Genomic DNA, 144179 nt, shown 5'->3' on the forward strand with positions numbered 1-144179 from the left:
TCCCTCCCACACATCAGCCATTGAAAAGACCTGTATTTTTCAATCAGGGTGCCTACAGCTGTTGCAAAAATACAATTAGCTGCAGATTGATCTCTCTCCCACCAAGTGATCCCTCCACCCATTGAAGCAGACAGGCTCCATGTCATCAGCTAGTGACTAGTGAGTCAGGTCTTGGCCGCATTGAAACCTGGGAAAAATCTGAGACAACAGTCATTTTGTATGCTGTTAAAAATAAATATTGGGATGAAAATCACATAATTGTGAGAAAATCGTCACACACAGGTTCAGACACTATATTACGAACTACACTAACTTTACAGCCCCTGTAGCATAGTCAAAAAAAAATCCTGGAATACCCCTTTAAATGGGTTTATAGTTTGTCTGACAATTCAGGGAATCAGTCAGATGGGCGGGAACTTCATTTTAATAATGGGAGTGACTATCAGGTAATGGGTGGTATTATACAGTCAGGGTGTGTCTTAGATTCACCCCTCAATGTACAACATTCACACCCCTGACTGTATAACCCTGCCCATCACCTGATATTCTCTCATTATTAAAAGTTAACACCCATCTGACTGATTCCCTGAATTGTCAGACAAACTGTAAACCCTCATATATTGGTAATCAAGAATCTGTAAAAGGTGTGAGATCAGGGAACCCTAGGCCATTTAATGACTGTAAAATGTAAATTATTTTGGTTGGCCACAGGTCCTCTTCAAACACATTATCTCCCCCGTCCCTGTAAATTATATCAATAGGTCTATGCTCTTATGTAAAAGAGCCTTGCAGAAATCCAAAGCTGGGATTACACTAGGCATTTTGTTAAAAAAAAATAAAAATACTCCCAAAAACGCCATATTGCTGTATGGCTTTTTCTGGACCAAAAATGCTATGGGCAGATATTAGCTGAGAGTCAATAAAAAAAATGTAAACCGCCAGACTCACATGGCATTTTTTTTCACCCTTTTTTGACGGTTTTAGGCTCAGTGACAGTTTTTCAAAATCGCAGCATGCTGAGGGTATGGCGGTTTATTTTTCAGGAAATCTAGGCATTTCTCTTCTTCTAGGGGGAAAAAACGCTGCAATGTGTATTTTTCATTGACTTTTTTTCTGGTGTTTTCCCCCCAAATTTCTTGCAAACCATCCTTGAGTCACAAATGGAACACATGTCTTGTAATCCAAAAAATGCAGGAGATAAAGATCCAAATAAAAAAACACCAACACTAAACACAAACTGTTTTTGAAAGAAAAAATATATAAAAAACCAACTGCATCTTGGGAGGATAAACTGAAGGGGCAGTTTTGTGCTCTTGCAGTCCCTTTGTTTTCAATGAGATTCTGCAGCTCTGTGCATACTGCAGAATTCCACCAGCGGAATGAATCTGTCCAAAGAATGAACGTGTTAATTGCTGCTGGACTGCATTGCTGTCTATGAGACAGCGTGTGGTCCTACCACCAGCAATGCCTGCTGCAAACCTGTGCAGAGGAAAAGTTGATCACTTGCCTGTAGAAACCAATCACTTTTTAAAAAGGCCTCTGAAAAATAGAAGAAGTGATCTGATTGGTAACTATGGGCAACTTTTCCTCTACATAGATTTTGATAAATCTCCCCACTTGTCAAGTAAAATCAGTGCCTATGGAGTAGGTAATAATGCATGGAGTTGTCACCCAGGAATTATACTTTTCTGATGGAACCGTACCCTATATACAGATCCCACATGGACTGATGTTATAGAAGGGATTCTGCTGGGTTGCATGAAAACAAGTTATTTTTTTCTTCTTTTATTGTTTTTGTCCACCAAGCACACACCCCCCCTCTGCAATACAGTAATAAAAGCTGCACCAGCGGTTTTGTCACATGGACAGTCTATGTTGTAATGGTGTTGTCTGCAGGGTCGGGTCCCCAGTGTGTAATGTATGCAGGTAAGGATGATGGTCTCACCGGAAACCTCCTTTTATGACTGATTTTCATCTCGGTGCTGAAGATCTCTGGGGGGTATTTTGTATCTGTCCACAGCTTTAAATCCAGAATTCCCTGGTTACAGGACCCCCTCACTCTCTGCCTGTAGGAGGAAAAAGTTCACACTGTAAGGACTTGATAAACTGGACCGGTATCGTACATAAAACGGAGGAAGCCATCTTGTGCTCTGTTTTTTTTCCCCACACCTCAACACTGAAATTGCACCAAGGCCGTGTTCAAACGGCAGAATGTCCGTGCGGAATTGATTTCCATGAGATTGTGGTGCTCTGTTCACACGGCAAAATTTTCTGCTGCGGAAATCCTAATTCCGGTGTCTGCAAAAACATTGAACATGTTGAATGTTTTTGCGAATTCCGCAAGAAAATGTATTGCAGTCTATAAGATGGCGCTTATCTGAGCAGTCCTATCGCTGGCATATTCTGCCGGCGCTCCGCTGTCTGTGAAATGTCCTATGAAATGCTAGGGTGCATGTTGCTTGTGATAATGTGAGCAGCTTGCATGGCCTAAATGTCTTATCATGGCCTGCTACATCTTCAAACTCCCATTGAGCACATCTGGGATGTCATTGATCAGCAATTGCAAAGAAAGCTGCCAGCCCAAGTGCTTTCAGCGTGGCAGAACATTCCTCAGACAACCATTAATATCCTCATTGATAGCATACCATGGTGTGTAAGTCTGTGTTTAAATACTGAATAAAATAAATTGTTTTGAATAATTTGTTTCCATTTTTTTAATCATTTGCATATTGTTAACATGTCTGTGATTTCCATAATTCCATGACTTTTCCTTCTTGGTGTTGCAATTTAAATATTGAGGAGTGTCTCTTAATATATCTTCTGACAGCCTCTTCCATTAAAGGAAATCTGTCATCATTGCCAGCTGCACTAACCTGTCGGTACACAGAGGTAGTGAAGGTGACACTGATGACAACCATACTTACGGATCCTCACACCGTGCATCCGCTATCTTCCTTCGTATCTTCTGTTCCGGAGCCGACTTTGTGACGTCACTGCTGCTGCTTTTCTGCTGGGTCACGCTGCTCGCAAACAGCAGAGGTAACATCAGGAAACCCTGTCCATGCTCCAAATTGGCCCCAGAACAGAAGATACAGAGAGAGAACAGGAGCACGGAGCGAGGACCGGTAAGTTTGGTTGACATCAGTGTCATCTGCACTACCTGTCTGTACCGACATGTTAGTGCTAGTGACGCTTTTAAATTTCCTTTAAAACCATAAAAATTGTAGTTAGCATTGCTAGTTCCTGTAGTGCATGAGTACTATCATGTGTTTGTACCACAGTTAAATGGGCACTCTCATTAAAACTATTTTTTGCTATTGCACTCTTTATGGTAAATAAAAAATCTTTCTAATGTCTCATTTTATTTGTGTGTAAAAATAAATCTGAAAATAGGTGTCTCCCTACTTGTCCAGAGCACATTTCCCCTCATCTTTTGCAAAGACTTTGGACTCCTGCTGGCCTCGCAGAAGTCCAAAAGCAGGAAATGCTGAGGGGTGTGTGTGCGCAGCCTTATCCAATCAGAAACTCTTTTATTATAACAATATAAAACTTTACAGAAATACAAACATTATTATAAACATAAATACAAACTTTCCGTTTCTAAAGCAAAACACAAAAATAAGCATGACTAGCAATAACTATAACACAAAACCACCTCAGAACCAAAATCCTGCCTAACCGGCCTGCCCAGCTATAATAACTCATGACACTAAACACGCAACTTAAACTAGCTTTAATTCACACCAACACTCCTATTATGCCAAAATAAAAAAAAAATCCTTTTTTTTTTTTTATATTATAAATAACAAATATAGCTTACCTCGCTATAACAAAAAATTCAACTTGACAATTGTTATTTACATAAAAATGGATTTTTAATTTTTTTATGAATTTGTATTTTTTTTATTATAATTTTTTTTTACATACATAAATATAAACCACCCTACCCATAAACACACAACCAATGCAAATATACTAAACTATACTACATTTTTTTCCCTAGCATAAATAACAGAAATAAAGCTTACTTCGCTATAACAGAAATAATTTGTATTTATTTATTTATTTTTTTTATTTATTTTTTAATAAATATATATAAACCACACTACCCACAAACACACTACACACCAACACACATATACTAAACTATATTGCAATTTATTTATTTATTTATTTTTGTATCCTTTCTCCTAGCATAAATAACAGAAATATAGCTTACTTCGCTATAACAGAAATAAATCTCGACTTGGACAGATGTTATTTACAATTTTTTCTTCCCATTCCCCCTTCTCTCCATAACAGCTTAAGCTGGTCCATCTGCCATAACTATACCCCCATTAAGATTATATATACAGTATACGCACAATATATACAATATATACACACAATAAAATAATTAGTGACAATAACCTACTTCACTAAATTAATTCTAACTATACCCATCACCCACACTACCCCAACCTGGATGAGGGTCAGAGTCCGATATGGTTTTGAACAGCAAAGTCTTGTCTTACTGACCCACACCAGGCACCCAAAAACAACATGAAGTCTGAACATGAGTCCTTTCTTGCCCAACCCAAAGTCCCCCACCCAACCTAACTAAGACCCAACCACCTACCTATACAGAACAATATTACAAAAACATAAAATACTACAAAACAATGCAATCCCTTTATAAAGCCCAAGTTCAGTGCCTGTAAGCCCTTTATCAACCTTCACGCTCTAAACAAAACAAAAAGCTATGCAGTTCATGCATTAGCCCACCACCAGGATTGGAGGATGGCAATCCTGATATGAATTTGAACTCTCTCCCTAACTCTACCCTATCTCTCACTCTATCGCTATCTCTTCATTAAACTAACCCTACACTTACCCTAACCCTGTCCCTATATCACTGCCCCTAATCAAAATAAAGGTACTTGGCCGAAAAGGCCTAATACCTAGGGCACATCAAAAGAAAACCCTCTCCATAGGAGAGAAGCCCTACTGGTACCAAGACTGCCATACTCCAAAGACCTGATCTTCCCGAGGTCACCGGTGATATTCCAACAGACCTCCACCTCGGAGAGGATTTTCTGTTGGGTCGACACTAAACACCGTGCGTTCAATGTGTAGTACCTAACCACTAAACTAACTAAGAATAAAGTGCCTTGGTCTCGGCCACCCAGAGTAATGAATGCCCCATAAGCCCACTCTGGATAGGTAAGGCCGGCAAGTTGACTCCAGCCGATGGAAGCACCCACCCTGTTGTAAACCCCTATATTAAAAGGGACAATGAAGCAGGAAGTTGTCCATGCTTTCCAGCGTGTCCCTGCACGGGGACATCCCCAGTCATCAGAGTTCCTGTACTTCAAATTGTCCCTCACATATAGCTTTCCCTGAAAGCAGCACCAGGCCAAGTCCCAAAACTTCTGGGGGATCCTTTTCATGTTCAAAAGATACAATCCCACCCTCAGATCCCGACCTGGGCAGTCCCTGAGCGCCAGAGGCTTCTGGAAGTGGGTCAACAGAACCCGTTTGTCAAGGAACTGCCTTGACTGGGTCCTGATCTCCCACACTCCCAGACCCCACCGACGTATCGCCTTCAGAGTCGGGGTAGCGTAAGCCGGAAGATATCCATGGGGCGTATGGAGGTCCTTCACTCGCCCTCCTCTCTCCCATTCCTGGAAGAAAGGCCGAAACCATTCCCTGCAGGAGATAACCCATGGAGGAGCCCTCTCTTTCCAGAGGTTTGCGATGTTAGCTTTCAAGAAGGTGTTCGTAAAGAACACCACAGGGTTTACCATAGATAAACCCCCTAGTCTCCTCGTGCGGTACGTAACCTCCCTCTTGCCTAAGTTCATCCTGTTTCCCCATAACATCTGGAAAAACAGGCTGTAGATCCTAGTGTAGTAAGCCTCTGGTAAGATACATACACTGCCCAGATAGATAAACAAGGGGAGGAGGTACGATTTGATCAGGTGTACCCTTTCCCTGAGGGTCAAAGACCAACCCTTCCACTGGTTCACCATCCTGGAGCTTACCATTCCAGTTTTTAGTGGGATAATCATCCTGGCCAAATGTGATGCCTAAGACTTTTGCTGATTCTTGGGGCCCTGGAAGAGTGTCCGGGAGATCAAACGTGGGATCTTGGACCCGGATGCCTCCGAGTAGTGGTCCACATCCGACATCACCACATTGACCTCCTCCCTCGAGGAGACGAAAATAGTGACATCGTCAGCGTACGCCACCACTCTTTGGGTGACAGCCGGCTCCGCCAGACTCATCCCGACTCCCACCAATGGTCCGCGACTCAACCTCCTAAGGAAGGGATCGATCGCGAACACATATAAGAGTGGGCTCAAAGGACAACCCTGACGGACTCCGGACCCCACCTCAAAAGAGCGGCCAGACCAACCGTTCACCAGAGGGAAACTCTCTGCCCCTGCATACAAGATCTTAAGGCAATTAACAAAAGTACTTGGTAAGCCATATCTCAGGAGGATGGACCAGAGGTACTCATGGTTCACCCGATCAAATGCTTTGGCCTGATCCAAGGACAGCAAGTACCCCTTCCAGAGACCTGCACTACTACGCTCCACTGCCTCCCTGACACTAAGGACAGCACTTAAGGTGCTTCGGCCTGGAACAGTGCAGTGCTGGGCCTCCAAAAGGAGCCGGGGTGCAAACTTCACCAACCGATTAAACAGTATCTTAGCCAGAAGCTTCCTGTCCGTATTGAGAAGAGCTATGGGCCTCCAATTCTCAATACGGCTGGGATCTTTCCCCTTTGAGAGAAGAATCAGGGCTGACCTCCTCATTGACTTCGGCAGAGTGCCTGAGGAGAGACGCTCATTGAATACCTCAGTCAAGAGGGGAGCTAAAGACTCTTTAAAGGTCCTGTACCACTCAGATGTTAAGCCATCCGGACCTGGCGACATCTTAGGGGCAAGCCCCTCGATCACCAGTCTCACTTCCTCTTCCCTGATCTCTTCTGCCCAAACGGCAAGAGAGGGGTCTACCCCTGGCTCAGGAATGGCTTCAGCCAGGAAACCCGACATCACATCCCGATCCAGATCCTTCCTTCCCAAGAGGTGCAAGTAGAAGGATCTGACAACCTCTGGACCGATTCAGAGATCCTGTACTATCAATCAGTCCTGAAATGACTTTACTACTCACTGACATCTTGCAGTTTCTGTAAGGGTCGGGCGAGCGGTACCTCCCGTAATCCCTCTCAAAAACCAAAGATGCGTGCCTATCATACTGACACCTCATCAGCAAGGACTTCACTCTGGAGATATCCTCTTGGCTACCTCCAGTCGAGACAAGAAGCTCGAGTTTCCTCCTTAGACCTCAGGGACCTGAGGCTCGAGAGCTGGCGGAAGAACCCCGCAACCCACTTCTTGAATATCTCCCACCACTCCAGCTTATTACTAAATAGATCCAGTAAAGGTACCTGACTCTGAAGAAAATCCTCAAAGGACTGTCTTACCTCCGCTTCCTCCAGGAGGGACGAATTCAGCTTCCAATAACCTTTACCCATCCGGGGGGTCTCTGAAACATTCAAGGAAAACAAAATCATACAGTGATCAGAGAACTCCACCTCAACCACAGACACTGCGGAAGAGACGGCTTCCTCCTTCAAATAAAACCTGTCTAACCTAGACCTGCAGCTACCTCGATGAAAGGTGAAACCCGCATGGCCTGAGGGGCTCCGGATGTGAGCATCCTCTAGGCGAGCTTCCCTAACTATATTATTGAGGGCCACACAGTCATAAGTCAGCGGATTATTGGAACCTCTCCTATCTTGGGACCTCGTGACATTATTGAAGTCCCCTCCAAAAATCACTTGCCGACTCGTAAAAAGAAAGGGCTTAATCTTCATAAAGAGATCCTTACGGCCCCAACTGGTTTGTGGGGCATAGATGTTAATAAGCCGGAGCTCCTGTCCCTTCATGAAGACATCTTAGATCAGGCACCTCCCCATTTCTAACTCAATAACCCGTCTGCATTCAATTGGAGCAGTAAAAAGGACTGCCACCCCACTATACGGCTCAGCCGCAAGAGACCAGTGGGAGGGACCGCGCCTCCACTCTCTTCTGGCTTTAACCAGACAGGCTAGATCTGACAACCTGGTCTCCTGTAAAAAGAAAATGTCGGCTTCAACACGGCCGAGAAAATCAAAGGCTGCGAATCTAGCCATATCCGACTTAATATTGGCACAGTTAATAGATGCCAGCGTCAATGGGGAGAGTGCCGCCATCCTGAGTGATTGAGTTAGATGGCCTAATATCCCTTACACCTTCTTCCTCTCCTTTCCCCCACCCCCATCTGAGTCAGAGGAAGACCCCTTACGCCTTTTAAAGCTCTGGGATAAATCCATCCCAGGATCTTTACCTTTGGAATCCAGAGTTGCCTTCCTCCCTGAGGAAACCACCTCAGGGGTAGAAGGCTTGGCGCCCCCTGGAGGCTGCACCACCTCCCGCCCCTCTTCCTCCCCCTCAAGAGGAGGAGGCGAGATAGTTTCCCCGAGGGCCTCATACCGATTCGAGAGGACGATCAGAGGGTCGGAGACTGGGATGTTCCTTTTCAGGTCTGGGGCTGTAACAGAAGAGGAGGACAGAACCTCCTTACTTTTTCACTTTTTCCTCCTCCTCTTCTTTTTACGGTAACCATTTAGCTTCTGCCCTCCCTCCTCATCCACTGTTTCGTATTGGGAAGAACTGGAGGAGAGGGCAATCTCACCCTCCTCTTTGCAAATTCTCTTGACCTCCTCATCCAACTCAGTCTCACCCAAAACCTCAGATTGCTGACCAACTGAGCCCGTGCCTGGAGAGGGACCCAGAGCTACCCCTGGCACCTGGGAATTCTCCTGGACCCTCTCTAACCTGCGCTTCTCCTCTCGCCTCAGCTGAGAGGGGGTCTTGTGCTTCTCCCTCACTGGTTTTGGTGCCACTTCTCCATGGCTGGTCCCCCCCCCCCACCCCCACTGAGGCAACCGACAGGCTCTCCCCAGCAGGAGCGGTCGCAGCATAGGAAAAGGAGCGCGGACACCGGCTGAAAGGGTGACCTAAGTCACCACACAAGTTACACCTAATCTGCCCACAGGTGGCTGCCAGGTGACCCACCCCACAGCAGAGGGCGCATATCTGCTGAATGCAGTTTGCACTGAAATGGTTTGGGTCACCACACCTGTGACACAGCTTCGGCTGCCCTTGGTAGAAGACGGAAAACCTCCAGGCCCCAGACCAGATCCAGTGTTCGTCAAAATTATTTCGGGGGACGTCCGTCACCTCCCCATACCTGCCCAGCCAGGTCATGATATCGTAGCATGAAAGTGACTCATTACGGGTTAATACGGACACCTTCTTCAGCATGCATTGGCGGGATACTGCTTTTACAGCAAAATCCCGCCATCCGGGCTCGTTCTTCATCAGCTCATAATTAGATCAGAAAAGATCAAGTCCCTCTGGCCTAACAAAGCTGACGTCAAACTCAGAGGAGCCGAACAGGTGGATGAGGGCAAAGATGTCCCTAGCCCTGAAACCCATCTGGAGAAGAAGCTCCACTACCTTGCCCCTTGGGGGGCACGTATCTTTGCCAGTCCACACCAGACGGGCCACGTTCCTGCGGCCTGCCTCCTGCCCGGGTGTATGGAGGGACCATACGATCTTCCCATCTTTTTCTCGGAACGCTCCAAGACCATGTTTCTCCACCCAAAAAGACAGGTCCACCTCCTTTCCCTCTACCTGGAGCGTCCTCTCTCCTCTCCTAAGCGCCTCCAGGAGGCGCCGCTGCAAGTGACCATTTCCGGATTCCAAAGGTAAAGAACTCACTGAACTTCCCGAACCCCCAGCCGCCACACTTGCATAACTCCTGGCGACTGGGGGGGCAGCCGGACCAGACCACGACACACCAGAGCCACCAGCACTAACACCACAATCATTCCTCCCATCCATAACACTCCTCCTATTCATACCACTACCACTCCTCTCATCCACAGCACTACCACTCCTCCCATCTGCACCTCTATCACTCCTCCTATTCACAGCACTACCACTCCTCTCATCCACACCACTACCACTCCTCTCATCCACAGCCCTGACACTCCTTCCATTCACAGCACTACCACTCCTCCCATCCATAGCACTAGCACTCCTCTCATCAACAGCACTACCACTCCTCTCATTCACAGCACTACCACTCCCCCCATCTACAGCACTAGCACCCCTCCCATCAACAGCTCTACCACTCCTCTTCTCCACAGCACTACCACTCCTCCCATTCACAGCACTAGCACTCCTCCCATTCACAGCACTACCCTCATTCACAGCACTACCACTACTCCCATTCACTGTACTACCACACCTCTCAACCACAGCACTACCACTCTCATCATTCACACAGGTATTACTAAACCCTTTTAGTGTAGTAGCTCTTTCATACTTACTTTTGACTGCGCTGGCCGTAATATATTGTAAGGTTGCTGGCTTGAGACAGAGTGCTGGTGCCGATGTCACTAACTCTGCCTCTGACATCACATCTCTGCCACTGATGTCACCATCTCTGTTTCCCGACGTCACTTCCATGAGCAGGGCCGCCCCTCCTCCTACACCATGTGACGTGCAGGAAATCCCCTTCCCCACAGGGGAAGTTTCCATTATGTCTGCACTTGCACTGAACGACTGCTGATGCCTGGACACTCCCCCCCCCCCCTCACAGGGGAGTGCCCTGCACCAACAGCAATGCCCAGGGGACCGCCCCCCACTTTAGACCTGTCCTGCCCTTCCCTATCGACAGGACAGGAGGGCTTCTCAGCATCTCCCTCCGCCATCTTGGATTTCACACTGTACCCCCCGTGCTGGCCCCGCTCCACCTCAGAAGCGGGGTCTTGCAGAGTGGGGCGCCCAGCATCCTGAACTGACTTCTCAGCCAGCCCAGACTGCTGGAAAGGACAAAAAACAAACTGGGTAACTTCTCCCACTTTCCTTTTTTTTACTCTCCTGCCCTTTCTTCCTCCCTCCTTCAGGGCACAGATCCTCACCAAAGGAAAAGTTCTGGAAGTGAGTGGGGGATTCCTGCAGGATGATGGCCCGGAGCATCCCACCATCACTGTCCTCCTCGCTCTCATCGGATGTCACAGGTAAGGCCACCATTTGGGCAGCAGCAAGGTGGTCTTCACTGAGGGGGGGGTCAGGGGTGACACAGGCAGCTGGGGTTCCACTGTCTAACACCATACTCTCCACCCTCACCTCAGCCTCTCTGACTACCTCCGACTGCTCCTCCACCTCCTCCTCACCGCCACTACTCTCCCCATCATCCACCACCTCCTTACCTGGGGATTTCATGGCGGTGAATCTGTCCACATTTTGCAGCTTTTCTTTTAACAGTCCACTGCCTTCCAAAAGGACCTTCCTCCTCTCTTCCAATGCCTCAATCTCTGCTTTGCAGGCTTTTATTCTCACCCTCAGCTCGGGTTGTTTCTTCTTGGGACCCCTGTCAGCCATGTTCTGGGCCAGGCGCAAATCCTCCCTGGCAGCCCTTAGCTCTTTCCCACAGCGGTCATATTCTGTAAACAGAGCCGTCATCCTGGAGCAGTAGATTTCCATAGACTCTTTCGGGTCTCGGTTGCCCCACATCTCGACCGTCTGCAGGCTTTTCTTGGCCTTCTTGCCTCTAGTGGCCTTTCTACTACTCGCCGTTGCCTGGGGAGCAGGGCCCACATTACTGCGATCCCTGCTAGATTTTCTTCCACAGGCCGGAAGACTGGCTGTAGATGGCTTCTCTCCACTCCCTGCCAGCCTGGAATGGGAAGTAGAGGCCGGGGACTCCCGGGGCTCCATGCAGGAAGGCCCTCCCCAGGAGCCTGCCACACTCCTGGGAAAGGCGGATGGAAAACGCTGCCTCTGTACTCTGGAAGTCCTGGAGAGCTCAAAAGGGACACACCTGACAGCTGCACACACTAAACTGCTCTGGGCTGTGTGTAGCAGAGTGAGGGAGGAAGCTCTCCCCTGTAAGGCTTTGATGTCACGCCTGCTGGAGAACGCCCCTTTCCAGTCTGTGAATCTGACTGAGCAGAAAATACAGAGCAATATAAAGGTGGAAAACGAACAAATAATAAAAATAAAGGCAGGGGGTGGTTTATCATGATGGGGGCAGTGAACTGGGAGGATTATAAAATTAATAAGATCATGAAGGCAATATTGAATGATAAAAGACATAGAGTTGGGGAGGCTGCATTTTTTTTTATATACTTGTGATGGTGGAAGACAGGATGCCTTAAATATTGTTTATAATAGTCGCCTGTTATAATGCTGTTTCACTGTTTTATTACGTGGGGCAGGAAGGCAACGTAAAAGTGTTTATATTTTGTGAAAAGTAAGAAGCGAGAGGCCACTCACCGCATCTGGCGCTTTGGATGCTTTATTTTCATGTGCAGATAAAATCATCTGACAGGACAGAACGCTATTAATGGCGCTGCAGTAACAGCGGCTCATTCACACTGGTATAGTGCTGCTGATGAAGCAGTCTGATGAAGCACTATACCAGGGTGAAACAGCTGCTGTTACTGCAGCACAATTGATGGCGTTCTGTTCTGTCCTGTTGGATTTTATCTGCACAAGAAAATAAAGCCTCCGAAGCACCAGATGCGGTGAGTGGCCTCTCACTTCTTACTTTTCAAGTAATTTAGTTAACTGTGAAATTCCATGAGATTGAGCACCCCAACGGCTATTTTCTTCCATCCTTCAGTACAAGCTGGTCATATTGTGCACTAGTGACAGTTGTGGGATTTTTTGGTTGTGCTGACCTCTGTATCTTCAGTACTGTGTTTATATTTTGTTATGGGACCTCATAACTATTTATTGAACAAACCACAAGGACCCTTACCTGCTCTTCAGCCTGGTCTCGCTCTCGATGTATCCTAATGGAGTCTTCAGCCATTCAGCTCCATTTAAGCTCTGCCGACCCAGTGGAACCTGAGGGAGTTTCTGCAAATTCAGCTCATGGATTTCCTTGGCAGAAAACACCCTGCCTTTAAGAGGAGATAAATGATCAAAACCAAAGAATCCTCCCATTGACAGTCCCTGTCACCTAGCAGTCAAGCCTGATGCCACAAACTTCAGACAGTCATTCACTTTATTGTAGATGGTCACACAAAGCATGAACCTACAGCATCATCAGCCACCCAAGTAAACCAGCATCTCAAGGGTCCCCTGGACGTCAGAGTACCACTCATCCCACAACATTGGAAATATAAATTGTGTTAAAAATATATGAAGAAAAACTGGCGCCGGTTCCACTGACGCTTACCTGTCTCACAGTGCATCGCTATCTTCTCCTCCTCATACTTCTTCTGAGACTGCTGGAGGAGAGGGTCCTGAAACATTGGAGTAGAAACCTGAAAAAACAAAACATACTGGCCCAGATTTAGTAAAACTGTCTAATTCTTAGATGGTACTTAGATGGTACAAACTAAGGGCCCTGTTACATAGGGGGGATATCAGCCGAACACTTGTTTGTCAGCTGATCGAGTTGTTTCGGCCTGCTAAAATATCATTGGCTGCACATCTCCCTATGTGGTCGGGGATGATCACTGCAAAGGTCCACACAAATGATCCAGTAATCATTCATGCAGCCGTTCCCATACGGTGCTCGAGCCGTGTAATACGATAGCTGATCTACGAGATTGGCGCTCATTTACAGGGTGGGTCAGGACATCTAATATGGCCCTTAGACAGTCTTTAAACTTGCCAGATTTATCACAGTATCAGGCTGACTAATAAATATGACATACCTGGAGACTTTTTGTAGGCTTACTTAAAACCAGAATTGTGTGTGAAAATTTTGATGCATGTAGACCATGTCCCATTTTACTGAACCTATGCCCCCTTTACCTGGACCAAGCAGAATAATAAGTGTCTAAAACTCATAAAAAATTTGGCGCAAATCATGTAAAAACAAGACAATGGATGCTGTGTAACTTCTTCATGAAGCAATTATAAAGTGCAAGCGGTGCTCAGATTTTTGTACACGTAAGTCAGGTCTTGGCCCTAGATCAGTGTTTCCCAACCAGGGTGCCTCCAGCTGTTGCAAAACTACAACTCCCAGCATGCTCTAAGTTGTAGTTTTGCAACAGCTGGAGGCACCCTGGTTGGGAAACCCTGCCCTAGATACTGCTCTCAAGGTGCCAGTGCTGTGAACTTGTCTTCTATGAAGTATTGTGATTGCTGGAGCTTTGTTTTTAGGCAGCTCCCACAGTACCGAGCCCTCTGGGGCAGGAAGTAATGATGCACTCTATAGGGTTTCTCTTACCTGGAGATAATGCTTGTACAGACGGTTAATAAATGGGTCGTACTCAGAGGAGTCATAATCTCTCATAAATGCGCTACCCTGGAGGAGAAGATAACGTGGATATTAATGAATCCCACAGCTCCAGAACATCTCACAACAATCATCTGTTATTACTTCTAGGAAAAGGATGTGGAATTTATAAGAAAAATACTGTCGTATAAAGAATATAACCGTATACAAATGGAAATAGGTAGTGTAGCTGACTATAGCTCGATACTGGTGTTTCCTATACCCCAAATAGGCCTAGGCATATGTCAAGAAAGTAGTATATAATTAAAATGATATAAAAAAAACTACTCAAAGGTACGTAGAAAAAGAATGATATATCCAATAGTGATTAAAGTAATTCTAACAATTTATTAGATAGGTAAATATAAATAGGTAAAGCTGAGATCTAGTGCAGGGCCTTTGCACAGACTCAACAACAATTGATATTGAATACTAAAAATATTCCCCACAAGAAAAAACCTCCCTCTGCTCCATAAACTTTATATAGCCATATAGCTAATGATCTTGCAAGGTTCCACAATTAGCAGGAATAGTTATGTAGTAAAGTGCATAGTATCTTAGTTGGAAATGAAAGTCAGATAGTATTAGCATAGCACCGCTCACCGAATCCACGATCTGCTCGGGCTTCAGGCTCTGGTCACCGCTGTAGTGTGCGGGCCGTCCGGATGTATGAAGCAAGCAGGACAGCCCGAACACTACAGCGGTGACAAGAGCCTGAAGCCCGAGCAGATCGTGACCCCCTTGAGAAAGGCTTCGGTCCTGAAACGCAGCATTGGGGTGGTGTCCCCTCAGTCCCTCTTGGAGCATTTTTGACTTGCTGGTTTTTGTAGTCCTCCTTGGACACTGTTCTATTGTAGTGTTGTTTTATACACTCCATTCACCTCCATGCATGTTTTGCCTGCTTTAGCTCTTTTGTGTGACCTGAGGGGTCACCCTTGCTGTTTTCTGCCCCCCTTGGTGGGAGTCCTGTATTTTTATGTATTTTTGTTAATTGAATAACATATTGTTTGTATATTTCTCTAAAAAGGCTCCGTTTCTCTGTTTGTACCATTTAGTTATGGGAGCTGTATAGCTTTGTTTGGTATATGGGTGGGTTATTAATAGTGAGGATTGCATATCCCATATTTACAATTTTTTCAGATTTTTTATTTCCCCCTGCCCCTTTTTTTGGTATCTGTGTTTTTTCTATACTGCTCCTATATACAAGAATATAACTACTATAATACTGCCTCCTACATACAAGGATATAACTATTATAATACTGCCTCCTAAATACAAGAATATAACTACTATAATACTGTCCCTATATACAAGAATATAACTACTATAATACTGCCCCCTATGTACAAGAATATAACTACTATAATACAGCTCCTATATACAAGAATATAACTACTATACTACAGCTCCTATATACAAGAATATAACTACTATAATACTGAGACAGTAGAGGAAATGTAAGACGGCACTACCAACGGTCATAGCATGCAAAAACATATAATGTAAATGATCCTATGCAGGAGGAGCAGATTCCGGGGTACAGGGGTGCTAGATGTATGTGAAATAAAGACATCTATGTATGAAACCGAAAGAAGAAATTCACATCTGCACTCACCTGTGTACAACTTCACTTTATTTCGTCATCATAAAGAATATACAAGCTGGCCTGGTGGGATCGGGAAACAAGGAGCACAACAGCCGAGGCTGTGCTGGTGGGCGGCGAACAGCTGGTTTCGAGGGTAAAATCTGGCCAGAGGAAGCGGTTTAACCGCGAAACCAGCTGTTCGCCGCCCACCTGCACAGCCTCGGCTGTTGTGCTCCTTGTTTCCCGATCCCACCAGGCCAGCTTGTATATTCTTTATGATGACGAAATAAAGTGAAGTTGTACACAGGTGAGTGCAGATGTGAATTTCTCCTTTCGGATTCATAACTACTATAATACTGCCTCCTACATACAAGAATATAACTACTATAATACTGCTCCTATATACAAGAATATAACTACTATAATACTGCTCCTATATACAAGAATATAACTACTATAATACTGCTCCTATATACAAGAATATAACTACTATAATACTGCTCCTATTTACAAGAATATAACTACTATAATACTGCCTCCTACATACAAGAATATAACTACTATAATACTGCTCCTATTTACAAGAATATAACTACTATAATACTGCTCCTATGTACAAGAATATAACTACTATAATACTGCTCCTATTTACAAGAATATAACTACTATAATACTGCTCCTATTTACAAGAATATAACTACTATAATACTGCCTCCTACATACAAGAATATAACTACTATAATACTGCTCCTATTTACAAGAATATAACTACTATAATACTGCTCCTATTTACAAGAATATAACTACTATAATACTGCTCCTATTTACAAGAATATAACTACTATAATACTGCCTCCTATGTACAAGAATATAACTACTATAATACTGCTCCTATGTACAAGAATATAACTACTATAATACTGCTCCTATGTACAAGAATATAACTACTATAATACTGCTCCTATTTACAAGAATATAACTACTATAATACTTTCCCCTATACACAATATATTCAAACAGGTGTTCCTAGAAAATATATTTTTGACTAAGTTTCTACACTAAAAAAGCAGATTAGTTCTGTGACTTTCCACAGGAGGTGCTCACATTGCTTCTGGTCCCAGCTATGGTCCAGTGACAACTTTTTCAAAGACAAATCGATGCCGGCCCACACCATTTGCCAACATTGTAATAAAGAACCTCTGCAGTTTTACCTTCTTATTGCAATATCTTAAGTACTGAGCCAGAAGACGTCGTCTTCTTTTTTCTATATCCTCAGCAGACTGGTTATCAATGTACTTCTCAATTGCCATCTGTAGAGGATAAGCCACTTGTTCTGTCCACCTCTTGTGCTGGATCTCCCTTCTGCTCTGCTCAGCCTGCTCAGCCTGTTTCACATATTCATCCACTTTCTGATGGAATACAAAACAAAATACAAAAAGCTAAGAAACTATGGAAAAAAGATAAAACTGCTCACCCATCAATTTATTTCCACAAGTAGAAGGACACTTTGGAGTGGTTTGTTAAGGGGCATTATATATTTTCTTTTCCATATGTTTCCTGTATATTGTCTTCACTATAAGGACTTTACACTGAACATAGTATAAGGGGAGGGGATTGCCCACAACCAAAGCCAAACTGGTCTAATGGGAAACTTCCTGGTAGGCCTATAGCTCTGTGAGCCAGTGCCATTTTAAAAAGGAGGCACTGGCCAGGCCCAGGCTGCCTACCCACACTAGCATTAGGACCTTGTGTGCAACCGCCAAATAGTGGCAGAGCTATAAGCTCCTAGTCTGCTACTTACTCTAGTGCCTACAGGGAGGCCATGCAGGATGTCTGCATCATGGCCTCATGTGGACTCATGTGACTCCTTGGTTGTGCACCGTCCAAGCCAAAAAAGTTGGAATTTTCTCCCAGACATCTGGATAACCCTGCCAGGTTACCCCTTGTGTGCTACAGCACATCTGCAACCCCACCGCTTGCATAGCGGGACCAACGGCCGGCTGCCTCCCGACTCTTCTGCATACTCAAAGCGCAAATCAGTGTTGTGCCTGCCCACACAACGCTAAAAGGTGAGCATATTACAGTTCATTCCCAGATGTTTTATGCCTTGAATTATGGATTGTGTTATGGGGTCTGAATTTTTGGGGTTTTGGATCCAAATTATGGGGTATGAACTGAATAGTCAGAGCTGAAAAATGTTGGTGGAGTCTGGGGTCTTAATCATGGGCTTTGGGGAATAATAAATCTATTATATATAATATTCTTCAAAAGGGCGCATGGAAACAGTTTCTCCAGAAGAGGTGTTCACTGTGGTATTCCCAGTGCCCAAACCGGATAAAAAATGAAGGCTTATAATAGATTTACGCTTTCTGAACCAACATTTGCACAAGCAGAAGTTCAAGATGGACATAATAAAATCTGTCCTAACTATTCTGCAGCCTGAGGAGGTGATGGCGTCCCTGGACTTACAAGATGCGTACCTGCACATACCAATTCATGTCTTGTACAGAAAATATCTAAGAGTGGCAGTTTGTACTTCAAATCAAACGATGCATTATCATAGTAACATAGTTCATAAGATTGAAAAAAGACCAGAGTCCATCAAGTTCAACCTATAACCCTAATAAGTCCCTATTGAGTTGAGATGATCCAGAGGAAGGCAAAAAACCCTCATACTAGAGGTAAAAATTCCTTCCCGACTCCAATATGACAGTCAGAATAAATCCCTGGATGAACCTTCTGTCCCTATAAATCTAGTATACATAACCAGCAATGTTATTATTCTCCAAAAATACTTCTACACCCCTTTTTGAACTCTATTACAGAGTTCACCATGACCATCTCCTCCGGGAGAGAATTCCACAGTCTCACTGCTCTTACAGTAAAGAACCCCCGTCTGTGCTGGTGTAGAAACCTTCTTTCCTCTAAATGTAGAGGATGCCCCTTGTTATAGATACAGTCCTGGGTAAAAAATAGATCATGGGAGAGATCTCTGTACTGTTCCCTGATATATTCATACATAGTTATTAGGTCGCCCCTAAGCCTTCTTTTTTCTAAACTAAATAACCCTGATTCTGATAATCTTTCTGGGTACTGTAGTCCTCCCATTCCCCGTATTACTCTGGTTGCCCATCTTTGAACCCTCTCCAGCTCCACTATATCTTTCTTGTACACTGGTGCCCAGTACTGTACACAGTATTCTATGTGTGGTCTGACTAGTGATTTGTACAGTGGTAGAATTATTTTCTTGTCGTGGGCATCTATGCCCCTATTGATGTACCCCAAAATGTTATTTGCCTTGGCTGCAGCTGCCCGACACTGGTCACTACAGCTAAATTTACTGTTAACTAAGACTCCTAAGTCCTTTTCCATGTAAGTCATCCCAAGTGTTCTCCCATTTAATACATAATCCCAGCCCGGATTTTTCTTCCCCATGTGCATTACCTTACATTTATCAGTGTTGAACCTCATCTGCCACTTCCCAGCCCAAACCTCCAACCTATCCAGATCCATTTGTAACAGTGCACTGTCCTCTATAGTGTTTACCGCTTTACAGAGTTTAGTGTCATCTGCAAAGATTGCTACTTTACTATTCAACCCTCTCTGCAAGGTCATTAATGAATATATTAAATATCAATTCAAAGCTCTTCCGTTCAGCCCTTCTCCAGCGCCAATCATTTTTACCAAGGTAGTGGAGGTCCTTGTGGGCAGCACTAAGACTTCAAGGTCTGAAAATAATACTGTATCTGGACGACTGGCTATTCAGAATTCCGAAATTCTGAAATCTCACCTCCAAATCACACTGAATCTCCTCCAGAAAGTAGGATTTGTGGTGAATTTTCAGGAGTCACAGTTGAATCCTACTACGAGAATTCAAATTCTGGGTCTACTGGTGAATTCAAGAAGTTGAAAGTTTTTCTGCCTCAGCACAAAATATCTCCAGATTTCCTCCAGCAGAAGAAGCTACAGATCTCGGCTGTTACTATTCTCTAATTCTTGCAGGAAGGATTTCAGTAAGACCTCAAGGCTAATACTTTACATGAATGCAATCATTGCTATGTCAGATGGCCAGTTTGCTCATGATCCTTTCATGACCAAGTTCTTTAAGGCATTGAAGAAGCTGAGACCTGCGGTCCGGTTCCCCATCCCGGTCTGGGACTTATGTCTGGTTCTAAATAAACGTACTTTACAGCCTTTCGAGCCGCTTACAGAAGTAGATCTAAAGTGGCTATCCTGTAAAGTATTGTTTCTCATAGCAGTGACCTGTGCAAAGAGATTAGGAGAGCTCCAGGCTTTGTCTTCCTGTGAACCTTATTTGAAAATCCTTCCTGACAGGGTCCGTATCAGAACAGTTTCTGCCTAAGGTGGCCTCTGCTAATAACATCAACAGTGAGTCAGTACTTCCAGAATTCCTCCCTAATCCGGTTTCTGAAGAAGATATTTGTTACCACTCTCTGGATGTAAAAAGAGGACTTATCTGTTATCTAGCTAGAGTCAAGGAGTTCCAGAAAGATGAGAATTTGTTCATTCTGTATATCGGTCCAAGAAAAGGGTTTAAAGCTTCTATAGACTTTCTAGCATGCTGGATGAAGTTGGCAATTTCTGAGGCTTATGTGCTAGATGGTAAGGAACCACCGCAACCGCTGAAAGCTCACTCTATCAGAGCAGCATCTACTTATTGGGCAGAGAGACAACAAGCGCACATCCTGGACATCTGTAATGCAGCCTCTTGGTCTTCATCTTCCACCTTCATGAAGCACTACAGGCTCGACATGCAGACCGGTCACCCAGCCTTTAGCACAGCAGTGTTGTCTGCAGTAAATACAGTTTAATACCCTCCCTTTGTTTTCATTGGTAAATCCCTGTGGTGCTGCCGTTAGGACGTAGAAGAAAGTAAAAATTTTGCTTACCGTAATCTTGCTTTCTTCTAGTCCGTAGGTAGCACATTTACCCTCCCAATAAAGTTTTTTGCATGAATTTTGTCTATTTTATTACACAGTGTTTTTTGGTGTTTGAGACCCTTTTATGCCCTTGGCAAGGGGGGGCTACTGTTTAATCGTCTAATTATTCTAGGTAGGTGGTCCTATTGGGGAATCAGTGGGGCTAGAATATGCCTTCGGAATAGAAGAAAGCAAAATTACGGTAAGTAAAATTTAAACTATATATATAAGAAAATTGGTGCAGCACTCGGTAAATGCAAAAAAGAAGGTGAATTTATTCCCACATGTCCAGAAAAACAAGCGACGTTTCAGCTCCTCAATGGAGCTTTTTTCAAGCATGCTTGAAAAAAGCTCCATTGAGGAGCTGAAATGTCGCTTGTTTTCAGACCACACTGAAATCCTAATTCAAAAGCATGGGTCCCATAAATTAGAATCCACACCAGAATCTGTAAGTCATTCCCCAAAGCCCATGAGTAAGACCCCAGACTCCACCAATGTGTCAGTAATTTTAGACCACATAATTGTGACCAAATTTTTAAATTCTGATCCCAGGCCACATTTTTCAGCTCTGACTATTCAGTCCATACCCCATAATTTGGATCCAAAACCCCAAAAATTCAGACCCCATAACACAATCCATAATTCAAACCTATGGCCCACCATATAGATTGGATTTTATTCATAATTCAGACTCCATCTCTGGTACATACACTTTTTGGTAATGACATAACTTGACTTCCATTCATTCATGTATCTTGTTACCATATTCTCAGATATCTCAGTACCTGCACCCCTGCTTAGCCTCCACCATTACTATTATGTCCCTGAACTCAGATCTTCCACAGCATAACACTTACATCAATGTTTTTAAACCATTGTGCCTCCAGCTGTTGCAAACTACAACTCCCAGCAGACCCGGACAGCCAAAGGCTGTCCGAGCATGCTGGCAGTTGTAGTTTTGCAACAGCTGGAGGCACCTTGGTTGGATAACACTGCCTTATATACTACAACTGCACTAGTGTATGACATAGGAGCATAATTCAAGACTATTCAGACATAAAATTTACTTTACAACCAAATCTTATAAATGCCAGATCAGTTAGGTTTAGGACAATGATAATTTTACTTTGTAAACACAAATGTGGAATGAAAGTGAAGACTGGAGGAAAAAAGGAAATGTGCAGAACACAAATCAGTCATCTCTTCTCAGTTCTTTGTCCATATTTTTCCCATTCTTGGCAAGTACCTGGTTATAGATGTTCTCTGTGTCCAAAACACACTGGGTCATCGCACTGAGCTCCCGGCTTTCTTCATCCACCAATAGCTGAGAAGATGAATATTAGTTAAATATAAGTTTCTCAAAAGAAAAAAAAAGATTTGAAGCAGTGTTCTCATAGGTTGGGGACATGTGGGGTTCGGGTTGTCCCCCAATCAGCCCTTATTGCCTACCATTGCATTTTATCAAGGGAAATGTCCCATAGTTCAATGGTGATCTTGATCCACTACAAAGCTACATGCTGGATGCCTATCCCACCCAAAACACGCCTGGCCCCCTAAAATTGGCAGCTATTGAAATGATAAATGCTCACCCTCAGGTCTCTTCAATATAACCATACAGTTTGTAATGCACCAGAATGCTCCAAATACACCCCAAGCGGCTAACAGAGGCATGGAGTTAGATTTTGTTTGGTTTTCGGTATTAGAACGTTGAAATACCGCCTTTTTGGACATGCCTTTTTTAACATTGTACACATGATTTATTCTACATCACATACCATGATATGGCTAAATGGGGTACAGCCCCCCCCCCCCCCATTTTCAATATATAAAGGTATCAGATAGGCCCCCTGTCCTCTGTTTTTTTTTTTTTGTTTTTTTTCCCATTCATTCATAATATACGTCATGCAATATAGTATCGCACTTTTTTTTTTACAGATTCCCATACAATATATATACATAAAATAAGACAAATTAAAACATATATCTTAAGGTGTACTTAAACATAAGCTTAGGTTCAACCAGAATCCATATTAAACCCCAAAAAACCAAAACCAACCAAAACAAAAAAAAAAAGAAAAAAGGGAGGGCCACTTCCACATAGCATTTAATACCTAAGTTCTATCTAGCCACTTCTTCCATGTTTTGTTTAATTTGATTCCCTCTTAAGACTTCTCAGATCCTTACCAACTTTTAAAGGCATCAACATAGACCGAGCAAAACTTTAGCATTTGCTGATATCATCACTTTTATCCTATCATGCCTACAGCCGATGAATGGAACTAGAAAAACTTTGGTTAGTCCCTTTCCACCCCAATACACTGCTCTGGTCCCCTCCTGCATCCACTGTCTCTCTATCCCCCTTATTGGGCCCGATGGAGTTCTCTAAGTATGTCTGGGGTTATTGTTCTGTGAAATTTAAGCTATTGTCCCCCTCTTCGATCTTTTCTTTATCAGCCTAACTTTCCTTCTGGCCTCTCTGCAGTCATGGTACGGGATTGGTGTTCTAGGGGCCTTTTTTGTTAGGCGGACGTTGTAGACCCTCTCTCTCGCTCACTTCTTCCCTTCTCTCAATTACAATCTCGGTGGGATCTCCCCTTGTCTGAACGCGTTCATTATTTGCAGCTACAACATTTTCTGTCCTCTACCACCGGCTCCTCTGTGATTTCTATGCCTACTGGGTCCGAGAGGTTATGCCGTGGCGGGCCTCTCCGACATCTACTCTTTGCTTCTTCAACCTCTTGTGGGTATCCTGGTGTCACACCGCTATATGGGTCGTTGGGAAGATGCTCTAAACACTAAAATTACTCTTCCTCAGTGGAGGGTTATCTGGGAGAGGGCCTCTAAGGCATCTATTTGTATGGCTTATAAGGAAACCCAATACAAACTGCTTATGGGGTGGTATCATACTCCTGAGCTGTTAAATAGGTTGAACCCTGACATCCCCCCCCCCCCAATGCTGGCGTTGTGGGGTTGGTTTGGGCACGGTGTTTCATATCTTCTGGTCCTGCCCTCTGATAGTGGACTATTGGAATAAAGTACAGAGATTACTGTCTGATGTATTGGGAGTGTTGGCCCCTCTCGATCCTCTTACTTATCTTCTCCAGCTTTCTTACCCTGCGCTGTCTAAGAAATTATTCAAGCTCTTCATGCACATAGTCTTAGCTGCCAAGACCCTCATTGCCAAATGCTGAAAGAGGACCCTTCCCCCCCTGAATCTGACCTCTTGTCCCGAGTACGGGAGATTCGTTCTATGGAATCCTTAACGGCTTCCCTGAACAACTCTATCCCTTCGTTTCTCTCAGTCTGGGAACTCTGGGACTGTTTTTCAGATAGGCAACCACCTTGACTCTCTCCTCTTCTATGTCTATATATAAAAGAGTTCACAATGATACTGGGGACATGCTTTCTGTTTGTGTGGAGAAGAGTCTCCCATCTCACCCACATTCACCCGCACTCTTTATAGACATAATCCACATCCTTCTATTCACTCGCTACTGCTGGTTACTAATCGTTTACTCTGCTCTCAGCGGGTAAACCCCATCTAATAAAATGGTATCATTCCAAAATTCTTATTTTTTTTCTCCAAATAATCCAGCTCTTTCTAAAAAAAATAATTTAACGTGGCCTTTAGGACACTTATTTGAAAAATTACCATCAGCTTATTCAAATTACATCAGACTAAATGTGTAGATGCTTTGACCAAGGGTGACCCAAAACAGCTGGAAGGTCTAAAGATTTAAAAAAACAACTACAAATTGTCTACAAGGCAACACACAATTTTTCCAGATGTACAAAGCTCTAATCCTTCAAACTGTTAAATGTAAAAGTTAAATATTAGAGTTCTGCACAACTGGGAAATTGGTCCGATGTTGCCTTGTAGGCCATTTGTAGTTGTTCCTTAAATTTCTAGGTAGTCTCAATTGACCTAATTTTAGGATTTAAAGTAGAACAGAGAATATGAAATGTGCATTTTGACTGGATAGGGAATAGACAAATTATTACGCTAACCAGTGTTTTTGCTTTCCTCTACCTCCCGTAACGTTATCACACGTATGACAGATATTCCGAGGCCCTGAAAGGGGTACTCCACCTTCAGACATCTTATCCACTATCCAAAGGATAGGGCATAAGATGTCTGATCGTGGGGATATCCCTACTGCACCCGGCATTTGTTTAGAACGTCGGGTGCAGTGCCGGAGGCTCATGACGTCACGGCCATGCCCCCTCAATGTGTCACGCCCCCTCCCATAGACTTGCATTGAGGAGGCGTGGCGTAACGTCACAAGCCTCTACCTCGCATCGCCAGTCATCCGGTACGGAGCGAACTTCGCTCCGTGCACCGGATATCTGGGGCCCTTTGGGGATAAGATGTCTTGTGGCAGAGTAGCCCTTTAAGAGATAATCCCTTGATATGGACTACAGTTCAGAGTTGGTAAACTTCTAAAGGCATCTACCACTGTACTTCTTCCCTTTAGAGGTAACCCCCAGTTTTTTTAAAGTGAACCTCCATAGATTTCTAGTGCTCTTGAAGTTGCGGGCTGCCCCATATGTTGTTGACCTCCTCACAGACTTCTAAATCCCACTTTTATTTGACACAGCAGAAAATAAATAATTTTTTATTAGAAGGGAATATGTTTATTTTCTTATAACTCAAACATTATACAGACGCTGTCCTCATACCGGATCTACAGATTATTTTGTTTGTCTCATGTCAGCTCAGGCTAGACGATCATTCTACTATTTTTTTTCTATAAGATTCTCAAGCCCTCTAGCCAATGGCTAGACTTCTCCCCAGGACCTGCCAGATGGGCCTCCCAACTCCATCCACTCATAGTCCAGTATTGTCTTGCCTCCACCCTGAAGATTAATGCAGCCCTACCAAATGGTACTTCTAGAATGATGGCCCTAATGATTTTTCAGTGAGCAAATCTGGCTGTCTATGGCCATGTTCACGGTAGAATATTTCCATAGACAGCAATGCATTACTGACAGGATTCGGCTGAAGGAATCGACATGTCAATTCTTTCGGCGGAGGCCCGAATCGGGATATCTGTGGCAGATGTTTCGGAAATTCCACTGCATGAACAGTGCAGCAGAATCCCACTGAAAAACAATACGACTTTGCTGTAACAGAATTTTTGGTATTCTTGACACTTTTAAGCTAAGAACCTCAAATCTTCATAAAACACCTGAATTGTGATTATACTGTAGGTCAAATAATCTTCTCCTCATTGCAATATTTGTATAAAAAATTCACTCTGATAAGAAAAGGTATAAAAACTGCACATAATGTGAACTGACCCCAACCCACATATGAATCTAATGAGTGTACCTGTATGATCTCCAGCACCAGCAGCCTGATTGGATCACCACATGCAGTGATCAAATGCCACACCCTCATCCAGAGGATTCATGGGAAATATAGGCATCATTCAGAACCATTGTGTTTGACGACTTTTCATAAAAGTCGGATGTGTAAATGAAATGATAATTTTTTCACTAAAATGTAGTTTTTTCCCCCAAATTTACCGTTTTTAAAAGAGGGGATAGGAGAAAATGCCCCCCAAATGTTTAACCCCTTAAGGACTCAGCCCATTTTGGCCTTAAGGACTCAGACAATTTAATTTTTAAGTTTTAATTTTTTCCTCCTCGCCTTCTAAAAATCACAGACTAGTATGAGGGCTTGTTTTTTGCGCGACCAGTTGTCCTTTGTAATGACATAACTCATTACATCATAAAATGTATGGCGCAACCAAAAAACCCTATTTTTGTGGGGAAATTAAAAAGAAAAACGCAATTTTGCTAATTTTGGAAGGTTTCGTTTTCACGCCGTACAATTTATGGTAAAAATGACATGTGTTCTTTATTCTGAGGGTCAATACGATTAAAATGATACCCATTATTATATACTTTTATATTATTGTTGCACTTAAAAAAAATCACAAACTTTTTAACCAAATTAGTACGTTTATAATCCCTTTATTTTGATGACCTCTAACTTTTTTATTTTTGCGCCATGATCTGTACTTTTTTTTGATACCACATTTGCATATAAAAACTTTTAATAAATTTTTTATAATTTTTTTTAAATAAAATGTATAAAAAAGTAGCAATTTTGGACTTTTTTTTTTCGTTCACGCCGTTCACCGTACGGGATCATTAACATTTTATTTTAATAGTTCGGACATTTACGCACGTGGTGATACCAAATATGTCTATAAAATTTATTTTTTACGCTTTTTGGGGCTAAAATAGGAAAAAACTGAAGTTTTACTTTTTTATTGGTGGAGGGGATTTTTCACTTTTTTTTTACTTTTACTTTTACATTTTTTTTTTTACACTTGAATAGTCCCCATAGGGGACTATTCATAGCAATACCATGATTGCTAATACTGATCTGTTTTATGTATAGGACATAGAACAGATCAGTGTTTTCGGTGATCTTCTGTTCTGGTCTGCTCGATCTCAGACCAGAGCAGGAGACGTCGGGAGCCGGAAGGAGGAAGGTGAGGGGACCTCCGTGCGGCGTGCTGAATGATCGGATCCCCGCAGCAGCGCTGCGGGCGATCCGATCATTCATTCAAATCGCGCACTGCCGCAGATGCCGGGATCTGTATTGATCCCGGCACCTGAGGGGTTAATGGCGGACGCCCGCGAGATCGCGGGCGTCGGCCATTGCCGGTGGGTTGCCTGGCTGCGATCAGCAGCCGGGATCAGCCGCGCATGACACGGGCATCGCTCCGATGCCCGTGGTTATACACAGGACGTAAATGTACGTCCCGGTGCGTTAAGTACCACCGCACCAGGACGTACATTTACGTCCTGCGTCCTTAAGGGGTTAACCTAATTTCTTCTAAGTATGGAAATACCCCATCTGTGGACATCAAGTGCTCTGGGGCGCACTACAATGCTCAGAAGAAAGAGAGAAATATTTGGCTTTTTGAAAGGAAAATGTTGCTGAAATAGTTTTTGGGGGGCATGTCACATTTAGGAAGCCCCTATGGTGCCAGAACAGCAAAAAAAACACATGGCATACTATTGGGGATTCAACACCCCTCAAGGAACATAACAAGGGGAACAGTGAGCCTTTACACCCCATAGGGGTTTGACAAATGTCTGCTAAAGTTGGACTTGAAAAAATTTATTTTTCTCACTAAAATGCTGGTGCTACCCCAAATTTTCCATTTTCACAAGGGGTAATAGCAGAAAAAGCCCCCCAAAATGTGTAACCCCATTTCTTCTGAGTATTGAAATACCCCATATGTGGATGTAAAGTGCTCTCCGGGCGAACTACAATGCTCAGAAGAGAAGACGCACCATTGAGCATTTGGAGAGAATTTGTTTGGAATAGAAGTCAGGGGCCATATGCGTTTACAAAGCCCCCCGTGGTGCCAGAACAGTGGACACCCCCACATGTGACTCCATTTTGGAAACTACACTCCTCACAGAATGTAATAAGGGGTGCAGTGAGCATTTACACCCCACTGGTGTTTGACAGATCTTTGGAACAGTGGGCTGTGCAAATGAAAAATAAAATTTTTCATTTTCACGGATTACTGTTCCAAAAATCTGTCAGACACCTGTGGGGCGTAAATGCTCACTGCACCCCTTATTACATTCCGTGAGGAGTGTAGTTTCCAAAATGTAGGGGGTCCATTGTTCTGGCACCATGGGGACTTTGTAAACACATAAGGCCTTCAATTCCGGACACATTCTCTCTCCAAAAGCCCAATGGAGCTCCTTCGCTTCTCAGCATCGTAGTGCACCCGCAGAGCACTACATCCACATATGGGGTATTTCCATACTCGGAAGAAACGGAGTTACAAATTTTGGTAGGCTTTTTTTTTCCTATTTTCCGTTGTGAAAATGAAAAATTTAGGGTAACACCAGCATTTTTTTTTTCAATTTTCACATCCAACTTTAACGAAAATTCATCAAACACCTGTGGGGTGTTAAGGCTTACTATACCCCTTGTTACGTTCCGTGAGAGGTGTAGTCTCCAAAATGGGTTCACATGTGGGTATTTATTTGTTTGCGTTTATGTCAGAACCGCTGTAAAATCAGCCACCCCTGTGCAAATCACCAATTTAGACCTCAAATGTAAATAGTGCGCTCTCACTCCTGAGCCTTGGGGTATTTCCGTACTCAGGAGAAATTGCGTTACAAATTTTGGGCTTCATTTTTCCTTTTACCTCTTGTGAAAAGTATGGGGCAACACCAGCATGTTAGTGTAAAAAATAAAAAATGTTTTACACTAACATGCTGGTGTAGCCCCCAACTTTACCTTTTCATAAGGGGTAAAAGGAGAAAAAGCCCCCCAAAATTTGTCACGCAATTTCTCCCGAGTACGGAAATACCCCATATGTGGCACTAAATGTTGCCTTGAAATATGATAGGGCTCTAAAACGAGAGAGCGCCATGCACATTTGAGGCCTAAATTAGGAATTTGCATAGGGGCAGACCCGGATGCAAGCATTACACTTGCCTCCAATACCAAAAATACCCTACGCCAGTGTTTTCCATACAGGGTGCCTCCAGCTGTTGCAAAACAGTTGGAAACAGTGTCGTACGAAACGTTTTTCGATTTTATTGGGGGGGGGGACTGTATAAGAGTGTGTGTATTTGTAGTGTTTTACTTTTTATTTTGTGTAGGTGTAGTGTAGTGTAGTGTTTTTAGGGTACATTCACACGGGCGTGGGTTTACAGTGAGTTTCCCGCAGGGAGTTTGAGCTGCAGCAGAGAATTTGCTGTATCTCAAACTTGCAGCGAGAAACTCAGTGTAAACCCAGGCCCGTGTAAAGGTGCAAATCTCCAGCTGTTGCAAAACTACAACTCCAGTATGCCCTTTGGCTGTCTGTGCATGCTGGGAGTTGTAGTTATGCAACAGCTGGAGGCACACTGGTTGCAAAACACAAAAGAGTTTGTTACTTAACTCAGTGTTTCGCAACCAGTGTGCCTCCAGCTATTGCAAAACTACAACTCCCAGCATGTTCGGTCTATCAGTGCATATTATTTATTGTAGTTTGCAACAGCTGGAGGCACATTGGTTGCAAAACACTGAGTTAGGTAAAAAAAAAAAAACTCTCAGTGTATCGCAACCAGTGTGCCTTCAGCTGTTGCAAAACTACAAATCCCAGCAGGTACAGTCTATCAGTGCATGCTGGGAGTTGTAGTTTGCTACAGCTGGAGGCACACTGGTTGCAAAACACCGAGTTAGGTAACAAACTCTGATTGTTTCGCAACCAGTGTGCCTTCAGCTGTTGCAAAACTACAACTCTCAGCATGCCCTGACAGTCGAAGGGCATGCTGGGACTTGTTGTTATGCAACAGCAGAAGGCACATTACTACAACTCCCAGCATGCCCTTTGCCTGTCCATGCATGCTGGGGTTGTAGTTACGCAACTGCTGGAGGCACACTATTTCATAGAAAAAAATGTGCCTCCAGCTGTTGTATAACTACAACCCCCAGCATGCACAAACTACCAAAGGGCATACTGGGAGTTGTAGTTGTGCCTTCTGCTGTTGAATAACAACTCCCAGCATGCCCTTTTGTGCATGCTGGGACTTGTTGCTAAGCAACAGCAGGAGGCACAGCCTTACCTCCTGCTGCTGCGCTCCATCCTCGTGCCTGCCACCGGTGACTCCTGTCCCGGGGCGCCGAACCTGCCGCCGATGCCGGGTATCGGAGGCCCCCCTGCTCAATGTAACAATGCCCGGCACCCGCTCTTGCACCTCCAAAATGGGGTTGGAGCAGGTGCCATTAGGGACACCCCCGCAGCAAGAGTCCTGAGTAGTTGGCCGGTAACGGCCGACGAATCAGGACGATCGTGAGGTGGCACCAGTGTCACCTTACTTCTTCTGCTAAAGGGCGATAGATGCCATCTCGGACGGCACCTACCACCCTTTTTTGCTGAGTCACCGATCGACTCGGAAACGCCGCGAATCGCCGATCTGAATTGACCCCCCCAGGGGTTTGCACGAGGTGCCTGCTGAAGGATTTCATCAGGCATCCCGTTCCGTTCCCCCGCCGGATTACCGACAGTGAACGGAAATGTCCAGGGCATACAGGTACGCCCTGTGTCCTTAAGTACCAGGACGTCCTGTGTCCAGAAGGGGTTGAAAGGCAAAATCATTTCAAGAGAATCTGACAGCTTGTTCACTCGCACTATACCCAATACACAGGGTTACAGTGCGGGAGAACATGAGAAAAACAATGTTTTACTCACCCCGATCGGTGGTCCCGTTAGTGAGATAGAACCCCCGTTGCAAATATGCAAAGGAGCTCTTTTGCGCAATGGAGAAAGGGGCCTGCAATACAAACATCCCTGCCTCTGTAACCTCTTCTGGACTGCGCAAAAGAGCTCATTGGCATATTAGTAACGGGGGCTATCTCACTACCGGGACCACCGATTGGGGTTAGTAAAACATTGTTTTATTCACGTTCACTCGCACTATAACCCTGTGTCAGATTCCCTTTAAAGGAATACTCTGGTGGAAAACTTTTTTTTTGTTTTTATTTTATTATCAACTGGTGCCAGAAAGTTAAACAGATTTGTAAATTACTTCTATTAACACAGAGCTCTCTGCTGACATCATGACAACAGTGCTCTCTGCTGACATCTCTGTTCATTTTAAGAACTGTCCAGAGTAGGAGAAAATCCCCATAGCAAACATATGCTGCTCTGGACAGTTCCTAAAATGGACAGAGATGTCAGCAGAGAGCTCTGTGTAACAAAAAGAAAATAATTTCCTCTGTAGTATTCATCAGCTGATAAGTACTGGAAGGATTAAGATCTTTTAATAGAAGTAAATTACAAATCTGTTTAACTTTCTGGCACCAGTTGGTTAAGAAAAAAATAATTCCACCGAAGTACCCCATGAACATTCTGGGTGCTCCAGAAAGTTAACTTTGTGTTTCTGATACGTCCATGGATATACAACACTGTATGCACACAATGGGGAAAACTTTAAAAAACGGGTGCAAAGGAAAATGAAGCCATTGTCCATGGAAACCAGTCTGCATCCACTAAGGCCTCTGAAAAACAAGAGGCGGAATCTGAAACTGAAAGCTAAAACCATTTTATTCTAAGCAATGGAAATCTGACCTGTGTCTTGCACTGGAAAAAGAATACTCTACCTGGACGTAAGGCTTGTGCGACAACCAATCACCGGCCTTCCTCAAAGACGTGGTAGACAGACTTCTGGTTACTGGCCGTGATGGCGCCATCATCTTGGGCATAGGAAGGCTGTGATGTCTTTGAGGTGAATTCCTAAAAGTCACAGACTGAGAAATAATGTAGGATGAACATCAGGATGAATCCCATAGAGGAGTACAACTATAAAGTCTGCTGTACCTCAGAGGACCAACATGGCTGCGTTCACATGGCCGTCTAGACCCGTCCCGTTCTACTCCCATCAAAAATAAGAAATTGACTTAAAAAAAAAAAAAAAAAACGGACAATAACGGATGCAAAAACGGATGTCATCTGTTTTTATCCGTTATTGTTCAGTTAATAAACCAAAAACAACTTTTTTTTTTGGTCCTGAGCATGCTCAGAAGTAAAAACGGATCAAATAACGGACATTAAAGGCTCATCGGTTTTCCATAGATCTTAAAGGGGTTCTCCGGTGCTTAGACATCTTATCCCCTATCCAAAGGATAGGGGATAAGATGCCTGATCGCGGGAATCCCGCCGCTGGGGAGCCCAGTGATCTTGCACACCGCACCCCGTTTGTAATCAGTCCCCGGAGCGTGTTCGCTCCGGGTTTGATTACGGGCGACCACAGGGCCGACGGCGTGTGACGTCACGCCTCCGCCCCTCAATGCAAGCCTATGGGAGGGGGCGTGACAGCCGTCGGCCCTGTGGTCGCCTGTAATCAGACCCAGAGCGAACACGCTCCGGGGACTGATTACAAACGGGGTGCGGCGTGCAAGATCACGGGGATCCCCAGCGGCGGGATTCCCACAATCAGGCATATTATCCCCTATCCTTTGGATAGGGGATGAGATGTCTAAGCACCGGAGTACCCCTTTAATGTTACATTTACTGTATCCGTTTTTTCTTCAGTTTTTTTGAGGGGAGAAAAAATACTGCATGCACCGTCTTTCCTCCCGTAAAAAAACCCGGAAATGAGCGCAGACGGGTGCAAATGGATGTGAAAGGATTGTAAAAAAAATCCCATTGACATCAATGGGATTATTTTACAACCGTTTGTAATCCAATTACAAGCAGAAACAATGGAACCTAAACGGGGGTGGGGGGAACGGGGACAGACGGCCGTGTGAACGCACCCTTACAACAAAGGTATATAGCTATTTATAGATCTTGAAATGTAGATGCAGATGAGGTAGAATCCTGGTGGACAATAGATGTATGATTTGACCTCTTCCTATGTGGTTGGTTGACAGGTCAGGTCAGTGTTTCCCTACCAGGGTGCCTGCAGCTTTTGCAAAACTACAACTCCCAGCCTTTGACTGTCCGGGCATGCTGGGAGTTGTAGTTTTGCAAAAGCTGGAGGCACTCTGGTTGGAAATCATAAATCATTTATTTCACTAGGCAAGAACCCAATTGATAAGACTGTTGTGCAGTAATGACATCTACATCATCCCATACAGATATAGTATAAAATTGCCTATACACCTATTCTACACATGCACAATACACTTGGTCGAGCATGCATGTGTTCGGGTGAAAGTTGTTGCCAGACATCACATTAAGTTTAGACAACATTCCACTAATGTGTATGGGTGCCTAAAGCCAAATTTCCACTCCAGAACAACACCTTGCGCAGGTATCCTTGTTGCCGTAGAGAGTTGCAGTTTATACACCATATAAAAGGACTAAGGGAAAAACTATAGCATGCCACGTTCACATTACCCATTTTCTTCCAAAAACCGCACCACACCTGTCCTCAGGCTGTGTGTGGTATTGCAGCTCAGTTTCACTGAAGTGGATGGAGCCAATTTGTAATACCACACACAACCTGAGGACAGGGGTGGTGCTGTTTCTGGAAGAAATGAGCTTTTTTTTTCCATTCCTTGATAACCTCCTTAAACCTCATAGTTGACAATGTAAAGTGCCATGGTTTTTAAAATGACATACTGAAGGAGACCGGGGTTCTTGTTACCACCCAGACAAAAGCCACCTAAAGTCAGCGCTCTCTGGTTACGGCGCCATTGTTCTCCACAAACAAATATCAATCATGACAAGTCTCTCTAAAGAAATATTCTGCCTCGAGGATCATTTAAAGGAGCAGGTACTGTATATAGGATGGGTGTATACCATCTCTCCTTATCCGCCCATGCTTGGAATCTTTGGGGTCCAGCTAGTATTTGACCCTTTGTTTTTAGAAGATTTGTACAATATTTTGGTTTTATTTTTGAAACACACTGGAAAAAAAGAATTTGAGCAATATTTGGCAAAGCACCTGCAACCAAAATGATCGTCCGTCAGGTGAAATTTACCAAACAATGGGGGAGATTTATCAAAAGCTGTCCAGAGGAAAAGTTGCTGAGTTGCCCATAGAAACCAATCAGCTTCGCTTCTTTCATTTTTGAAAAGGCCTCTCTGAAAGATGAAGGGTAGGGTCACACGACATGGATCCGCAGGGTATTTTACGCTGCGGATCTGCTGGTGACTCGACTCTTAGTGTGCCTCCAGCTGTTCCCCCTGCTCGCATCGGCAATCCACATGGAGCAGCACATAGGGTGAATCGCCACGCATGCTCATAGTCTACTCACAAACATTGCGGTGTGGCCGCGATGTCTTAAAACACTGTGCATGAGTGCTGTGACTTGCACAGCAATTCGCCCTGTGTGACTGCTGAGTAGTGGATTGCTGCTGCGAGCAGGGGGGGGGGGGGAACAGCTGGAGGCACACTAAGGGCCAACGGCAGATCTGCAGCGTCCATGTCATGTGACCCTTCCGGAAAGAAGCAATCTGCTATGGACAACTCAGCAACTTTGCCTCCGGACAGCTTTTGATAAATCTCCCTCAATGGTTTTAGGCTGGGTTCACACTGCCCTAAGGGCTTCCGTCCCAGGTAGGCCTTAGGGCGAAAACTGAAGCGGAGTGCAGCAGATGCCACTCATTTCAATGGCCCCAACAGAGTCACTAAGTGACTTAGCTCGGGCTACTTGCACCATTTTAAACTGACTGGACAACTCAGCAGACTGGGCTTTTGAGTCTGCTAAAAATAGCATATATGGCCCGAAACAACATAGGTATACAGGGAAGAAGAACACAGTGATGAGATCGAACCAAACCCAAGACCCACCTTCATCTGCTCGGGGCCAGGGAGCAGTTCCTTGGGCAGCTGTGGGCTCTGTTGGGTTACCATTCCTTCCTTTATTGGCCCTTTGCATCTGGAAATCATCTTGCTGAGTGATACGTCCCCTAGTGGTCAAAAAAAGGATAAAAAAGATGTAAGGCTGGGTTCACACTGTGGAATTTCTGAGCAGAATTTCTGCCAGAGACCAAGCCGGCGGCACTAGGACCACATGGACTGCATTGCCTTCCCCATAAATGTCAATGCATTTCTGAGCAGATCTCCCAAAAGATCTACCCAGAAATGCATTGCCGTCTATGGGGACGGCAATGCAGTCCGTGTGGTCCTAGTGCCGCCGGCTAAATCTCCAGCAGAAATTCTGCCCAGAGATTCTGTAGTGTGAACCCAGCCTAAATGTCTCAAAAAATATGGTTATCACAAAATCTGGCACTCCTTGTAAACCTATTCCATGTGTACAAAGTTTTTTTTACTGGTTCCTTGAGAATCTCTGAAAACATTTGCTCAACAATAATTTTCTATCCAATGCCAAGGGTGGGCCAGGCCCTACTGACTCCAATGGGGTCCGCGGCGGATTTTCAAAAGCGGAGATTTCGCTGGTGAAAATCTGCTGCGGGTAACACACGGAGACGCCAACCCTTTTCAAGCTCGCAGAAGGAGATCTGCTGTGAGTTTGAAAAGAAAACCACTCATGTGAACGAGTCCAAAGGCTATTTTTTGTTTTTTTGTATGTTGTCTATGTTTTTTTTTTTTTTTTTTTTTTTTTTTTTTCATTACAAACACACACAAAAAAAAGCCCCAAAATTGATACATGGCTTTTTTGGGTGAAAAAACACAGCAGCTAGATAATAGGGATTTATGAAACGCCAAACCCACTTGCCATTTTTTTTTTTTTGGGGGGGGGGGGGGGTGTTTGGGATCAGTGGCAGTTTTCCAACATCGCAGCATGTTGAGACTACAAAAGCTCGGCGATTCTCTTCCATAGAAGTCAATGGGAGCAAAAAAACACAAGAACAGCATCTTGGCAGTATAGTATTACATGACAGTTTTTGTGGCCTTTTATTTTTAAAGTTAGAAAAAAAAAAAAAACAGGAAAAAAAAACAAGTGGAAACTAACGTCTGAGTCAAAGGTTCATTTTGCCTGAAGCTGAGTTCACACTGTGTTTTTGTCTCCATTTTTGTTCCTGTTACAGTCCATTAATTTTGCTGTTTGCACAAACATGGTCTACCACACTATGGAATATGATAGAAAAAAACACGTATGTCACTATTTTATTTTTATAAAACAAGTCAATCGGCACTGGCTGGCTACAGCATCCGTTTTTCCTTAAAAAAAGAAAAAAAAAAGTATATGTAAAACGGAATGCGTCCCGTATCGAAATATAGTTGGTAGCCCCCTGGCACTCAGTATTCAGGGCACATATCCGGTTGCCCCCTTAGCTACACCCCTGGGTGGGTAGGAGAATCAGGGTTGTTACCAGACTCTAAATATCACCAAAGCCCCTTCTGACACAGATGGCGCTATAGGGGGTGCAAAGGTAATAGTCGTGTCTGAGGGGGCTAAGCAGATGGGGGCCCTGTTACAGAGTATGCATTAGGCTGCATTCACACCACATTTTACAATACAGTTCCCATATACATTTTCTATGTGAAAACCGTATAGAACCGTATTGAAAACCGTATGCATTGACTCTCCACTGAAAACCATACGCCAAAAGATGCATCAGATTGTGTCCATTTTGCATCCTGTGAGGTTTTGACAGTTTTTTTTCCCGTACCCAAAACCATAGCCTACCACGGCTTTTGGTCCGGGTGAAAAACTGTATTAAACCGTATATGTTATATTTTTAACATGGGAGTCAATGGGAACCATACAGAACCGTATGGGTGTACAGTTCCCTCCGGTTTTCACCATACGGTTTTTGAATTAGCACAGTTTTTATTCTCGGAATTTCAATCAAACAAGTGAAACTTTATTCAAAATGGAGTGAAAAGTTAAAAACGTATACGTTTTTTTCTTAAAAAACTGATGCAACCGGACATCATTTTTCAAACCGTGTACGGTTTTTAACTGTATAGGGGTTGAAATTTGTACACGTTTTGATACGGTTTAGACCGGTTTTGAGGAATCTGTTTTTCATCAAAAACCTGATACGGGAAATGTATTGCAAAAACGTGGTGTGAATGCAGCCTAAGGTGGAACTCTGTCCAGGAAATACAGTCGCCCGTGACGGCTGCCCTTTTAGCTTAGTCATTGTATTTTTCATACAATTGACCATAGCAACAGGGTACGGGACCCCCAGGGCATTGTACAGGACCCCCAGGGCATTGTACAGGACCCCCAGGGCATTGTACAGGCCCCCAGGGCATTGTACAGGACCCTCAGGGCATTGTACAGGCCCCCAGGGCATTGTACAGGACCCTCAGGGCATTGTACAGGCCCCCAGGGCATTGTACAGGACCCCCAGGGCATTGGGGCAGAAGCCTCTATTACATTCTACATTCCATACAGCCATATTATACAGTAACAGATACTATATTACACTGTAGAACATTCAGCTCTGCTACATCTGCTGTAAAGAGCAATGCTACAATGATGCATGCAGAGTCTACAGCTGTTGCAAAACTATAACTCCCATCATGCCCTGACAGGCGTAGGCTGTCAGGGCATGATGAGAGTTGTAGTTTTGCAACAAGGGAACCAAGCAGTGTTTTCTGCCTGTTGCAAAACTACAACTCTCATCATACCCTGAGAACCAAAGGCTGTCAAGGCATAATGGGAGTAGTAGTTTTGCAACAGGTTGGTAAGACTGCTGTGTGATATATGCAGTGTTACAGTACTACAACTCTCATCATGCCCTTATGTATTGCAGGCACCTACCATGCACAGCTGACCGGCCCGTCATCCCTTCTCAGTGACTTCATCCAACCCCCAGCCTCTGCACTCAGTCAAGCTCTGTGTATCCCTCCGCACTCTACTCCCCAACACGTATAGTCCCATTAACCTCTTCTATACCAGGTTGAAACTTTGTTATAACCTTTACTAGTAAATTCTAATTTAATGTCACACAGGCAACGCAAGCAGACCCATCCCCACCATTATTTATTCACTTTCCTCACCAATTATATTACTTATTGCATCTTAATTTTGTAAAAAAAAAAAATTCTGTCTATTGAGTTATTATGTTTATTTTATTTATTTACATATAATCAAAAACGTAATGCACATGCCTTTTATTAAAGTTGCAACCACTTTTAAGGAACTATACTACAACTTACCGTATCACTCCGCCTCGATTGAACGCGATGCGGTGGTTGCCATAACGACGCGTTGTTACTGTTGCAGTCTCTACCCGGCCGGGGTGAATGAGTGGTAGGAGTAAGAACCAATCGGTTGCGAGAAAAGAGTTGGGGGCGGGGTTAAACGGAACTTGGCCGGCCAATCGGGAGTGTCGTGAGGGGTAGCCACGTCTTCTGCAGATCCGCATGCGATGTAGTGTGTGAATGAGGTGCAGGGGAGCGGAATAGAGAGGTGAGCTGCTATTTTGTTATGACTACTTATAGTTGTGCGTTATTTATTAGTATATTAACCCCTTAAGGACACAGCCCATTTTGGCCTTGAGTAAATTATCATTTTTGAGTTTTCGTTTTTAACATGTACGACTAACCAAAAAGAAAAGCAGGGAAAACTGAAAAGAAATCCGCAATTTTGCAACTTTTGGAGGGTTTTGTTTTTACCTAGTGCATTATATGATAAAAATTACATTGAACCCAATTTATATAGATTTTCTATTATTGTACCACTTTAATAAGAAGTCAAAACTTTATTGAACATTATTGTCCTTTTCTAACCCCTATAACTTTTTATGGGGGCTCATTTTTTGCGCTGTGATCAGTATTTTTTTTATTGGTACCATTTTTGTTTTTATGGCTCTTTTTGATAGTTTTTTATTACATTTTTTTTTCCCGGATCTATAATGTGATTTAAAAAAATCGATATTTTTGGACTTTGGAATATTTATACGTTTACGCCGTTCACCGTACAGGATCATTAACATAATATTTTAATAGATTGGACACTTCCACATGCATCGATACCAAGTATGTTGAATTAATTTAATTATTTTTTACTTTTTATTTTTGTAAAATGGGAAAAGAAGGGAATTATATTTTTTATTGGGGAGGGACTTATTCACTTATTAAAACTTTTTTTTTTTTTTACACTTTTACAGTTCACAGAGGGGACTATTTATTGCAATCATGAGATTGCTAATACTGATCTGTGCTATGCATAGCCATAGCTCTGATCAGTGTTATCTGCAATCTACTTCTCTGGTCTGTTCGGAGGGAGACCAGAGAAGAAGACCACATGATGATGGCAGGAGGCAGGTAAGGAGACCTCCGTCCGCCATCTTAGCTGATCTCTGGGGCCATGCCTTTGGTGATCAGATTAGCCACTGGAACCACCGCATTGCTGCAGATGCTGTGATTAATGTTGATCACGCCATCTGAGGGGTTAATGACGGACATCAGTGCGATCGCTAAGGTTCGGCATTACCGGCAGGTCCCTGGCTGCTGATAGCTGCCGCGACCCCCAGTCTATGATGCGAGCGCAGCTTCTGCACTCGCTTCATAGCTGCAGCGGGATGCAGGACGTACATGTACGTCCTGGTGCACTAAGTCCTTGGAGTTAAACTCCAGAACTTTTTCAATTTTCCACTTACAGGGCCATATGAGGGCTTAATTTATGGGGGACAAATTGTACTTTGTCTAACAAAACTCCCCCCAAAAATTATGCGTTGATATTGACAAAAAAACTAACATTTTCAGCTTCGAGGGGTTTTGTTTATTATGCTGTGCACTTTACTGTAAAAACTATTCTCTTGGTCAATATGGATTTTTGTTTTATTTTATTTTACTACTTAAAAAAAAAAAAAATATATATATATATATATATATATATATATATATATCTTTTTTGCTTTTTTTAATACAGTAGCAATGAACCAGATTCAGAACCTGTTGTACGATGCCCTAATAAAGACTCAGCATGTGGAGAGCGCGGCCCTCATCAAAGTAAAAGAAGCCATCGCCTTGACGTCACCAGGATACCATGTAAGGACAGCCATGTCATCATATGGGTGGGATTATGATTGCTGAAGTTCTAATTTTGTGACAGTAGACCTACCCAGTAGTGGTGAATATTAAGAATTAATATTTAAATTATATAGATACCTTTGAATACATTTTTTATTCTTGTTTCATACTTATTATGGTACAAAAGCATTTTCTTAATAGGTCTTTATTAAAAATGTATCTTAGTTTCTCAGTGCATTTTACTGTGAAATTCATCAGACTGTTTTTGACAAACTAAAGGCAGCGCTACACATTCCATAACTGTCTGACAAACGTTTTTTCAGCCAACATCAATCTCTCCCAATTTAATCTAAACATGCCATTTTGCTTTGTAGTTTGAGCTAAAGCCAAGAGCGAACCCAAAACACAGAAAGTGCTAATCCTTCCAATATAGTTTTTCTCTGTGTCGGATGCACTCCTGGTTTGTAGAAAAATACAGATCAGAATATTGACTTAATACTACGTGTGAACCCAGCCATAGGCTGTCTCCTTATCTCTCCTCTTCTACTTCACTTTCTGGTGCCACCTATTGAAGGTAGCATCCCTGCAAGTCCATGCAGGGTCCTTTAAAGAGGATCTGTGGCCAAACTCCAAAAAAATAGATTGCATTATCATCAAATAGCTTAGGCTGCCCTGATCACACACCTAATAGATTCTTGAAATGTCCTTCTGTTCCTGAGAAGTTAGGGTTTATAGTTTGTCTGAGAATTCAGGGAATCAGTCAGATGGGTGTGAACTTAATTTTAATAATGGGGTGATGGGCGGGGTTATACAGTCAGGGGTGTGTATTAGGCACACATGCTCCTGAATGTAAAAACATTCACATCCCTTAACTGTGTAATCGCGCCCATCACCTGATATTCATTCCTGTTGTTAAAGTTTAGTTCACCCCCATCTGACTGATTCCCCAAACTGTCAGATAACCTATAAATCCACATGTCTTGGACATGGGAGAGTGTATCTAGAAACTGTCAGTAAGTAACTCCTACTTGTGGAGGAGTTTCTGGAATGGCCAATCTACAGTCACCTATTAATGCTCTTAAAATGGCCCAAGCTCTGACTTATAAGGGTACGTTCACACTGCGTAATTCCCGCTGAGTTCCGCGCAGTGAACATTTACATCAATGTGAATGGGTCTTCCCCAAGACCCGTTCACACTGAGGAATTTCAGCGGCGGACAATTCCACCACTGGAATTGTTCCGCACAAAGAAAGAACATGTTCATTCTTTGCGCGGAAGTCCGCGAGCAGTGCATAGCTGTCAGTGGTGACGGTGCAGTGCCGCGCAGTCCTACCGCAGAAGTATTTCGCTGGCGGCCGCCAGATGGAATCTCCACTCCCAGAAATTCTGCAAGCAGAGATTCCGCAGTGTGAACGTACCCTAAGGAAGCTAACTTTCCCAGTGGAACTTGCATGACCTGTAAGACTCTGCGTGCCTTTTTGGCACTCTCCTCAAGGAGACATTTTACCCCCCTAGTAAAATAGACAATTAAAAAGGAAGACATTTTCTCCAAAGCCAGGCGCTTCTCCTAATAAAAAGTTATCTTTATTCCGTCAGGAAAGACATAAAAAGTTGGTATAAAAAGCACTTTCAACGCGTTTCTACCTCGGACTGAGCTCTTTATCAAGACGTGCATGTTAAAAGGAGTAAAGACACACATATAAATAGCAGCTCCAGTGATTGCACTGGCTGGGAATTTTGCCCAGTAATTGGTACACCCAAAAATCCGGCTTCACTACAGGGTGTTCCAAGATGGCTATCCGAGAACATCCTGTATCACACATAAAAAAAAAACATTACTTTTTCCAATGTATTCAAACTTGACATTAATTGCAATAAAGTGCAAGAATAACAATGAAACAATAAAAACCCATCTCAGAAGAAATGTGTGAAACTATAGGTAATAGGGTTAAAGTGAGCTCTGCTTAGTCCGTTAGGTCCCATGTCCTGCGGACCAGCTGACAGCGCATAGCGGAGATAGTAAATGAAGTTGCAGTGTGGTTTGCAGTGAGTATAAGCCTTTTCTGACTCATCTGTTAGGTGCAGAGCATTGCACCCCATGGTTGTTGCATTATTTGAGGAAGTTACTGATTCCAATTTTTCCGCTGTAGATGTGCAGAATTGCAGGGCAATAGAGTTCAAGCGAGCGCTACTCAGCGATCGTTATCTGTCTATGTGTCTAACGAGAAGAAAACGAGGGAAACGAGGAGGAAATAAAAAGAACAAAGAACAAAGAAAAAATCCATCCAACAATAAATCAACCATCAAAATCTTCAATATCTCCCAATACAAATTGAATCCCCATGAGGTTTCAGTACTTAAGAAGGGCCTCTCGTTCTACCCCACTTAGACTCCAGATTCATTCCAATTATTCCTAGATTTACATAAGTATATTAGGAAGCTCACTTTGAAACGCCATTTTAATATTATTAAATGTAAGGACATCCCTGGAGATGTGAATACCAGCACTCCTGTGACACCAGAACAAGAAACTAGCAATGAGTCTATGACATCAATCGGTAAAAAACCCATCCACTTTCTACCCTGTTCAGTCTCAAGGCCACCATATTAATATCTTTCATGAATTGGTCCAGACACAATTGGAACAGCTTGCCAGGAAAAGAAGAAAAGGGTCACGTCCTAATCTTTCAAAGAAGGAAAAATTGGCACTGGAGGAGCTAAAGAACAAACATGAGCTAGTGTTTAGAGCTGCAGATAAGGGAGGTGGCCTAGTTGTTATGGACTATCAATATTATGAAGATGAGGCCAACAACATCCTCTCTGACACTCAATTTTATAAACAGATCTGAGGAGACCCTTTTCCAGAAATTGGGAAGGCATTAAATAACTTCATCAGTACTGCCGTAGAGGCTCAGATTTTAAATAAAGATGAGCAAAAATGTCTCATCCCCTTTTTTTCCTGGGAAACCTTATTTCTACTTCATCCCGAAAATTTATAAATATACATTTGTGCAACAAGCGTCTAAAATAAAAAAAACGGTTTTACGCTAAATGGTTTCCTAACAGCTTGGTCACACATGCATACCGAAGAGCAACAAACCACACGCAAGCTGAATGTCTGATTCCACTTAAGAAGCCTTCACCAAAAAAATTCAAGGATCAATGTAACTTCATCACTGTGTACAATAAATCAGCAAGTGACATCAAAAGCATTTTGAGAAATAACTGGTACATCCTAAAAATGGATCCATTTCTTAAGGAGACACTTCCAGTAGCGCCCTTGGTTCAGAAGAGCCCCCACATTAAAAAACTTGTTAGCATCGAGCCAGATAAAACAGCATAAACATAAAATTACTGTTACGCCGAGCGCTCCGGGTCCCCGCTCCTCCCCGGAGCGCTCGCAACATCCTCGCTACTGCAGCGCCCAGGTCAGATCCACTGACCGGGTGCGCTGCGATACCGCCTCCAGCCGGGATGCGATTCGCGATGCGGGTGGCGCCCGCTCGCGATGCGCACCCCGGCTCCCGTACCTGACTCGCTCTCCGTCGGTCCTGTCCCGGCGCGCGCGGCCCCGCTCCCTAGGGCGCGCGCGCGCCGGGTCTCTGCGATTTAAAGGGCCACTGCGCCACTGATTGGCGCAGTTGTTCTAATTAGTGTGTTCACCTGTGCACTCCCTATGTATACCTCACTTCCCCTGCACTCCCTCGCCGGATCTTGTTGCCATTGTGCCAGTGAAAGCGTTTCCTTGTGTGTTCCTAGCCTGTGTTCCAGACCTCCTGCCGTTGCCCCTGACTACGATCCTTGCTGCCTGCCCCGACCTTCTGCTACGTCCGACCTTGCTCTTGTCTACTCCCTTGTACCGCGCCTATCTTCAGCAGTCAGAGAGGTTGAGCCGTTGCTAGTGGATACGACCTGGTTACTACCGCCGCTGCAAGACCATTCCGCTTTGCGGCGGGCTCTGGTGAATACCAGTAGTAACTTAGAACCAGTCCACTAGCACGGTCCACGCCAATCCCTCTCTGGCACAGAGGATCCACCTCCTGCCAGCCGAATCGTGACAGTAGATCCGGCCATGGATCCCGCTGAAGTTCCACTGCCAGTTGTCGCCGACCTCACCACGGTGGTCGCCCAGCAGTCGCAACAGATAGCGCAACAAGGCCACCAGCTGTCTCAACTGACCGTGATGCTACAGCAGCTACTACCACAGCTTCAGCAATCATCTCCTCCGCCAGCTCCTGCACCTCCTCCGCAGCGAGTGGCCGCTTCCGGCCTACGACTATCCTTGCCGGATAAATTTGATGGGGACTCTAAGTTTTGCCGTGGCTTTCTTTCACAATGTTCCCTGCACTTGGAGATGATGTCGGACCAGTTCCCTACTGAAAGGTCTAAGGTGGCTTTCGTAGTCAGCCTTCTGTCTGGGAAAGCTCTGTCATGGGCCACACCGCTCTGGGACCGCAATGACCCCGTCACTGCCTCTGTACAGTCCTTCTTCTCGGAAATTCGAAGTGTCTTTGAGGAACCTGCCCGAGCCTCTTCTGCTGAGACTGCCCTGCTGAACCTGGTCCAGGGTAATTCTTCCGTTGGCGAGTACGCCATTCAATTCCGTACTCTTGCTTCCGAATTATCCTGGAATAATGAGGCCCTCTGCGCGACCTTTAAAAAAGGCCTATCCAGCAACATTAAAGATGTTCTGGCCGCACGAGAAATTCCTGCTAACCTGCATGAACCCATTCATCTAGCCACTCGCATTGACATGCGTTTTTCCGAAAGGCGTCAGGAGCTCCGCCAGGATATGGACTTTGTTCGCACGAGGCGTTTTTTCTCCCCGGCTCCTCTCTCCTCTGGTCCTCTGCAATCCGTTCCTGTGCCTCCCGCCGTGGAGGCTATGCAAGTTGACCGGTCTCGCTTGACACCTCAAGAGAGGACACGACGCCGCATGGAGAATCTTTGCCTGTACTGTGCCGGTACCGAACACTTCCTGAAGGATTGTCCTGTCCGTCCTCCCCGCCTGGAAAGACGTACGCTGACTCCGCACAAAGGTGAGACAGTTCTTGATGTCAACTCTGCTTCTCCACGCCTTACTGTGCCTGTGCGGATATCTGCCTCTACCTTCTTCTTCTCTACTATGGCCTTCTTGGATTCCGGATCTGCAGGAAATTTTATTTTGGCCTCTCTCATCAACAGGTTCAACATCCCGGTGACCAGTCTCGCCAGACCCCTCTACATCAATTGTGTTAACAATGAAAGATTGGACTGTACCGCACTTCCGAAATTCTCCTTGGACTACCGTGGCTTCAACGCCATTCCCCAACCCTTGATTGGTCCACAGGAGAGATCAAGAGCTGGGGTACTTCTTGTTTCAAGGACTGTCTTAAACTGGTTCCCAGTACTCCCTGCCGTGACCCTGTGGTTCCCCCTGTAACCGGTCTCCCTAAGGCTTATATGGACTATGCTGACGTATTTTGCAAAAAACAAGCTGAGACTTTACCTCCTCACCGGCCTTGTGACTGTCCTATTGGCCTCCTCCCGGGCACTACTCCACCCCGGGGCAGAATTTATCCTCTGTCCGCCCCAGAGACTCTTGCTATGTCTGAATACATCCAGGAAAATTTAAAAAAGGGGTTTATCCGCAAATCCTCCTCTCCTGCCCGAGCTGGATTTTTCTTTGTGTCCAAAAAAGATGGCTCCCTACGTCCTTGCATTGATTACCGCGGACTTAATAAAATCACGGTAAAGAACCGCTACCCCCTACCTCTTATCTCAGAACTCTTTGATCGTCTTCAAGGTGCCCACATCTTTACCAAACTGGACTTAAGAGGTGCTTATAATCTCATCCGCATCAGGGAGGGGGACGAATGGAAAACTGCATTTAACACTAGAGATGGACACTTTGAGTATCTGGTCATGCCCTTTGGCCTGTGCAACGCCCCTGCCGTCTTCCAAGACTTTGTTAATGAAATTTTTCGTGATCTCTTATATTCCTGTGTTGTTGTGTATCTGGACGATATTCTGATTTTTTCTGCCAACTTAGAGGAACACCGCCAGCATGTCCGCATGGTTCTTCAGAGACTTCGAGACAATCAACTTTATGCCAAAATGGAGAAATGTCTGTTTGAATGTCAATCTCTTCCTTTCCTAGGATACTTGGTCTCTGGCCAGGGACTACAAATGGACCCAGATAAACTCTCTGCCGTCTTAGATTGGCCACGCCCCTCCGGACTCCGTGCTATCCAACGTTTTTTGGGGTTCGCCAATTATTACAGACAATTTATTCCTCATTTTTCCACTATTGTGGCTCCTATCGTGGCTTTAACCAAGAAGAATGCCAATCCTAAGTCCTGGTCTCCTCAAGCGGAAGACGCATTTAAACGGCTCAAGTCTGCCTTTTCTTCTGCTCCCGTGCTCTCCAGACCTGACCCATCTAAACCCTTCCTATTGGAGGTAGATGCCTCCTCAGTGGGAGCTGGAGCTGTCCTCCTACAAAAAAATTCTTCCGGGCATGCTGTGACTTGTGTTTTTTTTTCTAGGACCTTCTCTCCGGCGGAGAGGAACTACTCCATCGGGGATCGAGAACTACTGGCCATTAAATTGGCACTTGAGGAATGGAGGCATCTGCTGGAGGGATCAAAATTTCCAGTTATCATTTACACCGACCACAAGAATCTCTCCTATCTCCAGTCTGCCCAACGGCTGAATCCTCGCCAGGCCAGGTGGTCTTTGTTCTTTGCCCGTTTTAACTTTGAAATTCATTTTCGCCCTGCCGACAAGAACATTAGGGCCGATGCTCTCTCTCGTTCCTCGGATGCCTCGGAAGTAGAGGTCTCTCCGCAACACATCATTCCTCCTGACTGTCTGATCTCCACTTCTCCAGCCTCCATCAGGCAAACTCCTCCAGGGAAGACCTTCGTTTCTCCACGCCAACATCTCGGGATTCTCAAATGGGGTCACTCCTCCCACCTCGCTGGCCATGCGGGCATCAAAAAGTCCTTGCAACTCATCTCTCGCTTCTATTGGTGGCCGACTCTGGAGACGGATGTTGTTGATTTTGTGCGGGCCTGTACTGTCTGTGCCCGGGATAAGACTCCTCGCCAGAAGCCTGCTGGTCTCCTTCATCCTCTGCCTGTCCCCGAACAGCCTTGGTCTCTGATTGGTATGGATTTTATTACAGACTTACCCCCATCCCGTGGCAACACTGTTGTTTGGGTGGTCGTTGATCGATTTTCCAAGATGGCACATTTTATTCCTCTTCCTGGTCTTCCTTCAGCGCCTCAGTTGGCAAAACAATTTTTTGTACACATTTTTCGTCTTCACGGTTTGCCCACGCAGATCACCTCGGATAGAGGCGTCCAATTCGTGTCAAAATTCTGGAGGGCTCTCTGTAAACAACTCAAGATTAAATTAAACTTCTCTTCTGCTTATCATCCTCAATCCAATGGGCAAGTAGAAAGAATTAACCAGGTCCTGGGTGACTATTTACGGCATTTTGTTTCCTCCCGCCAGGATGACTGGGCAGATCTTCTACCATGGGCCGAATTCTCGTACAACTTCAGAGTCTCTGAATCTTCTTCTAAATCCCCATTTTTCGTGGTGTACGGCCGTCACCCTCTTCCCCCCCTCCCTACTCCCTTGCCCTCTGGTTTGCCCGCTGTGGATGAAGTGACTCGTGATCTTTCCACCATATGGAAAGAGACCCAAAATTCTCTTTTACAGGCTTCATCTCGCATGAAAAAGTTTGCCGATAAGAAAAGAAGAGCTCCCCCCATTTTTTCTCCCGGAGACAAGGTATGGCTCTCCGCTAAATATGTCCGCTTCCGTGTCCCCAGCTACAAACTGGGACCACGCTATCTTGGTCCTTTCAAAATCTTGTGCCAAATTAATCCTGTCTCTTACAAACTTCTTCTTCCTCCTTCTCTTCGTATTCCTAATGCCTTTCATGTCTCTCTTCTTAAACCACTCATCATCAACCGTTTCTCTCCCAAACTTGTTTCTCCCACTCCTGTTTCCGGTTCTTCTGACATCTTCTCCGTGAAGGAGATACTGGCCTCCAAGACGGTCAGAGGGAAAAAAATTTTTTGGGTTGATTGGGAGGGCTGTGGTCCTGAAGAGAGATCCTGGGAACCTGAGGACAACATCCTAGACAAAAGTCTGGTCCTCAGGTTCTCAGGCTCCAAGAAGAGGGGGAGACCCAAGGGGGGGGTACTGTTACGCCGAGCGCTCCGGGTCCCCGCTCCTCCCCGGAGCGCTCGCAACATCCTCGCTACTGCAGCACCCCGGTCAGATCCACTGACCGGGTGCGCTGCGATACCGCCTCCAGCCGGGATGCGATTCGCGATGCGGGTGGCGCCCGCTCGCGATGCGCACCCCGGCTCCCGTACCTGACTCGCTCTCCGTCGGTCCTGTCCCGGCGCGCGCGGCCCTGCTCCCTAGGGCGCGCGCGCGCCGGGTCTCTGCGATTTAAAGGGCCACTGCGCCACTGATTGGCGCAGTTGTTCTAATTAGTGTGTTCACCTGTGCACTCCCTATGTATACCTCACTTCCCCTGCACTCCCTCGCCGGATCTTGTTGCCATTGTGCCAGTGAAAGCGTTTCCTTGTGTGTTCCTAGCCTGTGTTCCAGACCTCCTGCCGTTGCCCCTGACTACGATCCTTGCTGCCTGCCCCGACCTTCTGCTACGTCCGACCTTGCTCTTGTCTACTCCCTTGTACCGCGCCTATCTTCAGCAGTCAGAGAGGTTGAGCCGTTGCTAGTGGATACGACCTGGTTACTACCGCCGCTGCAAGACCATCCCGCTTTGCGGCGGGCTCTGGTGAATACCAGTAGTAACTTAGAACCGGTCCACTAGCACGGTCCACGCCAATCCCTCTCTGGCACAGAGGATCCACCTCCTGCCAGCCGAATCGTGACAATTACCACCGGAACCAGAAAAGGGAGCTTTAGATGTGGCAAGACTCGTTGCCAATGTTACCATGAGATAAGCCACGGAGTAACATCTGTCACATCTCGAACCAATGGGAACGCTCACCCTATCAAACATCATCTAACCTGTGAGACATCATATGTTATCTACCTTTTAGATTGTTGTTGTGGCAAACAATATGCGGGTAGAACTGTCCATGGCCTTAGATGCAGAATCAACAAGCATCGTCAAAATATTAGAAACCACTTTCAGTTACATGGGTTCTCAAGGCTTTGTTCTAATAAACATCCGGACACACATCGACCTTTTACAGTAACCCCAATTGATCACATTCCAGATACGGTTACCAACAGATTTGAATTGCTCCAAAAAAGGGAGGTCTTTTGGATTTACAAAAGGGGAACACTGTCCCCGGCTGGTTTAAACGAGATTACAGAAACCATCATCTACCCTTCAAGGTCATATTCCCACAGTCCAGGGGCGGACATATCGCCTGTGCAGCCGGTTCAGCTGCACAGGGGCCCAGCGTGGGAGGGGGCCCGCCCTCACACGCTGGGCCGGTCCTACCATCGGACCCAGTGCACAGGGCCGCCATCAGGGGGTAAACCCATACACTTGTATGGGGCCCGGAGCTTCAGGGAGGCCCGGACGTCCCTGTACTTTTTTCCCGGCTAGTCAGTGAGTGACTGCGACTGTCACTCACTGACTCCTGGCTGGGTACCTGTCAGAACTATGACCGGGCCTCATAGTCTGGGGGCCCCGCAGGACTATGAGGCCCGCTCTTTCTAGGGCACGGGCCCCTTAAGAAGTACGGCAGGGCCGGACAGGCCAGGGGCTGATGGGAGTCGACGTCCCCCGCGCAGGCACGCACGTCTACTCCAGTCACCTGACCTGTCCCGGCGCGATCTCCAGTCCAGCAGCCTCCCGACGGATCCTCCCCATGCAGTGACACTCTGACAGGAGCAGCAGCTGCACCGAACCCCGGCAGGGTGAGTGAACGGGGGGTGTGTGTGTGTGTGGGGGTGTGTGTGTGTGTGGGGGGGGGGTGGGGGGGGGGTGTTGGATGGGGGCTATGTTGTTTGCAGACTACAATGGTGATGAGAGGTGCAGGGGAACTGGTGCTTGGGGTGTTATAGGGGTGATGAGAGGGGGGGTTATGGGGGTAATGAGAGGTGCAGGGGGTGTTATGGGGGGATGAGAGGTGCAGGGGGGTGTTATGGGGGGATGAAAGGTGCATGGGGAGGTTATGGGGGTGATGAGAGGTGCAGGGGGGTGTTATGGGGGGATGAAAGGTGCATGGGGAGGTTATGGGGGTGATGAGAGGTGCAGGGGGTTATGGGGGTAATGAGAGGTGCAGGGGGGTGTTATGGGGGTTATGAGATGTGCAGGGGGGTGTTATGGGGGGGATGAGAGGTGCAGGGGGTGTTATGGGGGGATGAAAGGTGCATGGGGAGGTTATGGGGGTGATGAGAGGTGCAGGGGGGTTATGGGGGTGATGAGAGATGCAGGGGGGTTATGGGGGTGATGAGAGATGCAGGGGGTGTTATGGGGGTGATGAGGGGGGGGTGTTATGGGGTGATGAGAGGTGCAGGGGGGGGGGTTATGGGGGTGATAAGAGGTGCAGGAGGGTGTTATGGGGTGAAGAGAGGTGCAGGGGGGTGTTATGGGGGTGGTGAGAGATGCAGGGGGCATTATAATAGTGATGAGGAGAGGTGCGGGGGTTATAGTAGTGATAAAGAGAGGTGCGGGGGTTATAATAGTGATGAGGAGAGGTGCGGGGGTTATAGTAGTGATGAGGAGAGGTGTGTGGGGGGGTTATAGTAGTGATGAGGAGAGGTGTGTGGGGGGGTTATAGTAGTGATGAGGAGAGGTGTGTGGGGGGGTTATAGTAGTGATGAGGAGAGGTGTGTGGGGGGGGGGTTATAGTAGTGATGAGAAGAGGTGTGTGGGGGGGTTATAGTAGTGATGAGGAGAGGTGCGGGGGGGTTATAGCAGTGATGAGGAGAGGGGCAGGGGTTATAGTAGTGATGAGGAGAGGTGTGGGGGGGTTAGAGTAGTGATGAGGAGAGGTGTGGGGGGGTTATAGTAGTGATGAGGAGAGGTGCGGGGGTGGTTATAGTAGTGTTGAGGAGAGGTTTGGCAGGGGTTATGGGGGTGATGAGGACACAGAGGATAAGAGGTATTATATTTAGTGGGTATAGTGTGTGGCAGGATTATATTTAGTGGGTACAGTGTATAGCAGTATTATATTCAGGGTACAGTGTGTGGCAGGATTATATTTAGTGGGTACAGTGTATAGCAGTATTATACTCAGGTTACAGTGTATAGCATTATTATATTCAGGGTACGGTGTGTGGCAGGATTATATTTAGTGGGCACAGTGTGTAGCAGTATTATATTCAGGGTACAGTGTATAGTATTATTATATTCAGGGTACAGTGTATGAGCAGTATTATATTCAGGGTACAGTGTGTGGCAGTATTATATTTAGTGGGTACAATGTGTGGCAGTATTATATTCGGAGTACAGTGTGTGGCAGTATTATATTCAGGTTACAGTGTGTAGCAGGATTATATTTAGTGGATACAGTGTATAGCAGTATTATATTTAGTGGGTACAGTGTACAGCAGTATTGTATTCAGGTTACAGTGTCTGTCAATATTATATTTAGGGTACAGTGTGGGGCAGTATTTTATTTAGGGTACAGTGTGTGACAGTATTTTATTTAGGGTACTGTGTGGGGCAGTATTATATTTAGTGGGTACAGTGAATAGCAGTATTATATTTAGTGGGTACAGTGTATGGCAGTATGCTATTCATGGTACAGTGTGTGGCAGTATTATATTCAGGGTACAGTGTGTGGCAGGATTATATTCAGGGTACAGTGTGTGGCAGTATTATATTTAGTGGGTACAGTGTATAGCAGTATTATATTCAGGGTACAGTGTGGGGCAGTATTTTATTTAGGTTACACTTTCTGGCAAGGTTATAATGATTACTGTCTTCATGCAGAGGATGAGGATCTGCTGACAGTGAGGAGCCAATGATGTCTGCATGTCAGACTCTGCAGAGAAGATGGAGCTGGGGGAAGACCTGGTCTCTGGACGAGATGAAGAAGAAAAGAAGACGTCACTCAGGTCACTGACATCATTGTGTGTTCTTATGACTGTCCCATCAGAGCTGTAGTCACTTGTAAGTTCTGCAGTGATGATGGGTAAAACTGTGTCCAATCTGTGTCTCTTCAGCTGTTACAAAACTACAACTCCCATTGCCTGAGGCTCTCCAGACATGATGGGAGTTTTAGCTTTCCAACAGCTGGAGAACCACTTCAACCGAGGTGATCGGTGGGGGTCTCAGGCCTTGAGTTGTGTAAGGGGCCCCGAAATTTCTGATGGCAGCCCTGCCAGTGCACATATGACAGGGAAACCAGTCTTGCCCAGTCACTAAACTGCTACTTACATCTGCCCATGGGGACTTCCTGGCTGAGGTGCGTGCAGTGAGTGACGTCATCGCAAGCACCTGGACGCTGACGTCCAGCGCAGAGCGTGCGATGATGTCACTTATAGCGCGCACCTCTGCCAGGAAGTCACCATGGGCAAATGTAAGTAGTGCAGGCCAGGTAAGAGTGTGTGGGTGAGTGAGAGTGGGTGTGTGTTTGTTTGTTGGGGTTATGCTACGCTACCTTATGTGGGGAATCTATGCTACCTAATGTGGGGAATATATGCTATGCTACCTAATGTGGGGAATATATGCTATGCTACCTAATGTGGGGAATCTATGCTACCTAATGTGGGGAATATATGCTATGCTACCTAATGTGGGGAATCTTTGCTACACTACCTAATGTGGGGAATATATGCTACGCTACCTAATATGGGGAATCTATGCCATGCTACCTAATGTGGGGAATATATGCTATGCTACGCTACCTAATGTGGGGCTACGCTACCTAATGTAGGGAATCTATGCTACGCTACCTAATGTGGGGAATATATGCTGCGCTACCTAATGTGGGGAATATATGCTACGCTACCTAATGTGGGGAAATTATGCTACGTTACCTAATGTGGGGAAACTATGCAATGCTACCTAATGTGGGGAATATATACTACATAATGTGGGGAAACTATGCTACCTAATGTGGGGAATCTATGCTACCTAATGTGGGGGAACTGCTGCCTATCTAATGCAGATTAATGTGAGTTGCAGTGCAATTTTATGGCATATTACTTTTTTTTTGGGGGGGGGGGGGGGGCCCAGGCACATTCTTTGCACAGGGGCCCTCTGTTGTCTGTGTCCGCCCCTGTCCCACACCCCTGTGCTCCGTCAGCATTCTATATCCACAGCAGGACAATTCTTCCATCCTAATTGTTCAGCACTAGCTAGGACTATCAACAATGATATCATCATTGATTTTACTCCCATTGTCAATATTATCCTTGACATTATATTAAGTATAATTTCTGCTCTACTTACCCTCTTTATTTTTCATCCAGTCCGCATATCAGCCAGATATTTTACACTGACTTCATGTCATTATTATTTCTATGAGATTAACACAACTCATATGCAGCATTATACTGCCCCCTCATGGCCAATTTTTATAGAACACAAGACATATACATCTTAACTTACAAGCAACAACAGTGCACTTTATTATATTCCATTTATATTCCTTAAATGTCATGTTCCATCTACTAAGAATTACCTCTATTTATGTATCAAACTGCATACCGAGGTAATATATGTGCACATAACTATCTTACCTCTTTTACGCTACCCTGCACCTGGCAACTTCGGATAATGAAACAAAAAGACCCACTTGTGGTCCAAAACACCGTACTTTAATTATAGGGTATGCAGATTATAAATGCGTACACCTCGCTCTTAAACTAGGATTATCTGACAACTTGCGAGGAATGCGCTTATATACTCTTATACTGAGGTCTATTGTCAGCCCACTACAGAGGACACTGAACTTCGTCATTCTACAGCGAATATTGGAACCAGGCATAACTTTAGCCAATCTTACTGTTATGGGGGACAACCTCCTGCACCTATTAGGTCAGGTAGTAGAGGTTTCTATCCACTGTGAACCGCTCATCCAATTCTGCTAGACGCTGTCAGCCTGTCTGCAGGACTTGCTGCCACAATGTAATTAATAATATCTCTAAGTAAGGGGATAGACAGATAACGATCGCTGAGTAGCGCTCGCTTGAACTCTATTCCCCTGCAATTCTGCACATCTACAGCGGAAAAATTGGAATCAGTAACCTCCACATATAATGCAACAACCATGGGGTGCAATGCTCTGCACCTAACAGATGAGTCAGAAGAGGCTTATACTCACTGCGAACCACACTGCTACTTCATTCACTATCTCCGCTATGCGCTGTCAGCTGGTCCGCAGGACATGGGACCGCGATACAACAACTAGTATTTCTAGGAAAGGGTTACTGACGGACTAAGCAGAGCTCACTTTAACCCTATTACCTACACATTTCTTCTGAGATGGGTTTTTATTATTGTTTCATTGTTATTCTTGCATTTTATTGTAATTAATGTAAAGTTTTAATACATTGGAAAAAGGATGTTCTCAGATAGCCATCTTGGAACACCCTGCAGTGAAGCCGGGTTTTTGGGTGTACCAATTACCGGGCAAAATTCCCAGCCAGTGCAATCACTGGAGCTGCTATTTATATGTGTGTCTTTACTCCTTTTAACATGCACGTCTTGATGAAAAACTCAGACCAAGCTAGAAACGCGTTGAAAGTGCTTTTTATACCAACTTTTTATGTCTTTCCTGACGGAATAAAGATAACTTTTTATTGGGAGAAGCGCCTGGCTTTGGAGAAAATTTCTTCCTTTTTAATTGTCTATTTTACTACTGCCTGACGACCTCCTTGGATGATCGGGTTCTCCTGGGCTGCTGACCCACTATTGATGCGCTGTTGTAGATGTTATGCTCTGAGCATAACCAACTCTGGTGAGCACATATGTGTTGAAAACTCTGCTTTTAATGTTTTTGATAATACACTAGGATCGCGCTCCTCTTCTTTTTGTCTCTTCATTTTACCCCTCTAGTCCCTCTTCTTACCTAAACTTTCTTCTTCGCTGATTTATAACCTTTGGAGACTGAAACTGGGACCCATCTGAAACAGTGTGAAGGATTTTACTGTAAATAGGATGCTGCAGAAGGCTCTAGAAAAAAAATCCTTTTTAATAAAGATTTATGGGAAAAAAGTTTTGTACCATAAAAGGGAAAAACAAGAATTAAAAAAATGAATTTAAAGGTGTCCATAGACTTTAAACATGTGTCCACTTCTTAATGTAACTGTCTTGTCTATGTTCTGCATACCATGCTGTGAAAAAGTAATGGCTCTTTTCAATTTTTTTTATTTGTTTTTGTAAATTTGTCACTTTTAAATGTTTCATCAGCAAACAAATTTAACATTACACAAAGAAAACTCAAGTAAACACAAAATGCAGTTTTGATGTGACCCCTATAACTTTTTTATTTTTCCAAGCACAGGTCGGTATGAGGACTCATTTTTTGCGCCGTGATCTGAAGTTTTTATCTGTACAATTTTTGTTTTGATCGGACTTTTTGATCACTTTTTATTCATTTTTAATGGTATAAAAAGTGACCAAAATACGCTTTTTTGGACTTTGTAATTTTTTTACGTGTACCCCATTGACTATGCGGTCTAATTAACAATATATTTTTATAGTTCGGACTTTTACGCACGCGGCGATACCACATATGTTTATTTTTATTTACACTGTTTTATGTTTTTTTTATGGGAAAAGGGGGGTGATTCAAACTTTTATTAGGGAAGGGGTTAAATTACCTTTATTAACACTTTTTTTTTGCAGTGTTATAGGTCCCATAGGGACCTATAACACTGCACACACTGATCTCCTATGCTGATCACTGGCATGTATTAACACGCCTGTGATCAGCGTTATTGGTGCTTGACTGCTCCTGCCTGGATCTCAGGCACGAAGCAGTCATTCGTCGATCGGACACCAAGGAGGCAGGTAAGGGCCCTCCCGGTGTCCTGTAAGCTGTTCGGGATGCCGCGATTTCACCGACTGACTAGCCGGGATACTTTCACTTTAGAAGCGGCGGTCTAAAGGGTTAATACCGCACATTGCCGCGATCGGTGATGTGTGGTATTAGCCGCGGTCCCGGCCGTTGATGAGCGCCGGGACCAACGCGATGTGATGCAGGGTCGCAGCGCCCCACCGCTTCATATCGCTGGAGGCGGCGCAGGACGTAAATATACGTCCTACGTCGTTAAGGGGTTAAACTAATTTGGTCCTAGTTACTGTGAAAGGCCAGCCAAAGCTACACATAAGTGTAGACTGTATGTACACCTACGTGGTGTACGATTTTTGTTCCTGTTAAAGTCATAAAGGCCTAGTTACTCTGAAAGGCCAGCCAAAATTACACACCTGCTTTTGAAGCCAAATACAGTTTTAACCCTTTAACGACCATAGACGTGTATACACGTCCATGTGCCATTAAGCAGGTATGGCGCGGGCTCCTGACTCGAGCCCGCGCCATACCGGCCGGCCCTCAGCTGATTCCTGTTGCTGGGGGTTGACATTAATAGCCGACATGCAGTGATCGCCGCGGCCGGCTATTAACCCTTTAGATCGCCATTGTCAAAGCTGACAGCTGCATCTAAAAGGTACCTTTAACTGCTCCCTGGTGGTCCAGTAGGGTAGTTCGCCCCCCTCAGCGGGATCGCAGGGGGAAATTCCACTTCTGAGGTAGCCGAAGGGCTTACCTCTTCTCCTGTGTCGGCTGCTGCGCTGAGAATGATAAATACTGTCAGGAACCACATTGATATGTATGAGGAATCATATGACTCCTCCTAAATGTCCCCCTTTTCCCAAATTCCATATAAAAATATATAAACTTAATTAAAAAAAACATATGTGGTATCGCCGCGTGCGTAAATGTCAGAACTATAAAAATCTAACGTTAATTAAGCCACACGGTCAATGGCGTACACGTAAAAAATTCCAAAGTCCAAAATTGCGTATTTTTGGTCACTTTGTATACCCTAAAAAAATTTATAAAAAGTGATCAAAAAGTCAGATGAAAACAATTATGGTACTGATAAAAACTTTAGATCACAGTGCAAAAATTGAGCCCTCATACCATCCCGTATACGGAAAAATAAAAAAGTTATAGGGGTCAGAAAAGGACAATTTTAAACATACTAATTTTGGTGCATGTAGTTGTAATATTTGTAAAATAAAGAAAACCTATATAAATTGGGTATCCTTGTAACCCTATGGACCTACAGAATACAAATATGGTGTCATTTTTACTGAAAAGTGCACTGCGTAGAATCGGAAGCTCCGAAAAAAAAAATTCTGTGTTTGCCATAAATTCCATAAAGTCCAATTGGTGGTGCAAAAAATAAGCCCTCATATGAGTCTGTAGGTGCAAAATTGAAAGCGCCGTGATTTTTAGAAGGTGCTGAGGAAAAAAATGAAAGTGCAAAAACTGAAAAACCCCTGGTCCGCGTAGTGGAGCGTATAGTCCTCCTCTCATAAGTGTAACACATACGCACTCAGCTGGTGTATATGTATGTCAGGCAGAGAAGTGCCAGGACGTGCACAGAGGAGTGGTAGAGGCTTAAATTCATCAGGCGCAGGCAGAGGTCGCAGCAGACTTGGAGCGAGTGGCAGCAGAAGTCGCAGCGAGAGGCCTGAGCTCCCGGTATAAGCTAGCGGTCGTGTCTCGACTAGAAACCCATCTGTTGTCATCAATTGGTTAACATGGTCATACACTTCATCACAAGGGACATCTGATACCCCCAATCAACAGTCAGTGGGTTCCTCAGACACAATTCTCAGTTGGCATGGCCAGGGAGAATTTCCTGTCCTCCAATTCCCTCTATCCTATGCTGTTCCCTCCACCACAGAAGTATCGTATGCTGTGGGTTCAGCTCCACTATTTAGTGAGGACGATCTAGAGGACAGTCAGCAGCTACTACCCAGCCAAGAATTGGAGGAGACATCCGCCGATTACTCTGCTAGGTGGGCAAGTAGTGATGAGGAGAGTGGTGTGGGAGGTGGTGTTACGAGCGTTCAGGCTCCTGCAGATGACACTGTTGAGGAACCTGAGGAGGACATCAGTGACGTGCAGACAACTTGATGATGATGAAGCTGATCGCACTTGGGAGCCGGGTGCAGAAGGGGCTTCATCATCATCAGGAGAAGAGGGTTGCAGGTTGCCCGTGAGGCAGCAGCAGAGCCAGCAAGGTGGTAGCATGGTTGGGAGTCAGCATGGTGGCAGAAGTGGGAAGTCTGGAGCCAAACAACAGGGGTTCCTGGAGTCGGAGGCACTGTTGGGGGGAAAATCAGCTACAGTCAGACCAGACTCCAGACCTGCACACACATTAGAAACCTTGCTAACCATTTTCATGCTGGTGGCATCACAAACACCCCTCTCGTTCACTGCACTAGCACTCCTCATGTGCACTCCTGCATGATGATGGCCTGGAGCACCCCACCCTCCAGGAAACCGCTGCTACCCTCCGACTCATATTCATTATAAGAATGAAGGTCTAACGCAGAAACTTGTGCAAATAAAAGCTGATTCTTTATTTCCACCACGTCATGACAGGATAACAGTAACGCGTTTCAGCCGGTCTTGCCAGCCTTACTCACTATAATCCGAGGAGGAGGAAGGCTGCTTCCAGGTGATCCTCGCTGAGGGGAAAACTGGGAGTGGGGGTGACACAGGCAACAACAGGTACAGCATTAACAGTCACCGCTGAACCCCCCTTACTACCCCCAGCCAATTCACCACCTTCTCCCCCTTTACTGCCATTATCTTCTCAGGGGGGCGGGGGGGGGGGTGGAGCAGGGATGGGGGTGACACAGACACCAGCAACCACACTATTGCCAGCCACTGTACTAGCTTTTGCACCCCCTCACCGCCCCCAGCCACTTCACCATCTTTTCTGCCATGACTATCTTCCATAGCCTTTACCTGCTCCTTCACCGATAGCACTTCATCTTCACCGCCACTGCTCTCCCCATCATCCTCCACCACCACAACCTTCTTACCTGGGGTTTTCATGGCGGTGAATCTGTCATCGTTTAGCAGCTTCGCCCGAAAGATACCACTGCCTTCCACCAGCTCTTGCCTCCTCTCCTCCAGCTTTTTAATTCCTAGTTTTAAAGCCTGCGTATTTTAAGTTCCAGCCTCTTCTTTTTGGAACCAGTGTTATGGAGGTTCCTTACCAACTTCAGGTCTTCCCTCACTGCATGAAGCTCTTTACTGCAGGTTTCGTATTCCTTGAACTTCGCTGTCATACGGGAACAGAAGGTGTCTGTTGATTCCCTGGGCCCTCTCTTCCCCCATATCTCCACATCAGCCACACTTTTCTTGCTTGTCTTTTTCTTTGCCGTCGCCTGGGAAGCAGAGCCCGTATTGCTACGGACTCTGCTTGATCTTCTCCCACCGGCCAGAATGTTGGCTGTAGCAGGCTGCTCTCCACCCCCTGCCAGCCTAGAACAGGAAGTGGAGGCCCGGGACTCCCTGGACTCCTTGCAGGAGGCCCTTCCCAGGAGGCTGCCATGCTCCTGGGAAGAGGCTTGGTGGAAACTCTGCTGGCTCTGGCCTGGTTCCTGGAAGTCTGGAGCTCTTATTAACACACAACCTCCCTCTAGCAGTTGGAGCTGGAATTACCATGGCTGCTGGCACCAGACTTGCCCTCCAAAGCGTCCTCAAAAAAAGATTTAAAGTTTGCTCATTCCAATTACCAGACTCTGTCATTGTGCTGCTGTGCGGCAGTGATTCTAATAGCGATGCCTGTGATTTGCATGTCATACTGAATAGCAGTATTATTTCACTAACACAGCACAGCTTTCTTATGGTTGAGCCATGAACACTGACCTTAGCTGAGGCAAGTGAGGCCTACAGTTCTTTAGATGCTGTTGTGAATTCTTTAGTGACCTTTTGGATGACTCTCCACTCTGCTCTTGGGGTCATTTTGGTAGGCTGGACACTTCAGGGAAGGTTCACCATTGTTGAAAATGTCCTCCATTGTAGATAATGGCTCTCACTGTGGGTCCCAAAGCGTTATAAATGGCTGTCACCCTTTCCAGACTGATTGCTGATCAATTGCTGATCAATTACTTTGTTTCTCATCTGTTCCTGAATTGATTTAGATCGTGGCATGAGGTCTTGCTGTTTTGAGAACTTTTGGCCTACTCCACTTTCAGACAGGTCCAATGTAAGTGATCAGTAATGGGGCCTAGGTGTGGTTAGTGAAATGTACCTTTTATCTCAAGGGGGTGTTTTTTTTTTACATAGGTCCATGAAGAGTTTGATTTTTTTCCCATAATAAATGAAATTATTACCTGAAAGGGGCATTTGTTTCCTCATCTGAAACATTAAAATGTGACAAATGTGCAGAAAAATAAGAAATCAGAAGGGGCAAAAACTTTTTCACAGCACTGTTTGTATTATAACTCCTGGTTTCATTGCAGTTTGTTCTGTATTCTGATTGCAGCTACAGCCCCAACAAGTCAATGGGATTATCGATGCATTTAAGAACCCTGCAGCCCTTAGAAGAGAAGGGTTACATTTTCGAGAGAAGAATTACAAGTGTATTCGTGCTGATAAAAATTCCATCTATGCAAAATGTGTGAGTAGCTACAAGATCTCCTGGGGTCTGCTATAGACATTTAGGGGGCACTTGTTAGCACATAGAGGTGAAGATAGAATTCTTTCTTCCTACAGCCACCTATAGGGGGGGTGCTTTGCATACAAATGTATACTGATTTTATTAAGTTCAATAGGAGCTATCTAAATTTCTATGTTGTTAGCGAGTAGATGCCCCTAATGGTGACTGCAAACCACCGGCATTGTGTTATGTCATTCCATAACAGCTCTAAAAATTGGAGCATAATATTAAATGAACTTATAAACCATTTATAGAAATGTGTAATTTTATAGATGATCAATATATTTACAGAGTTTTTTTTTGCCATATTCACCTTGAGCATTGTTTTTAACAACTATACCTATGTCCTTTACTAGTGTCACTGCCATTATATTGAACAAATGTTATTGGTAGGGTGAATCAGTCTTCTATACATTGGACTCTTTGTGGATGTGCCCCATCTATATAGAACAGACATGATGAGTCCTACAATGAGTCCATGTAAACACACCATGTCCGCCCAGCCACAATCCTGAAGACCAGCATATGGGCAACTTATATCAGTACGATGGTATATGGCACATACATAGCTCTGGCATCTTAATTTAGGTTATCCTGGAGAACCCCATTTAGTCATCTGCCGGGTCAGATGCTTTCAAAGTCTTGCTTGATACAGCATTATTAGTATCACCGGACAGAGATTTTCTAAATTTGTTTGTACAGGATAATGATGGAGTCATAATGATAAAAACCAAGGCCAATATCCTCCTTGCTACATACCGTGATGGCATGTACCCTAGTGTGTGTGTGGAGGCAACTGAGAAGCTTGGTAGGTTTTCACTTGTTAACCTTTTTGTTACCCATTATAAAGATCAATAACTTAAGATATGACAACTATATGAAGTGGAAAAGAAATCTTCTATGTGTTCATCTCTGTTAATTATTATAGTAGTTATATTTCTGTACAAAGAGCAGTATTAATGTTATATTGTTGTATGTGGGGCAGTATTATAGAAGTTATATTATTGTAAATAGAGGGCAGTATTATAATAGTAATATTGTACTGTGGTGAAAGTGTGCAGTTTCCCTTGTGCTGGCGTGTACTTCTATCCTTCAGGTTCCAAGTGCCATAGATATAAGGCTTGGTATCATACAGTGTGAGTAGGAATGAAGGACGTCACTCACCGGGATGCAGTATCGTAATTTATTTATTTTCATCGGTGCAGGAACAGAGGGTATACACGGACGATCTTCTAGGGACGCAGCTATTCAGCCATGAACTGGGTTACAGCTGTTGCGTGTGCGTCAGCACACTTCGTCAGACCCTGGGTCTGATGAAGCGTGCTGACGCACACGCAACAGCTGTACGTGGAAAAATAAAAAAGTTATAGGGGTCAGAAAATGACAATTTTAAACGTATAAATTTTCCTGCATGTAGTTATGATTTTTTCCTGAAGTACAACAAAATCCAACCTATATAAGTAGGGTATCATTTTAACCTTATGGACCTACAGAATAATGATAAGGTGTCATTTTTACTGACATATGCACTGCGTAGAAACGGAAGCCCCCAAAAGTTACAAAATTAAGTTTTTTCTTCGATTTTGTCGCACAATTATTTTTTTTTCTGTTTTGCCATGGATTTTTGGGCAAAATGACTAATGTCACTGCAAAGTAGAATTGGTGATGCAAAAAATAAGCTATAATATGGATTTTTAGGTGGGAAATTGAAAGGGTTATGATTTTGAAATGGTAAGGAGGAAAAAACGAAAATGCAAAAAAACTGAAAAACCCTGCGTCCTTAAGGGGTTAAACAACACAATGTAACTCCAAGTCAATCACACTTCTGTGAACTCACACTGTCCACTCAGGAAGCAACACTGATTGACAATCAATAGACAACAGGTGGAAGTTATAGGCAATTAGCAAGACACCCCCAATAAAGGAGTGGTTCTGCAGGTGGTGACCACAGACCACTTCTCTGTTCCTATGCTTCCTGGCTGATGTTTTGGTCACTTTTGAATGCTGGCAGTGCTTTCACTCTAGTGGTAGCATAAGACGGAGTCTACAACCCACACAAGTGGCTCAGGTAGTACAGCTCATCCAGGATGGCACATCAATGCAAGCTGTGGCAAGAAGGTTATGCTGTGTCTGTCAGCGTAGTGTCCAGAGCATGGAGGCGCTACCAGGAGACAGGCCAGTACATCAGGAGACATGGAGGAGGCCGTAGGAGGGCAAAAACCCAGCAGCAGTACCGCTACCTCCGCCTTTTGTGCAAGAGGAGCACTGCCAGAGCCCTTCAAAATGACTTCCAGCAGGCCACAAATATGCATGTGTCCACTCAAACAGTCAGAAACAGACTCCATGAGGGTGGTATGAGGGCCTGACATCCACAGGTGGGGGTTGTGCTTACAGCCCAAAACCATGCAGGACATTTGGCATTTGCCAGAGAACACCAAGATTGGCAAATTCGACACTGGCACCCTGTGCTCTTCACAGATGAAAGCAGGTTCACACTGAGCACATATGACAGACGTGACAGAGTCTGGAGACGCCGTGGAGAATGTTCTGCTGCCTGCAACATCCTCCAGAATGACCGGTTTGGCAGTGGGTCAGTAATAGTTTGGGGTGGCATTTCTTTGGGGGGGCTGTACAGCCCTCCATGTGCTTGCCAGAGGTAGCCTAACTGCCATTAGGTACCGAGATGAGATCCTCAGACCCCTTGTGAGACCATATGCTGGTGCGGTTGGCCCTGGGTTCCTCCTAATGCAAGACAATGCTAGACTGTGGCTGGAGTGTGGCTGGAGTGGCTGGAGTGTGTCAGCAGTTCCTGCAAGAGGAAGGCATTGATGCTATGGACTGGCCCGCCCGTTCCCCAGACCTGAATCTGATTGAGCAGATCTGGGACATCATGTCTCGCTCCATCTACCAATGCCATGTTGCACCACAGACTGTCCAGGAGTTGGCGGATGCTTTAGTCCAGGTCTGGGAGGACATCCTTCAGGAGACCATCCACCACCTCATCAGGAGCATGCCCAGGCGTTGTAGGGAGGTCATACGGGCACGTGGGGGCCACACACACTACCGAGCCTCATTTTGACTTGTTTTAAGGACATTACATCAAAGTTGGATCAGCCTGTAGTGTGGTTTTCCACTTTGATTTTGAGTGTGACTCCATATCCAGACCTCCATGGGTTGATAAATTTGATTTCCATTGATCATTTTTGTGTGATTGTGTTGTCAGCACATTCAGCTATGTAAAGACGAAAGTATTTCATACGATTAGTTAATTCATTCAGATCTAGGATGTGTTATCTTAGTGTTCCCTTTATTTTTTTGAGCAGTGTAGTATAGACGTTTCATTTATTTTCAAAGTGGTACACCACTGGAAAACATTTTTTTTATCAACTGATACCAGAAAGTTTAATAGATTTGTAAATTACTTCTATTTAAAAATCTTCCAGTACTTAGCAGTTGCTGTATGACCCAGAGAAAATTATTTTCTTTTTTCATTTCCTTTCTGTCTGACCACAGTGCTCTCTGCTGACACCTCTGTCTGTCTCATGAACTGTCCAGAGCAGTAGAGGTTTAGTATGGGGATTTTCTCCTACTCTGGACAGTTCCTGACATAGACAGAGGTGTCAGCAGAGAGCACTGTGGTCAGACAGAAAGGAAATTTCAAAAGAAAAGAACTTCCTGTGGATCATAACAGCAGCTGATAAGTACTGGAAGGATTAAGATTTTTTAATAGAAGTCATTTACAAATCTGTTTAACCTTCTGCCACCAGTTGATTTAAAAAAATTTTTTTCCAGCGGAGTACGCTTTTAAGTAAAATAACTATATAGGCATGAACACTAAGAATAATTTTTTTTCTAAATCAGAAATACCCTCATAGTAGTTGTCACTTCCTTCCCCCACTGTTCTTGTGATCATATACATATATATATATATATATATATATATATATATAGCAACAGAAGAATGCAGCAGCACACTGCCAGCACAAAGATATAGATAGAACATGAATATGCAGTTAAAACATGAAGAGCTATACAGCTATGGTGTAATAGATGCAAATGTGAAACTATGAAATAGTGAGGCACTTAGCTCGCAAATTTGTCTCCGCTGGCGGTCAAATAGCTTGGACCGTCCCACCGCGATAAGGTGGCCTCATTGGGACGGACCCTACACTGTGAATATGCCTCTGTGTGAACAATTCAGTAAGCATGGCAGGGTCTGGAACATCCAAGCCACCTTATATACACACCTGATAGAGGTGGGTGGGGTGCAAGGCCAACATGGAGGTAGCCACTCCCCCGTATGTGCAATACAGACAATATACGTCTATATATATATATATATATATATATATATATATATATGTATATATATATATATATATATATATATATAGATATGTTAGCTTTTACTCATTAGATGGTAACAATGAGCGCAGGAGAGATCTTTTATACGTCTTCTGTATAGTATGCTGATTCTTTTCATGAAGCTATAAACAGCTAAGTGCATTCTTGGCCATAAATCAGTGCTTTGTGCATTATATAACAAGGTATATTCGTGTGTATAGTCATTTATTTTATGGTATTTTTTGTTGTTGTTTAGGATGTTATTTCCGTGAGAAGGAAATATGACTGCAGACAACAGACATTATTGTGGAGATACAAGTGCAGATACACTGCTGGACATCATGTGAGAGGCAGAAATTCATATCCTTAAGAAATTATTTTTGTCTTTTTTCATGATTCTTGGCTATAAAACAATTCACCAAAGATGGTGCTAGAAAGTTTGAGAAGCTTTTTTCTTTTTTTTCTTCTGCATTAAATGTCTTTATCATAAAAAGTATGTGAACCTTTGCTTTCAGTAATGTATGTCATTCTCAGGCTATATTCATCACTGTGTCTGTTTATTGCTGTCACGTTATTAATTTTGGGAGGATTTCGTGTATGAGCGCAAATCTTCATACTATTAAGGTTTTGTCTTCCAAAACCATAACTTTATTGTTCTGTTGACATAGCCAAATAAGGGCATGTTTCAACTTGTACCAAAGTTTTACATTTTTGTGAGGTGAGCCATGGTCTTTAACTTTAACTTTTTTTTTACAACTTTTTAATTAAATAAAATTTCTTTCTGTTTTTTTTATCATTTACATTTTACTAATGTTATAATTTGATACCAATATCAATAAAATATATTATATAGAACTTTTTTGTTTACAAATTTTTTTGTAATAGATGGGAAACATTTTTTTCTTTAACTTGTAAACTTTTAGTTATGTTTTTTTTATTTTTTATTTACAACCATGTCATTGCAGTACATTGTGTTTCTTAGTGTAAGGGTCTATTCACATGGCAGAATTCTGCAAGCGGAAATTCAGAAGTGTGTACAGACTCCAATCCCTTTGAACCCTGCACTAAGGGGGCAGACCTGGGGGGGGTCTTTCTTACACCTGTCTGCCAAAGACAATTGTGTCTGGGAAAGAGAAGTGGGGAGAATTGGGAGACAAAGGGAGCCCCCTCTTTCTATGTAAGGCCTTGTTTACACGGAAGATTAAAGTGGCAGAAAATTCTGCCTCAAAATCTGCACAGAATCTGAAATCCATGCCCCCATTGATTTGAATGAAATAATGCATGCAAAACTATCCACAAGGCACTTTTTGAAAACTATGTTGTGTTGTCGAATTTCCTATTAAAGTCAATGAAAGATGGATTTTCGTTCAAAACTCCAATAACTTGTATGCAGAACTTGTCACGGTTTACATATTGAAGGCTCCATTAGGATATATATGTGTCATAGGGGGTTGTCCTTCATTACCCAAATCAAAGAACTGCTTTGGAGGACTCAGTGTAAGGACTGGATAAAGTAGGCTCAGCATAGAACTGTAGTACCTGGCCACTGTAGGAGAAATATGTAGGCCCACCAGCTTCCCCCACAAAGAACAACTGATAGTCAGGAGCCAGGCAAGTGCAGGTATACTGCATTAAGAAAGGGACCATATGGAATATAAGTGCCCATGCACACAAAAATAAAATTCAGCAAAAAATTTCCAAAAGAAAATTTTGAGCGGTATCCACTTGTAGCAGCCTTCCAGTATGTTCCCTTAGTCGATGGAACTGTTATTTCTGTTGTAAAATTCTGCACAAAATAAGTGACAATTTTTGATGGCGCAGATCTGTGGCATGGGGTGTGATGCAAAGGGCAGATGGATGACCCTAGGGGCAGATGGAATTAACCCCTTGTATTCGTGATACCAGTGATGGTGGTTTATCCTCAATACCACCCGAAGGTATACTGCTGGATCCTGGGCTAGGCACGTGGGCAATAATGACTCCGACGCCAAGTTACGTACAACGGTAGCTTTACTGAGGTTAGACAGGTGGAAAAGTCTATACAGTTCAGCATGGCCCACGGAGGTGACCAGTGACTCAGAGACCTTAACCCCTTAAGGACATGCGCCGTAAATGTAGGCGTTGCATAGGAACACTTAGAGCACAGCGCCGTACATTTACGGCACGGCTGTGACACAAGCGCAGGAGCTGCGCTCGCTTCATTCCCGGTGGGTCCCTGCAGCTGTCAGCAGCCGTGGACCCGCCGGTAATGATGGACATCATGTGGCTGATGTCTGCCATTAACCCCTCAGGTGCCGTGAGCAATACAGATCACGGCATCTGCGCCAGTGTGGCACTTATAATGGCTGATCTGATCGCCTGCGGCCTGCATTAAATTGACTTGTGACTGATGACTGACAAGACTGTTACTGTGGCTAAATTGCATGTTTGTAGCTTGTGGCTGCAGACTGGACACACACTTAGGCAAGACTTGACTGGACCTCAGCAGGAAGCGAGAGAGAGAGAGAGAGAGCAGAGGCTCCACCCAGGGCTTTTATGAGGGAGGCTCTGGGGGGGATCCCATTGGTCACCCTTAAGTCACCTGGTCACTGAAACCGCCCTGCGCCTGTCCCGGTATATAACGGGGGGTCACGCTGTGACCCCGCATCATACCAGGTCGGTCCAGGCAGCTAATGAAAGCCGGCACCGTGGGCTAATAGCGTGCAGCACCAATCATTGTGCCACTAGCTATTAACCCTTTAGACGTTCAAAGTTGACCGACACGTTCAAAGTTGACCGCCACATCTAAAATGAAAGTAAAAGCTTCCCAGCAGCTCAGTCAGGCTGATCGGGACCATCACGGTGAAATCGCAATTTCCTGATCAGCTAGAACGCAAGTGGAGGTCTCCTTACCTGCCTCCATCGCGTCCGATCGGCAATTGATTGCTCCAAGCCTGAAATCCAGGCTTGAGCAATCGACCGCCGATAACACTGATCTTTGCCGTGTCAATGCACGGCAATGATCTGTGTAGAAGATCAGTGTGTGCAGTGTAATAGCCAATAGGGGGGCTATAACACTGCAAAGCAAAAAAAAAATTTTTTTAATAAAGATCATTTAACCCCTTCCCTAATAAAAGTAAGAATCACCCCCCTTTTCCCATTGAAAAAAAAAAACTGTGTAAATAAAAACAAACATATGTGGTTTTGCGACGTGCGGAAATGTCAGAACTATAAAAATATATCGTTAATTAAACCGCACGGTCAATGGCTTACGGGCAAAAAATTCCAAAATCCAAAATAGTGTATTTTTGGTCACTTTTTATATCATGAAAAAATTTATAAAAAGCGATCAAAAAGTCCAAATCAATATAAAAATGATACCGATAAAACTTTCAGATCATGGCGCAAAAAATGAGCCCTCATACCGCCCTGTTCGCGGAAAAATTTTAAAAGGTTATAGGCGTCAGAAGATGACAATTTTTGTGACAAAAGGATACATTTACTGAACTAAAAGGAGGCATACAAATGCATTTGTACAGTCTGAAGTACGCAAGGTATATGTTCAAGGTACAGTAAACACTGGTAGCAAAGAACCAATAGCAAGAAAATAACAACAAGAACTGGGGGGAAATGGCGCAAAAATGAGCCCTCATACCAGCCGTACGCGGAAAAATAAAGTTATAGGGGTCAGAAGATGACAATTTTAAACGTATACATTTTCCTGCATGTAGTTATGATTTTTTTCAGAAGTAATACATTTTAATTGTATGGACCTACAGATTAAAGAGAAGGTGTAATTTTTACTGAAAAATGTACTGCATAGAAACAGAAGCCCCTAAAAGTTACAAAATTGTGTTTTTTCTTCAATTTTGTCACACAATGATTTTTTTTCCCCATTTCGCCGCAGATTTCTATGTAAAATGACTGTCATTACAAAGTAGAATATAAAAATAAGCCATCATATGGATTTTTAGGTGCAAAATTGAAAGGGTTATTGTTAGGGTCCGACTGGGGGACAGGGAGATTGAGCCCTAAACTGACCCTAAAACCGCTCTCCCTGCCAACTTGCCCATCCACCCTAACCAGTGGATTGACAACTGGGCGCCGGTCCCTTCCTGAACTAAAGGGCACAAACCAGAAACATAACAGGAACATAGAACTTTATAAAAACAGATAAAGTTCAGAGGACACAGATCAGTGAGCAGCACAGGGGACACTATGGATCAGCGGTCATGAACAGAGGACACTGTAGATCAGCGGACATGAACAGTGAACAGAGGCCACTATAGATCTGTGGTTGTGAACAGAGGACACTATAGATCAGTAGTCATGTACAGAACTCCAGAGATCCGAATAAAGAACTAATAAACATATAGAGTTCAAAACACCAGGCAGGAAAACGGATAAGTCAACAGACTTGAGGAACAGACAGGAATATAGCATAATCTCCCAGAACATCCAGAAGACACAAAGTCCCCATGGACCAGAAACAGGGATCTATCGCTAATCAGGAATATACGCATTCCCTTTGCAAAACCTCCAGTAGACACGAGGTCCTCATGGAAAGGTAATAGGGATGCCTAGATACACAGGATATAATATATATATTATATATATTAGAACACTGTTCACACTGAACACAAGACAGGAATCGCAATCCCTCAGAAGACCTCCAGTAGACAGGATTGGCCCCATGGAGCCGAAACAGGGATGCCTAACATAGGACACTGTTCTCACTCTACGCACAAACTGGACACTCCACTCCACTATAGGAGTAGCCATTAATAATAAATCCAAATAGACTACTGGCCAGCAGCACACTCCACCATGTGGTCAGGATGCTGGCCCAGTAGGAAAACAGAAATATAAAAACACAGAACTTTACATAAACGGATAAAAGAGAAAAGGCAATGTGAACAGACACTTAGTAGAAAGGATAAACAATCCTAAAACCGACTAGAAACACAGCTAAAAATCCACTAAGCGCAAGCCACATAACATAGGCTAAAACCACAAAATACAAAGTGCATGCTAAGGGTGCGTTCACACGGAGTAATTCAAGAGGAATTTAATCGAGTAATTCCTCTTGAATTCTCTGCTCCAAATTAATGCACATCTCCTCTGCCCACTGACTTTAATGTTATTTCTGCTGGCCTGTTCACACTGCGGAAATTCTGCTAGCAGAATTCCGACGCTGAATTCCGTTCCGCTTGAAGAAAGAACATGTTCATTCTTCAGTCGGAATCCGCTAGCAGAAATCAATTGAAGTCAATGGTAAAAAAAAAAATTCCGCCAGACATCGTTTTCGCGCGGAATTCGCACGCAATTCACGGGCAATTTGCGCGGAATTTGAGCGCAATTTGAGCGCAATTTGCACGGAAATGGCTGAAAGACCCTTCACTTCTTTCTCTCCCATGTCCGCGCACAATTCCATGCAAATTGCGCGTGAATTTCCCACAAATTTCCAGTGAAAAAAATTTAAATGTTCCGCCCGTAAATTTTTCAGCATGAATTACTCTCCATTTACTCCATGTGAATGCACCCTAAAACAGAAATAGATTAATAGCTCAAATAGGAAGCGTTTCACCCAAAGCCTCCATTAGCAGCATGGCAGTAGCAAGATGTAATGAAGTCAGGATGAAATGAAGTCAATCACCACTACAGAGGCTAGGCTGGGATGACTTTAAATAGACACACCCTAAAAGCTATTGGCTAATAGAGGCTGAAAAAGCCAGAGATATTAACTATTCCCTGACCAGGAAACATAAAACTGTTCACACACACCAAATCCAATAGCTGTGTGTGAACACAGACCAGGACAGACATGACAGTTATGATTTTTAAAAGGTAAGGAGGAAAAAATGAAAGTGCAAAAACTGAAAATGCTGGGTCCCTAAGGGGTTAATGCCCTTATGAATGTGTCTATACAGACTAATATGGAAGGGCTAATTGCCAACTTAAGAGAGGATATGGTATCTATAGCTGAGCGTACCAACCACTTAGAATTGAAAACTGCAGAGTTAACCTCTTTATATAATGTGGTGGTGGAAACAGTTAACAATATGGAGCAAGAGATAAAATACCTGAAAAATAAATTAGCAGAAAGTGAAGATCGCTCTAGAGGCAATAATTTGAGATTTCACAATATTCCAGAGTCTATTAAAGCAGAGGATCTGGAAAATTATTTGACAGATATGTTCTCATCCCTGCTCTCAGACGCCTCCTACATTGATCTTATTATTACCAGAGCACATAGATTACCGAAACCTAAATCACTACCACCGGAAACAATAAGGGATATCCTGATACGCATACACTTTTTTCAAACAAAAGAACATCGACTCAAAATTTCCCAGGAAAGGACTAATTGGCCAGAGCAATATAAGAACATTATGATATTTCTGGATTTATCCGCGCAAACTTTAGCGAGAAGTAATGGAAAAAAGTCAAAAGCAAGAAGAAGAAAAAAGGGGGGGGGGATAAAGGAAATTAATGGAAGGATTAATGACTATATACGCTTACTTTAAAAGAGAATTCAACTTGAGAAAACACAGACCTGGTCGCACATCCACAACATGCACCTTGATCTAATGCTTCTCAGCAATATTTATTAAAGTAACAGGTTGTTAGTGTACTTTAAAAGAGGAAGGGGGGAACCCTCAGCTACTAAACCACTAGGATATTTTGCGCCTTAGTATAGGCAACCAGTGAGATAGGATATCTCATAGCCTCCAAGTTGGGAAGATTCCAACTAGAGTGAAGGTTGATGTATTTTTTTCTTTTTTGGTTTCCTTTTAATTTTCTTTTATGTGGGTATTTTTCTTTCTTTTTGTGTGTGTGGCTGTTGTATGGTTTTGGGAAGGGTGAAAAAGGTGTTAGCTATAAAACCTATCAGGTAGTAACAGAGGGGAGTACTAGAGAAAGGTTACAATGCTTTATTTCAAATACTCTTAAAATAAAGATAATTAAGGCCCATAGTTGTGTACAAAAAAATACATCGGCTAAACTAACTGAAAAAATGCAGGAATAAAAATGACACTGCAATTTACATCATTGAATTGTAAGGGACTTTATTCACCTTTTAAAAGGTCATTATTGTGGACTGAAGCAAAGAGGCTTCATACAGATGTTCTTTGTCTCAAGGAGACATCGCCGAGGGAAGGATGCCGATCGACTCCAAAATCAGTTATTCCCGTGTGTATTTCAAGCAAATGCTAGCTGTAAAAAAAAGGGGGTAGCCCTGGTGTTTGGGAAAGCATTGACAATTACTGATCCAATAGTAGAAGCAGATAAAGAAGGCAGGTATCTTATTGTTAAATGTAAAATTAATAATATTGCATATAACATAGCCATAATTTATGCCCCTAACACAAAACAAATGACATTTTTACAAAGTGTTATATCAAAATACATTTTTTAAAAATTATTTTTCCTGGATAACCCGTTAAGGGAATAAAAATAGGTGTGACAGAACACCATATATGCTTATTCGCAGATGATATTTTATTGATGGTGGAGAACCCGATAAATCCCTACCAATAATAATGGAAATTATAAGTAACTATAGTAATATCAGCTATTATAAAATGAATATAGACAAATCAATAATCCTACCTATTAATTTAGATACAATAGAGAGACTTAAAGGAACGTACCCATTTACTTGGGCAGAAGAATTTATAATATATTTAGGGCTGCGACTTACAAGATCTCAGTCAAAATTTCATGAACTCACAGCTACAGAAAAAAATGTATCAATTTTCTAAGGTACCGACGTCATGGATGTGATGGTTGGCAATTACGAAAATGTTTGTTACCTAGAATAATGTACTCGTTTATGAACTTACCGATCTTATTTCCCCTGATTATAATGAGGAAGTTACAAGCATCATTGATGGGGTTTATTTGGGCACATAAAAAAATGGGGTTTATTTGGGCACATGAGTGCATAACTTAGGGGTTAAAACCTCCAAAAGGGCAGTAAACAGATGGACATAACATTACATACCAAAAAACAGGGCATACAGTGTAATAGCAGAAGAGCAGGTGTGACGCCAATCCTACTCTGCTGCTATTACACTGTATGCCCTGTTTTTTGGTATGTAATGTTATGTCCATCTGTTTACTGCCCTTTTGGAGGTTTTAACCCCTAAGTTATGCACTTTTAAAGGATTGGACTTCACATGCACTTTATCCATTGTTTACACACATGAGCAGGTAGTGTCGCCCCTTTGTTTAGTCTCCCTCAGTGGACTTGTTCTCTCCCTTTTTCCCCACATGTTTTCATCACTATGATATATGTATTTTAAATGAAGCAATAAACATTCTTATGTCTTAAACTTTATCTGAATGACTCCATAGTATTTTGTTTTTATCCACTTGTTCTGGAGGTCATATATGAAGCTCTACACCAAAGTAATTTATATACCTTACATATAGGTTTTTCTTACCATATTATCCCCTTAAGGACCAAGCCCATTTTCCCCTTAAGGACCAGGCCAATTTTATTTTTGCGTTTTCGTTTTTTCCTCCTCGCCTTCTAAAATCCATAACTCCTTTATATTTCCATGTACAGACCTATATAAGGGCTTGTTTTTTGTGTGACCAATTGTGCTTTGTAATGAAACCTCTCATTTTACCATAAAATGTACGGCAAACCCCCCCAAAAAATTTTTTAGGGAGGAAATTTATACGAAAACCAAAATTTTGCACATTTTGGAGGGTTTTGTTTTCACACTGTACATTTTACGGTAAAAATTACATGTGTTCTTTATTTTGTGGGTCAATACGATTAAAATGATACCCATGGCTAGATACTTTTATATTTTTTTACTGCTTAAAAAAAATCTAACTTTTTGTACAAAATCAGCAATCTAAAATCTAAAAAAATGTGACAAAAAAGCAGCATTTGTGGACTTTTTAAAATTTTTTACGTTTACGCCATTCACCGTACGGGATTATTAACATTATATTTTGATAGTTCGGACATTTACGCACGCGGCGATACCAAATATGTTTATTTAAAAAAAATCTTTTACGCTTTTTGGGGATAAAATGGGAAAAACAAACAATTTTTATTGGGGGAGGGAATTTTTCAATTTTTTTTTACTTTTTATTTTTACATTTTTACATTTTTTTTTTACTATCTATAGCAATCCTTTGATTGCTAATACTGTTCAGTGCTGTGTATAGGACATAGCACTGATCAGTATTATCGGCTATCTCCTGCTCTGGTCTGCTCGATCACAGACAAGAGCAGAAGACCCCGGGAGATGGCCGGAGCCAGGTGAGGGAACCTCCGGTTGTCATGCTGGATGATCGGATTCCCGCGGCAGCGCTGCGGGCGATCCGATCATCCAATCAAAGTGCCGCAATGCCGTGACCTGTATTGATCACGGCATCTGAGGGGTTAATGGCGGACATCCGCGCGATCGCGGATGTCGGCCATTACGGGCGGGTCCCCGGCTGCTGCTAGCAGCCGGAACCTGCCGTGTATGACGCGAGCACCCTTCCGATGCTCGCGGTCATACACAGGACGTAAATGTACGTCCTGGTGCGGGAAGTCCCGCCAAACCAGGACGTACATTTACGTCCGTGGTCGTTAAGGGTTTATAATAATTTTTGCTTTGTTGGTTTGTTGCTTTATGTTTTCTACCCTATCTGTTATAGAATACTTACTACCCCATACTACTCCATTATCTGTGGAAGAGTGGAGTCAAGGGATTGAATGATTTAGTAATGAGTAGGAAACTATTGCCCTTTAATGAAATTTGTAAAAAAAAATATGAGATATCGTCAAGAGAGTTTTAAAAAGTGGGATAATATAGAAATATCTGGATTTAAATACAATAAATACTTTGTTGCATCCTGAAAAGATAAAGGCGGTATTTCTATTGCTTACCACGAGTATCAAACTAATATCAATGATCAGTTATTTAAATTTAAATCCAAATGGGAAAGGGATTTGGGAAAAAGGTTTTCTGAGGAGCAGTGGTGTTAGACATATCACTTGCTGATAAAATTATCCAAATGTGCCAGTTATTTGGAAAACTCAAGAAAAATGTTATATAGATGGTATCTCCCCCCAGCACGAATGAAAAACATTTATCCAAGTGAGGATGATAGGTGTTGGAGATGTGCTAAACAAAAAGGGACATTATTGCATATATGGTGGGAATGCCTGAGGATCCAAATATTTGGGATAATTATATATATATATATATATATATATATATATATATATATATATATAAATTCCTGCACAAAATATTGGGAATAGAACTAGAATGGAGTCCAGAATTTGTTTTATTACAAATAGATTTAAATAAATATACATCATATGTAGCATTGATTATATATCATGGAGGAAGTTATTGCCTCAGTGAGTTATAACTGAGGTATGGAAGGTATGATTGCAGAAACAATATGCACGGTACATATAATAAATATAACCAAATGTAAGCATTTTGGGGAGAATTTGAAGAAAAGAAGTAAAGAAGAATGGATGGGTGCTAGTATGGATGGGTGTATAAATGTATATGAAATTACTGTATGATATTATTTAAGGTATCTAGGAGATAAGAATAAGTAGGAAAACTTTAAGAATAATTATTATAAACGAGAAGAACAACTGTATATAATGAACGACAAGAGAGAATATGTTTAAAAGGTAGCTCATTAGTGGAAATAAAGCTGCTATAAGGATAATAATGGTAGAAATCTTGTATGTATTTATGTGTTTTGATTTTGTTTGATGGGGTAGGCAGAGAAATGGAGAATATCTACCTCCATGCTTGTTTGTAATGGAAAAGAAAAAATCATAAATGAAAATGTCATGTGAAAAAAAGGAACCGTCCAGAGCAGTATAGGTTTGCTATGGGGATTTGATTCTACTCCTATTCCTAGAGGTAAAATAGGCAGCTGCCTAGAGCGCCCTCATGATGGGGGCGCCGCTCTGCTTGCTGCAAGAACGTTCGTAGGCAGCCAGCATCCGAAGCAACCGCCGCTCAAAGCACCCGCCCAGCCAGCACCACTTTTGCATCCCCTAACCGAACCCCCCTCCCCCTTCCGTACCATAATAATCTGCATTCTTCAGCCTGCTAGAGGAGCGCAATGCCACCTCCAAGGCAGACAGGCAGGTCAGGTCTGTCCAGCAATCAGACATTGCGCGCACCTCCATACATCTGCCCCAACCTCCCGCCTCTCCTGAGCGATCACGTCTGTCCCCCTCAGAGGAGTATTGCTTTCAGCAGCAGCGTGCTCCTCAGAGACAGACAGGCATGATCACTGATGTCCTCTGCCTCATGACATCACAACTCCGTCTCTGCCACCACTTGAGCTATACAGGACAATGATGGCACTACTAACAGCCGATGGGGGCTTGTGTGCGGATTCTCACAGCATGTACAGTGCACGATTATGTATGTTTGTTACAGTGTGTTACCCCAGTAGTAAGGGGATTACATGAGAAGGAGGATTGTTACAGTGTGTCAACCCAGTAGTAAGAAGATTACACAAGGAGGAGGTTGTTACAGTGTGTTACCCCAGTAGTAAGGGGATTACATGAGAAGGAGGATTGTTACAGTGTGTCACCCCAGTAGTAAGGGGATTACATGAGAAGGAGGATTGTTACAGTGTGTCACCCCAGTAGTAAGGGGATTACATGAGAAGGAGGATTGTTACAGTGTGTCACCCCAGTAGTAAGGGGATTACATGAGAAGGAGGATTGTTACAGTGTGTCAACCCATTAGTAAGGATATTACATGGGGAGGGAGTTTGTTACAGTTTGTCACCCAAGTAGTAAGGAGATTACATGAGGAGCGTTGTTACAGTGTGTCACCCCAGAAGTAAGGTAATTACATGAGGAGGGTTGTTACAGTGTGTCACCCCAGAAGGTAATTACATGAGGAGGGTTGTTACAGTGTGTCACCCCAGAAGTAAGGTAATTACATGAGGAGGGTTGTTACAGTGTGTCACCCCAGAAGTAAGGAATGAATCGTGTCTGTAAGGAAAAAACAGCAGAGCTTTTTTAGAACTGCCCCAAGTCTTGACACCAATCCCCACATACCACTCCAGAACGGAGCCACTCACTATGTTAATCACAGAGTATTACAGCCGCTCCCGTCTGAAAAGGAAGGCCCCGGAAGGAGACCCACCAAGAGAGGGTGCAGAGGCAAAGGAAGGAACAGAAAGGTCCAGCTTACAGACACCAAAGAAAAACAAAAAGCTCCATTAAGGATTTTTAATCTGTCCTCTCACATACTTTCTAAAACTGAAAGGGAGGTTCTTAATAAAAGGACTGTCCTTTTGTCCATCAGAAAATATCAACGAGGAAACTCACCCTAGCACGGCACTTTGAAATATTGAATAAAAATCCCTCAAATGTCACAGGGACAAATCACAAACACTATAACCCTGGACCCTCCTCCAATTAATATAAATCTAAAACCAAAGTCTACTTTCTACCCCCTACACCATAGGGGGCATCATTTGGACACATTCTTTTCATTGGTGACCCGTGACTTTAGAACCATTAATGTCAACAATCAGTATAAACATAATTTGAGTAAAATACAAACCAGAGCAATCAAATCCTTGGCTACAAATCCAGACATTGTAATACATAATGTGGATAAAGGTGGGGGAGTGGTCGTTCACGACAGAAACACACATGTCACTGAGGCATTGAGAATCATCGCAGATCCGGTATACCATGTATCGCTACCAAATGACCCCACTAAAAAATTCACAGTGCCATCATTTGGTGGACAAAGCTTTTGAAATGGGAGTTCTCTCTAAAAAACAGAAAGAATATCTAAAGGTAAAAAATCAGAGAGTAGCAGTGTTCTACCACCTGCCAAAGGTCCATAAGGACCTGGATAATCCACCAGGACAAACAATAATTTCAAGCGTCAACTCCTTAACAAGTAACCTCTCGCATTATGTTGATCTTCTACTCCAGAAGCATGTGATCCAACTCCGCTCATATTTGAAGGATACACCTACCCTAATAGAACTTACTTTTGGAAGACCATATATGGGACGAGGGATATAGATGGGCCACTTTAGATGTTACCACCCTATATTCCAACATCCCACATGAAAAAGGTATCAACAACATCTCAACAATTCTAGACTCAGATCCGTCCATGCCAGCTGAACAAAAAAGGTTTGTGGTAGCCAGCATTGCCTTTATCTTATCAACTGACTCCGGAAAGTTAAACAGATTTGTAAATTACTTCTATTAAAAAATCTTAATCCTTTCAATAATTATCAGCTGCTGAAGCTGAGTTGTTGTTTTCTGTCTGGCAACAGTGCTCTCTGCTGACATCTCTGCTTGTCTTGGGAACTGCACAGAGTAGCTTCTTAAACGGGCGGTCCCCGAGACACGTGTCATCAGAGAGGACTTAAGATTTTTTTCGGGTGTCTGGGCATGCTGGGAGTTGTAGTTTTGCAACAGATGGAGGCACCCTGCTTGGGAAACACTGCCATAGCAAACCTTCAGGAGCTGTCCAGCACTCCGGGACTCACCTCTGGCCACGTTAGGGTTAACAAACCCCCAGCGCGTCAGGCCTGATGCTGACATCACTATGGCACATGCGCAGATGATCCTCCGGAGCGAGGACCAACTGCGCATGCGCCCATCACGGCATCCGATTCGCCGAAAGCAGCCCAATCCATATTCAGCTTAGAAGAAGCTGAAAGTAAGGAGGGTGCGCGCTGATGACGACCGAGGATTCCGTCACGCGGGAGGCTGGCACGTACGGAGCGAGGGGCAGGGCGGCCTCCAACACACCACCTTCCACAGTGACGTCCCGGTGGCAAGATGACGGCGGAAGAAAAGAAAAAAAGTGGTTGAGGCAAGGCAGGAAGCAAATGAAGAAACCAGCTTCCGGGTCTGGAAAAAAGGTAAGTAAAACACCACATACAGAACCGTTAGCAACATGAAAAAAAGCCATAATAACATATAGCCACATAACTAACTGCCAAAAGTAGGTTAAGGCAGTGGAGAACCCCTTTAAGAAAATGCTAATCCACGGAGCAGCGGGAAGGACAGGTAAGTCCCTGTTCTTCCCCGGCAACTCATCTGCAGCCCGTGATTACATTGCAGAGCTGCAGATCGGTCCCCTAGACCCCAGGGATTAACTGGCATTTAATATTTAAATGGCGCGATCACTATTGATCACGCCATTTAACCATTTCATTGATGGACATCGGAGCTTTCGACTGTGTTTTCGACTATAACTTTTTTATTTTTCTGTATACAGGGATGTATGAGGGCTAATTTTTTTGCACCGTGATCTGTAGTTTTTTTATTGGTACCATTTTTGTTTTAACCTCTTAAGGACCCAGGGCGTATGGATACGCCCTCACACCCTGGGCCTTAAGGCCCCAGGGCGTACTAGTACGCCCTGACGTTTTCCGGTCTCTGCCGCGCGCCGGACAGAGATCGGAACCGGATGCCTGCTGAAATCCTTCAGCAGGCATCCAGGGCAAACGCCAAGGGGGGCCATGTAGGCCCCCCATGTCGGCGATCGCCGCAAATCGCAAGGGAAATCGCCCTAGCGATCTGCGGCGATACCGGGCTGATCGGGTCTCTGGGACCCGACCACCCGGTAATTTCGCATGATCCCGGCTGTCACAGACAGCCAGGACCATGCTGAAGTATCGGAGCGAGGTGGCAAGCCTGCCACCTCCTCCTATACCCTGCGATCTGTCGGTTAGTTAACCGACCAATCGCAGGGGGGGGGGGGGGGGCGGTTACTTCCTCCCGTCCTGCCCGGCCCCTGAAAGTCCGGAGAGGACGGGAGGAAGACCGGAGGACGCTGCAGGGGACGGGGGAGTGCTGGGGACCGGCCCCGGTACTTACCTCGTCCCTGAAGTCCCAGGTCCCTGCGATGAAGGCGGCGGCGGCGACAGGTGAGTAGATCTTCAGCCGCGGTCGGGCCCTTTACAGCAATGCACGTCGCCGTAAAGCGACATGCATTGCTGTAATAGGACCCTGTAAACTACAACTCCCAGCATGCCCAGACAGCCCTTGGCGTCTGGGCATGCTGGGAGTTGCAGTTTTGCAACATCTGGAGGTCCACAGTTTGGAGACCACTGTGCCCTTCCAGATGTTGCAAAACTACACATCCTCAGCATGCCCTTACTGTCCAGGCATGCTGGGAGTTGTAGTTCTGTAACATCTGGCCCTTCAGATGTTGCAGAACTACAACTCCCAGCATGCCTGGACAGTAAGGGCATACTGGGAGTTGTAGTTTTGCAACATCTGGAAGGGCACATATTGGGAACCACTGTATTAGTGGTCTGCAAACTGTAGTCCTCTAGATGTTGCAAAACTACAACTCCAAGCATGCTGGGAGTTGTAGTTCGGCAACATCTGGCTCTAAAGATGTTGCCGAACTACTACTCCCAGCATGTTTGAGAATGCTGAGAGTTGTGGTTTTGCAACAACTGGTGGCACACTGGTTGGGAAACATTGTCTGTTTCCTAACTCAGTGTTTCCCAACCCGTGTTCCTCCAGCTGTTGCGAAACTATAACTACCAGCATGCACTGATAGACTGTGCATGCTGGGAGTTGTAGTTTTGCAACAGCTGGAGGTCCCTCCCTGTGAATGTACAGGGTACTTTCACATGGGCAGGGGCTTACAGTGAGTATCAGGCTGCAAGTTTGTGATGCAGCAAATTTTGCTCGGCAGCTCAAACTCGCTGTAATCCCCCGCCCGTGTGACTGTACCCTAAAAACACTACACTACACTACCACAAAATAAAATAAAAAGTAAAAAACACTACATATACACATACCCCTACACAGCCCCCCTCCCCAATAAAAATGAAAAACGTCTGGTAAACGTCTGCAAAACAACAACTCCCAGTATTGCTGGACAGCCGTTGACTGTCCAAGCATGCTGGGAGTTTTGCAACAGCTGGAGGCACCCTGTTTGGGAATCACTGGCGTAGAATACCCCTATGTCCACCCCTATGCAAATCCCTAATTCAGGCCTCAAATGCGCATGGCGCTCTCACTTTGGAGCCCTGTCATATTTCAAGGCAACAGTTTAGGGTCACATATGGGGTATCGCCATACTCGGGAGAAATTGCCTAACAAATTTTGGGGGGCTTTTTCTCCTTTCACCCCTTATGAAAATGTGAAGTTGGGGTCTACACCAGCATGTTAGTGTAAAAAAAAAAATTTTTTACACTAACATACTGGTGTTGCCCTATACTTTTCATTTTGACAAGAGGTAAAAGGGAAAAAAGCCCCCAAAATTTGTAATGCAATTTCTCCCGACTACGGAGATACCCCATATGTGGGCACAAAGTGCTCTGGGGGCGCACAACAAGGCCCAGAAGGGAGAGTGCGCCATGTACATTTGAGGTGATTTGCACAGGGGTGGCTGATTGTTACAGCGGTTTTGACAAACGCAAAAAAAAACTAAACCCCACATGTGACCCCATTTCGGAAACTACACCCCTCACGGAATGTAATGAGGGGTCCAGTGAGAATTTACACCCCACTGGTGTCTGACAGATCTTTGGAACAGTGGGCTGTGCAAATTAAAAATGTTGTACAGACCACTGTTCCAAAGATCTGACAGACACCAGTGGGGGTAAATGCTCACTGTAACCCTTGTTACGTTCCTCAAGGGGTCTAGTTTCCAAAATGGTATGCCATGTGGGGGTTATTTTGCTGTCCTGGCACCATATGTGCTTCCTAAATGCGAAGTGCCCTCCGAGCAAAATTTGCTCTCAAAAAGCCAAATATGACTCCTTCTCTTCTGAGCATTGTAGTTCGCTCGTAGTGCACTTCAGGTCAACTTATGGGGTACCTTCATACTCAGAAGAGATGGGGTTTCAAATTTTGGGGGGTATTTTTTGCTATTAACCCTTGCAAAAATGTGAAATTTGGGGGGAAACACCCATTTTAATGACATTTTTTTTTTTTTTACGTATGCAAAAGTCGTGAAACCCGTGTGGGGTATTAAGGCTCACTTTATTCCTTGTTACATTTCTCAAGGGGTCTAGTTTCCAAAATGGTATGCCATGTGGGTATTTTTTGCTGTCCTGGCACCATAGGGGCTTCCTATATGGGACATGCCCCCGAGCAAAATTTGCTCTCAAAAAGCCAAATATGACTCCTTCTCTTCTGAGCATTGTAGTTCGCTCGTAGTGCACTTCAGGTCAACTTATGGGGTACCTCCATACTCAGAAGAGATGGGGTTACAAATTTTGGGGGGTATTTTCTGCTATTAACCCTTGCAAAAATGTGAAATTTGGGGGGAATCACACATTTTTGTGAAATTTTATTTTATTTGTTTACATATGCAAAAGTCGTGAAACACATGTGGGGTATTAAGGCTCACTTTATTCCTTGTTACGTTCCTCAAGGGGTCTTGTTTCCAAAATGGTATGGCATGTGTTTTTTTTTGCTGTTCTGGCACCTTAGGGGCTTCCTAAATGCAACATGCCCCCCAAAAACCATTTCAGAAAAACATACTCTCCAAAATCCCCTTGTCACTCCTTCGGTTCTGAGCCCTCTACTGCTCCCACCGAACACTTTACATAGACATATGAGGTATGTGCTTACTCGAGAGAAATTGGGCTACAAATATAAATATACATTTTCTCCTTTTACTCCTCGTAAAAATTCCAAAATTGGGTCTACAAGAACATGCGAGTGTAAAAAATGAAGATTGTGAATTTTCTCCTTCACTTTCCTGCTATTCCTGTGAAACACCTAAAGGGTTAAAAGGCTGACCGAATATCATTTTGTATACTTTGGGGGGGTGCAGTTTTTATAATGGGGTCATTTGTGGGGTATTTCTAAGATGAAGACCCTTCAAATCCACTTCAAACCTGAACTGGTCCCTGAAAAATAGTGAGTTTGGAAATTTTGTGAAAAATTGGAAAATTGCTGCTGAATTTTGAAGCCCTCTGGTGTCTTCCAAAAGTAAAAACTTGTCAATTTTATGATGCAAACATAAAGTAGACATATTGTATATGTGAAATTTTTTTTTAAATATTTTGAATATCCATTTTCCTTACAAACAGAGAGCTTCAAAGTTAGAAAAATGCAAAATTTTCAAATTTTTCATAAAATTTTCTAATTTTTCACCAAGAAAGGATGCAAGTTACCATAACATTTTTTTTACCACTATGTTAAAGTAGAATATGTCACGAAAAAACAATCTCGGAATCAGAATGATAACTAAAAGCATTCCAGAGTTATTAATGTTTAAAGTGACAGTGGTCAGATGTTCAAAAAATGGCTGGGTCCTAAGGTGTAAAATGGCTGGGTCCTTAAGAGGTTAAAGGAGTTCTCCAACTGAAATCTTTAATCCCCCGCTGTGCCCGGGCTGTAAAACTATACATAATAAACTTTCACTTACCTGCCTACGATCCCCCGTTGTTCCGATATCGCCGCCCGTGCTCTGGTCCCTGTCAGCTTCCTCTTCCTGCGGGTCGGTGACTTCCCTCTGTGCTCAGCCTATCAGCGGCCGCGATGGAACATTGCTGCGGCCGTTGATAGGCTGAGCGCAGAGTGAAGTCACTGACCCGCAGGAAATGGAAGAGACCGGGACGGCAATATCAGAACAACGGGGGATCGTAGGCAGCTAAGTGAAAGTTTATTATGTATAGTTTTACAGCCCGGGCACAGTGGGGGTTAAAAGTTTTAGCTTAGAGAACTCCTTTAATGGGACTTTTTGATCGCGTTTTATTATACTTTTCGGATCAATATTATGCAATTAAAAATCTGTATTTTTGATGTTTTTTTTTTTATGTTTATGCCGTTTAACGTGCGGGATGATAAACATTATATTTTAGTTGTTTGGACATAAAATGTTTTCCTTTTTAGTAAAATGGGAAAATAAGTGTAATTTTGTTTTTTAATAGGGGAGGGGGTTTTATATGATTTTAGAGACTATTTTTATTTTATACTGTTTAAAGGGGTACTCCGCCCCTAGACATCTTATCCCCTATCCAAAGGATAGGGGATAAGATGTTTGATCGCGGTGGATCTCGGCTGCAACACCCTTCTGTCATTACTGCACAGAGCAAACTCACTCCGTGCGTAATGACAGGCGATACAGGGGCCGGAGCATCGTGACATCACGGCTCCGCCCCCTCGTGACATCACAGCCCACCCCCTTGATGCAGGGCTATGGGAGGGGGCGTGACCATGACGTCACAAGGGGGCGCAGCTGACTCCCACAGCGCTAAAACAGCTTTTGGAACATTTAGTTCTGAACGCTGGCCAGTGGAGTACCCCTTTAAGCAGCTTGACCCCACCCGTGGACACTTGCATCTTTTGGAAAAAGTGGTTAAAAAAAAACATCTTTTCAATTGATACTGAGGTCCTGGTTTTTAATTTACAAGTACTGTCATCTATGTTAGGGTTTCTGCATCTCAATTAGTGAAATGATATAAAAAAACATTGTTTTTGATACATATACAATAATAATAATCATAATAATGGAAAATATCCTAAGCACAAAGGTCTGGTGCTAGACTAGAAGTTTCCAATCCTTCCTCGCAATAGTGGTAGAATATGTTTTAGTACTATGCCTAAGGGGTAAATTGCACTGATGCCTCCTCATGGTCAATATAGAGACAGATAAAGAGCAGGAACAGGTGACAAATCAGTGAAACTGCTGCCCCTTGCAGGTAGCAAAAGGTGCTGCGTGAGACAAAGCTGCCACTTCTCATGGGCAGTGTGACCCTGTAGGTAGTACAAACGGTGTATCGTACCATATTTTTTGTGCAGTTTTATTTTTATCAAAATAGTACTTTTTTTGTTGCATTGTTCTCAGACACATGTAAGGGGCATTAAAGGGGTACTCCGGCGCTTACTCCAGGCTGATTCTAAACGGTGAGGCGTGCAAGATCACGGGGGTCCCCAGCGATCAGGCATCTTATCCCCTATCCTTTGGCTAGGGGATAAGATGTCTAAGCGCCGGAGTACCCCTTTAAAGGGGTACTCTGGTGGAAAACTTTTTTTTAATCAACTGGTGCCAGAAAGTTAAACAGATTTGTAAATTACATCTATTAAAAAATCTTAATCCTTCCAGAACTTTTTAGCTGCTGAATACTACAGAGGAAATTATTTTCTTTTTGGAACACAGAGCTCTCTGCTGACATCTCTGTCCATTTTAAGAACTGTCCAGAGTAGGAGAAAATCCCCATAGCAAACATATGCTGCTCTGGACAGTTCCTAAAATAGACAGAGATGTCAGCAGAGAGCACTGTGGTTATGATGTCAGCAGAGAGCTCTGTGTTCCAAAAAGAAAATAATTTCCTCTGTAGCATTCAGCAGTTAATAAGTACTAGAAGGATTAAGATTTTTTAATAGAAGTAATTTACAAATCTGTTTAACTTTCTGGCACCAGTTGATTTAAAAAAGTTTTCCACCGGAGTACCCCTTTAATCTCTGTGTGGCACACACTTCAATAGTTTAATGGTTGTATACTTAACAAAAAAAATTAAAAAATTTATACATAACATTTCCATACTTTTTTTTTGTTACTGGGCCAAAAGTCTGTTGTTTCATATTAACTTTATACGCTATAGTGAGATCAGGACATCCAGCATTCTGCAGCATACATTCATATGTGATGTGAATAGAGCTTTACCCAATATATACTGCACAAATGTTCCCCACCACTCTCCAGCAAGCTTAAGATAGCACATTAATAGGATCTCACTTACCTCCTGACTCCAATCCAATTGGACAAAATGAGAATAAAGAGGAGTGAATATGATTTCATGTACATACTCCTTTTATTGATACAAAAACAAAAAGTTACATATCCTGCAAACATTGGTTTCAGTATTATGGATAGGCAGCCATCTTCCCTGGTAATCACTCACAAATGCATTGCTGTCTATGGAGATGACGCAATGCTGAGTGGTCCTAGCGCCGGCATCTTCTGCCGACACCCTCTGTCTGCGGAATTTCTGCCAGAAATTTTCGGGGCAGACATTCTGCATGAAATACACTGAGTGAACATAGCCTTAAAGTGCTCTGATATACTTAAAGGGGTACTTCACTGGCCAGCGTTCGGAAGATTTAGTTCCAAACGCTGTGTGCGCGCGCGCTGCAGGGGTTGGCCACGCCCCCTCGTGACATCAGGCCCCCTCCCATAGACTTGCAATGAGGGGGTGTGGCCTGGCATCACAAGGGGTCTTGGCTGACCCCCGCAGCACGCACACAGCGTCCTGGACTAAATCTTCCGAATGCTGGCCAGTGGAGTACCTCTTTAATAAGACTAGTCATTTGCTTACAATCACTGATATTGTACAATGCAGGTGACTACACATTCTATATAGGAGATGGTCCCTACAATACTCTTGCGTGTTATTGGACAGGCAGCTTCGGTTATCTTCATGGGTAATAGTGACCGCATATAATCATGAATTGCCCCATGACAGGGTATTTATTTCTGAAATTTAAGAGTGAGAAGATATGGAAGACAAGAAATACACGTAACTGTAAGGGCACTGCACGACTGCTACATTCACTTACATTCTTAATAGAGGATCCAGAAAAATTAACCCAAAAATAAAAAGGTGACATTCTGGTTTCTATGCTGGACACATATGTAGATTTATTCCAAAATAGATGGACAATGCAGAATACCCGGCCTGTAAATGAGGAAAACATCTTCAGGTGCAGATTTTTGACAATAAGAAGCCGGTTAGACACCATAAGGATCAGTACATTGGCTTCTGATATTGTGATGTTTGTCCAACCACGTGTAACCGCTCCCAGATCACCAAATGATGGAAACATTCGGAGGGTCCCAATGTCTCTGCAAGGAAATTGTGCAGGAGGGGAAAACCCACTGTTGGAAAGTGGACACTCTATAGCAGTGGTCTTCAAATGGTGGACCTCCAGATGTTGCAAAACTACAACACCCAGCATGCCTGGACAGCCAATGGCTTTTGAACTTTTCAAGTTAAACTTTTTCACTTTTTTTCCCCCACATTTTTATGGAATATTGCAATGGCAATATATTGCAGTGTACTGTACTAGTATTGCAGTGTACTGTTCAATTACATATCTATTAGGCTGGGTTCACACTACGTTTTGTAACTACGGTTCCCATATACGGCTGGGAGGAGGGGGGCGGGGCTTTATCGCGGCACCCGCACTCAGCCGTATAGAGGAACCGTATTTAAATGGATGTCTATGAGCCGACCGGAGTGAACCGCAGCCTCCGGTCGGCTTCGTTTTCAGCCGTATGCGGTTTCCCGACAGTAGGAAAAAAAACACGTTTTTGCCTGCGGTCGGGAAACCGCATACGGCCGAAAACTAAGCCGAGGCTGCGGTTCACTCCGGTCGGCTCATAGACTTGCATTAAATACGGTTCCCGAATACGGCTGAGCGCGGGCGCCGCAATTGAGCCCCACCCCCAGCTGTATACGGGAACCGTAGTTACAAAACGTGGTGTGAACCCAGCCTTATATTGGTCTCCAAAACTACAAACTTCCAATACTCCCAGGCATGCTGGGAGTTGTAGTTTTCCCTCATCTGGAGGTCCACAGGTTGGAGACCACTGTCCTATTAGACCAGCCAACGGCTGTCCGGGCATGCTGGGCGTTGTAGTTTTGCAACACCTGGAGGCACCCTGGTTGGGAAACACTGTATTAGACCCTGCTTGTAATAGGAATATGATTACAGTAGGCTGGGAGCACAAGGCCCCCGGCGGCCATGACAACCTAATATAATCCCACATTTGCATTATATAGGGTAAGGGGCACTCAAAGGCTGGAAGGGATGTATTAATTGCAATATCTAGGTCAGTGGTCTACAAACTGTGAACCTCCAGCTGTTGCAAAACTAGCATGCCTGGACAGCCAAAAATAAAGCCCAATGTAACAAAAAAAAGAAAATAATATTCTTTAACAAATAATAAATAACAAAGCGATGAAAATAACCTTATAGCTTTTAAATACATGTCAATGGAGTAAACTGTTCTGGAACTGGTGAACATTAATAATCAAGTATAATAATCAAAATGGCTGAAAAATCTGTGTTTCGATGTCCAGCATTACATTCATAGATATATGAGTTATGATCAAACCTTTACAATCGAGGGACCCTTATGAGACATAAAGTTGGCCCTTTACACCCTCAAACTGTCAAGAGCCAGAAGAACTGCCATACCTAAATGTGCATCTTTATGGGGTAAAAGAGAGGCGTCAAGGGGATATTTATGGGGTTGTCCTGGAGTTTTCTCCCCACTGAAAGGGGGTGGGCTGTGTGGCTGGGGCATGTAGTATATTGCAACTGGCACATAAGGGCAGAACCATGTGTCTATTGGCGATAGTTTCAGGGTTCCTTTAGAGCAGTGGTCTCCAACCTGCGGACCTCCAGATGTTGCAAAACTACAACTCCCAGCATGCCCGGACAGCCAACGGCTGTCCGGGCATGCTGGGAGTTGTAGTTTTGTAACATCTGGAGGTCCGCAGGTTGGAGACCAATGCTTTAGAGTGTTTCTCAACCAGTGTGCCTCCAGCTGTTGGAAATCTACAACTCCCAGCAGCCGTTTGCTGTCCAGGCATGCTGGAAGTTGTGGTTTTGCAACACTGGCTTAGACAACACCTCTTTCTTAAAGGGGTCTCCCAACAGTAAGCTGATCACGGGTATATGGCTTGTGGGTGCCCCAGCTGAAAACCAACAGAGAACTAAGCAGCAAGTTCTATTCAGTTCCCAAACTGGTACTTGACAGGAAAAATTCAATAGTGTCACCACGCTAGCCTGTTGGTACAGTGGTGTAGTGCTGGTGACACTGATGATAACAATTCTTACCTGTCCTTGATCTGTGGTCCCGTTTTCCAGCTATCTTCCTCCGTTTCTTCCGTTCGGGCGGTGGGCTTGGGGCACGGGCCGAGCTTCCTGACGTCACTGCTGCTGTTTCCCCTGGCCTGCTCGCAACGGGGCTCGGTAGAGAAGCAGCAGCGGTGACCAAGCCAGCCACTCAAACAGAAGAAACAGAGGAAGATAGCGGGAAAACAGGACCACGGATCGGGGTGCAGGTAAGTATGGTTATCATCAGTGTCAACCGCACTACACACTGAACTATGTTATGTTACCAACAGGTTAATGCAGTGACACTGATGACAGTTTTCCTTGAGGCTTATTATCAGGGTGCCCTTTGTCATCAATGAGCCAGTCCTGGTGGTGCCAGGTTCTCCAAGGCAAGAGAGAATTGGCCTAGCTGTTCTTCAAGGTGTTTAATAGCCAAGGGGTTCTACACTGGACAGGCCCTTTAAAGTACTCTAGGCACATTACTTTACATACCATTGGAATACTGAAGAGTTTTATCAATTACTCCGACTAAACCTGAGGTATACCTGGACTAAAAAGCAGCAATTGTGTGGAATAACCTAACATACATAACAATGCACTCTACTGTGGGATATGCAATCATGGCAGACAATTCTTCCTTCCCAAAAGCATGCAAAGCCGGAAATGGAGAGGATTAAAGGGTTACTCCACTGGCTAGTGTGGAACTAAATGTTCCGAACGCTGTTTTTGCACTGCGGGAGACGGCCACGCCCCCTCATGACTTCACTGCCACGCCCCCTCAATGCAAGTCTATGGGAGGGGGCGTTACGCCCCCTCCCATAGACTTGTATTGAGGGGGCGTGCCTGTGAAGTCATGAGGGGGCGTAGCCGACCCCCGCAGCATGAAAACAGCGTTCAGAACATTTAGTTCCATGCTGGCCAGTGGAGTACCCCTTTAACCAATAGCAAAACTTGCTGGGAAAGGTGAGGCCCACCAGGAATCCAGGGGGAGATTTATCAAAAGCTGTGCAGAGGAAAAACTGATGAGTTGCCCATAGCAACCAATCAGATTGCTTCTTTCATTTTGCAGAGGCCTTGTTCAAAGTGAAAGTAGTGATCTGATTGGTTGCTATGGGGAACTGGGCAACTTTTCCTCTGCACAGGTTTTGATAAATCTCCCCCCCAGTGTGTATGTTGGACATGCAGAGGTGCTCCACTTGAAACTATTTATATAAAAATGGACTTACTTTGACAGTAAGGCTGGTTGTTAGGGCCCAGGTTTATCAAACTGTGTGAGAGAAAAAATGGAGGGATTTTCCCACAGCAGCCAATCACAGCTCAGCTTTCACTTTACCTCAGCTTTTTAGTTGAGCTGTGATCGGTTGCTGTGAAAAATAAAAATAAATAAGTAAATAAATCAGTCCACTTTTTCTCTCAGGCTACATTCACACCTCGTTTTTACGTTACAGGTGCCGGATCAGGGGCAAACCGGGCTCTCCCGTATCCCAGCCGGACCAGTGTTGAAATCCATTTACTTTAATAAGCCGACCGGAGTCAAACGGTGACTCCGGTCAGCTCATTTTTGACCCGTATGCGGTTTCCTGACTGGACCTAAAACCGTAGTATACGTCCAGTCACAAAACCGGATACGGGTCAAAAATGAGCCAATCGGATTCACAGTTTGACTCCGGTCGGCTTATTAAAGTAAATGGATTTCAGCACTGGTCCGGCTGGGGTACGGGAGAGCCCGGTTTTGCCCCTGATCCGGCACCCGTAACGTAAAAACGAGGTGTGAATGCAGCCTCACACCGTTTCATAAATCTGGGCCTAGTTGTCTGACAACCCCACAGAAAAGTCTAGTTGTTAGGTAGTGAATACCTAGCAACCAGGCAGACATAACTCCTTTACTCATCTCAGCCTGCGTTATTTATCAGATTTTTCTAAATATACATTTACGGTCTATTCACACGTACAGTATTCTGAGCGGATTGGATGCGCAGGATTTTCTGCTGCAGATCTCAAAGTAAACTAAATGACGGAACACAGCTTGAAATCTTGCGCACCATTTCTGCGCAGAATACTGTACGTGTGAATAGACCCTTAGGTGGTAAATCTCTATACCGCAGGACACATGTACATCAATGCAAATAAAACGCACTGTCAGCACTTATACAATGTTATATATATAACTGCCGTCACCCACACAATGGCAGCCTCCACTTTTTACATTCAACGTATCTAAGGCTGAGTTCACATCACATTTTTCAACTACGGTTCCCGCATAAGTTTTCATTAGTGAAAACGGTATACATAGGCAAAGCATTGCAAACCGTATGCACCCTGATGCATAAGGTTGCGTACGGTTTGCTTGCAATACGGTTTTTAACAGTACTCCAAATCGTGTTCAACCACGGTTTTGACTCTGGGTTAAAAACCGTATTGCAACCGCATACTTTTTTTCTTAACATGGACGTCAATGGGAAACGCACATGTATACGTTCCATACGGCGAAACCGTATGCGTTTTTTTCTTTGCACATGCGCATTTGCATCCTAAAGTCCCCACTAGGGATCGACTGATATTGTTTTTTTAGGGCCGATACCGATAATCGGTGGAGGTTAGGGCCCATAGCCGATAACTTATACCGATATTCCGGTATAAGTTATCGGCTATTTATCCCCCCGCGACACCGCTGCAGATCATTGATTTAAAGCGGGCGCTTTAAATCAATGCACTGCAGTGGCTTTTGCGGTGCCATAGGCCGCCGCCGCCACCACCACCACCACCCGCTTCTCTCCTCCTACCTGTCAGGGTGGTCCGGGCCATCCATCCTTCCTGTAGTGTCCGGCAGCATTCCGGGTGGAGGGTGGGATGGCCCGGACCACCCTGACAGGTAGGAGGATTGGTGCAATGGTGGGATTCGCGGTGCGGGGGGCAGGGCATTATCGGCTTATCGGCAAGGTAATTGCCGATACCGAAAATGCCCAAAATCATGATTATCGGCCGATAATATCGGCCATACCGATAATCGGTCGATCCCTAGTCACCACCCATTAAAAATGGACCGAATTTTCAAAAACGTATGTTTTTTTTTTTTATAAAAACGGACGGAACTGTATGCACTTTTAAAGACGCTATACGGTTGAAAAACGTATACGGTTTACTTTTTCCCATACTGTTCCGTTTTTTTTTTCCATATGGTTTTTGATAGAAAACGTATGCGGGAACCGTAGTTGAAAAACGTGATGTGAACCCAGCCTAATATGCCGCACATACACTATAGATACGATCAGTGCAGGGACATGCACTAACAAAAATACATTCCTCATGCACGTCGACCGGTACTTCAATATCTAGCAATAAATACTGCAAACACTGACAAGCGCCAGTACAATCACGTGAGAAACACAATTCACTATGATATTAAGGGAAATCTGTCCCCCGATGTCCTCATCGTCTGCTCGCTGTAATAAATATCCATGGATGTGGATTTGTTTCAATCAGAACTTCCCTATAATACCATGGACCTGATGTTGATTAAATAGTGAACCTGACCGGGAGGTCCAGGGTGTAGGGAGGACTTGAGATGTAGGACGTGTATTGCACAAAATCCCGGGATGCTATCCCGACAGCACCGGAGGTCAATAAGGAGTCCTTACAACCGTCTGAAGTCACTGAAGATGCTTCAGGATAGGAAATAGATATTTACAGTGGAATGTGGTAGGGAAGCTCCAAGTCCAGTGCATATAGTCAACAAGTGTTTCCCAACCAGTGTGCCTCCAGCTGTTGCAAAACTACAACTCCCTGCATGCCCGGACAGCCGTTGGCTGTCCGGGCATGCTGGGAGTTGTAGTTTTGCAACAGCTGGAGGCACACTGGTTGGGAAACGCTGTAGTAAACTGTAATGGCTCCATGTGGTGAGTGCTCACTAAGTGACGCTGTTGGGTGGCAAGGCTGGACTGACACTGTCGTAGCTCCTTGGAGATGTTGGCAAGCCCCTAGCGTCTCTGATGAACAGTTCCTGATTGGCCGTAAATGATAAAGGGATGAAGCCTTCATTATCAGCTGTCAATGTGATCCAACAAGAGGACCCTGTAAAGGGAAAAGGAACAGGGTTAGTTTCTTCTTAGCTATCTGTAAAAGGGGGCACATATATTTTGTTATTCAATACAGCTGACATTGAGAAGGGCAAATCATTCATATACAAGGGCCTTAGGCTATGTTCACACAGCAGAATTTCAGCTGGATTCTGTGCTCTCTAAACAAATAATTCTGCACATATTTAAGCCCCGTTCAGTTCAATGGGATCCGGCCTGCAATTCCGCAAAATATAATATAATACTAGATTATAGTCTTATAATAATTCAAGACCAGATTTATATGTTTGCGGAATCCCATTGAACCTAATGTGCAGTAAATTCCGGCATAGTTTCTGGCAGAATTCCGCGGTGTGAACATAGCCTTGATCTTTTAAATCTGCCAATAGGGTACGCTCACATGTACAAAATCTGCTGTGGGGGGCCTTTGGGTCTTCTTCATCTGGGAATACGTTGACGTTACAGCAGGAGGTGGCGCCTAAGCTGGAGAAATTTGCAATGAGACGACAATCCCCGAATTCACCTGTCCGCAAGGAGGCCCCTCTTTCTATGGTGGATATGGGGACCCCCATGGACACCTCTGGAGGACCATGATGCTTTTCTGCAGGCTTCTGTGGCGGAATCACATGTATCGCTGCCTGGTACCCCTCCTGATTTGTCTGGTACGGTGGCTGTTGCCCCTGCTGTGCCTACAGCTGAACCTACTCTGACTGCGGTTTTTGCAGAAATACAAAAAGGTGTAACTCTGCCCTCTCCCAACTGACTGCTCAGGTGGGCACTGTGCAGTCGGCTATCTCTTTAATGCGCCATGATTTGCAAAAAAGTGACGGAGCGCACCTCTGCAGTGGAGGGGTGAGTTAGTGACATGGAGGACACTGTGGTTCCTTTGGTCCGGGACTCTACTAGACACGTTCAGGACATAGCCATGCTCAAAGCTAAAGCAGATGATCTAGAAAGTCGTCTGTGTCGAAATAATGTGCGGATAACAGGACTGCCTGAAAAGTGTGAGGGTCGTTCTCCTACGGAGTACATGGAAAGTTGGCTCAAGGAGGTGTTTGGAGCTGATAACCTGACCCCTCTCTTTGCTGTAGAGAGGGCCCATCGAGTTCCCATGCGACCTTTCCCTCCTGGTGGTCCAGAGATCTATGCTAGTAAAACTTCTACATTATCGTGACAGGGACCTGGTGCTTACAAACTGGCTAGAGAGAAACAGCCGGTAACCGTGGACAACCATGTCATTTCCTTCTTTCCGGATTTCTCAGCGGAGGTGCAGAAGAAACGCGCCTCCTTTATGGATGTTAAAAAGAGACTACGCTCCCTGGATTTACAATATTCTATGCTATACCCTGCAAGGCTGAGGGTGGTTGCCTTGGGAACCACCCATTTCTTCGAGGGAGTGGATGCTGCGGTCCGGTGGCTAGACACGCATGAAGTTCAATTACGCCAGAGGGCCTGGAGGGGCTCACCGGAACCTGCTCCGGACTGGCCTTATATTGTACTGGCTGACGTGGCACTTGTGTGGACTGCTGATGTTGATTGTTCTTCTTCCTTGGACTGCCACTCTCCGCCGGGGGGTGGATGCTGATGTTGGGGTGGTGGGGTTGGGGAGGGGGGGGGATTTGTTTAGCTGCTCTATACTCCATACTGCCTTGTAATACTTGTGTTCATCTTGTGGGGGTGGGGTCCGTTAGGTTGGGATGTATTGACACGGGTTCAAAAGAGATATAGATAACGTATGACTATTTGCAGGAGTGCTCTAGCTGCATGTTAATGCTTGGCTGTCTGTCTGACTGGTTGGAATATGCACTCACCTTGATCCCAGTATCCTGGTATGTTTCCTGGTTATGTCTGAAGTGTGATAGGGGCCGGTGTGGGCATGTTTGCGCTCCTAGATGCCGTGAGCCGCGGCGCTTAGTGTGGATGTGTTGGTGGGTTGGTTCTGGGAGTTGGTTTGATGTTATATGTCTGTTTGTCTGGTTTTCCATCTCTCCATCCGCTACTGGTTGCTCTACAAGACTGCTCCCTTTGAGAGTGCGCCTGAACCCAATGAGTGTGTTTATTGCTTTTGGGGCCGTTGCTTATTCCTGGGTGCATGATGGCGGTCTTTAATTTTATAGGATGGAATGTTAGGGGTTTGGGGGATGTATCAAAAAGATATGCTGTTTTTAATGCGGTGAGACATTTTCAGCCAGCTGTCTTGAGTCTCAGTGAGACATATTTGACGAGGGACACCACTGAGGTTCTTTATAGGGCCTGGGTGGGTCACTCGTTCCATTCTACATTCTCTTCTCATGCTAGGGGGGTCAGTATATTGATCCATAAATCTATCACGTTTAGTGTTCACTCCTCTGGCATTGACCCGGAGGGTAGATATGTTTGCCTGCTGGCGGCGATGTCTCGCCGTATCGTGATCATTGTGGGTGTGTACATCCCTCTCCCTTATAGCAGTGGAGTCATGCATCGGGTTCTCTCTGTAATTTCGGGTTTCCCTGTGGCCCCTATCCTTATCTGAGCCGACTTCAACCAGGTCCTAGATGCTTCTGTGGATAGGTTCTGGGGATTGCAGCCCCTCCCTCTAGGCTGACTGGACTTGCTAACATACTGTCTGTGGTTGACCTGTTTGACCTGTAGCGCTGTCGCAATCCTTCTGATCTGCAGTACTCTTGTTATTCTGCTACGTATGGGACCCTTTCTAGAATTGACTTGGCGATAGGTGACGGTGACATGGCTAGGTTGGTTAGGAATATAGAGTATTTGGCTAGAGGACTCTCGGATCATTCCCCCATCAGGCTCACACTTGACTTTACTGACGGTGCTAGAGGGCAGCGCCCCCTGTGGAGACTGAACCCGTTCTGGTTACAGGTATTGAAAACAGCGGAGATAATTTTGTCTGAACTTTGGGACTTTCTTGGCCTGAATGTGGGTTCGGCTTCGGTCTCTGCAGTGTGGGACTCCCTAAAGGCTTATCTACGTGGACTGTTCATACGTGACATTAGTATACATAAATCATTCACTAGGGAAAGGGGCGAGAAGTTGAGAAGGGCAGTGGTTGGAGCTGAGAATGTGTCAGCCCCCTCCCCGGGGACTGAGGCTGCCTGGTTGAGGGCCCAAGGTGACTATAAAACGTACCTGGAGGAGACGGCTGAACATAAGCGTTTTTTTGTTATTTTGAATGTGGTGAAAGTACTGGTAAACTGTTGGCTTCCATTGCCAGGGGACAGCAGGGGATGTCATTTATTAGTTGCCTAAGGGATGAGCAAGGACGTGAGGTCACTGAAGAGGAGGGGATTATGAGGGTAATGTTGGCTTTCAATAGGGACGTGTATTCACCTAGGGCCTCCTGCACTGGGGGGGGGGGGGGGGGGCGTTGGAGGAGTATGTACGTGGGGCTAGGTTGCCTTCCCTTACTCTGTTGCAGAGGGGCGAGCTGGACTCGCCCATCTCTCTGGAGGAACTGGAACAAGCCTTAAAAGACGCTAATAATGAGAAGGTCTATAAAAATTTTTCTGGTATTTTACTACCGCAGCTGTTGTGGGTAGTCGAGTCAGCGTGATGGAAGCCATAGTGGTACTTATCCCCAAAACCTGGAAAGGACCCCCTATGTGCGGGCTCCTGGAGACCGATATCCCTTTTATGTGCAGATGTGAAGCTGCTGGCTCGGGTGCTTGCTAACAGATTAGCGGGGGTCATACTCTCTCTGATCCATGGGGGTCAGACTGGATTTATGCCTGGTAAGTCTACGGTGGATAACATTAGGAGGGTGTATCTAAATTTACAGATGTCTCAAGGAGGTACGGGGGCTCGCTCAGTCTTTTCATTGGACACTGCCAAAGCATTTGATAGCGTCAAATGGAATTACTTGTGGAGAGTAATGAGTGCCATGGGGTTAGTGGATAGGTTCCTCTCCTACGTTAAACTTCTCTACCAAAGTCCGGTTGCCCGCCTCAGAGTTAAAGAGTACCTGTCATCAACAAAAACTTTTAATATGTTGTTCATAATCATTAATGAAGACATATTGTAATATATCTTCATTAAAAAAATATTAATATTTATACCAGTTTTTTCATTTTATACTTTTGGTCACTAGGGGTCTCTCTTCTATGCCTGGTCTGCAGGCAGCTTTATATGCTTTTCATAGTAAGTGTACAGCTTTTAGGACTAATGCTGGAAGGGCTCTGGCCCTTCCACAGGAAGTTCAGTACTGTGAGCTACAAGCCTGCACATGCCTCTCATATAACAGCCAGTCACCTCCCCCTCCCCCTGCTCTGTGTTCTCCCTGCCCCTCACCACACGTTATCTTATACATTGTATTATCTCACTGCACTCCCTGCTCTGTGCCCCCCCCCCCCCCCGACATTCATCTTAATTACTGCCTCTGTAATTGCTCCCACCGCCCCTGGTTCTCAGCATTGACTTTTTAGTGCAGAGAGACACAGGAGAACGAGAGACAGAGGCTGCCGTCCCTCCCCTGTACTTAGTCTGTATGCACACTGCAGAGCAGTGTTTACCAACCAGGGTGCCTCCAGCTGTTGCAAAACTACAACTCCCAGCATGCCCGGACAGCTGTTGGCTGTCTGGGCATGCTGGGAGTTGTAGTTTTGCAACAGCTGGAGGTACCCTGGTTGGGAAACACTTCTGCAGAGGGAGAGCAGCATACAGGAAGACTGGCAGAAGCAGAGTCCCGGCCAGGCTTCATGTGACATCATGCCTGCCGGGACCCGCCTCCTTCCACCCCTCAGAAAGACAGTGCTCCTGAGCTAATGAAGAGGGATAAAAAAAAAAAGGTATTTCCACAGCGTTTTAAACCTCAATAAACACAGGGATAGGCATAGTTAGAGTAAGGGACAGATGGGGAGGGGGATCAGGGAAAGTTTAGTTGATGACAGGTACTCTTTAATGGTAAGATTTCACCATCATTTGCCCTACAGAGAGGGTACACGGCAGGGGTGCCCCTTGTCGCCCTTACTTTTTGCTATAGCCATCGAACCCCTGGCTTGTCTTTTACGGAGGTCGCCGGATATCTCAGGGTTTAGGTATGGGACTATAGAAGAAAGAGTGGCCCTGTATGCCAGCGACATGTTATTGTTTATGGGGGTCACGGCACACTAGCTGGCCCCAGTTATTGCGGAATTTGGGTCCTTTTCGGGGTTTCTTATTAATTGGGACAAGTCGGTCTTGCTGCCTCTTGATCCTTTGCCAGATATCCCTCAAATTGCTATTTCAAAAATACAAGTGGTCTCTAGTTTTAAGTACTTAGGGATTTACATTACTCCCTACATACATGACTTTGTCCCTCACAATCTCATCCCCCTTCTAGACAGGAGCTCTCAAAGTGTGTCGGTGTGGTGCAAGCTCCCAATCTCGGTGGTGGGTCGTACTAATCTAGCCAAGATGGTCCTCATGCCTCAACTATTGTATATACTGCAGAACTCTCCGGTTTGGATTGCGATGACCCACTTTCAGAGGATTCAACGACTTTTCAGACAATTCGTTTGGGGGGGGGGGGGGGGGTGGGGGGGGGGGGGGGGTGGGGGGGGGCGAGACTGCCAGGATTAGGCTAGAAACGTTACAGAGGGGTAAATCAGCGGGAGGACTTGCTCTACCGAATCCGTGGTTATACTATATTGCACCACAGCTACATCAGGTGAGAGGGTGGGCTGCAATATCTAAATTGGGTCCTACAGGACTTATGCTTAAGCACGGAGGCAGAATACCTCTACATATCCTAGAGATTGGGGCTCTTACCAGACCTCCGGACTCCTCTCCTACGACTCGCTTACTGTGTAAGCTTTGGGGCCATGCGAAAAAACTGTTGGGTATAACTGGTTATCTTGCCTGCACTCCACTGTGGCGTAACCCTGGCTTGCCTGTTTTTAATTCTTTTGTTGATGCCGAGTTCTGGGAGAGGAGGGGACTGTGAATTGGGTCAATTGGCTGATCAGGGGGTAGTTCGGTCCTTTGAGGACTTGCAGGTGGAGTTTGCCCTACCACGCTCCTCCTTTTACCGTTATTTACAGATCCGTCATGCCTATGAGTCACAGAATCGGATGAGACTGTTAACTGTACAAACTAATGGGGTATTAGAATCAGTTGTACGGAAGCGAGAATCGTCCGGGGTGGTTTCCTGGCTATATGGGGAGTTGCTTTCCTTTTATCATGAGGGCTTCCCTCTGATGGTTAGGTCCAAATGGGAGAGAGACCTTGGGGTTCTGACTGACAAGGAGTGGAGTATTGTACTGGCGCTTACCCCCTTTCTGTCGGTATCTGAATCTCACCGATTGTCTATATTGTTTTTTTATACAGAGTGTATATAAAACTCCACTTTTCCTCCATAGAATAGGCATGAGGTCTGACTCTGCCTGCCCGAGGTGTGGCGAGATGGAGGCACACCATGTACATATGATGTAGACGTGTCCTTGTTTGACTACATATTGGACTGGAGTGTTCAGAGCTCATTAGATCGGTATATGGAGTAACTATATCTAGGGACCCCAGGGAATGTCTGCTTGGGCTGATAGGATGTAGTCGGGAGCCTTCAGTGGTGGAGATGGGGATTCTGAGAATTTTGTATCAGGCCAGGAAGCGGATTTGGATCAGATCCTCTCCTCCGGGGGTGGCTGATCTCATAACATGAGTAACGCATGTGGTTCGGTTAGAAAAAGGAATTTATGTCAAGCGCAAAGCGGAGCGAAAATTTGAAGGTATCTGGGGTCCCTGGGTACGGAGGTTTGACCCCCCTGTGAGTGCCACTTAAATGGAGGAATGCCTCTGGTATGTAGTTGTGTACTGAATGGACGACTTGTGAGCTGTTGAGGAGGTGACTTGTGGATGTGCTTGCCCTCGTGCTATGTGTGGAGGTTGGAGTTTGTATGACCTGATGGGAACCGGCTGGTGATGTGATTATGCTTGGGTACGGGTGTATGAGTTCTCCTTTTCACCTGTATTTTTATTATGGGATTGGGGGAGCCAGATTGTACTTTCATTATACTATGGGCTGAAGAGCTTGTGTGGGGGTGGGTTGAGACGGATTTGTTCTGTGTGGGGGGTGGGGTTGGGAGTTGTTGGGGACTGTATGTTAATGTTTAAATATGTTTTAAAACAAAACTTTAATAAAAATGATCTGATAAAAAAAAAAATCTGCTGTGGATTTTCCTCTGCATAATTTGCCCAGCCGGTTATGTTGCTACCCATTGATTTCAATGGGTTTGCAGCAAATTCAGAGTGGAAAATCTGCAGAAAATTAAGTAGTAGGTGTGAATGTACCCATACACATTAGATTTTAGTCATCAGATCCTACAACCGCAGAAGATTATACAGTCATGGCCGTAAATGTTGGCACCCCTGAAATTTTTGTAGAAAATGAAGTATTTCTCACAGAAAAGGATTGCAGTAATACATGTTTTGCTATACACATGTTTATTCCCTTTGTGTGTATTGGAACTAAACCAAAAAGGAAGGAAAAAAAGTTAATTGGACATAATGTCACACCAAACTCCAAAAATGGTCTGGACAAAATTATTGGCACCCTTTCAAAATTGTGGAAAAATAAGATTATTTCCAGCATGCGATGCTCCTTTAAACTCACCTGGGGCAAGTTTCAGGTGTGGGCAATATAAAAATCACACCTGAAAGCAGATAAAAAGGAGAGAAGTTCACTTAGTCTTTGCATGGTGTGTCTGTGTGTGCCACACAAAACATGGACAAAAGAAAGAAGAGAACTGTCTGAAGACTTGAGAACCAAAATTGTGGGAAAATATCAATAATCTCCAGATATCTAGATTTGCCTTTGTCCACAGTGCGCAACATTATCCCATGACACTGTAGCTAATCTAACTTAGTAACATAGTTCATAAGATCGAAAAAAAAGACCAGAGTCCATCAAGTTCAACCTATAACCCTAATGAGTCCCTACTGAGTTAATCTCCCTGGGCGTGGACAGAAGAGAAAAATGTATGAAAGGTGTCAACGCAGGATAGTCCGGATGGTGGATAAGCAGCCCCAAAAAGTTCCAATGATATTCTACCTGTCCTGCAGGCTCAGGGAGCATCAGTGTCAGCGCAAACTATCCGTCAACATTTAAAGGAAATTAAACGATATGGCAGGAGACCCAGGAGGACCCCACTGCTGGCACAGAGACATAAAAAAGCAAGACTACATTTTGCCAAAATGAACTTGAGTAAGCCAAAATCCTTCTGGGAAAACATTTTGTGGACAGATGAGACCAAGATATTGCTTTTTGGTAAAGCACATAATTCTACTGTTTACCAAAAAAATAATGAGTCCTACAAAGAAAAGAACACAGTACCTACAGTGAAATATGGTGGAGGTTCAATGATGTTTTGGGGTTGTTTTGCTGCCTCTGGCACTGGGTGCCTTAAATGTGTGCAAGGCATCATGAAATCTGAGGATTACCAATGGATTTTGGGTCGCACTGTACAGCCCAGTGTCAGAAAGCTGGGTTTGCGTCGAGATCTTGGGTCTTCCAGTAGGACAATGACCCCAAACATACATCAAAAAGCCCCCAGAAATGGATGGCAACAAGCGCTGGAGAGTTCTGAAGTGGCAGCAATGAGTCCAGATCTAAATCCCATTGATCACCTGTGGAGAGATCTTAAAATTGCTGTTGGGAAAAGGCGCCTTCCAATAAGAGACCTGGAGCAGTTTGCAAAGGAAGAGTGGTCCAACATTCCGGCTGAGAGGTGTAAGAAGCTTATTGATGGTTATAGGAAGCGACTGATTTCAGTTATTTTTTCCAAAGGTTGTGCAACCAAATATTAAGTTAAGGGTGCCAATAATTTTGTCCAGCCCATTTTTGGAGTTTGGTGTGACATTATGTCCAATTTACTTTTTTCCCTCCCTTTTTTGGTTTAGTTCCAATACAGACAAAGGGAATAAACATGTGTATAGCAAAACATGTGTTACTGCAATCCTTTTCTGTGAGAAAGACTTAATTTTCTTGAAAAATGTCAGGGGTGCCAACGTTTACGGCCATGACTGTAGATTGATTGATTTTATGTCCTCAGAATTTTTCCTAAAGATAAATAGCACCAAAGATGTGCAGCTGCAACTCACCTTTATTCTCCTCTAATAAAATACAGCATTATACCTACACCAAAGACTTTATACATCATGTCTACAGGTTCATCATACGATACGGTGTCTCCGAGATACAGCAACAGTGGTACAACAGGAACAATTCGGTCACATATAACTTTATGGGGGTGTTTAGTAATGCAGAGAGATAGCTAACAGGGGATCCTATTAGTAACTCACCCAGCTTCATTTCCACCAATGACAGACAGAAAAGCTCTTGGATGGTGCCGAGACGCAGTTTGTTGTCACACAGCAATACAGACTTTCTGACCACAGAACTGTCGGAGTGATTCTTCTGTAGAAATAAAGGGGAAATGTTAGAGATAATATCACCTGCTGGTAACAGATTTTCCCAAAAGCTCTTTTATAATACAGTTTTAAACCCTACAGTTTTTCCTGTGTAAAGGTGTATCCCATCAACATAAAAGGTTTAGCAAAATGAGTGGGGATGCTTTTAATATGAAAAAGAAAGCATACTCTTCTGCCATGATCCACCTTCCCTGCTTTTCTATGGCTCCCAGTCAATGCTTTCTTTGATGTGTTGTCCCTGCAGAAAGCACCTGCTCAGCCAATCATTGTCCGTAGTGGTGACACACCTTTGCCAGGTACTGTAGCAAGTTCCTGCAAATTCCTGCAGGGACAATACAAGTGGGAAGCAACGGTGGTGGAGTGTGGCAGGTGAGTCTGCCTTTTTATATTAAATGCATTTTCTTTCCTTTGTAAAGCATTTTCCACTGCTGAAATATCCTTTTAGGGAATAGTCACAGGGGTAAACGCAGTGTTTTTGACGCTGCAAGAAATCTGCCGGGCAGCGGGAAATATGCCGCGTATTTAACTTCAAGCAGACACCTAGGGTTTCTCCCCTGCAGCCCTTTGTGTGCAGTGAAGTTTGGAGGTGGGCCCAGCGGGCCGATGTGACTGGGAAATGCGGGATCGCCTTCAAACCTCACTGTGTGCCGAATCCCTGTGTGTCTGCATGAAGCAAAATAAGCTGCGTATTTCTCACTGCCCGGCGGATTTCCTGCAGTTTAAATACGCAGCATATACGCTACATGTGACCCTACCCTAAAAGGACATTTTCTCTCCATGTGCTTACTGGACTGAAATAACACTGCTGCAGTGTAAAGCAAGGTGTGCGAAGCTTGACAAACCTAAATTTCAACTGTGCAAAAAGAAATACAGCTTGAGGCCCAAAATAGGTAAATCATTAGGGGTTAAAGCAGGAGGTAGAATTTTTTTCCTGATCCATGTAGCTTTATCTGGGTTTGTGTTTTGAGAGACAATGTTTTGTTAAAGGCATCAATAAGAGGTACAAATAATGTAACAGTACAATGTTAAATACTATTTATATTTTTTTGGAAGACGTGTTGACATTTTCATTGGTGCCATTTTAGGGTACATTCAACTCTTTGACTGCTTTACATCTTTTGAGAGTTGAGCTGACAAAAAACAGTAATTCTGTCATTATTTAACCCCTTAAGGACTCAGGGTTTTTCCGTTTTTTGCACTTTTGTTTTTTCCTCCTTACCTTTTAAAAATCATAACCCTTTCAATTTTCCACCTAAAAATCCATATTATGGCTTATTTTTTGCGTCGCCAATTCTACTTTGCAGTGACATTAGTCATTTTACCCAAAAATGCACGGCGAAACGGAAAAAAAAAATCATTGTGCAACAAAATCGAAAAAAAAAATGCCATTTTGTAACTTTTGGGGGCTTCCGTTTCTACGCAGTGCATATTTCGGTAAAAATTACACCTTATTATTCTGTAGGTCCATACGGTTAAAATGATACCCAACTTATATAGGTTTGATTTTGTCGCACTTCTGGAAAAAATCATAACTACATGCAGGAAAATGTATACGTTTAAAAATGTCATCTTCTGACCCCTATAACTTTTTATTTTTCCACGTACAGGGCGGTATGAGGACTCATTTTTTGCGCCGTGATCTGAAGTTTTTATCGGTATGATTTTTGTTTTGATCGGACTTTTTGATCACTTTTTATTCATTTTTTTAATGGTATAAAAAGTGACCAAAATACGCTTTTTTGGACTTTGGAAATTTTTTGCGCGGACGCCATTTACCGTGCGGTTTAATTAATGATATATTTTTATAGTTCGGACATTTACGCACGCGGCGATACCACATATGTTTATTTATTTTATTTTTTTTACACTGTTTTATTTTTTTTATGGGAAAAGGGGGGTGATTCAAACTTTTATTAGGGAAGGGGTTAAATGACCTTTATTAACACTTTTTTTTTTACATTTTTTTTTGCAGTGTTATAGGTTCCATAGGGACCTATAACACTGCACACACTGATCTCCTATGCTGATCACTGGCGTGTATTAACACGCCTGTGATCAGCATTATCGGTGCTTGACTGCTCCTGCCTGGATCTCAGGCACGGAGCAGTCATTCGCCGATCGGACACCGAGGAGGCAGGAAAGGGCCCTCCCGGTGTCCTGTCAGCTGTTCGGGACGCCGCAATTTCACCGCGGCGGTCCCGAACAGCCCGACTGAGCAGCCGGGTCACTTTCAGTTTCACTTTAGAAGCGGCGGTCAGCTTTGACTGCCGCTTCTAAAGGGTTAATACCGCACATCGCCGCGATCGGCGATGTGTGGTATTAGCCGCGGGTCCCGGCCGTTGATGAGCGCCGGGACCGACGCGATATGATGCAGGATCGCGGCGCGATCCCGCTTCATATGGCGGGAGCCGGCGCAGGACGTAAATATACGTCCTGCGTGGTTAAGGGGTTAAATCTGAACTGAAAAAGTGTGTGCAAACAAGGAGGCAGACAACCCAGACTTATTGTGAGAGGCTCCAAAATGTTTGACAAGTTTAACCCCTTAAGGACGCAGTCAATTTAGTTTTTGAGTTTTCATTTTTTCCTCATCACCTTCTAAAATCCATAACTCTTTTATATTTCCATCTACAGACCCATATAAGGGTTTGTTCTTTACGTGACCAATTGTGCTTTGTAATGAAATCTCATTTTACCATAAAATGTACAGCGAACCCCCAAAAACAAACATTTTTTAGGGAGGAAATTTCAATGAAAACTAAAATTTTGCACATTTTGGAGGGTTTTATTTTCACACTATACACTTTACGGTAAAAATGACATGTGTTCTTTATTCTGTGGGTCAATACGATTAAAATGATACCCATGGCTAGATACTTTTATATTTTTGTACCGCTTAAAAAAAATCTAAAACTTTTTGTACAAAATCAGTAATCTAAAATTGACCTATTTTGATCACCTATAACTTTTTCATTTTTCCGTATATAGGGTGGTATGAGGGCTCATTTTTTGCGCCGTCATCTGTACTTTTAATCGATACCACAAAAGCAGCATTTTTGGACTTTTTATTTTTTTACGTTTACGCCATTCACCGTATGGGAACTTTTCTCCTTTATTTTTATTTTATTCTTTTTTTTAACACTTTTTATGTCCCCATAGGGGACTATCTATAGCAATCATTTGATTGCTTATACTGTTCAGTGCTATGCATAGGACATAGCACCGATCAGTATTATCGGTGATCTTCTGCTCTGGTCTGCTCGATCTCAGACCAGAGCAGAAGACCCTGGGAGACGGCCGGAGCCAGGTGAGGGGACCTCCGACCGCCATGCTGGATGATCGGATCTCCGCGGCAGCGCTGTGGGCGATCCGATCATCCATTCAAAGTACCGCACTGCCGCAGATACCGTGATCTGTATTGATCACGGCATCTGAGGGTTTAATGGTGGACATCCGCACGATCGCGGATGTCGGCCATTACCGGCGGGTCCCCACAGGACCTCGCGGTCATACACAGGACATAAATGTACATCCTGGTGCGGGAAGTACCGCCAAACCAACACGTACATTTACGTCCGTGGTCATTAAGGGGTTAAAGAGTTTATCCAGGATTAGAGCTGATTCCTTCAAAAAACTGCACCACAACTGTCCTCAGGTTGTTTGTGGCATTTGAGCTCAGTACTGTTAAATGTGACTGGAGCCAAGCTGTAACACCAAACACAACCTGAGGACAAGTGTGGTGCTGATTTTGGAAGAAATAAGCTCAGTTTGTCTATTCCTGGATAACCCCTTTAAAAGGCAGTGGTCCTAAAAACTTCTGAGCCCCTGTGAATGTGAGGGAAGAAATAAAAGCTGAAAATAAATAATTGTCTCGAGTATTCTGATATCACATATTCCTGAAATAGAATAGCAATCCTACTGACCAAAGAGAGGGAATGTGAACTAGAATTAAAAGGCAGGAATTATGAAAATCTGTTTATAATAAAGAGGCATAGGTGTATGGAAACGTATCGCATCAACAGTAAATACATCACAGTGTTACTTCACCCCTAGACAACTATTGAGGGGGGTCCAGCCGTTGGGACCCTCTGCGATCTCCGGCTCGGCACCCCAGCATTCTGAACATTTAGACATGAATGGAGGGGGTGTGCTGTCACGACCACGACTGCCCGAATCCGGTGTTGAGAGTGCCAGGCCGGAGGGCAGGGGGTCCAGCAGCCGGAGCCAAAAGCCCCAGAGCCCCCCTCTCCTCCCGCAATCAGACATCTTATCTCCTGTCGTTTGGATAGGGGATGTCTAGGGGAGGAGTACCCATTGAACTTATACAACACGAGTAATTCAAGTGAAATACCTGGCATATAATGGTAACATACGGAGCTTCTCTACAGGATGGATAGGACAGATAAGACTTTCTTCCATTCTGTGTTAGATCTGTTAGATCGGATAGACGTTGTTGTAGGTTGGACATGTTGCAGCAAAGTCGCTCCAGATTGCGGGACACATGTAGTATATCATGATCAGCCACTGAGGTGGCGTTCTTTGTCAAGTTGTTACACGCCTGGGATTGCAGTTTTGGAGATGAAGGTCTGCTGGAAGGCTTCCGATGGGCCTCTAAGCCTAATAGTACAGACCTATTTTTTGGTTCGGTGTCTAAGTTGTGCAAAGTCATTGGAGTCTTTTTTTCCTCAAAGTCGCTGGCACTGGACATTGGGCTTTGATCACAGTTGTAACTTCGAATCTCTTCTATGAGTTGCTTTTTAGTTGAAGAACGACGTCCTGAGGAACTTCCAGGGATCAGAAGTTCCCGGCAAGCAGGAGACTGCTCATCTTTATATAAACAGTCCGTATACTTCTTCCTTCCATGTAATATAGCTGAAGAGTCAAAGCTGGAGGGTGCACTTGGAATATCAGAGTCTTCATCAAACATAACCTCTTTTACCATCAGGCGGATGATGTATTTATCAGAGCTGGAAGAAGGAAGAAATGCCGGGTCGCACGTCTTCTGCCTTCCAACCAACACTAACAACATCTTATCTGTCAGGAAGTACAATCCCTTAGGCCGCTCATTCTTCTCTAACTGGATTTGTTGGATGTTGGGCATGTTTGTGGAAGTCAATGAATAAACTAGAACATGGCTACATGTGTTTGAAGCCACAGCTACAATATGTGCGCCAGGATCAAACGCCAAGATGTCCGGGACTAAAATCCCGGGAATGCTGACCTTCCGTGTGGAAGTCACTTTCTTCTCGAAATTCACAAGGATCAGATGAGAGGAGTCTTGTCCACTTCCTGTTATGTAGTCCTTGTGTTTTAAGTTAAGAAGAGGGCTAAGGTCAGATTTGGAGTGGTTGATCAAAATATGTGTCAGGTCCAGAGTCCCAGGTGAAGTTATTGGGGAATCTGTGGATAGCGAAGTCCCAGAATCTGTTGATTTTCGACCCACATCCAGAGAAAATTCCTCATCCATAAGCAGCAAGGCTGGCTGGGCTGAGAGTGCGGTTTCAGAAGTTGCTGGCACGTCAAATGGGATGCCGGCATTTAATGCACATAACCTTTCAAGAGGAAGCTCTGTAGCAACAGCCACCTGAGAGTCTACTGTTGATTCAATAGCACAAATGTATCCACCGACATCGAATATAGGGCAAAAACTGCATGGATTTAACATCTTGTGCTTTGCATCCCAAATATATGAGTAAAGAGCACTACTGATGGCAACAACTAAACGGCTTCCGTCTTTAGTCCAGCAAGCACAATGGACTACCCCAGTGCTTTTAATGTCAGCCTTAACACTGGCATTGTCTGAACGAACAGAATACAAGACCGACACATCCCGTTTGGTTAAAATAACCAAGATGTCTTTGCTTGGATGCCATACGCAGCCCTGCGGGAGAACAGGCAGGGGGTCTCCGACTTCACAGGTCTGAGAAACAACTAACTTGTTCTTCTCTGAATTATTGTAATACAGCTGCCAGACGGTGACGTGTTTTTTGTGCTGAACGGCCAGAAGAGCAGGTATGTCATTGGCATGAGCCGGGCCCCAGTAAAGGCCATGAACATGTTCAAATTGCCCGATCACTACAGAGTTGCCAAACTTGGGGTCTTCATTATGAAGGTGCAAAGCTGTTAAAATCACTTGTTTCCCATCTGTCCAGGCCAAGCCGTGCACTGGATGTATGGCCTGGTACAGGGCATTGAGGCCGCTTCTCAGGAGTTTACCCTTTCCTAACTCCATGGCTTTTTACGCAAAACATCTATAGGTATAAACAAGAAAAGATATTATATTAGGCTTAAAAACACAATATACTCAAAAGGCACATACAGCAGAGCTGCTCTGTGGTGACTGTGCTTCCATACAGTTATCATAGCATTTAATGACTTCATATTTCCACTGTAAGGCCCCTGCCTCTTAAAAACAACTTTTAGGCTACGATCACACTACGGAATTTCTGTCCAGATTTTATATTCCAAGTGCGGCCAGCGCCCACAGAGTCCGTTGGCCCAAGGACCGCACGGACATTGCTGTCCCTATAGACGGCAATGTCTGCGGCGCGGATTCTGTGTAAAGAATGGACAAGACCATTCTTTTGGCAGCGGAATGTCATCGGCAGAATTCTATTGCCGGCAAGGGATTCTGCTGTGCCGGAATTTCAGAGGGGAATTCCGCTTTGAAATTACAATTGGAAATTCAGTAGTGTGAACCTAGTGTCGAGCCAAGCAGTAGCTCTATAAATACTAAGAATTACCATTACCTTGTTCCACTGCTTTATAGAAGTCTTCTGCCACTTTTCTGCACTGAAAAATGGCTAGTAAAGTGCGTTGTAGATCAATATGGGCACATACATAGTAGCATATTGTTTGCCAGAACAACAACATTTGTACTTGTGCCCCTGGGGGCTGCTCTCTATCCTTTTCACCTCCTCCTTTATAATAACACTACCTCACCGGGCCACAGTGGCCAATTGGCTAACAAAATAATAAAATTTTTAACTCCCCTTCCTCTGCTCCTTCGTAGCCTCCTGTATCAGAGGCCTTTGTCTGCGGCCGGCGATTTCCCCAGAGCTGCAGATCGTAGAGTCTACAGCCAGAAGAAGTGACAGTGCTGCTAGCCTATCACTGACTGAGGCAGGACACCGCTGAAGCCAATGACTGGATGAGCGGCCATGTGCCGTTAAATCTATAGCTCCGGCTGGCTCTGTGGAAGCTAAGTCCAGCGGCTGCATTCAGGTCAACCTGATACCGGAGGCTGCGAGGAAGCAGAGAAAGGAAGTTGGGCCTGGTATACACTACGGAATTTCTGACTGGAATTACGCTTTTGAATTTCGGTCGGTCGGAATGAGTTATCTGTTAACCAATTCACACTGCGGAATTTTCTGAGCAGAATTTCCGTCAGAAAATTCAGAACTATAAAAGGGTATTCCAGGAAAAAACTTTTTTTTTTATATCAACTGGCTCCAGAAAGTTAAACAGATGTGTAAATTACTTCTATTAAAAAACCTTAATCCTTCCAATAATTATCAGCTGCTGAAGTTGAGTTGTTCTTTTCTGTCTGGCAACAGTGCTCTCTGCTGACATCTCTGCTTGTCTCGGGAACTGCACAGAGTAGAAGAGGTTTGCTATGGGGATTTGCTTCTACTCTGGACAGTTCCCAAGACATGAGTCATCAGAGAGCACTTAGACAGAAAAGAACAACTCAACTTCAGCAGCTCATAAGTACTGAAAGGATTAAGATTTTTTTTTATTGAAGTCATCTACAAATCTGTTTAACTTTCTGGAGCCAGTTGATATATATGTATATACAGAGAGAAAAAAAAAAAAGATTTTTCCTGGATAACCTCTTTAATGTCCTTTAGAACACTGAACTTGCCCAATATTTTGGTGGAATCCCCGCAGCAGACGTTGCCGTCTATTGGGATGGCAATGTCTACACCTTCCTAATGAGACGCCGCTGGCTGCACTTGGAATCTCCGGCCAGAGATTCTCATTTTGAACCCAGTCTCAAAGTTTTCATTATTTTATTAGGCAGGCTGGGGACAATGCGGGAAGATTTATCAAAACCCTTTCCAGGGGAAAAGTTGCTGAGTTGCCTATGGCAACCAATCAGATCTCGTCTTTCATTTTTGAAAAGGCCTCTGAAAAATGAAAGAAGTGATCTGATTGGTTGTTATGGGCAACTCAGCAACTTTTCCTCTGGACGGGTTTTGATAAATCTCCCCAAATAGGAAAAGAAAACACTTCACTGGAAAACCCCTATAATTGTTCCAATGCCACAGGTTCGACTCACGATTTAGCCGTGCACTGCTTATCTTTGTGTTTTCTTGTAGACCAGTGTTTCCCAACCAGGGTGCCTCCAGCTGTTGTAAAACTACAACTCCCAGCATGCCTGGACAGCCTTCGGCTGTCCAGGCATGCTGGGAGTTGTAGTTTTACAACAGCTGGAGGCACCCTGGTTGGGAAACACTGCTGTAGACGTACATGCTATGTAAAGACTGTCCGGGACACGCAGACACTACTACAGCACTAAGATGGCAGATGATGTTCCGCTTACCTATCACAAGGAAATTAAGTCCGGGCCGGTGTCGGGGAGCGCTGTCGTCGCCGGCTTCTGCAGAAAGAGATGCAGCTCAGTAATCATGGCAGCCTATAAGTCTGTTTGCATTATCACCCAACAAGGAGGATGCACTAAGCTCTTTAAGCCATCTCCGGATTTTCCTCTAAGGGGAGGAGGGTGATGAGGACAATACTGTGAGGTTGAGCAAGAAGACCCCACTGGACACATGTACCCAGAGGAGGAAAGAAGAAGGACTTGAAAAAGTCCTAGTAGCCAATCTGAGCGCTCCCTGTATTCCCTGTTACAGTATGGTTTCTACACTACAGCAACGAAAGGCTGTTCTCAGCACAACAGCAAATATGGCAGTTTTTGAATAATTCTTCTCACTGTCTAAGACAATGTTTTCCAACCAGGGTGCCTCCAGCTGTTGCAAAACTACAATAGAATTTTTTTCAACAGCTGGAGGCACCTTGGTAGGGAAGCACAGGTCTAAGAACTTTTTCCATTAACAGAGCTGTACGAGGGTTATTCTTATTTATTTGCTGGACACATTCGCTGGTTTCAGGCTGAGTTAACACCATACAGCACCGGCGTAATGGTTTTGGCACATTATGCTATTTCTGTATGACTTTTAGATCACTTTTAAAGGGGTACTCCGCCCCTAGACATCTTATCCCCCATCCAAAGGAAAGGGAATAAGATGTGTGATCGCAAAGGTCCCGCTGCTGGGGACCCCAACGATCTCGGCTGCGGCACCCCAGACATCCGGTGCACGGAGCGAACTTCGCTCTGTGCCGGATGACTGGCGACGGAGGCTCGTGATGTCATGGCCAGTCCACGCTTGTGACGTCATGTCCACGTACCCTCAATGCAAGTGTATGGGAGGGGGCGTGACAGACGTCACGCCCCCTCCCATAGACTTGCATTGAGGTGGTGTGGTGGTGATGTCACGAGCGTGGCCGTGACATCACGTGCCTCCGGCGCTGCCCCCGACGCTCTAAATGAACGCCAGGTGCCGCAGAGAGATCGCGGGTTTCCCCAGCGGCGGGACCCCCCGTGATCAGACATCTTATCCCCTATCCTTTGGGCAGAGTACCCCTTTGAATCCATGTTTTATGGGAGAAGGGAAGACTGAAAAAACTCCAGTTCTAAGCGCTGGGTGTGTTTTTTTTAGTTTTTGTTCATTGCGTAGCAAAAGAAAAACAAAACAAAAAAACATTTCCATAATTCACACATTTTTGGCACTTATTTTTGGGAGATTAAATTTTTGGGGGGGAAATGGGAAAAGAGGGGTGCTTTAGATTTTAATTATGAGGCAATGATAGATTGTAAACTTTTGTTGAATATTCACCATGTAATATTGTAAAGGCTGATATTTTTCTGTATATTTACCCCTAATAATGTTAAGTACTGCAGAATTTGTTGGCGCTATATATTTATAAAAAAAAATAATAATAATTAATTAAAAGAGGGTATCGTCTGGGTGATATCCCTATGCCCTACCTAATGGTGCCTGCACCTCTTAACCTCGTAGTATTGAAATTCAACTTTTTTATTATTATTATACTTTTAGTCTCCATGAGGAACTTGATCACATGATTGCTTTTTATGGAACACTGCAATGCTAATTTATTGCAGTGTACTGTACTATTTCTGATCTATTATAGTGGCATCCAAAACTACAACTCCCAGCATGTCCGGACAACCAACGGGAGTTGTAGTTTAGCAAAATCTGTAGGACCACAGGTTGGAGACCACTGATCTAGGGGGTTATACGGCTGGGATCTGAGTTATCTCTGACGCTGGCTGTAGTGAGGGTGTCAGCCGCAGTGAGCAGCCGTCACTCGCTTCATGCCGCTATGATGCGCATGAAAGTCATAGGGACATCAAAACTCTGTAAGAATAATGTATATTAGAAAGGATTAAGGCTTCACTGTTTTCCTCTGGTGGGTTTGGATGCCCAGTAATGTGATTGTGCCATCCCTAGTCGTCACATAATGCCCCAGACCGCTGTGTGCCAGGTCTATAACTCCTCTATGGAGAGCAGAGTCCTGCAGCTGCCCCCTGGTGATCATGTGATCTAATGTCTACCCTAATCTGTGCACAATGACGTCATGTGACCAGTTTGTGCCAGCAGCAGTGACGTCACACCAGCACTCTCTCTATATACACACATGGATTGTGAATTCTATATATAGAGGTCATGCAGCCAGGAGATGGGTCAGCCGCAGCTGAGTAGATCATGAGACAGCATGCTGGGTGTTGTAGTACAAATACACTGATGTGCATAGGTGAATGGAGCGGTAACAGCATCGCCTCACCTGCTCTCCGTACACCTCCACCGTCCGTACAACTGCTTCCCGGGCGGTGACGTCACTAAGCCCTCGCAGGTTTCTGATTGGCTGCTCGGACTGCCGCCCACTCATCTTCCGTACAGAGGCGTCCTCTACCCTGCGTCCTAGCAACGGGTGACGTTTTCACTCAACTTTATTGCGACCAGTTGTGATGCACAAACGTCAGCGGGGCGAGTGAACCAGTGCAGCATATTGCTGAGGGGAGTGTACTCGACCACTGTACCGGAAATAATTACGGTATATTATCGTCCCGGTAAACTTGCCTGGCTCGTCATGTGACCTTCTATCGTCCAATCACATCAACGTCTCAACAGCGGCGCTGTGTGGTGGATGTATCTCAGCGGACGGTAACACGGGGGATCCCGCACATCTGGAGGGCGCGGCACGTTACACGGCTGTAATTCGGCAGGAGCAGGTCCGGTGTTAAATAAGGCGCCTCTGTTCTGTGGTGTAAATAGCGCCGTGTACAGATTACAGGCAGTGGCGGAACCGCTGCGTCTATTGGCTCTGGTTATCACGTGATGGCAGAACTGCTGGGTCTATAGTGGAGAAGAACTGTACGGGGATGGTTAATGCTTTACATAAAAACAGCACATGTGTCCTTATCTGTATGTGGGGGACATACTAAAAGAATGACAGAATGGAATGCCCATAGAGAATAATAGAAATGTCATATTTAAATTAGAGACAAAACACTTTGAGATATCTAATACATCTTTAGCAGACATACTTTATAATTAGGTGGGATTACCATTGGTTTCTATGGAATAACAAGGGTGAATGACACAATGGAATGCCCATAGAGAACGATGGTAAGCAACATTTGACTTGGAGTCTGAACCTTTCAATCTATATATATAAAACTCAACGTGTATGTATGTATGTATGTATGTTCCTCAAAAACTTCCAAGCAGCTAAAGATATTAACATGAAACTTGGCACACATGTTACTTATATGTCAACAACAAACATAGGATAGGTGATTTAACCCTTACTCACCCCCATTTGCCAGGGGCGGGGTTTATGTTTAAAGTCCCATACAAGTCTATGGGAAATATATGTTACTGCATAACTTCCAAACGGCTGGAGATATTTCGATAATACTTGGTCACATGTTACTTATATGACCACTTAAAATATAGGATAGTTAATTTAACCCTTAACTACCCCCATTTGTGAGGGTTGGGTGTTTTGTTTAAAGTCCTATGCAAATTAATGGGAAATGTATGTTCCCACATAACTTCCGTACGGCTGGAGATATTTCAATACCTGGTACACATATTACGGGTCGGGATGGGAGGTCGAGATAGGAGGATGGGATGGTCGAGTTGGGAGGTCGGGATATGAGGACTGGATATGAGGTGGACATAGGAGGTCAAGATAGGAGGTGGGGATAGGAGGATGGGATAGGACGTCAAGATAGGAGGATGGGATAGGAGGTCAAGATAGGAGGTTGGCATAGGAGGACGGGATAGGAGGTTGGGATGAGGACGAGATGTGAGGATGGGATCTGAGGTTGGGATATGATGACTGGATCGGAGGTCCGGATATGAGGACAGGATATGGGGTTGGGATATGACAACAATATATGAGGACTGGATATGAAGTCAAAAGCTTCCTCCTTTGTTTATTTTCCTCCCCAAAAAGGATTAGGAAGGAAAAAGCGGGCAACGCCGGGTACTCAGCTAGTTTATTCAATAAATCTTTAGTGGGGAGATTTATCAAAACCTGTCCAAAGGAAAAGTTGCCTATTTACCCATAGAAACCAATCAGATCGCTTCTTTCATTTTCCAGAGGCCTTTTAAAAAATGGCCTCTGGAAAAATGAAAGAAGTGATCTGATTGGTTGCTATGGGTAACTCGGCACATTTTCCTCTGGATAACTCTCCCCCCCCCCCCCCCCCCCCCCCCATAGTCTCCAAATTTAGTGGGATTATTTAAAATTGAGATTAAATTGGATTATCATTGGTTTCTATGTAATGACAAGGGTGAATGACACAATGGAATGCCTTGATGGGAGACAAGATGTGACTTGTAGTTTATACTGCCACAGAATTCTCCACTCCCAGGGTTTTTGGAGAGGAGACCTAAGGGACAGCCCCACCAACTATGGGTCCAGGGCAAGGAATAGGTTCTGACCTTGGGGTGGAGGATACATGGGGGGGGGGGGGGGACTACGGGTCCATGCAAACTCTAGGATTTCCAAGATGAGAAATTCTGATCGGAAATTCCAAGTGCAGCCTCCGCCAACTGAATTAGTGGATGCTAAGGCCGTGCAGCCATTCCCGGTCCTCATAGCTGACAATGCATTCTGCTAAATATTCCACTGAATGAGTGAACATGTTCATTCTTTTGGCAGAGTAAATTTCATTGGCGGAAAGCTCTGCCTCTAAAATGTGTGCACTCATTTTCCACAAACACCAGATCCTTGGGAAGCATGACCATGACTGTATGGCACTAAAGTGATCTTATGTTGGATAACACCTTTAAAATAATAATCCTCAAATCTTTTTTTTTTTTTTTTATATATTTTTGTGTTCTCATGGGAGTGCACATAATTTCATGAGAGTTAGCAGTAAAAATTACATGAGATAGGAATTTGAATGGAAATAGGTGGTGAAATATAGGGGGAACCCTGAGATTGTATTTTACTCCAGTATTAAATAAACTCCTATAACTTGTTGGTAACTTTGAAAACTGACAACGTTTATAGTAAACGTATAAATGTTTTTATTATATTTAACCTCTTACGGGCGAAGCGTGTACATGTATGCCCTTGTCCTGCTCCCCTTCTATGACAAGCGCTCAGGAGCTGAGAGCACGTCATAGTGTCATTGCCCAGCATTAACCCTTTAGACCCACAATCAAAGGTGATCATGGTGTCTAAAATTGAAAAAAAAAAACAACCCCGGCTCCTCAGTCGGGCTGATCGGGAACCCCACGCTGTCCCGATCAGCTTAGAGGATGGCAGGAGGGCCCTTACCTGCCTCCTTGCCGTCCGATTGATTCTCCAAGGCTCCAGTCAGCCATGGCAGGCTGGAGCAATCAAGCACCAATAACACTGATCAATGCTATGCAATGGCATAATGATTGCATGTTAATAAAAGTAAATTAATCTTTTCCCTAATAAGAGTTTGAATCAACCCCATTTTCTCATTTAAAAAAAAATATGTAAAGAAAAATAAACATATGGGGTATCGCCTCATGCTTAAATGTCCAAACTATAAAAAAAAATACTACGTTACTTTAACTGCATGGTCTATGGCGTGCATGTAAAAAAAAAAAAAAAAAAAAAAAAAAAAATACCAGTCGAAATCTGCTTATTTTTGGTCACTTTTGTATGTTCTAAAAAATATATAAAAAGTGATTAAAAAGACCCATCAAAACAAAAATGGTACCAATAAAAACTACAGATCACGGCGCAAAAAATTTGCCATCCTACAGCCTCGATAACGGAAAAATAGAGAAGTTAGGGATCAGAAGAAGACATTTTAAAACATCCTAATTTTCATACAAAAAGTTGTACCGTATATACTCGAGTATAAGCCGAGTTTTTCAGCACGACTTTTCGTGCTGAAAACACCCCCCTCGGCTTATACTCGAGTGAACTCCCCCACCCGCAGTGGTCTTCAACCTGCGGACCTCCAGAGGTTTCAAAACTACAACTCCCAGCAAGCCCGGGCAGCCATCGGCTGTCCGGGCTTGCTGGGAGTTGTAGTTTTGAAACCTCCGGAGGTCCGCAGGTTGAAGACCACTGCGGCCTTCAACATCATCCAGCCCCCTCTCACCCCCTTTAGTTCTGAGTACTCACCTCCGCTCGGCGCTGGTCCGGTCCTGCAGGACTGTCCGGAGAGGAGGTGGTCCGGTGGCATAGTGGTTCCGGGCTGCTATCTTCACCGGGGGCGCCTCTTCTAAGCGCTTCGGGCTCGGCCTCAGAATAGTCACGTTGCCGTGACAACGACGCAGAGGTGCGTTCATTGCCAACGTACTTCTGCGTCATTGTCAAGGCAACGCCTCTATTCCGGGCCGGAAGCGCGGAGAAGAGGCGCCCCCCGGTGAAGATAGCAGCCCGGACCACCTCCTCACCGGACAGCCCTGCAGGACCGGACCAGCGCCGAGCGGAGGTGAGTACTCTGGATGATGGGCTGGATGATGTTGAAGGCCGCAGTGGTCTTCAACCTGCGGACCTCCGGAGGTTTCAAAACTACAACTCCCAGCAAGCCCGGACAGCCGATGGCTGCCCGGGCTTGCTGGGAGTTGTAGTTTTGAAACCTCTGGAGGTCCGCAGGTTGAAGACCACTGAGGGCGAATGATGAGAAGAGGATGATGAAGGGGGGGGGGGGTGTGGGGATGATGAAGGGGGGTGGGGATGATGAAGGGGGGGGGTGTGGGATGATTACAAGGGGATGATGAAGGGGGGATGTGTGGGATAAGGGGATGATGAAGGGGGGATGTGCGGGATGATAAGGGGATGATGAAGGGGGGATGTGTGGGATGATGACAAGGGGATGATGAAGGGGGGATGTGTGGGATGATAAGGGGATGATGAAGGGGGGATGTGTGGGATGATGACAAGGGGATGATGATGAGGATGTTAATGACGGGTCTGGATGATGACAGGGGGGGATGAGGTATTTCCCACCCTATCAGAAAGAGTAGAGGAAGTTCCGGCTCCCAAGGCTGGATAAAACATTCAAGTTTATTTCTCCATATAAAAAATCCAGTGCATGAGCAAACAATAAAGGCAATGTAAAGAGAACAACACCGAACGCACCGACGCGTTTCGACTTAACGCTAAGTCTTAGTCATGGCAACTACAAGACCCAGCAAAACTTCCTTTTATATCGTCATATCCCATAGGAGAACAAGTCCCTGTTCAGACGGGAGGCGTTTTGGATCCTGTGCATGGATTCTCGCTTCCCGTCTGGACTAAATTATAGACATGATTTGTCATATATATACTAGTTATTATACATCCTTCATAATGTTAGGTGTGTGTAGATTTATGTTTACTTATTTATATACACATTTATTATTACTATTATTCTTATTTCTATTAATATATTTTTTCATTCATGTCTTAATATTAGATCATGGTGGTTCCATTTAGCGGGACTATGTTGCATTGTTTTCCCCACCTGTGGGTACACACCCATGGGTGGTTCTTCCTCTCCTATGGGATATGACGATATAAAAGGAAGTTTTGCTGGGTTTTGTAGTTGCCATGACTAAGACTTAGCGTTAAGTCGAAACGCGTCGGTGCGTTCGGTGTTGTTCTCTTTACATTGCCTTTATTGTTTGCTCATGCACTGAATTTTTTATATGGAGAAATAAACTTGAATGTTTTATCCAGCCTTGGGAGCCGGAACTTCCTCTACTCTTTCTGATTGCTTCACCTGAGGACTTGGCCTCAGAGATTATCCGGAGCTCCCGCTGGTGCAGGTGTATTGTGCTATCCTCTATATACCTTGGAGACGACTTGGTGAGCTGATTCTTTTTATCTATTGTATTTCCCACCCTAGGCTTATACTCGAGTCAATAACTTTTCCTGGGATTTTGGGTTGAAATTAGGGGTCTCGGCTTATACTCGGGTCGGCTTATACTCGAGTATATGCGGTAATTTTTTAAAAGAAGTAAAACAAAATGAAACTTATATAAGTAGGGTATCATTTTAATCGTATGGATCTACAGAATAAATGTAAGGTGTCATTTATACTAAAAAGTGCACTGCGTAGAAGCAGCGTTTATTTATTTTCAGTTTTGCCCCACAAAATTATTATTATTTTTATTTATTTTTTTGTTTCGCCATAGATTTTGTGGTGAAATGATTTATGTCATTACAAAGTAAAATTGGTGCCACAAAAAACAAGCCGCATATAGGTGGAAAATTGAAAGTGTTATGATTTTTAGAAGGGGAGTTGAAAAAAAAATGTGCAAAAATGTAAACTGGCCTGGAGCTTAAGGGGTTAAAACTTTTCTTTTTAAAGGAGTTATCCAGGATTAGAAAAACAGAGCTAATTTGTTCCAAAAACAGCACCACACCTGTCTTAAGGTTGGGTGTGGTATTACAGTTATGCTCCGTTCAGTTTGACAGAGCTGCCATACCACACACAACCTGAGGACAGGTGTTGTGCTGTTTTTGGAACAACTCAGCTGTTTTCCAATGATAATCACACTTGGGCTGCATTCACACCACGTTTTTGCAATACAGTTCCCGTATCAGGTTTTTGAAGAAAAACAGATTCCTCAAAACCGGACTAAACTGTATCAAAACATGTGTACAAATTTTAACCCCTATACGGTTTATAAAATGATGTCCGGTTGCCTCCGTTTTTTAAGAAAAAAAGTATACGTTTTTTTTACTTTTCACACCCTTATGAATAAAGTTTAATTTGTTTGACTGAAATTCCAAGAAATAATACTTTCGGTGTCCAAAGTGCAAAGTGAAAAACTGGATGGAGAAAACCGGATGGAACCATACGCACATACGGTTCTGTACGGTTCCCATTGACTCCCATGTTAAAAAAAAAAAAATCGTATACGGTTTTAAAACGGTTGCATCTTTTGGCATACGGTTTTCAATGGAGAGTTAATGCATGCGGTTTTTAATACAGTTCCGTACAGTTTTCAAATTGAAAATGTATATGGGAACTGTATTGCAAAAACATGGTGTGAATGCACCCGCAATCTTAATTTTAAATAACCCCTCTGAGTTTGGACAGAATGCCTGGTAAATATTTATTAGATATGTCAAATAGTTTTTATTATAATTCAAATATTACATTTCTATTATTCTCGAAGGGCAGTCCACTCTGCTCCAGTATACTCTATGGGCATTCCTCTTCCCTGTTAAAGTCTATCGGACTGTTTCGAACACTGGAGCCGGCAGCTCGTGGCATCATAGCCCCGCCCCCTCATGACATTTTGCCCCGCCTCCTCAATGCAAGTCTATGGGAGGGGGCGTGGCAGCCGTCACGCCCCCTCCCATAGACTTACATTGAGAGGGCAGGGCTATGATGTCACTAGCTCCTGTCTCCAGCGTTCAGAATAGTTTGTTCCAAACGCTGAGCAGCAGAGTACCCCTTTAACCCCTTAAGGACCCGGGCTTTTTCTGTTTTTTCATTTTCAATTTTTCCTGCTTAACTTTAAAAAATCATAACTCTTAAAAATTTTCACCTAAAATTCTATATGACGGCTTATTTTTTGCGTCACTAATTCTACTTTGTAATGACATTAGTCATTTTACCCAAAAATCTACGGTGAAACGGGGAAAAAAAATCATTGTGCGACAAAATTGATGAAAAAAACACTATTTTGTAAGTTTTGGGGGCTTCCGTTTTTACGCAGTACATTTTTCAGCAAAAATGATACCTTATCTTTATTCTGTAGGTCCATACGGTTAAAATGATCCCCTTCTTATATAGGTTTGATTTTGTATCACTTCAGAAAAAAATCATGAATACATGCAGGAAAATTTATACGTTTAAAATGGTAATCTTTTGACCCCTATAACTTTTTTATTTTTCAGTGTTCAGGGCGCTATGAGGGCTCATTTTTTGCGCCGTCATCTGAAGTTTTTAGCAGTACCATTTTTGTTCTGATCAGACTTTTTGATCACTTTTTATTCACTTTTTTGTGGTATAAAAAGTGATCAAAAATGCGCTATTTTGGACTTTAGAATTTTTTTGCGCGTACGCCATTGAACGTGTGGTTTAAAAAGCGTTATATTTTTATAATTCGGACATTTCCGCACGCGGCGATACCACATATGTTTATTTTTATTTACACTGTGTTTTTTTTATTCTTGGAAATGCCGGGTGATTCAAACTTTTATTAGGGGGAGGGATAATTGAAAGGGTTAATGATTTTTTTACACTTTTCTTATGCAATATTATAGCTCCTAATGTGTGACCCCGTATTATATTGCAGGACCAGGACGTACCCATACGTCCTGGGTCCTTAAGAGGTTAAAGGGGGTTATCCAGGATTATAAAAACAGAGATCATTTCTTCAAAAATCAGCACCACCCCTGTCCCCGGATAGTGTGTGTTGTTGTAGCTTAGTTTCAGTTAATGGCTGACGGAGGTCCCCTTTCCTGCCTCCCAGCGGCTCCAACCATCTCCTCCTCTGGTCTGCCTTCTAATCAATCAGAGAAGTAGATTGTTAATGGGAATGATCAGTGCTATGCAGGTGCATAGCCGTGATCAGTAATAGCAATCTCACTTCAGATAGTCCCCTATGGGGAAATTAAAAGTTGAAGTAGTAAAAAAAAGTGAATAAGAAAAGTGTGAATAAGCCCCTCACCCTAATAAAATTATAATTCCCCCTTTACTATTTTACAAAAAAAAGTGTAAAAAAAATAAATGTAAATTACTGCTTTTTGGTCACATCACTTCTCAGAAATTTGAAATAAAAAGTGATCAAAAAGTCACATATCATGGCGCAAAAAATGAGCCGCCCTCATACAGCCCTGTATACAAAAATTTTTTGAAAGTTGTAGAGGGTCAGAATAGAGCAATTTTAACCAGTTGGGGACCACGGGCATATGGATACGCCCTTGCGTCCTGGAACTTAAGGAAAAAGGGCGTACCTGTACACCCATGGGAGTTTCGATCCCCGCCGCTAGCCGGACGGGGATCGGAGTGGGATGCCTGCTGAAATCATTCAGCAGGCATCCCGTGCAAATGCCTGGGGGGGGGGGGGTCCTGAGACCCCCCCATGTCGGCGATCTGGGCTGATCGGGTCTCTGATGAAATAGGGATGATCGGAGCTGCCCCGACATCCAGGGGCGGGAGGTGTCAGTTGAGACCCCGCGCTCTGCCCGCCCCTGGATGTCGGGGCAGAGTGGGGGAAGATGGCGGCGATGTGCGGGGAAGATAGCGGGGACCGGCGGCCATTACCTCGATCGCGGCGCGGGGACCAGGCACCGGCGTCTGACAGGAGGTGGAAGGCAAGTGAAAGCAGCAGCGTCCTAGATGCAGCAGTGATGATTGCCGTAAAGTGATCTTCACTGCTGCTTCTAGGAGGTTCAAAACTACAACTCCCAGCATGCCTAGACAGCCAAAGGCTGTCTGGGCAAGCTGGGAGTTGTAGTTTTGCAACATCTGGAGGGCCACAGTTTGGAGACCACTGCCCTTCCAGATGTTGTAAAACTACAACTCTCAGCATGCCCAGACTGTTCAGGCATGCTGGGCATTGGAGTTCTGCAACGTCTTGCCCTTTAGATGTTGCAGAACTACAATGCCCAGCATGCCTGGACAGTCTCAGCATGCTGGGAGTTGTAGTTTTGCAACATCTGGAAGGGCACGGTTTGGAGACCACTATACAGTGGTGTCCAAATTGTAGCGCTCCAGATGTCAATTCAAAGCATGCCGAGACTGTCCAGGCATGCTGGGAATTGTAGTTCGGCAACATCTGGGCCTTCAGATGTTGCCGAACTACAACTACCAGCATGTCTGGGCATGCTTGGAGTTGAAGTCTTGCAACATCTGGGGGGCTACAGTTTGGAAACCACTGTATAGTGGTCTCCAAACCGTGCCCTTCCAGATGTTGCAAAACTACAACTCCCAGCATGCTGAGACTGTCCAGGCATGCTGGGAGTTGTAGTATTGCAACAACTGGAGGCATTCTGGTTGGGAAACATTGTTTCCTAACTCAGTGTTTCCCAACCCGTGTGCCTCCAGCTGTTGCAAAACTATAACTCCCAGCATTCACTGACAGACCATGCATGCTGGGAGTTGTAGTTTAGCAACAGCTGGAGGCACATGGGTTGGGAAACACTGAATTAGGAAACAGACAGTGGGGCAGAAACACTTCGGAAGTCTGTTACCTAACTCAGTGTTTCCCAATCCCAACCAGTGTGCCTCCAGCTGTTGCATAACTTTAACTCCCAGCATGCATGGTCTGTCAGTGCATGCTGAGAGTTGTAGTTTTGCCCTGTACAGGGTACAGTCACATGGGCGGGGGTTTACAGCAAGTTTCCCGCTTCAAGTTTGAGATGCGGCAAATTTTCTGCTGCAGTGGGAAACTTGCTGTAAATCCCTGCCCGTGTGAATGAAACACTACATATACACTACACCATTACACTGTCGCGCTCCCCCCCCCCCCCCCCAATAAAAATGCAAAAAACGTCTTGTACGTCAGTTTTTCCAAAATGGAGCCTCTAGCAGTTGCAATATAACAACTCCCAGTATTGCCGGACAGCCATTGACTGTCCAAGCATGTTGGGGGTTTTGCAACAGCTGGAGGCACCCTGTTTGGGGAAAACTGACGTACAGTATTTTTGGTGGAGGAGGCAAGTGTAACGCTTGCATATGGGTACACCCCTATAAAAATCCCTAATTTAGGCCTCAAATGCTCATTGCGCTCTCTCACTTCGGAGCCCTGACGTATTTCAAGGCAACAGTTTAGGGCCACATATGGGGTATTTCCGTTCACGGGAGAAATTGCACTACAAATTTTGGGGGGCTTTTACTCCTTTCACCCCTTATGAAAAGGTAAAGTTGGGGTCTAGACCAGCCTGTTAGTGAAAACATTTTTTTTTATTTTTTACTCTAACATGCTGGTGTTGCCCTTTACTTTTCAGTTTTATAAGAGGTAAAAGGAAATAAAGACCCCCAAGTACGGAAATACCCCATATGTGGGCGTAAAATGCTCTGCGGGTGCACAACAAGGGTCAGGAGTGAGAGCGCACTATGTAGATTTGAGGCCTAAATTGGTGATTTGCACAGGGGTGGCTGCTGGTTACAGTGGTTCTGACATAAATGCAAAAAAATTAATTCCCACATGTGACCCAATTTTGGAAACTACACCCCTCATGTAATGTAATAAGGGGTACAGTGAGCATTTACACCCCACTGGTGACTGACAGATTTTTGGAACAGTGGTCCGTGAAAATGAAGAATCTAAGTTTTCATTTGCACAGCCCACTGTTATAAAGATCTGTCAAACACCAGAGGGGTGTAAATGGTCACTGCACCCCTTGTTACGTTCCTTGAGGGGTGTAGTTTCCCAAATAGTATGCCATATGTTTTTTTTTTGCTGTTCTGGCACCATGGGGGCCTCCTAAATGTGACATGCCCCACAAAAATCATTTCAGCAAAATTCGCTTTCCAAAATCCAATTGTCACTTCTTCCCTTCTGAGCCCTCTAGTGCACCCACAGAGCACTTTACATCCACATATGATATATATCCTTACTCGAGAGAAATGGGGTTTCAAATTTTGGGGGACATTTTCACCTCTAACCCCTTGTGAAAAATTTGGGGTAACATCAGCATTTTAGTAAAAAAATATAATTTTCATTTTCACGTCCAAATTTATTGAAAATTCGTCAAACACCTGTGGAGTGTTAAAGCTCACTGTACCACTTGTTACCTTCCTTGAGGGGTGTAGTTTCCCAAATACTATACCACTTGGGGTGTTTTTCGCTGTTCTGGCACCATAGGGGCTTCCTAAATGTGACATGCCCCCCAAAAACCATTTCAGCAAAATTCGCCCTCCAAAATCCCATTGTCGCTCCTTTGCTTCTGAGCCCTCTAGTGCACCCACAAAGCACTTCACATACACATGTGAGGTATTTCCTTACCCGAGAGAAATTGGATTACATATTATGGGGGGCTTTTTCTCCTTTTACTCCTTTTTATTTAAAAAAATATGGGTCTACAAGAACATGTGAGTGTAAAAAATGAAGATTTTGAATTTTCGCCTCCACTTTGCTGCTATTCCTGTGAAACACCCCGTGAAAGGGTTAACAAACTTTCTGAATGTCATTTTGAATACGTTAAGAGGTGCAGTTTTCATAATGGGGTCCATTATTGGGTATTTCTAACATAAAGACCCTCAAATTCACTTCAAAACTGAACTGGTCCCTGAAAAATTCAGATTTTGAAATTTACCTGAAAAATTGGAAAATTGCTGCTATTCTTTGAAGCCCATTTGATGTCTTCAAAAAGTTAAAACATGTCAACTTTATGATAAACATAAAGTAGACATATTGTATATGTGAATCAATATATAATTTATTTGGAATGTCTATTTTCCTTACAAGCAGGGAGCTTCAAAGTTATAAAAATGCAAAATTTAGAAATTTTTCATGAAATTTTGAAATTTTTCATCAAGAAATTATGCAAGTATCGACTAAAATTTACCACTAACATAAAGTAGAATGTCATGAAAAAACTGTCTCTGAATCAAATTCATAAGTACAAACATCCCAGAGTTATTACTGCTTAACCCCTTAAGGACGCAGGACGTAAATGTACGTCCTGGTGAGGTGGTACTTAACGCACCAGGACGTACATTTACGTCCTGTGCATAACCGCGGGCATCGGAGCGATGCCCGTGTCATGTGCGGCTGATCCCGGCTGCTGATCGCAGCCAGGGACCCGCCGGCAATGGCCGACGCCCGCGATCTCGCGGGCGTCCGCCATTAACCCCTCAGGTGCCAGGATCAATACAGATCCCGGCATCTGCGGCAGTTCGCGATTTAAATGAACGATCGGATCGCCCGCAGCGCTGCTGCGGGGATCCGATCATTCAGAACGCCGGACAGAGGTCCCCTCTCCTTCCTCCGTGCGGCTCCCGGCGTCTCCTGCTCTGGTCTGTGATCGAGCAGACCAGAGCAGAAGATGACCGATAATACTGATCTGTTCTATGTCCTATACATAGAACAGATCAGTATTAGCAATCATGGTATTGCTATGAAAAGTCCCCTATGGGGACTATTCAAGTGTAAAAAAAAATCCCCTCCCCCAATAAAAAAGTAAAACGTCCGTTTTTTCCTATTTTACCCCCAAAAAGCGTAAGAAAACAGTTTTTTATAGACATATTTGGTATCGCCGCGTGCGTAAATGTCGAACTATTAAAATAAAATGTTAATAATCCCGTACGGTGAACGGCGTGAACGAAAAAAAAAAAAAAAGTCCAAAATTCCTACTTTTTTAATACATTTTATTAAAAAAAAAATTATAAAAAATGTATTAAAAGTTTTTTATATGCAAATGTGGTATAAAAAAAAAGTACAGATCATGGCGCAAAAAATGAGCCCCCATACCGCCACTTATACGGAAAAATAAAAAAGTTAGAGGTCATCAAAATAAAGGGATTATAAACGTACTAATTTGGTTAAAAAGTTTGTGATTTTTTTTTAAGCGCAACAATAATATAAAAGTATATAATAATGGGTATCATTTTAATCGTATTGACCCTCAGAATAAAGAACACATGTCATTTTTACCATAAATTGTACGGCGTGAAAACAAAACCTTCCAAAATTAGCAAAATTGCGTTTTTCGTTTTAATTTCCCCACAAAAATAGTGTTTTTTGGTTGCGCCATACATTTTATGATATAATGAGTGATGTCATTACAAAGGACAACTGGTCGCGCAAAAAACAAGCCCTCATACTAGTCTGTGGATGAAAATATAAAAGAGTTATGATTTTTAGAAGGCGAGGAGGAAAAAATGAAAACTTAAAAATTAAATTGTCTGAGTCCTTAAGGCCAAAATGGGCTGAGTCCTTAAGGGGTTAAAGTGATAGTGGTCAGATGTGCAAAAAATGCTCTGATCCCTAGGGTCAAAATGGGCTCGGTCTCCAAGGGGTTAAACATTCTTATTTTGTAAAAAAACAAACAAAAGTTTGAACCTTTCTAAAAGTAGTACAATAATAGAAAAGCATATAAACATTGTATTGACCCACAGAATAAAGAAAACATGTCAGTACCACCGTTAAGTGCACTGCATAAAAACTTAACACCCTCTAAAAGTTGCAAAATTGTCGTTTTCTTTTAAATTTCCCTACCAAATAATAATTAGTCATTACGAAATTCAATTAATCATGTAAAAAACAAGCCCTCATATGGACCTGTGGATGGAAAATTTAAATAGTTTTGACTCTTAGATGGCGGGTAGGAAAAAAGAAAACACAAAAATGAAACTGTCCTTTTGGTCAAAATGGCCTGTTTCCTGAAAGGGGTTAAGAAAGCAAAAGTACAATTACAAAAACAATTTATTGAACTCGTACAAAGACAGCAAACAGGACATTCAGCTTTTTTTTTTTATTACTATTTATAACCAATATCTTAAGAACTATGGACCTTTTCGGAAAGGTACTGGTACATCGGTGAACAGTTTTATACAAACACCTAGAAAAAAAATCCTAAAGTGACATATAGAAGTGTAAGAACAGTAAGGGTGCGTTCACACTGAGCAAATCAAGAGGAATTCACGCCGATAAATTTAAGGGTGGAAAAAAGAATTATATTTTCGCGCGAAAAAATAAATCAGTGTGAACGCACCCTCGAAAGGATTAGTTCCAAATCAGTTTAACTGCAAAGAATACTGTGGCTGTTCCAACTTCTGACACCAGGGGGAGCTCTAGGTGTAACAATAATGTGAAGCGATAGGGTAACGCAGTTCAACGTTAGAGAAGAAACATTCTGGATTACTCAGTTTGTAAACAGTGTCACCTGTTACATTATATAATTACTGGAAAGCTCATGAGACCTTCAGTATATTGAAAAAACAACCACAAGTTTAAATGGGCACTCTTATTAAAAACAATTTTTGCTATTTCACTCCTTATGATAAATAAACAATCTTTCTAATGTACTTTGTTTAAAAAAAAATAAAGTTTTCTATGTTTTATTTTTGTTTAAAAAAGCTGCCCCTAGGTGTCTCCCTACTTGTCCAGAGCACATTTCCCCCTATCTCTTGCACAGACTTTGGACTCCTGTTGGCCTGACAGAAGTCCAAAATCAGGAAATGCTGAGGGGTGTGTGCAGCCTTATCCATTCAGAGCTCACCTGTATGTCTTCAGATGATGTCACGCCTGCTGGGGAACGCCCCTTTCCAGTCTGTGAATCTGACTGAGCAGAAAATACAGAGCAATATCAAGGTAGAAAACAAAAAAAAATAATAAAACTAAAGGCAGGGGGTGGTTTATCATGATGGGGGAGTGAACTGGGAGGATTATAATATTTAACAAGATCATGACAGGTACTCTCTAAGTACCTGGATCTAATGATATAAGTATGAGTTACTGAGTTTTTACTTCTTAATGGGATTGTCCCGCAAAGCAAAGTTGGTAAAATTAGATGTGTACCACATACATATATGTAAATTAGTTACAAATGTGTGCTGGCCCTACTGTTGTTCCCACAATCCCCCTTGCTTTTATGTGCAGTGTTGACAAATTGCCGTTACCTTTAGGAGACTGCAGTTGAACTGAGCATGTGTGACCCACCTCAGCAGGTCGTAACCAACAGTTATGAAAACACATCAGGCTTACGGAGGATTAGTAACCTTACATTTCTCTAACAGGACATTTTCAGTTATGGTTTTGTACATTTTGATATATGTTTAGTTTCACATAATGCATCAGTATAGACCTATTTTTCTTAATGGGACAACCCCTTTAAACTCCCCTTCAAGTAGTAAAAAAAAAAAAAAAAAAAAAAAAAAAAGAACCATTTTGGATTTCCAAAATCTATTTTCTGGGCAATGGATGGGTAGATAAAGAAAAAGCTTATACTAACCAAAAGCCTATAAGAAAGAGGAATTGCGCTTGACTGCTGAAGAGTGACATCACCAGGTGACTTCCCCCATAAAGTCCAGGGCAGGGGCTTGAAACCGGGAGATTGCAGGTTTATTCTTTATCCAAACATCCCCTGTCCCATGATCAGTTTTACTGAAAGCCCAGAAATCTGCCATATGTAAAGCATTAAAAGATACATCATGTGAATATAGGGGGGTGCAGACCCTCTAGGTATCCATACTGTAGGAAGAGAGATAGATAAATAATGAGATGTGATAGAAGGCAATGGAAGGATGGCTAAACATGTTTATTTTTCCCCCCGTTTGTTTTGGTAGTTACTATATCGCTACTGAATAAGGGGACCCCCTCGAAACGCGTTTAGACAACCTTCCATTGTACCCTAGCAAGTATACACTCAGTATATCAACTATTAAAGGTGTTATCCAGGAAAAAACTTTTTTTTTTTTTTTTTTTTTTATATATATATATATCAACTGGCACCAGAAAGTTAAACCGATTTGTAAATTACTTCTATTAAAAAAATCTTAATCCTTTCAGTACTTATGAGCTGCTGAAGTTGAGTTGTTCTTTTCTGTCTAAGTGCTCTCTGATGACACGTGTCTCGGTAACTGTCCAGAGTAGAAGCAAATCCCCATAGCAAACCTCTTCTACTCTGTGCAGTTCCCGAGGCAAGCAGAGGTGTCAGCAGAGAGCACTGTTGCCAGACAAAAAAGAACAACTCAACTTCAGCAGCTGATAATTATTGGAAGGATTAAGATTTTTTTTAATAGAAGTAATATACAAATCTGTTTAACTTTCTGGAGCCAGTTGATATAAAAAAAAAAACAGTTTTTCCTGGAATACCCCTTTAACTTCTTTCCAGCAATAGCAACAGCTGGAAGCCCTCTATTAGCGCATCATTCACACAAGGGCGCCGATATCCACCTCTGTACCACCACACTCTCACTGTTATCTACAGCCTTCCAGTCACGGACACTATCCCCTGCCAGGCCGGACGTCCGTGCCAGCCGAGGACTGCAAGGAGGCATCGCAACTTAGTTAACAGGTGGGCATTCTTCAGCTAACACGCCGTGCACCAACCCCTCTCAATAACCTACTATAGGAGATATATTGCAGCTAACTATACCACCGAGTTTACCTATATCTATCTAATCCACTATTTCACCAATGACTATCTCTATTTATCTATGTTATGGATCAAACCGTGGATCATTAACGAACTAACTGCCACAATTCAGACATTTTGATACCATACTCTATTACTGTGTCATTTAAAGGAGAACTCCAGAACATAAAAATTGTCCCCCATAGTGCCGGCAGTAAAAAAAATAAAGATGTACATACCTTCCTCCGCTCCCACGGGGCCTCCGGTAACCATCTCCGGTCTCCGCCGCGATCCACTTCCTGGTTGCCGGTGGTCGGATGAATCATACTGCGCTCAGCCAATCACCAGCCACAGCGCAGTCCGACTCGGCCGGCGATAGGCTGAGCGGCAGGTGCCGGTGTAGTGAAGAATTTTGTGTCCTGAAGCGTTTTCACACTGCCGCTCAGCCTATCGCCGGCCGAGTCGGACTGCGCTGCGGCTGGTGATTGGCTGAGCGCAGTATGATTCATCCGACAACGGCAGCCAGGAAGTGGATCGCGGCGGAGACCGGAGCCGGTTACCGGAGGCCCCTGGGGAGCAGAGGAAGGTATGTACATCTTTATTTTTTTTTACTGCCGGCACTATGGGGGACAATTTTTATATTCCGGAGTTCTCCTTTAATTAGTATATCTACTTGCTATCATATTCACATGATTTTATATTTATTTTATATATATTTTATGTAACTTTTTAGCAAATTTTGGCCATTTTTATTCAATCCTTTACTAGTAACCACTTCATTAGATGCATGGGCCCTGCTATATTGATAGTGGGTTAATTTATGTATTAATGCACAATAAATTATCATTTGTTTAACTAGCCATATTGCCTTCTATCACATCTCATTATTTACTTCTCTCTCTCTCTTCCTCCAGTACTGATACCTAGAAGTTTTGCACCCCCTTTATTCCATTTGTCTATAGTGTTCAGCACAAATTTTCGTAATGCAAATTTTTATCGCAAATATTTAGAATATAGTGCTATATATTCGTAATGACGAATATTCATTTTTTTGTGTTTTTTTTTTTCACAAGCAAATTTTTATTCGAATTTTCCATGCAAATTTCCGCATGGGGAAAAAAGTAAACAAACATAGCGAATTTTGCGAACATAGTACTAATAATCGTCAATATATTCGCGAAATATCGCTTATTCAAATATGGCCCCTGCCGCTCATCACTATTTGTCTATACACTAACATGTAGGCTATCGTGTTTTTGCAGTCACCTCAGTATTCTGTACCCTAATCTGTAGTGTGCGCCGCCATCATGTGTAATATGGAAATCTACTCTGTTTCTTCATTGACAAACAATATAGTCCCATACTGCAATGTTGCTTCAAAGGACAAACCACTAAGCTTCTGGGAGAATGTCATTTGGACAGATGAGACAAAACTGGCATTTTTTAGCAAGTCACATCAGCTGTACGATCAAGATGTAAAAATAAAGTGCACAAAGAAAATAACACTGTACCTACTGTGAAGCATGGATGAGGCTCGGTTATGTTTTGGGGCTTTGCTGCAGCATCTTGAATCTGTACAGGGTACAATGAAATCCCAAGACTATCAGGTCATTGTGGAGCGAAATATACTGCCCAGTGTCAGGAAGCTTGGTCTTAGGTCCTCATGGGTCCTCAAACAGGATAATGACCCAAAACACACAGCTAAAACACCCAAGAATGGTAAAGAGCAAAACATTGGACATCTATGAGCCCTGAACTGAATCCTATTGAACATATGTGGAAGGAGCTAAAACATGCAGCCTGGAGAAGACATCTGTAGCAGTATCTTATGGAGAGGAGTGGGCCATGATACCATGAGACGAATGCAGAAGTTTCATTGAGTCCTGATCTTCATTTATTCCTCCTTGACTTTTAAAATCCATCTACAGGGCTTGTTGTTTGTTTGACCAATTGTACTTTGTAATGACATCACCCATTTTACCATAAAATGTACGGTGAATTAAAAAAATATATTAATTTTGTGAAATTAAAACGAAACTCTCGCCATTATCCAACTTTTATCTACGCAGTGCAATTCCCAATAAAATTATCTTTATTCTGTAGGTCCATACGATTATAACAATACCCAATTTATATAGATTTCATTTTATTTCATTAGTTAGAAAAAAATTATAGCTTTTTGTAAAAAACTGAGTATGCTTAAAATTATCCACTTTTGATCCCTAGAACTCTTTATTTTATCGGGGAATTTTTGATTGCTTTTTAATATTTTTTTCTGGTATATGAAGTGACCAAAATCTACAATTCTTGACTTTGGCTTTTAACTGATGCCCCTGGCTCCTAATTCCAGCTAAAGGGGTATGACGTCACAATCCCGCTCCGAAGCCTGTCCCCCCCTTTCCCAGGACATGCCTGTCACGATGCCGGCTGGCAGGTAGTGGATCCTCTGTGCCAGAGAGGGATTGGCGTGGACCGTGCTAGAGGATCGGTTCTAAGTCACTACTGGTTTTCACCAGAGCCCGCCGCAAAGCGGGATGGTCTTGCTGCGGCGGTAGTGACCAGGTCGTATCCCCTAGCAACGGCTCAACCTCTCTGGCTGCTGAAGATAGGCGCGGTACAAGGGAGTAGACAGAAGCAAGGTCGGACGTAGCAGAAGGTCGGGGCAGGCAGCAAGGATCGTAGTCAGGGGCAACGGCAGGAGGTCTGGAACACAGGCTAGGAACACACAAGGAAACGCTTTCACTGGCACTAAGGCAACAAGATCCGGCGAGGGAGTGAAGGGGAAGTGAGGTGATATAGGGAAGTGCACAGGTGTAAACACTAATTGGAACCACTGCGCCAATCAGCGGCGCAGTGGCCCTTTAAATCGCAAAGACCCGGCGCGCGCGCGCCCTAGGGAGCGGGGCCGCGCGCGCCGGGACAGAACTGACGGAGAGCGAGTCAGGTACGGGAGCCGGGGTGCGCATCGCGAGCGGGCGCTACCCGCATCGTGAATCGCATCCCGGCCAGAGGCGGTATCGCAGCGCCCCGGGTCCGTGGAACCGACCGGAGCGCTGCAGTGAGAGGAGTGTAGCGAGCGCTCCGGGGAGGAGCGGGGACCCGGAGCGCTCGGCGTAACAGTACCCCCCCCCTTGGGTCTCCCCCTCTTCTTGGAGCCTGAGAACCTGAGGACCAGACTTTTGTCCAGGATATTGTCCTCAGGTTCCCAGGACCTCTCTTCAGGACCACAACCCTCCCAATCCACTAAAAAGAAGGTTTTCCCTCTGACCTTTTTAGATGCTAAAATTTCTTTGACGGAGAAGATGTCCGAGGAGCCGGAGACAGGAGTGGGGGGAACAGATTTGGGAGAGAAACGGTTAATGATAAGTGGTTTAAGAAGAGAAACATGAAAGGCATTAGGAATACGAAGAGAAGGAGGAAGAAGAAGTTTGTAAGAGACAGGATTAATCTGGCGCAAAATCTTGAAAGGACCAAGATAGCGTGGTCCCAACTTATAGCTAGGGACACGGAAGCGGACATATTTGGCGGAGAGCCATACCTTATCTCCAGGGGAAAAAATGGGAGGAGCTCTTCTTTTCTTATCCGCGAATCTCTTCATGCGTGAAGAAGCCTGTAAGAGAGAATTTTGGGTCTCTCTCCATATGATGGAAAGATCACGAGAAATTTCATCCACAGCGGGCAGACCAGAGGGCAAGGGGGTAGGGAGGGGGGGAAGAGGGTGACGGCCGTACACCACGAAAAACGGGGATTTGGAGGAAGATTCAGAGATTCTGAAATTATACGAGAATTCGGCCCAAGGTAGAAGATCTGCCCAGTCATCCTGGCGGGAGGAAACAAAATGTCGTAAATAGTCACCCAAGATCTGGTTAATTCTTTCTACTTGTCCATTGGATTGAGGATGGTATGCAGAAGAAAAATTTAATTTAATCTTGAGTTGTTTACAGAGAGCCCTCCAGAATTTAGACACAAATTGGACGCCTCTATCCGAGACGATCTGCGTAGGCAACCCGTGAAGACGAAAAATGTGTACAAAAAATTGTTTAGCCAACTGAGGCGCTGAAGGAAGACCAGGAAGAGGGATGAAATGTGCCATTTTGGAGAATCGATCAACGACCACCCAAATAACAGTGTTGCCATGGGATGGGGGTAAGTCAGTAATAAAATCCATACCAATCAGAGACCAAGGTTGTTCGGGAACAGGCAGAGGAAGAAGAAAACCAGCGGGCTTCTGGCGAGGAGTCTTATCCCGGGCACAGATAGTGCAGGCTCGCACAAAGTCCACCACATCAGTCTCTAGAGTCGGCCACCAATAGAAGCGAGAGATGAGTTGCACAGATTTCTTGATGCCCGCATGACCTGCGAGATGGGAGGAGTGACCCCATTTGAGGATTCCGAGGCGTTGGCGTGGAGAAACAAAGGTCTTTCCCGGAGGAGTTTGCCTGATGGAGGCTGGAGAAGTGGAAATCAGGCAGTCAGGAGGAATGATGTGTTGAGGAGAGAGTTCAATTTCAGAAGCATCTGAGGAACGAGAGAGAGCATCGGCCCTAATGTTCTTATCAGCAGGCCGAAAGTGAATTTCAAAATTAAATCGGGCAAAGAACAGAGACCACCTGGCCTGACGAGGATTCAGCCGTTGGGCAGACTCGAGGTATGAGAGGTTCTTGTGATCGGTGTAAATAATAACTGGAAATCTTGATCCCTCCAGCAGATGCCTCCATTCCTCAAGTGCTAATTTAATGGCTAGAAGCTCTTGATCCCCGATGGAGTAGTTCCTCTCCGCCGGAGAGAAGGTCCTAGAAAAAAACCCACAAGTAACAGCATGCCCGGAAGAGTTTTTTTGTAGAAGGACAGCTCCAGCTCCCACTGAGGAGGCATCAACCTCCAATAGGAAGGGTTTAGATGGGTCAGGTCTGGAGAGCACGGGAGCCGAAGAGAAGGCAGACTTGAGTCGTTTAAAGGCGTCTTCCGCTTGAGGAGGCCAAGACTTGGGATCGGCATTTTTTTTGGTTAAAGCCACAATAGGAGCCACAATGGTAGAAAAATGTGGAATAAATTGCCTGTAATAATTGGCGAACCCCAAAAAACGTTGGATGGCACGGAGTCCGGAGGGGCGTGGCCAATCTAAGACGGCAGAGAGTTTATCTGGATCCATTTGTAGTCCCTGGCCAGAGACCAAGTATCCTAGAAAAGGAAGAGATTGGCATTCAAACAGACATTTCTCAATTTTAGCATAGAGTTGATTGTCACGAAGTCTCTGAAGAACCATACGGACATGCTGGCGGTGTTCTTCTAGATTGGCCGAAAAAATTAGGATATCATCAAGATATACAACAACACAGGAGTATAACAGATCACGAAAAATTTCATTAACAAAGTCTTGGAAGACAGCAGGGGCGTTGCACAGGCCAAAGGGCATGACCAGATACTCAAAGTGTCCATCTCTGGTGTTAAATGCTGTTTTCCACTCATCCCCCTCTCTGATGCGGATGAGGTTATAGGCGCCTCTTAAGTCCAATTTAGTAAAGATGTGGGCACCTTGGAGGCGATCAAAGAGTTCAGAGATGAGGGGTAAGGGGTAGCGGTTCTTAACCGTGATTTTATTAAGTCCGCGGTAGTCAATGCAAGGACGTAGAGAGCCATCTTTTTTGGACACAAAGAAAAATCCGGCTCCGGCAGGAGAGGAGGATTTACGGATAAAGCCCTTTTTTAGATTCTCCTGGACGTATTCAGACATGGCAAGGGTCTCTGGGGCAGAGAGAGGATAAATTCTGCCCCGGGGTGGAGTAGTGCCCGGGAGGAGGTCGATAGGACAATCATAAGGCCTGTGAGGAGGTAGAGTCTCCGCTTGTTTTTTGCAGAAAACATCCGCGAAGTCCATATAGGCCTTAGGGAGACCGGTTACTGGAGGAAGCAGAGAGTTACGGCAAGGGTTACTGGGAACCGGTTTTAGACAGTCCTTGGAACAAGAGGGCCCCCAACTCTTGATCTCCCCAGTGGACCAATCCAGGGTTGGGGAATGAAGTTGAAGCCAGGGAAGTCCAAGGAGAATTTCCGAGGTGCAATTGGGGAGGACCAAAAGTTCAATCCTCTCGTGATGAGATCCGATGCTCATTAGAAGGGGCTCCGTGCGGAAACGTATGGAACAGTCCAATCTTTCATTGTTTATACAATTGATGTAAAGGGGTCTGGTGAGACTGGTCACTGGGATGTTGAACCTGTTGACGAGAGAGGCCAAAATAAAATTTCCTGCAGATCCAGAGTCCAAGAAGGCCACAGAAGAGAAGGAGAAGGCAGAGGCAGACATCCGCACAGGCACAGTAAGACGTGGAGAAGCAGAGTGGACATCAAGGATTGTCTCACCTTTGTGCGGAGTCAGGGTACGTCTTTCCAGGCGGGGAGGGCGGATAGGACAATCCCTCAGGAAGTGTTCGGTACTAGCACAGTACAGGCAGAGGTTCTCCATGCGGCGTCGTGTCCTCTCTTGAGATGTCAGGCGAGACCGGTCGACCTGCATAGCCTCCACGGCGGGAGGCACAGGAACAGATTGCAGGGAACCAGAGGAGAGAGGAGCCGAGGAGAAGAAACGCCTCGTGCGAACAGAGTCCATATCTTGGCGGAGCTCCTGACGCCTTTCGGAAAAACGCATGTCAATGCGAGTGGCTAGGTGAATAAGTTCATGAAGATTAGCAGGCATTTCTCGTGCGGCCAGAACATCTTTAATGTTGCTGGATAGGCCTTTTTTAAAGGTCGCGCAGAGGGCCTCATTGTTCCAGGATAATTCAGAAGCAAGAGTACGGAATTGTACGGCATACTCGCCAACGGAAGAATTACCCTGGACCAGGTTCAACAGGGCAGTCTCAGCAGAAGAGGCTCGGGCAGGTTCCTCAAAGACACTTCGAATTTCCGAGAAGAAGGAGTGTACAGAGGCAGTGACGGGGTCATTGCGGTCCCAGAGCGGTGTGGCCCAAGCCAGGGCTTTTCCAGACAGCAGGCTGACTACGAAAGCCACCTTAGACCTTTCAGTGGGGAACTGGTCCGACATCATCTCCAAGTGTAATGAACATTGGGAAAGGAAGCCACGGCAAAACTTAGAGTCCCCATCAAATTTATCCGGCAAGGATAGTCGTAGTCCAGAAGCGGCCACTCGCTGCGGGGGAGGTACAGGAGCTGGCGGAGGAGATGGTTGCTGGAGCTGTGGTAGTAACTGTTGTAGCATAACAGTCAGTTGAGACAGCTGTTGGCCTTGTTGCGCAATCTGTTGTGACTGCTGGGCGACCACCGTGGTGAGGTCAGCGACAACTGGCAGAGGAACTTCAGCGGGATCCATGGCCGGATCTACTGTCACGATGCCGGCTGGCAGGTAGTGGATCCTCTGTGCCAGAGAGGGATTGGCGTGGACCGTGCTAGAGGATCGGTTCTAAGTCACTACTGGTTTTCACCAGAGCCCGCCGCAAAGCGGGATGGTCTTGCTGCGGCGGTAGTGACCAGGTCGTATCCCCTAGCAACGGCTCAACCTCTCTGGCTGCTGAAGATAGGCGCGGTACAAGGGAGTAGACAGAAGCAAGGTCGGACGTAGCAGAAGGTCGGGGCAGGCAGCAAGGATCGTAGTCAGGGGCAACGGCAGGAGGTCTGGAACACAGGCTAGGAACACACAAGGAAACGCTTTCACTGGCACTAAGGCAACAAGATCCGGCGAGGGAGTGAAGGGGAAGTGAGGTGATATAGGGAAGTGCACAGGTGTAAACACTAATTGGAACCACTGCGCCAATCAGCGGCGCAGTGGCCCTTTAAATCGCAAAGACCCGGCGCGCGCGCGCCCTAGGGAGCGGGGCCGCGCGCGCCGGGACAGAACTGACGGAGAGCGAGTCAGGTACGGGAGCCGGGGTGCGCATCGCGAGCGGGCGCTACCCGCATCGTGAATCGCATCCCGGCCAGAGGCGGTATCGCAGCGCCCCGGGTCCGTGGAACCGACCGGAGCGCTGCAGTGAGAGGAGTGTAGCGAGCGCTCCGGGGAGGAGCGGGGACCCGGAGCGCTCGGCGTAACAATGCCTATATGTCCTATAGTGGAAAGGGGTTAAAGGAGTAGTCCGGCGTGCACTTTTCTAATTTTATCCGGTCCGGGCTGCAAAATAAAAAATAAAAAAACTTTCTCTTAACTGCCAAAGAGCCCCCAAAGCTCCGGTACAGGTGTTCGGTCGGCGGGACATCGCTGCGGCCGGTGATAGGCTGAAGCTCCGTGTGACGTGCCGGGCTCACAGGAAGTAAGAAGCAAACAGCCCGGCGACCGAACACCTGTACCGGAGCTCCGGGGGCTCGTTGGCAGGTAAGAGAAAGTTTGTTTTCTTTTATTTTGCAGCCCGGGCGGGATAAAATTAGAAAAGTGCACGCCAGAGTACTCCTTTAAAATGTACCTATCGTCAACAAAGTTTTTAGATCATGTAGATAATACCATTATATGTATTCTTGCAATATGTGCAAAAATTGTGTATATTTTTGTCCCTCCAGCTACTGTTTGTGTGTCTGTCACATATACAGGATGTGTGGTAGACAAGCAGGGCTCTGTTCAGTGAGGACAAACAGGGCTCTGTACACTGATGACAAGCAGGGCTCTACACTGAGGACAAGCAGGGCTCTAAACTGAGGACAAGCAGGGCTCTGTACACTGAGGACAAGCAGGGCTCTGTACACTGAGGACAAGCAGGGCTCTGTACACTGAGGACAAGCAGGGCTCTGTGCACTGAGGACAAGCAGGGTTCTGTGCACTGAGGACAAGCAGGGTTCTGTGCACTGAGGACAAGCAGGGTTCTGTGCACTGAGGACAAGCAGGGTTCTGTGCACTGAGGACAAGCAGGGTTCTGTGCACTGAGGACAAGCAGGTTTCTGTGCACTGAGGACAAGCAGGTTTCTGTGCACTGAGGACAAGCAGGGCTCTGTGCACTGAGGACAAGCAGGGCTCTGTACACTGAGGACAAGCAGGGCTCTGTGCACTGAGGACAAGCAGGGCTCTGTGCACTGAGGACAAGCAGGGCTATGCAGTGAGGACAAGCAGGGCTCTGTGCAGTGAGGACAAGCAGGGCTCTGTGCAGTGAGGACAAGCAGGGCTCTGTGAACTGAGGAAAAGCAGGGCTCTGTGCACTGAGGAAAAGCAGGGCTCTGTGCACTGAAGACATGCAGGGCTCTGTGCACTGAGGACAAGCAGGGCTCTGCACTGAGGGCAAGCAGGGCTCTGTGCAGTGAGGACAAGCAGGGCTCTGTGCAGTGAGGACAAGCAGGGCTCTGTGCAGTGAGGACAAGCAGGGCTCTGTGCAGTGAGGACAAGCAGGGCTCTGTGCAGTGAGGACCAGCAGGGTTCTGTGTACTGAGGGACAAGCAAGGCTCTGTACACTGAGGACAAGCAGGGCTGTGTACACTGAGGACAAGCAGGGCTCTGTGCAGTGAGGACAAGCAGGACTGTGTACACTGAGGGCAAGCAGGACTGTGTACACTGAGGACAAGCAGGGCTTTGTACACTGAGGACAAGCAGGGCTCTGTGCACTGAGGAAAAGCAGGGCTCTGTGCACTGAGGAAAAGCAGGGCTCTTTACACTGAAGACAAGCAGGGCTCTTTACACTGAAGACAAGCAGGGCTCTATACACAGGACAAGCAGGGCTCTGTGCAGTGAGGACAAGCAGGGCTCTGTGCAGTGAGGACAAGCAGGGCTCTGTGCAGTGAGGACAAGCAGGGCTCTGTGCAGTAAGGACCAGCAGGGTTCTGTGTACTGAGGGACAAGCAAGGCTCTGTACACTGAGGACAAGCAGGGCTGTGTACACTGAGGACAAGCAGGGCTGTGTACACTGAGGACAAGCAGGACTGTGTACACTGAGGACAAGCAGGACTGTGTACACTGAGGACAAGCAGGGCTTTGTACACTGAGGACATGCAGGGCGCTGTACACTGAGGAAAAGCAGGGCTCTGTGTACTGAGGACAAGCAGGACTGTGTACACTGAGGACATACAGAACTGTGTACACTGAGGACAAGCTGGGCTCTGTACACCGAGGACAAGCTGGGCTGTGTACACCGAGGACAAGCAGGGCTGTGTACACCGAGGACAAGCAGGGCTGTGTACACCGAGGACAAGCAGGGCTCTGTACACCGAGGACAAGCAGGGATCTGTACAATGAGGACAAGCAGGGCTCTGTGCAGTTAGCATATAAACTAATATGAATTTATTTATTTTGAGGGAGCAGACTAACCCATTTGAACGATCGCCAATGTCCTTTATATCATTGTTAAGGGGATTTTGCAGCGAAAAGTAACTTATCCCCTGTCTACAGGATAGGGGATGTGTCAGATCACCTGCACGGCGGACCCCGGCTCTCTGAGAGGAGCACGTGCTGGAGAAGTATAGCACGTGCTGGAGAAGTATAGCACTCAGGTCTCCTTGGCACTCCCATAGAGAATGAATGGAGCTCCTCTCAGAGAGCTGGAGCCCTTGGAGGAGATTGCGGGGGGTCGCAGCGGCTGGACCCCCCACAATCTGTCTCTTATTTCCTATCCTGTGGACTAAAACATTTTTTTACAACCCTTATTTAATAAAGCCTATGGGAGCAGTGAAGTGAGTGAATATGCCAGCACCATAAGGGGTATGCATGTAGGCTCTCCCTGAGGCATAAGCATCTCTTGGGCTCTTTAATAATATGACTGTATAACAGGAGAACTCTGACTGGAGATATATTTTCTTATTCTGCCCATTGTATGGTATATAAAAAAAAAACATTACTTACCTTCAGTGTTACCACAGTGTCACCAGTGTCCTGCTCCAGTCCCCTGCAGAGATCATCTTCCTGTAACTACAGTATCACTGTCATCTAAGGCAGTGTTTCCCAACCAAGGTGCCTCCAGCTGTTGCAAAACTACAACTCCCAGCATGCCCAGACAGCCGAAGGCTGTCTGGGCATGCTGGGAGTTGTAGTTTTGCAACAGCTGGAGGCACCTTGGTTGGGAAACACTGGTCTAAGGTAGCACCCAGGCCCAGTGTGTCATACTGTAGCTCAGCGCTTTGCTACCTGCAGCGATGTTCCGCCTCGACCAGCGACCAGTGCTGCAGTATGATTTTATTTATTTATTTATTTTTTAAGTCATTTTATACAATTGTAAATTAGAAATGTTTTAACATAAAGCTTGGTGTCTATATTCCCGTCTACATTCTTATGGCACAATTTAACACTACTTAATGTATGTTTATGATGAAGAGGAGGCCTGAACAATATGTTCATGTGTGTGTAATAAAGTATCAGATCCTGACTGCTTTGTTAGATACCTGTGTATTTAATCTCGGTTGTACTACATTTTTACTTCTCTATCTCTATGGATCATATTTCTTTTGTCCCCTGGTGATACTGACATTTCATTTATCTTCTTTTCATGTATTCTGTTCCTTTCAGTGTGCTATATAGACGCGTTTCAGGGTGCTTAAACCGACCCCCTTCTTCAATAGACAAATTGTGTGATGAAGAAGGGGTCGGTTTAAGCACCCTGAAACGCGTCTAGAGTCACTTGCATTGTCTGAATACGGCACTAAAAACAAGAGCTGCTGTTTGGGTGTAACCTGCACTGAAGTACCGGCTTTTCTACATTCTACAAGTCCTCACTCACCACACCTGATCCTCTTTTTGGGATCCACGTTTGGGATCGCTGCCGCACAACCACAAGTCTCCTGCTGGAGCAAACATCTCTACTTGCCTCCTGGGAAATCGCTCCATACCATCTGCACGGAGCTAGCGGCTGCCCGTGCTGGGGAGAGCCATTTGCAGCGCCCGCATTGTCATATCAGCCGCAGGACTTTTCCATCAGGTCCGTCGCAGCACGGGACCAGCGGCCGAAGGATCGGTGAGATATTAATCCACAATTGCTAAGAAAGCTACATCTAGTTCCATTCAGGACTGCCAAATGTTCAGATTATAACAATTTATATGCCGGACTATCAGCAAATTTTTGCCGAACTATCAGAACGTCTGAGCTGCAGCATTATAATCAGTGCTTTGAAAATCAGCCATAGTGTTTTTTCATCATTTCTACCATTAGGGCCCAATGGTAGATAGATAACATCACAGTGCATGTTTTATTTTATGTATTTTATTTGTGAATCTATCATATGCTCTATGTATATAAAAAGCAGGCGGGCTCAGCATCATACACAAAGGGGTGCTATTAAGCGTACCAAATAACAATAACTACACAAAAAAAGAGAAAGAGATACGCAATATAATGCACACCCACAATAACTGTAATCCAAAAAGTATATATCTTTATTACATATAAATAGTACAAAAAGCAGACAATACAGTTAAAACCAATTAAAAAAGGCCCAAATTGGCCACTGCAGTGGCCAATTGGGCCTTTTTTAATTGGTTTTAACTGTATTGTCTGCTTTTTGTACTCTTTCTCTTTTTTTGTGTATATATCATATGCTCTTACATTGCTTTATAATAAATAATATATCATTTTCAGACATTTTGTTCTCATTTAGAGAGGAGCAAACTTACAGTAAATTCGATTCGTCACAAACTTCTCGGCTCGGCAGTTGATGACTTTTCCTGCATAAATTAGTTCAGCCTTCAGGTGCTCCCGTGGGCTGGAAAAGGTGGATACAGTCCTAGGAAAGAGTCTCTTAGGACTGTATCCACCTTTTCCAGCCCACCGGAACACCTGAAAGCTGAACTAATTTATGCAGGATAAGTCATCAACTGCCGAGCCGAGAAGTTCGTGACGAATCAAATTTACTGTAAGTTCGCTCGTCTCTATTCTCATTGTGTACCATATGGTTTGGTAAAATCCTTGAGGTATGGTTAATATATTTTAATGTTACATTTTCTACATTGTTCGGTGAGGATCGACTTTATTAACCAGTTATACCTCGGATTTTTGGTTGTGAGCTGCACTCATAATTTTTTCTCAGTATACATCCTGACTAAGTCCTGTTCATACAACTGATGGGCTTCTTTCAATGTATCGCTGTAGACAATCCTGTCCTAGACTTCGGGCTGCTAGCTTTTACCTACTCTGAGAAACTGATTCATCTCCTGAAGCTGTTAATGACGCCTCCTCATATGTCCGGCCTCAGCCATCTTTTCCCTCCATTGCTTGCTAAAAAAAAACACCGGAGGGAAACTGATGCTAAAACTGATCCCATTAATTTGAATAGGACAGTTTACATTCATCCTGCATCTCAATTTGGACTCCGGATGGTTGGGCTCGCTGGAACGGGAAAGGACAGGTGAAGGCAGCTTGCTGCATTCCCTTGTCCAGCGTTCTGAAACAATGGACACCGGATGCTACACAACTGATGACAACTGATACATGTTGCCATCAGTTGTGGCATTAGTTGTGTCGAAATTTAGGCTGAGTTCATGTATGCCATACAACAGACATATGTGAACCCAGCCTAAGCAGGAGTAGGTAAGGATAAGTTCAGCCGCTAAATGTTTTTTTTTTCTCTAAGAGCAAGCAGAGTTATGGGAAATATCAAGGCAGCTAGATAGTAACATTTGAGCAGCATACATCTAGAACACTGCATGGTTTATATTCTGGCTAGGAATATATATTGGGTGTAGAGCTCCCCTTGTAAGAGTGTCATGCACAAATCTAAACAATAAAAAAAATGTAATTTAGCTATGAACAGAGGACTCCAGTGGTGACAAGTGTGATTCTGAAAACGGTCATACCAAGCCCTATTATCTCATTGTCCTATGTAGAATCTATCTACGGTGGTGAGGAGAGAAATGGGGAGAGAAGTGCTCAGCTGAGTGCTTCTCCCCATTTGTATTAGGGATCAGTGGGGGTCTTTGTACACAGACCCCGGCAGATCAAAAGATTTGCCATGTCTCTAAGACTGGCAAATCACTCTAAGACAGAATTATTATTATTTTTTAATGGCGATGACAGAACCAGGAAAAGAACCAGGTAAAGTTGAGCTTTGTAAAATGGATCACATTTTTTGATCAAAAACAACTGGAAACCAGAGGAAGTAAAATATTAGAGACCGTCTGCAGCTTCAGAATTTCCTAAATTTATGAGAAGCCAATGCTGGAGCCTTAGGGAACATTGTGTGCTATCTGAATCAAAAAAAAGTACGAGCTG

At 44.4% G+C, this 144179-nt stretch overlaps 3 protein-coding genes across 13 annotated transcripts; 1 reads left to right on the forward strand and 2 right to left on the reverse strand.

The window, feature by feature from the left end:
- Positions 1–1769: 1769 nt before the first annotated feature.
- FAM228B (family with sequence similarity 228 member B) lies at positions 1770–90453 on the reverse strand. 7 transcript variants are annotated; one of them, XM_056564343.1, is made up of 10 exons: positions 90250–90453; positions 86735–86853; positions 35143–35261; positions 32003–32149; positions 22112–22189; positions 17137–17334; positions 14293–14370; positions 13291–13396; positions 12868–13012; positions 1770–2066 (listed from the first exon to the last, which is right to left on the reverse strand). In XM_056564343.1, exons 3-10 carry the CDS (start codon positions 35239–35241, stop codon positions 1871–1873), a joined length of 1047 nt encoding a protein of 348 aa, XP_056420318.1. In that variant the 5' UTR covers positions 35242–35261; positions 86735–86853; positions 90250–90453; the 3' UTR covers positions 1770–1870. The 7 variants fall into 7 exon arrangements, with proteins under 7 accessions (XP_056420318.1, XP_056420319.1, XP_056420317.1 ...); XM_056564344.1 differs by lacking the exon at positions 86735–86853; XM_056564342.1 differs by lacking the exons at positions 86735–86853; positions 90250–90453 and adding an exon at positions 38431–38553.
- PFN4 (profilin family member 4) lies at positions 38545–66064 on the forward strand. 3 transcript variants are annotated; one of them, XM_056564346.1, is made up of 5 exons: positions 38545–38683; positions 40148–40266; positions 60712–60846; positions 61588–61693; positions 65486–66064. In XM_056564346.1, exons 2-5 carry the CDS (start codon positions 40153–40155, stop codon positions 65512–65514), a joined length of 384 nt encoding a protein of 127 aa, XP_056420321.1. In that variant the 5' UTR covers positions 38545–38683; positions 40148–40152; the 3' UTR covers positions 65515–66064. The 3 variants fall into 3 exon arrangements, with proteins under 3 accessions (XP_056420321.1, XP_056420323.1, XP_056420322.1); XM_056564347.1 differs by having other exon boundaries at positions 38549–38683; positions 40151–40266; XM_056564348.1 differs by lacking the exon at positions 61588–61693.
- A 1442-nt stretch (positions 90454–91895) lies between the features above and the next one.
- On the reverse strand, positions 91896–114371 carry LOC130361399 (WD repeat and coiled-coil-containing protein-like). 3 transcript variants are annotated; one of them, XM_056564350.1, is made up of 5 exons: positions 113664–114371; positions 111044–111100; positions 106850–108749; positions 102373–102487; positions 91896–93094 (listed from the first exon to the last, which is right to left on the reverse strand). In XM_056564350.1, the coding sequence occupies exons 3-5, from the start codon at positions 108728–108730 to the stop codon at positions 92931–92933; spliced, it is 2160 nt and encodes a 719-aa protein (XP_056420325.1). In that variant the 5' UTR covers positions 108731–108749; positions 111044–111100; positions 113664–114371; the 3' UTR covers positions 91896–92930. The 3 variants fall into 3 exon arrangements, with proteins under 3 accessions (XP_056420325.1, XP_056420324.1, XP_056420326.1); XM_056564349.1 differs by having other exon boundaries at positions 113368–114371; XM_056564351.1 differs by lacking the exon at positions 113664–114371 and adding an exon at positions 113221–113321.
- Between the last annotated feature and the right edge of the window lie 29808 nt (positions 114372–144179).

Source organism: Hyla sarda, chromosome 3 (assembly GCF_029499605.1).
Source record: "Hyla sarda isolate aHylSar1 chromosome 3, aHylSar1.hap1, whole genome shotgun sequence".
In the NCBI taxonomy this organism is placed as follows: Eukaryota; Metazoa; Chordata; class Amphibia; order Anura; family Hylidae; genus Hyla; species Hyla sarda.

Excerpts from the sequence above, each read along its gene's own strand:
- FAM228B (XM_056564338.1), bottom strand. The coding sequence starts at position 38,057 with ATGACGGGCCGGTCAGCTGTGCATG. Across the intron at positions 13,397-14,292 it reads TGTACAAGCATTATCTCCAG|TATGTTTTGTTTTTTCAGGT; the intron begins GTAAGAGAAACC and ends AATCTGGGCCAG. Across the intron at positions 2,067-12,867 it reads GAGACCAGGCTGAAGAGCAG|GCAGAGAGTGAGGGGGTCCT; the intron begins GTAAGGGTCCTT and ends TTCCTCCTACAG.
- PFN4 (XM_056564346.1), top strand. The coding sequence starts at position 40,153 with ATGAACCAGATTCAGAACCTGTTGTACGATGCCCTAATAAAGACTCAG. Across the intron at positions 60,847-61,587 it reads ATTCCATCTATGCAAAATGT|GATAATGATGGAGTCATAAT; the intron begins GTGAGTAGCTAC and ends TTGTTTGTACAG. Across the intron at positions 61,694-65,485 it reads GGAGGCAACTGAGAAGCTTG|GATGTTATTTCCGTGAGAAG; the intron begins GTAGGTTTTCAC and ends GTTGTTGTTTAG.
- LOC130361399 (XM_056564350.1), bottom strand. The coding sequence starts at position 108,730 with ATGGAGTTAGGAAAGGGTAAACTCCTGAGAAGCGGCCTCAATGCCCTG. Across the intron at positions 102,488-106,849 it reads ATGTTACCATTATATGCCAG|AAGAATCACTCCGACAGTTC; the intron begins GTATTTCACTTG and ends TTATTTCTACAG. Across the intron at positions 93,095-102,372 it reads ATTGGTGGAAATGAAGCTGG|GGTCCTCTTGTTGGATCACA; the intron begins GTGAGTTACTAA and ends TTCCCTTTACAG.